We start from the raw sequence: 144,179 nt of genomic DNA, 5'->3' as shown, positions 1-144,179 counted from the left end.
GCATCGGAGTGTTGAGGCGCGAGAGAGACAGGCTGTTGGTGAGGAAAATGATTCCAGAGATGTAGAAAGACGAAATGGAGCAGGATCCAGCAGTCTGGATGGTTTCCCTCGGATTTTGCTTGAAGAAACCGACCACGGACAATCTGAGCAGCCTAACAATGTTAGAAAAATGTGTGAAGGAGTTCGTTTTGGCCCTGGTGGTAGTTTAAACTCTACAGGTACAAAAAGACATTTCAGTGACTTATTCAATGTTGTTTATGATTTTGCTAGCAAAAACAACACTAATGATAAACTACAAGGAACTTTTTCTCAAAAGCTTGATGACCTGGACTATTTCTTATACAAATGCAAAATGTTAGAAATGGGTAACACTTATTTAAAGTATTGTTTAGAACAGAAAATTGTGCCCAAAGGGCTTAGGGTATGCAAATACCCTAACAAGGTTAATGGAAGGTACAGAGTTTTATTTTGAACTAATAGAGGCTTTTGATAATTGTGGTTTTGATATAATGAGGGCTATCATTAAAAATAATGAGGTAGAAATAAAGAAGTTGCAAGAAACTGTAGAATGTATAAACAAGGACATTACTCACGATTTACTATTTACAGTGGACGAAGAGAGAAGCAAATATCATAAACTATTAAATAATTTAGAAAGTAAATGTTTGGAGGTTAAAAACAGAAAATTAAACAAGATTGAGAGAGATTTAAATGAATACAAAACAAAGAAACAATACCCAAGCCTAAGAATTGGGTGAGAAATGTTAGAAATTATGACATTAATCACTTCAGAGAACCTAACAATGACATTTCTGACAATGAATTGCCTTTAGAGAATGATTATGATGCTGCATTTCCACCTTTAAGGCGGTCTGAGAGACTTATGCACAGGGAACCTGTTACTTACAATTCAAAACTACAAAACCAGAAACTGGGGAGCTCAGGAAAGGAGCGACCAGTCTGGGAATAATTACAAACTGTGGTTTCAAATACAGTTATAAAGATTTTAATATTTTTAATTACACAGATGTAGCAATTAACAGTAGTCATTTTGAACTATTGACAAAAGGTTTTGGTTTTATACCTAGAGAGAAAACAAATATTTTTAAACTTTTAATTGATATTAAATTATTTATCAGGAAGAAAAACTTAGAATTATATTTTAAAGGAAATGGTGTCAACATGAACAATGTAGAATTGCGGCGTAAGAGCACCTTTAATCCCCAACACACCCTCAGCTAAGAAACTTTGAATTGAGCTTGGAACACGAGCTTAGGAAAATTCTGAGTTGTCACAAAGTGCAGTCTAATTTAACAGACCCAGAGTTGAAAACTTTGAAATCATTAAGTGAGAACAAGAATATAAGAATTATGAAGCCCGATAAGGCGGGGTTGTGCTTATGGATGCCATTAATTATGAGAGCAAAATGTTTGACATATTAAATGATAATACCAAATACACCAGAATATCCTTGAATGAAATTAATATTGCCTACAAGCGAATTTATGTTATTTTAAATGACTTATTAATGGATGGAGTTATTGACATGAGTACTTTTAAATATTTGCATGTAGACAAACCGAGAATACCCTCCATATTTGGGATACCAAAGGTGCATAAAGATGAAAGTGACCCACCTTTGAGAGTGATAGTGTCAGCCGAAGGTTCGGTCACTGCACCTTTGGCCAAATACATTGACCAGAAGATAAAAAGCTTGTTTGTGACAACAATGTTATTTTAAAAGATTCGTGGCATTTCTTAGGAAAACTAAATGAATCACTTGCAAATGAAACAAAAGGTTTTGGTACCTTGGATGTGATTGACTTATTTACAAGTATACCCCATGATGTAGGCCTTGAATGGTTCGAAGAAATGCTACTTGAATCCAAACTACTAGGGCACAATGAGTTCAGAACTGTATTGTTATTAATGGAGATTGTCCTAAAGAATAATTTTATATTCTTTCAGGGCGAGTATTTTCGACAAACTAAAGGTGTGGCGATGGGGGCACACTGTGCTCCCACTTATGCTAACACTATAATGTCCTTCTGGGAGAATAAGTTTGTACTGAATTCAGAATATAGTAGTTTATGGAAGCTGTATGGTAGATTTCTGGACGACTTGTGTTTCTTATGGGCAGGCACTCAAGATGAATTTGGTAGCTTTGTGGAATACCTAAATGGTACCACAGAATTTTTAAAATTCACTCACAAATTCACTACTGATGAATTGAAATACCTTGATGTTAACATATCTAAAACTGAGTATGGCTTTGAGTCTAGAATTTATAGAAAAGAGACCTTTTCTAATTCTTATCTGCACTACTCAAGTTCGCACCCCCCACACCAGAAAAGGAGTGTTATAAAGGGCAATTTGTGCTTGTGTAGAATGACTTCTGATGATGCATGTTATGGTAACGAATGTAAAACCTGAGAAACATGTTCCTGAATAGAGGCTACCGGAAGAGCTCATTGATAGAGTTTCCAAAGAAGTCAGTGACGGAGGAAGGGAAGGTTTGCCCCTGTATTGGGTAAAATTGAAGATGTTGCAACTCAACAAGTCACAAACAAGAAAGTAGATGGGTTAAATAATGAATTCGTATCAGGTATCATTACCACATATGATGGACAAGCTGGTGTGATCAAAAGAATTTTTGACAAAGAGTGGATTAACTTTTCTAAAGTTTCTGACTTAAATCACATTTTCCAGGGTGAAATAAAACATATTTATAGGAAAGGGAACACCCTGAAGGATATTTTTGAAAGAGGTAGTAAAGGGAATTCAAGGTTAGCAGGTACAAACAAAAAGCTGGTGTATTTAAATGTGGTGCTTGTAATTATTGTTCTTATTTGATTACTGGGGATACCATTACTTTACCTGCCAGAAATAACAAAATTTTAACTTTAAAACTTTTATAATTGTAACACAAAAGGGATTATTTATGTTGGGTTATGTAAAAATGTAATGCTTTTACATTGGCAAGAGTGAAAGAAAGGTTAAGCAGAGAATTTATGAGCACACCTATGATATTCGTATAAAATGTGAAACAAATTCTCTGTACAAACACACAAAAACTTGTCCTGAAGCTGAATTTCAGTTTTTATATTAGAGGTTGTGCCAAAGGACCCCAGGGGCGGTATGTGGGAGACTTTAGTTGAATACAGGGAATTATACTGGCAAGTGGTGTTGGAGGCCAGTAAATTCCCTGGTTTAAATGACATGATCTCACTTGCCCCTGTATTAAAAATGAGATCAGCAAAATTGTGACTTTAATGTGTAATAATCCTCCTTGTCAGTAGAGGGCAGTAACTCAATGCATTTCTATGTACAATGATTGTTTTCACTGATTGTTTTTACTGGCTGTTTTTTAAAATTTGGATGAGTATATAAAAGCAGTTAACTGAATGTATTAGTGTAATCTGATGAAGTTGTGGACGAAAACGTATGGTGATTTGATTCAGCGTTATTTTTTCGAGTGAACTGTTCGGCTTAATAAATTTGTTTGCCTACCTAGCAGTGGTTCAGGGTGCTTTGTTTCTGCTTACTGGTTTGTTCTGCATCCTCCGTTTTTTGGTTACTATTTCCAAGAGGAGACAGTGAGCACATTACTGCATGAGTCACATGAGAACTTTCCATGAGATTTTGTATGGTTGAGGATTATCCCAGTTGATTGGCAGCTTATCAAAAATTTTTTAAAGGTTTGAAATTGCTCTGTCCGTATATCCACACCATGTTGTGTTTTTCTAAGACTGGAAAGGGGGCAGATAAGGTAGATATAATTTTATGTTATTTATTTATTTTGCATTTGTTTACCGGGATAGTCTGACTAGATACATGTCCATTTTCAGCAGAGGCCCGGGGAGAAAAGCTCTACATAGTCAAACATACAAAAGTTACACAAGAAGTTAGAAATCAATTAGAATATATAAAAAAGTGGTAATATACCTTATGTACATTGGTTTAGAAGTGTTCCTTAGTAGGGACTCACAGTTCTCATGGACAGACATACAAAGGTTACACAAGAAGTTAGAAAACAATTAGAATATATAAAAACAAAGTGGTAATATATCTTATGTACATTGGTTTAGTAATGTTCCCTAGTAGGGACTCACAGTTCTCATGGACAGACACAATTGCAAGTAAGATTGTAACTCACAGCTAGTCCCTACTAGGGACTCACAGTTCTCATGGACAGACTCAAAGTAAGATTGGATACATAGCGTGGTGATGTAGTTAGATGTTATGATAATTACTGATTATGCTATTGTTTTATAACTTAATCCAGGTTGGTACATGGGCATAGCCAGTTCAATTTGAGATACTCTTTAAGTTTTTTTTTTAAGAGACTTTTGGAGGATTGTAGGGTTATATAGTTTGGCAAGGCATTCCAGGTGTTGCTAACAAAGTTGGTGAACAGGGATTCACCAGCTGAGTTATTAGCTTTGTGGGTTTGGACCAATAATTTGTCAGCTGACTGTAGGGATCTGAGGTTGCTATATGGCTTAATAATATTTATGCAAGAGGGGGTGGTACAGAACTTTGCCCGCTATTAGGAGTTGATTAAACTTGAATTAAGCTGGGCAGTTCTAGCCATTCTAGTTGTTTCAGATTATGGCAGTGATGGGTTCTATAGGTGGAGCCATTGGCAGATCTGGAAATATGGTTGTAGGTATGGGACAGCTTACTTAGTTCAGTTTTATTGAGGTTTGAGAGTACAGGTGTGGCATATAAAAGAGTAGAGAGTAGGTGTGATCGGGCGATTTCAGTCCTAGCCAGTGGGGTTAAGAGTGTCTTGTTTCAATACAGTGATCCAAGCTTCTTATTGATGGTCTGTACGGTTTTGTTGACCTGTAGGTCAAATCTGAGATTATTGTCTATGATAACCCCTAGAAGTTTAGTGTGTTGATCTGGGGAGATAGTGGTGGCATTGTTAGACGTGACAGAGAATGAAAGTGTGGCAGATCTACTAGTGGGGGTGAAGAGTAGAAGTTTAGTTTTATTAGGGTTCAGTAGTAGACGTTGGTTGGCAAGCCAGTTCTCAATAATGTTAAATGTGTTTTGGGTTAAGATTTGTAGTTTGGATGAGGAGGTGGCTGAACAAATGAGAGTGGAATCATCTGCATATTGAATACAGGTAGCTTTAGGGCTAGAAATGTGAAGATTATTGATAAAAATAGAGAAGAGTAGTGGGCCTCGTATGGAGCTTTGAGGGACACCAAGTGTGAGAGGTAGCTGATGGGAGAGTTTGTCCTGCCATAGTACTGCCTGTTGTCTACCAGTTAGGTAGGACTGGAACCACTGGGTATTGTGCAAGTTTAGGGAAATGGATTTTAGAGAAAGAATGAGAAGTTCATGGTTGACCATGTCAAAGGCTTCTGATAGGTCAAGGAAGAGGGCGGCAGTTAGCCTATTATCATTTCTGTTACTGTTTATGGCATTAGTAAAGGGAAGGAGGGCTGAGGTGGTGCTGTGGTATGGCCTGAAGCCATGCTGGAAGATGGATAGTAAGTTATTCTGTGTAAGGTATTGCATTAGTTGCTTGTGTACACATTTCTCCATTATTTTGGCTAGTGGGGAATGAATGGCAATGGGTCTATAGTTGGACATGTCTATTGAGCTACCAACTTTATGGAGTGGGATGACATGGGTTATTTTTCAGAGGGAGGTGATAGCATTTTCAGATCCGGTTCTGTTTATAAGGATAGATATGGGATATGCAATGGCATCTGAAGCTATTTGTAGGTACTCTGCAGGGAGGAGGTCAGCAGCGAGGGTGGTAGGTTTTAGTTTTTTTTAGGAGAAATTTGATAAAACTAGTGGATATTGGTTGGAGGCTAAATTCGGGGTGATTTGTGGATAGATTAGGAATGTGGTTTTTAAGTCTGTGGAGGTTAGGTGATTTTCTAGGGTTTGAATTGTTTCGGTGAAAAAGTTATTATAAGCGCTAGCTATGGTTTCTGGGAAACTATAGGTATGGTTAGCCGGAGTTAGGGTGGTAGAATGTTTTGGATGAAGTAGTTGATTTAAGCCTGCCCAGATCTTTTGGGGGTTGTTTTGGTGTTTTTGTAAGAGATTATGGTAGAAGCTTTTTTTATCCAGTAAAATAGATTTTTTGTGTCATTCCTAAGTTGACGATATTTTAGATGTCAGGTAGGGCTTTGGTTGTTCTCCAGCTGTCCCAGGCTCTGTTTCTAGCTTTGATTTTAGATTTGGTCTCTTTTGTGAGCCATGGTGCTGTGTTTGATCTAGATTTCATTGTACGTGCTGGAGCATGGGAATCAATAGAATTGATAGGGAATGAAAAGGAGAGAGAAGGAGCATGATCAGGCAAGGAATACGTAAAAGAGACACATTACAAGCGCTGTACTGGAAGATAAGATGAGAGGATGAATAATATTTATATAGAGATAGATGGTTGTAGTTCAAAAGAAGAAATGCTCATGTGAGTGAATGCTTTTTGGTACTATAAATAAAAGTGAATGCACATTTAAGCAAATGTTCTTGCTAATAGAATTTTTGCTGGTTGTTTTTTGTGTGAGATAGCATTGCACCTGGGTCACAGAATTTGACCTTATCCTGCTGTTGTGCTGTCTCAGAGTTGGTATATATAATTAGCAGGAGGTGTGCAGGGTGTAGTGAGTGTTCCCCCTGCAAAAAATTAATTTTGTTATTTGTTACTTTTCCTGATTTCAGATTTAAACTAAAATGGTCACTGTTTAATCTTCCAAGCGTGCGATATTTGATATACATATATATATATATATATATATATATATATATATATATATATATATATATATATATATGTATATATATATATATATATATATATATATATATATATATATATATATATATATATATATAAATATATGTATATGCATATATGTGTGTGTGTGTGTGTGTGTGTGTGTGTGTGTGTGTATGTGTGGTTGTGTGTGTGTGCATAGCTATTTATATCTATATCTATATCTACTTACATCTTTAGTGTGCTTGACTGGCCTAAAAGCTATTGGATCAGTTGGACAGAAAAACAAGAAAAATGCTTCACACTTATCAAATGATACACAAAAATCAGTGTACAATAATATTATATTTCCCTCACTCTGAAGTAGGTTTGAGCCTCCTCAAAAATGATAACATGTATAGATCTGCAGTTGTGGACTGTATACATTTCAGCTAGGCATCAGCTCCAAACAGTGAAAGTTTTAAAACATGAGATGGCTTCTCTGCATAGTTTGGCAGAAGCATTCAGGTGGCAAGCAGGAAGGAAAATCAGACCAGAAGTAGACAAAAATCAGGTAGCAACTGAATGTGTAAAAAAAATAATTAATTAATTAATTAAAATATAAGGAGAAGAATTGGATGAGAAGGAAAAGAATATGAAAAAGCCGTAAATATAGCATCAGGTATAAAGCTCTCCAGAATCAACCTTATGTTTGTCAGGATTTGATGCAGGAATGGTTAAGGGGAGGTAAGTTGAAACCAAAGGAAGAAATGTTGATAATGGCAGCATAGGATAGTGGACTATGTACATGCTGGTTTACAAAAGTCATTGAACATGTGGGAGAACTAGATAAATTGCACATAATATTTCTGGGTGCAATGAACTCATTGCAGAGGGCTTGTATACTAAAAGTCTCAATAATGTGGAAAGATTGCTGCACTGGAGATTGTGCAAACACTACGATATAGAAGTGGGTGAGAAGCATTGGAAACATGAGCCACAAAGCACTAAAGAGAATGATGAAGTGTACATTGCATGGGGTCACCCATTACTAACAATGGAAAAAATAGATGCAAGTAAGCCAGATAGAGTAGTTCATGAAAAAAACACACAGTAGCATTCATTGAAACTGCTAGACCTAGTGGTTAGAGTATCTCATGTACAGAGAGAGACACAAAACAAAGTCTTACAATATAAGGATCTGCAAAGAGAAATGAGATCAGTGTGAAAGAAAGATACCCAGACAGCTTCAGCAGTAGTAGGAGCAATGAGTCTAATGAAAATGAATCTACAGTTGTATTTAAATATGATACTAATATGTGTAATGTCGTATGTATTGCAGAGGAGGTAGTTCAGGGCACATTGCAGCTGTTCCAAAGAACACTTTTGACTAACATCAAAGACTGACTATGTGTAATGTCATATGTATTGCAGAAGGAGGTAGTTCAGGGCACATTGCAGCTGTTCCAAAGAACACTTTTGACTAACATCAAAGACTGAAACAATATTAATTTAATGAACTTTAATTATACCCTGACTTACAAGTGGGGTCCATTCCTATCATTGTATTAGAAACCCAAATGATTTGGAGAAATTAAACATAGAGAAATGCTGCACTTACCTACTGAACCTGAAAGAAATGAAAGAGACAACAACAGAAAAAAATAGGGTGTAAATAACAAGAAAAAAAAAAAAGAAAACTGCAGTACCAATAACGCATTTTGTGACGTAAAATGAAATGCTATTTCAGTTGCACTGCAGTGAATTTCAAAGAATGGAGCCCTAACTTTTTTACACATCATTGGCTCATTTACAGTTAATGCAAATTCTACCAATAGAAGTTGCACTTATTTCACTGACCACTGTAAACTGTACACATGATGATGACTAATACCATATGACCAGATTGTTTGTGTATGATATGTGGAGAAATGCCTGATGTACAGTGTCAGCTGACCATGAGGTACTCAGCACAGCCCACATGTAACACTGAATACACCAAGTATTATTTTTGTAACTTTACACTGTAATGTACTGAATGTCATGGTCCATAGTTGTCAAACAGATTCGATGATTCACCTACCAGCCATGTATCATGCACACGCCTGTGGTGGGGTTACTGTCCTGCTGCATTTGGCTGATAACCATGGCAATTGTTACTTGTGGGATAAAAGATAAAGAGAGCTGCACTGCGACTTTTGTTGACTGATTGTGGCAGTTGCAGTGTTGCACACCAGATTGATGCATGATGTTATGCAGAATGTAGCAAGGCATTAACATTCGGTGGCAGTAAAAGGCTTACACTGCAGGGCACCCAACTCATTCAGATAACAGAATTGGCCTTTGAGCAGGACAAAATCACTTTGTTTTTAAGCATAGTCATGCATTCCAAATCTCTGACAAGTTCTGGTGCCCTTAATAAGTGTAAGCAGGGGCTTAGTAGATGAAACGTTTATAAGCAGGGGCTTGAGAAATGAGTCATTTACTGGCTGCCTGTCTCCATTAGAGACATAGGTACCAAACTAGGGATGAATTTACTGTTCCCATTCCAATTTTCCAAGTTACATGTGAATTGAGTTAGGGAGGAACTCTGCTTTACATGGATGGGGGAGCCTGTTCCAGAGAAGGGTAAGTCTCTCAGATGCATACTTTTCTATCCAGCAGGTCCTATTTAGATCTCGGACAAGGTTTAAGTCTTTAGAATAGATAATTCTCATGATGTTTGTTTTCCAGATATGCAATAGTTTCATCAGAGTGAGGTCTGACAATGTCTTGTATACTAGGCATAGATCTCCCCTCAACAGCCTGTAGGAGTCAGAATACAGATTTAGTCATGTGTATAAATCATAAAAACTTTGAGAGACAACATTCACATTTTTTAACATCCATCTGAATAAACAGATAGGAAGTATTCTGGAATAGTATTTTATCTGAAAGATAATATGTCAAAAAAGAACAGCAGCCTCCATTTCATATCAATCTACAGCATCAGTGCTGCAATATGGAATGAAGTTCTTGTTCGAAGACAAAACCCCACACCTTTCTTGGCTTTTAATATCAAAGATGACAATGTGTGAATGAAACTTTACAGTCGACTGAGCTTTTCTCTTCAGAACAGATTTAAGGTGGATGTTGATGAAGCTGCATCACTGGCCCATATCTTCAAACAGGCCCTTTCCCAACATTGTTTTTATATGAATTAGCAACTCTTACTTACTGATAATGCAGATGGTGTTATTCAAACATTGCTGGAATGGCCAGTCATAGCTGTGTGGATGTCTACCATCACCACAGAATTAACCATTCAGTTAATAAAGGCTATGTGCAACTCTAGTTACACCCACATCAGTGTGTGACACTAGGTGCCTCACTACATCCAAATGGAACAAGTCATCTGTCTTTTAAAATGTTCAAAATATCATGCCAGTAGGAAAAAATCCACAGTAATCTTGTTATATTGCTGCACATGCCCAGTTTATTCTACTGAAATCTCATTGGCATGTTACATCATACGCAAGGCAGGTGTGGCAACCAACCATGGGAGAACTGGGTATATGAGAGTTGTCAATTTTCTCTGAATGAAAGGTGGCAGATAAAACCGGAAAGAAGAAATAAATAAAAACTGTGAGTTAAATAAAGTTGTAGCTAACTACACATGCACACATGTGTAAATGCATATCCTCACACACACACCCACACACGTATATATGTACTTGTGATGCTTTTTTATTTGTCTGTAAATGTCATTTTATATGTAACTGATTAGTATGATATCACTGTAAAATGTCAGTTACTAACCTAGAAGAGGTAGTGTGGTTAGTTTTTTATGAGGTCCTGGAATTTTTGACTGTAATACTTTATCAATTTGTAATACATACTTTTTCATATGTAGCTCCATCCATCCTCCTATCTTGCAAATTAGACATCTCAGATGGTAAAGTTTTTATGATCCATTGTTAAGAAGTGGTACTGCCCAGTATAAATTATTTTCATGATTAAATACTCTTTAGATTTTAATACCTGTGTGTGTGTGTGTGTGTGTGTGTGTGTGTGTGTGTGTGTGTGTGTGTGTGTGTGTGTGTGTGTGTGTTTGTGTGTATGTGAACATGGACAGAAACAGAGTCATAGATACTCTGAGACCACTGAGTCCTACAACCATTCATTCATTCCTTGCGAGTACCCTACCTCAGGCCACACCTCCTTTCTCTAGGAGGGCCATACCAGTCAAATACAGGCAAATTTGTGGATACCCATCCAGTCATCTGGTTTATTTTTAAAGGAAGTTAGTGAGTTACACTGCTTAACATGCAGGGGAGATTCATTCCAGTGGTTTGAGAGGTGCTGGGCTATAAATATGTCTGTCCAATGTATTTTCTTTTCTTTTGCTAAGGATATACATCCTTGTTTCAAGCACTGATGGATATATTGGACTGGCAGATAAACAAGAACTCTAGGTCAGTCAGATCTTTAATGGATCAGTAAGAAAGACAGAGATCTCCACTCAAAATTCTATAAGACTCAGAACAAAGGAATGGAGCTCACAGCCTTTCTTGGTAGATTAAGGATTTTAAGTCTGTGATCTCTCGATTATGAACCTGTGGGGTCTTTCTAATTATTTAATATGTTTAATGAGATACATCCTATTAAATTAAATAATAAAGGAAGATAGCACAGTAGTGGCAAATAGACATTATAAAGAAATAAGAACAAATATCACATTTAGGCAGATTGCTTCACTTCAATAAGGTAGTTTAAGCAAAGATGAAACTTTGCAAATGAGTGCTACAGCCAACAGTCTATAACGGAAGGTAATGCTGGAATTGTGTACAGTCCTTCAAGCAACTCGAGAATACAAATGAGGATTATAACAGTGTTAGTTGTCACACATACTGGCAAGCTGCCAGTGCATGCACCAAAGAAAGAATAGTTTGGGAGATTGTAATGAGAAACAAAAAGGAAGCAAGCAAGCTGGACACCTTAGCAGTTCATGAATACACGTGGAAATGTGAACATCTAAAAGCAAGACATTGCATAAAGCATACAGAGGAGCACACAGCAGGAACACAATATGGTGAAGCAGATTGAGTCAAGAATACATTTTATTTTGTTTTTGATGGGTAGAAAACTCATCCTTTACACATCGAAAGAAGGGAAGAAGGGAATGGTCAAAGGAACAATGTAGGAGGAATACTGGGTGAGAAGGCAGCTGTGATACATAGACACAAATGGAAGATCATGGACAAGCATAGAAAAATGTGTATTCACAAGGAATGGATCCACAAGACTCATATCCAAAGACAAACAAAGGGTAGGCAAATAGCTATAATTACACATTTCATATTATGCTGTGGTAATTTATCTGTAAGTCGCATGTACACTATATGGCACGGAACATACAGAGTGAGTATTATAACGCACTATTGCTATGTATTTGTATCAGTGGAGCACAGCGCCAGTACTATGACAACTACGGAGGCTGGGTAAGAACAATAGTTGGATGCCAGTCCCCTGCCAGCGTGTGAAGAGGAGGCCAGCTCTCTCAACATGTTGACTTCATCTGTTTCACTTCTGGGTGGGATGCACTCATTGGCTGTGATGATGGTCTAGCATCATGCTCTATCACAGTTGCCCCCTAACAAGTGGACAAGTCTTGATCTTAACCAAGAGATGTGTAGAGCTCAACATATAGGCTTATGATTAGTCTCCTTCCAGGGCTGTATAACTCTCTCAACACACTGTCCACTCTTTACCTCATTTTCTCCCTCTCCTCAGTGTTTATTACTGCTTTTGTGTATGTATGTATGTATGTATATATATATATATATATATATATATATATATATATATATATATATATATATATATAGGAAATCTCAGTTCATAACTATTATTTAATATGTACACACTACTAATTTTATTGTTCTCACAGTGACTTCACTGAAATGCTTGTTTTTTTTTTTTTTTGAACCTGTATCTACTAGAAAACTGTATTGAATACTACTTCGTACAGACTAACTAGCTGATGTGTATTCTCCATCTTACTGTATGTATACTATTGTATTATCTAATTATTGTATTTTACCTATATTTCTGTGGAGCTTTTCTCCCCAGGCCTCCTCTGAAAATGGGCTTCTGGCCCAGTCAGACTTTCCTGGTAAACAAATGTAAATAAATAAAATAAATAATATTACTCTTTATCCAGCCCTGATCCTTTTCTGTCATTAAATACTATTCCAGGGATCAGTAACATTGCGTACACCTCACACTGGAGATAAAACAATCTGCCAGGTGTGGACAAAGAGCAGCAATGCTAATCAAATATGCAAGAAAATGAACTACTCCACACATTGATCAGCCCAAGTTTGAGTGCACAACACAGGCTTGTGACCACATTCATGTTAGGTAGAGCTTGTATTCATGATGTAAACAAACAAAAAAAAGTAGTGTACACAAGCTTGAGATCAGTAGGCAAGTGCAGACATGACATAACAACAGATAGGATAATCAGAAATTCATTAAAATAGGAAGAAGCCCAACAAAGCATGTATACAAACATCACTTGAGTATAGTAATGGACATGTGAGAACTTCACTGGAACAGTCATGTATATTAAGAAAGAAAACACAGTAAATGTTTGGAAGGAAAATATGTTGTTTGAAAAGATGTGCAAGTAACAAAAATTCACAGCTTCCCATGGGTGATATGTATCAAAGTACTAATATCGGGATAATGGACATACATAAATACGTGGACAATTTGAGAAACTTAAGGTGCTCCTAGACATACTGTTCATACAAGAACTAAAAGTGGATACAATAACAGTTGTGGCAGTAAGAGGAATGTTGTGAAGGGTAGGAAGTGAGTTAGAAACATCCAAATCATTGTGTGATATAATCCACAATGATATACCTCCGAAACAGAACTGTCACACTGAACAGAAAAGAAATATAAAATGATGCTACATTAATAGTTTTACAGATATGTAAAATATAACAGGTGAGAAGTATACATACAGGAGATGTGGGGCATGCCAGAGAAACTTTACTATGATGGAAATCTTGGCAGATACAAGTCATGTTACGTTATGTTATGTTATAGCTATTCTGTGGGTTCCTATGAGTACAACAAAAATTCATTATGCCGAATGCGTTTTCGTCGACACATGTAGAGCGAATAGGCAAAACAGCGAAGCAGCTGTTCAGCAAAATCTTTCCCTGGGAAAGAAGTCGCTTGACCGCTTCATTGTTTTGCCGTGTTCTGAAGTGTAGTGTGGTCCCTTGTCCGGTATAGCTCCTGAGCGTGATTGTGCAACAGTTACTGACCTTAGGGTTAGGGTGTGGGTTAAGGTAAGTGCATATGTATGAAAGTGTTTACTGTTTTATATTTTATGTTAAATGTATGATTGAGTTACATGTGTATGTGTTTTCAGTTGTTTACTTTTGTTTTGGGGGGTAGAGGTAGGGTTAAGGTAAGTGTGTATGTGTTTGGAGCTGTTCATGTAAATGTGCGAGAGTTACTGACCTTAGGGTTAGGGTGCGGGTTAAGGTAAGTGCATATGGTTTAAAATGTTTACTGTTTTTTTTTCGTTAAATGTATGTTTGGGTTATGTGCATATGTGTATTTAGTAGTTTACTGTTTTTTGGGGGGGTATAATTAGGATGTATGTGTTTGGAAGTGTGTAATGTGTTTTTTGCGGGGGTTGGAACAGTGATTTCTTTCCCTAGGAAAGAAATTGCTGTTCTTTGGATTCAACATTTTCAGCTTTCGCTGAAAATGTGTTGATGTAACATTGTTCGCTGTTTTAAGCATTCAATGTTGCAATATAGACCCCTATTCTGTCACCTCAAGCTAAAATTATGGAGAAGTGTGTACACATACAGCTCATGCACTACCTCACACACAACAAGCTGTTGACCATCTTTCAGCATGGCTTTAAGCCACACCACAGTACTACTTCTGCCCTCCTCTCTTTCTCTAACATCATTAACCACAACCGCAATAATAACAAACTATCCTCAGCACTCTTTCTAACTCTATCCAAGGTTTTTGACATGGTTGACCACAAAATGCTTATAAATACCTTGAAGGCCTTCTCCTTAAACAACCATGCACTCCAATGGTTTCAATCCTACCTGCAGGGCAGGCAACAGGCAGTCCTATGGCAGGACAAGCTATCATCTCACCTACCCATCACATTAGGAGTCCCCCCAAGGCTCGATACTAGGACCCCTTCTTTTCTCCATCTTTATCAATGACCTTCATTCAGTCATCCCAGATGCTACCTGCATTCAATATTCAGATGACTTCACCTTGATTTGTTCTGACACCTCACCAGCTACTTTATTCTCATTAACCCAAATTGCCTTCAGTACAGTGGATAAACGGCTTTCCAATCAACATCTAATCCTAAACCCCAACAAATCTAAGTTGCTCCTTTTCTCCCCCAAATGCAGGACCCCCCTGCCAGCCTTCAACATAACTGCTAACAATGGCACTATCAACTCCCCAGAAGCCCAAACGAAACTACTGGGTGTCATAGTTGATAACAACCTGAAGTTTGATGCGCATATCAATCAAACTATCAAAACCATTAATAAAAACTTGGCTCTCTTTACATAATCAAACCTTTCCTTACCCCACTTGCTAGAACTGCAATTGCCTGTTCCCATCTGCTATCAAATCTTCGCTATGCCTCACCTCTATTCTCAAACTTAAACAAAACAGATCTTAATAAACTATCATCCTGCTATAACCACATTGCCAGATTTGCTACTGACACAGCCTACCAGACACACCACTGCCACAAGCTAAATCTCCTAGGATGGCTGGAACTGCCAAGCCTACTGCAGTTCAACCAGCTAATAGTGGCACATAAAGTCCTTTACCAACCAGAAAATACACCTGCACTAAAAAATATTATCAGCCCCTACACCAGCACCCAGCCACTGCGATCATCCACTAGACTCCTAGTTCAAACATACAAATCCAACTACTCAGCTGGGGACTCTCTGTTTGCCAACTCTGTTGGAAAAATATGGAACAGACACCCAGCTGACTTTACCCTAGAATCCTCACTAACTCAATTCAAAAACAAACTCAAGAAATACTTCAAAACTCATTGGTTATGTCCTTGCACTAACCCCGATTAGTGACCTCTCTATTTCTTAGGTGCCTTACCTTCAACTACTTCTAACTTTTTTCTACCACTCCATTTCAGGAAGGGTCAATTGTATAACTGCTGCTCAGTGTGTCTTAAACCTGAATGTAATGTTATGTATGTTTAACTTTGAAAATAATGTTATGTTTTGTAAAGTGTTTTATAATAAGTACTATATGTGCTGAATGATGGTATTCCCTATGACTGTAATTTGCTTGAAACTAGCATTTACTAAATGTTCAATGTGTATTATTATCTTGGAGCTTTTCTCCCTGGGCCTCCGCTGAAAATGGACATGTATCCAGTCGGACTATCCCAGTCAACAAATGTAAAATAAAATAAAATATATAATTAAATAAATAAATGTTAAAGAATTCCATTTGCATCTGTTATGTGTATGTATGTATGTAGGTGAGTATATAGCTATGAATATGATTAAAAGTGTCATAGCAAGACAACTTCTGATAGTTACTTCTTTGGAGAAGTAACCACAGCACAAGTGCACCCAATGCCAGCATTATATAAGGACAGCTGCTGCATGCACTGTTTCAATTTATTTTATGTGATTGGAGTGGAAAGAATTTGTACATATGCAAGCATTGTATTACAGGTGTATCACTTGCTGTTTCCACACATATATAGTCACTACACTATGACATAGTACACTTCTGAAGAATTTTTACTATCATGTTGGAAATACAATGTCTACTGAACTGAGTGTTGGGTAATACAGTGTAATACCTGGATCATAACATGCAACATAGCTCACATACAGTTGAAACATTCCCATTATGTTGAAAGTGATCTCTGGAAACTCTTAGACTTTATACAATATACTGGACATGTTCATAAGGAAGTACAGCAATTAGTGGATGGACATCATCTACCCATAAAAACAAAAAACATAATAAAATATAATCACAATGGTTCTACGATATTTTGTGTGTGCACAGTATGTAGCAGGTCACACATCTAGATCTGTTGAAGAAGCCACTCTTGCCTGTTACCACTGTATTGCAAACCAAATAATAACAATCACACGCCACTGGATTTTAATATGTGAAATTTATTTCATGATGCTTTTGGGCTGTGCACTAACTGATGAAGCCATGCATAAATGCATAACTTACTAGTCAGAAAAAAACACACTTGAAGGGATAACTTGAGGATTGTGTTAGAATGCATATGGCTTCCATCAAAAGGAATACAAAAGTTGGCCTTTCTTTCACTGGTTGTAAGTGTTCCCACTAAACGAATTTGTAATCATCAGTTCACTTGGAGAAGCCGTGCTTGCCTCCTACCATTGTCTGACAAACTCATTACTTACCACCTGTCTAGACTCTAAATCCTGCCTGAGTGCATGGTGCATAGAACAGGTATCAGCCACTGATGCCATAGACAAAATCATACCTGAAGTATCATGAAGCTCACACTTGAAGGGATTATGTCAGCATTGAGTTGGAATGGTTATGGCTCCCCTAACATGTAGTTTGATGGTTCAGAATCTTTTAGCCATGTCAGTGTTCACACGTGTGAGTCACCCATCAACTCTGTCGAGTATGCCAGTACAGTTTGTCAGTATTGTCTTACATACATACCTTATACAGTTCCAGATTAGAAGAACTGCTTCTCTAGGTCCACACTGTATAGAGCTGCATATTAACTGCTGATGCTATGGAGGAACTCTTAAGCAGAGGAGTCAGAAAGAACAGATTTGCTTAATTACTTGTGTTCAACTTAGTAAAGTTTAGCATTTTACAGAGAGGTTAATTCTGAGGTTATGATGGGTAAACCTTGTTGAAATAATTAGGCAAATCATTTGTAAAAAAGCTTTGCTGAGATTTCTGGGTTCAGACTGACAGTAGCTTGTTTTGGATATTCTAGCAAGAAAACACTAAGGTGTATCTTATACGTTTTTAAGTACTTTTTATCCATGAATGTTGGATACTGTCGAATGCTTTTTAGTAGTCTATTCATGACATACTTAGATTCTTCCCCTTTTTACAATTCTCTATTATGACTTAATTTAACATGAAATGATTCTTTGTTCCATATGACTTTCTTTTATTACCCTTTTTTTCAATTGCCATGATTGAGTTTTCTTCTAAATGATTATAAACTTTGTCGGCATCAATTCCAGTGCATAGTTTATATATCATCGGAAGGCAAGTTATTGGTCTGTAGTTTTTAGGATAGCTTGCAGGTTTGCTTTTAAGTAGAGGTACTGTTTTTCATCTTGCTAGCCAGGCTGATGTCTGTTCAGGGTATGCATATAAATAGTTCCTATTCATGGTTAAATCTTTATGTAAAGATGTTAATACTTTTAACCAGAACTTAGGTACATCATCTGGGCCTGGGGTTTTCCAGTTAGGAGCTTTTCTTAACTTGTTTCAATCTCTCTGGCCGTTACTTCAACTCATTTCATATCCTGTACATCTGAACTTCTTATTCTTTTTTTTTTTATTTCTGCTATCCATTCAGCATCTTTGTTATGTTCCACAGGGTCTTCATAAATATTTCTCCAAAATGTATCTATTTCTTCTTCTTTTTTTTTTGGTAGTGTTTCGATTCCTTTTGCCTTGTTTCCCAATTCTCTATAAATCCTTTTTGGTTTATCAATAAATTGCTTATCTTGTAATTTTCCTTTACACACTAGAGATTTGATTATCTGAACATCAATTATCAGAAACGTCAATTATCTGAACTCAGCCTTCCAAAGTTTTTGGGTAGTTAAACTCATAAAATCTGAATATGTAAACATTATGCATATTCGCTTGCGCATGTTTTTGAGCTTGTAGCCCACTCATGTGTGAAAAATATTCTTTATTGTACACTGGAATCACTGAATGATTGAATAGTGTATTTCCTGCATTCAGAAGAAAGAAGATTGTAGACGTTTTTTATCTAGTTCAATGTATGCTTGTTTATCCGAACTACCCTAGGTCCCAATTAGTTTGGGTAATCGACTCTCTGCTGTATTTATCTGCATATCTTCTAAGTTTTTATCTATATTTCTGAGTACTTTGGTGATCTGTTACCTCTTCTATACTCTTCTAACACCTCTTGTCTTAATTGCTTTATAGTTTTCTCTGTACAATACTTCCATGATGGCATTTTATTTCTCCTCTTCTTTTTCCTTACTATCCTGTGTTTTTGTGGTAAGACTTTATCTGTTATTAATATAGCTGCACAAAAATATATCCTATTTACTACTTTTATATCACATTAATTTCTAAGGGTAGTCCTAATTACTGTGTTTGTTTATTTTATTAAACTCGTAACTTTTTGACTTTTATTGACTTTCTGTAATCTGTTTCTTTCACTGATCTTAATATGTTTGTCCATCTCTATTAAATCAAGCAACTCTTCTCATAGCTCATTTTCCTCTAAACTGAGGGCATATTCTTTGTTCTCCATTTCCTGTGGGCATTCTATATTTGGTTCCACAGCATTTTCCTGTGCCACATTTTCTTCAGTTTCATTCTGTGTCATCCATTGCTCTTTCATATGGGAACTCAGTGGCCTATCACCTGACAACATTGGCTGCATCAGAGTTGCCACAGTTTCCTTTTCCTCCCCTTGCTGCGCAACTCTAACTCAAGATTTATACTAGTGTCTTGTGGAAGGCTCCAAAGTATCTTCACCTGGTAACTGATAAGATGTTTCCTGCTCCACTGGTTTGGCCTTATTTTGTGTATCCATTGCTCTATCCTCCTGTGATGTTTTCAGAGTTTGTTTTTCTACATTAAATCCTTCACTTCACAGGCAATCCATAACCTCAGCTTCTATTTATTTAACTTCTCAATCACTAATCCTCTTTTCTACTTTTCCTCTTTGTTTTCTTTTTTTTTTTTTGTATTGTAAAATATTCCATATCTGGATGCCCTTGCATGTATTTCTCTTCAAATATCTTTGGTGTTGCTCTTTTTTTTTTTTTGATTAGTTTTACTTTTTCCTCTGCATAAATAGTACACCGTATTAAATATCTTTTTCTTTCCGGTGTTCATATTTCTTCTTCAGGTGTCCCGTGATCCTCCTGTTTCTCCTTACTTTGGGGACTTGTTATTCCATCATGCTGTGAAGTAACCTATGTTAAACTTTCTACACTAAATCCTTCACTTCTCAAGTGTTCCATAACTACAACTTCTCTTTTTTAACTTCTGCATTACTAATGGTCTGTTCTACACTCCCTCTTTGTGATCTTTTTATTGTGAAATTGCCATTTCCTGTATTTCTCTTTGAATATATTTGGGGCTGCCTTTTTTGTGCTGTTTAGTTTGGCTTTCTCCTTTGCATAAATATTGTACCAGATCAGGTTTCTTTTTTTCCCCATGTCCATATTTCTTTTTTATACCTTTCAAAAGTCTCTATATTTTGTTTATATTTTCACGGTTCCTCAGTTGCTTCTTTTTTTTCAAACAGTCCAAGGTTTCTTGGTCTGTATAACGTTTTTCATAAAATTGCTGTCTTAATGGATGCAGTTTTTTATTTGAAGCTTCTGACAGTTTTTTCTTGTGGAAGTATTTTTCTTACTCTAATTTATCTCTTAATTTTTTTGTATATCTTATGTCTGGAAATTCTGGGCTTCTTGCATAGTAGCCTTCTTCTTCTTCTTTCGGCTTTTCCCGGTTTGGGGTCACCACAGCGGATCATATGCCCGCTCATGATTGGCAGTGGAGTTTTACAGTGTCGAATTGCCAGCCCGGCGCCCAACCTTCCACAGAAGGAACACACGCACACATGCACTCACACCCAGGGCCAATTTAGAGTATCCAATCCACCTACTGCATGTCTTTGGGATGTGGGAGGAAACCGGAGCACCTGGAGGAAACCCACGCGACCACAGGGAGGACATGCAGACTCTGCACAGAAGGCACCCCAGCTGACGATCGAACCAGAGAACCTCTTGCTGTGAGGGGACAATGGTAACCACTGCACTACCGTGGCCACCCCTGGCTTCTTGCATAGTAGTAACAATACATAATTTCTTTCGTATCTTCGATAGTCTACTCTGTTGTCTTTATGGCTCTTCTTTGGCCTATCAGTTTTTTGTGATTTTTGTGGACTGTTGCTTCCTAAAATAGTGAGGGAGGCATTCTTCCCCTAGGCCTGGCCTAGCCCCATTGTAGGAATGTTTCCATGCCTTGAAGATTCTATACTGTTGTTTTTTTTTTTTTTTTTTTTTTTTTTTTCCAGTTCTGGCACCGGTATGCCTACCACAATTGAAAACTTTTCTATCCCGGATCTTGTGCACCAAGTTATCTTTTTTTTTTATATTTATTAACCTATTTCTGTCCGTGATATATGCTATATGAATACAGTCTATATATCAGTATTATCTTAGTGAGATTTTGTAAAAAACAGGGTCCACCTCATGAGGATACTCACCAAGATTTGAGGATGAATTCACTTTCAGCAATACTACTCTCTTTTGCTTGCTGACTTATCATCTCTCCATTTAGACCCTAAATCTGATGACTGCTTCCATGTTAAATTAGTCTGAGTGTATATCTTATGATATTTATCATGTGTCACTTCTGCAAGCCTTTCCATAGAGTTCACTAGGTCAATAATTTTCAGAGAGTTTTTATTGTATTTATTTATTTATTTATTTGTTAGGTTTATCCATAGAAGAACATTAAATGAATATTCCTGCTATGTATTATTTAAATAATCCCCTTTGTAAGAAAATACATTTCTGAATCATAAATATAATCCAGTAGTTTATAATATCATCTTGAATTTCTTTGTAATATAGCACAAAATGTATTTTTTGAAAAATGTGCTCTTTTATCTTCTCTGGAAGGGCGAAAAAAAAAAAAAAAACAGGAGACTAATCAAATAAGATGTTTCTATCTAAAACCTTTTCTTCTAAAACTAAATATTGCTATCAAGATTCAACCCCTTTACCCTGATCCTGGGTGACTAACTTCCCAAAAACAGACTGGAAGAACTACTCATGCCAGAACACAAATGCCCAGAGATTCCTTGATTTTGTCAGTGAAAATGCCTTGGAACAGCTAGTTGACACCCCCACAAGGGGTGATAATATCTTGGACTTGGCATTAACCAACAAGAGTAGCCACTGTAGCATCCCTATAGTATCATCATTCCTGGCAAGATCCAACCACAAAGTGGTCACTTTCAAAGTCAGCATCTCCTCCAACCCCCTTTAGCTAGGATCAGACATAAAAACTTCTCCAAAGCTGATTACAGCCTCCTAAGGGATGGTATAAACAGCTTTACAGCCCCCTCCCCCTCTGTAGTAACTGGCACCAATATCAAAAACTACACCAGAGCACTATACAAGCATTTATATAGATGCATGGAATCAGGAATACCCGACAGGACTAAACCATCCTCCAGAAGGAAGAGTAAAGTAAACCTGGTGGACATCTACAATAAATAAACTCTATAACAAAAGGAAAAAATTTCTGTCCAAGACCAAGAAGAAGCAAGTGCCCAATTGGAAGCACTGTCTCCTTAGCCTGAACAAGCAAATAAGAGCACTAGTGAAATCCTCCAAAGCAAACTTTGAGTCCAAATTGGCCACATCTACTAAAGACAATCATAAGGCCTTCTTCACATATGTCTGCAAACTCAAAGGAAGCATCCAGAACTGTTAAGAACTGGTGGTCAAGGACACCACATCTACAAATGCCATAGCTATAGCAAACTTGCTGGCTGACAGATTCAGTGAAAACTTTACCCCTCTGTTCCCCCATCAGTAAATTAGGACATCCGCAGTACCTGCCCCCTTCCCCTTATATCTAGGGAACAGGTTATTACTGCTCTCTCAGAAACAAAAAATACAGCTTCCATGGGACCCGATAAAATTCCAGGCTGCATCCTATGTGAACTTAGACAGGAACTTGCAGCACCATTAGGTGCCCTATTCAGCCAAAGCCTGAGTACTGGCTTCATCCTAGCTGAGTGAAGGACAGCCACTGTCATCGCTTTACACAAAGGTGGAGCATCTACCGATCTGGGAAATTATAGCCCCATCAGCCTAACTAGCCTGATCTGCAAGGCCATGGAACGGATTATCATGGACCACATTAACAAGGACATTGGCAACCTCCAATCACTTTTGCCCACACAGTTTGGTTTCATCAAGGGGAGGTCATGTCTGCTAAATTTGGTTGACTTCTTTGAGACAGTCACCAAAGCCATGGATGAGGGGAAGACTACCTTGACCTGGCCAAAGCCTTTGACACTATTCCCCACTCGGGCATAATAGATAAACCCTCTCAACTAGGCATCAATCCATATCTTACTAGATGGGTAACAAACTGGCTCACATAGTCAAAATAGGGGAAGCCACCTCAAACAGTAGACCCGTAACAAGCAGCGTACCCCAGGGTTCAATCTTGGGACCTCTGTTATTTGGGATATACTTTTCTAAGGTGCAGGCCAAAACCAGTGGGCTATGGCTGACCAAGTTTGCAGATGACTGCAAGCTAGGTGCTGTCATCATTTCCACTAGTGATGTGGACATCCTCCAAGAGTCTCTCACTCAGACAAATGGCTGGTGCCAGAAACATGGCCTTAAGCTGAATACCAAAAAATGCATCATCATCCCCTTTGGAGAGAGTGACGTCCCCACAAATTATCACATTAATAACAATGTCCTCAGCACTCAATCAGTTGTGAGGGATTTGGGCGCCAAGGTTGATAGCAACCTGACTTCTGACCACCATGTTGCTTCCATGGTATGGAAAGCCTCCTACATGGCCACATCATAAGTAAGGGTATCTCATCCAGAGACAAGAAGGTCTTAACATCCCTGTATTCTTCCCTTATAAAGCCCATTATTGAGTACAATGCCCCTTTCAGCATGTACCTCGCAAAGCACATGCAGCAACTGAAGAGACCACAGAGGTTCCTCACCAGGAGAATCCAGGGCCTCAAACATCTACCATACACAGATAGGCTAAAAGCCTTATCCCTCTACTCAGTTTCATACAGACTCCTCAGTGGTGACCTCTGTCTGGAATACAAGGCGATCATGAACCCCACCTTGATGGAACTGCTGTATATCTGCAAGTCAAGCTTCACTCGAGTAACCCACAAATCCTGATCTGTAACATCAACAAGACTTGTTGGTGGGACAGATTTGTGCCCCAGAGACTCCCTCCTCTATGGAATAGACTCCCTCTCCATATCAAGCAGACTACCTCTTTACCCCTTTTTAAGTGCAACCTGGATAACTGGATGGGAAACAGAAAATATATCTCTGTGATTCCACCCATGTCTCTGCTGGACAGGGGCATTGGGTACTGATTTGTCTAAACATGGGCTAAACTCTTGGCTAGGCTTATAAGGGCTTCAGGGCAAATAGCCTAGTAAACTCCTAAGATCCTATGATCATATGGAAATGGTTTCAAAGATGTTGCACAATTTTTGACATAAAACAGGTGCCTTGATCTATCAAAATCTCACTGTGTACACAAACCCATGATAAAATTAACATTAGTTTTTTTTTGGGGGGTTTTTTGTTTGCTTTTTTTTTGTTGTTTTTTTACAATAACTCAAGAGTTGGCTTTCCTAAGGGGCATTGTCTGAGTAAGTCATTGTCATAATCCATGTTTCTGGTATGTACTATTGTCCATTGCTGTATTTGATCAGAGGACCAAAATTGCCAATCTTATATTGATTATTGGCGTAGGGGTTAAGGGATTTTTATACCCAAAATTGGTAATTTCCTGAATTTCAGGACAGCTAGCACAATAGCATTCAATTTATCCCATTTTCTAGTGCATTAGAACATGGCCAAGACCTTTAAATTTGTGTTGTCCATGCCTAAGTGACCCTCAATGTGTCAGTGTGAGTCATCTTTATTACTGTTGCCCTGTAAGGTCTGACAGCTAGCAAATTGCTTCCCATTCTTTCACTACCCAATAGAGAAACTAATTTTCTATCTCAAAATACTAGCAAGTTGGTGTTTTTCTTACCAAGGAGACTTTCCCTGCTACTCTAGATACATTTTTCAGCTAGACTCATCTCATCATCTGGGCCTTTTTTTAATTTCAAGTCGCTTTCCACCATCACTGGGAACTCCTTCTTAGAAAGTCTGGCATCGTCACCTGCTAAAACAGGAGTAGTGCTGTCTGCGTTGTTCTCTTCTCTGAGGAGTGGCAGCTCATTCCAGTGCTCCAAAGATTCTTCCATATTTTATCCTTCATTTGAAGTTTGCTTCATTTTGTAAAGGCTAGTCTTGTTTTTAACCCTTTGTTATTATACTCTCTCTTCAAGTTGCTGGACTTGTTCATTTTCTTCATTTTTTCTTCTGCTTCTTTCACATTTCTGGGGCCCTGGTACCTGATTCATTCTTATATACTCACATTCCTCTGCCTCTGCTGGGCTGTCTGTCTGTCTATCTGTATGTCTGCATCTCTCTCTCTCTCTCGCTCTCTCTGAATAAATTTGTCTGTACTTTTGTTTTCCAGTGTCTCTCACAGTGACAGTTGGTCAAAATTAACTTTATGTTCCTCTCATGTCGTGGTGCAGGTCCCTGTGCCCTTAATGCAAATGGGAAGTCCTGTTTCCTCCTCTAAATTTGGAATGGTACTACATCTGTTAGAGCTGTTTTCCTCCCACTCTTTCTCCATATGTCTTTAAACAAGGTAAAATATTTTTCTATGATTATAACATGAATATGATTGGGATCTACAACCACAAGGTATAAGATTGTCCTGATCTGTATCTATATATCCACCTGTATATCAGGGTAGCACTTTTTTCCCCATGTATGCACACAATCCCTATGGATATCAGAGAATATGATCTTTTCTTGCAAAGGTACTGAGATTTTACTAGCATACTCATACTATCAGAAGCCTATAGCCCATGGACTTCCTGCCCATCAACTCTGACCAAGCACTTCATTTCTTTCGCAATGGCACAATAGCAGAATGTAGGCTCCACCAGCCTAGAGTTAGCTTGATTACATTCTATAGATTCATCACCCATATCCTTGGTAGCTTGAATTGGATTTTCTAATTTTTATTACCCACAATATTTTGCAATGTGCCTCTCTTCCCACATTTGAAGAATATGATATACGGCATGATTCTTTTTGGTTTATTTACAGCTTTGTTTGTTAATTTATTTTATGTCTCTCAAAATATACACTCACAGCATAACCAAAGCTGTCTGAATTTCTCTGCTAGGCTTTGCTTGACATGCTCATCATTTAACAGTAGCTGGTAATGCCCTATTAAATGCATCTGCACTAAAATCACAAACATAGTTTCCTTGCTATTAAATCCTTCCAGGTCTAAATAAAATTTCACTATATATTTCAGCTTAAACAATTATAGTCCCACAATTTTAGATCTGGAAAAGGACCATTTGTAACTAGTAAATTTGGTGTTCTGTAGTGATCCCATCTCTGGGCAGTAAACTTTTCTTGAGTTTTGTAATTTTGATAAACTCTGCAGTGAAAATGTTCATGTATGCATGGAGGGTCATGAGATGTCCTGCTAAGATGTGTGCTCAGGTGGAACAATCCAGGCTATAACTCATTCCACACCTTTCAGTCCCAGAACTTAGACCAAAGCTGCCAAAGTCAGTGGTGTCTCCATATTCATAAAGGATGCACACACCTCCAGACTGGTACCCTAACATAACGCATCAGAGATATGTCAAGTGCAGCTAACATTGGGTAAGACAGCGATTCAGGTCGTGGCCTGCTATAGTTTCCCCAACCATGTCCTAAGACTCGCACTCCTCATTCCTAAGCACCCTGGAGAATATTAGGGTCCAACCTAACATGCTCTTGGTAGGTGACTTCAACTACCCCTCCATTAACTGGGTAAACTACTCATGTACCAATACACTTGCCCAACATTTCCTGGAGTTCATTAATTCCAATTCTCTGGCCCAGCTTATTCTTTCCCCCACTAGAGGTAGCAACATCCTTGATCTGGTCATTACTAACATGGGCGACCGTTGCTCTATACCAATAGTCAGCTCCTCCCTGGTTAGATCTGACCACAAACTAATCACTTTGGAAATCCACATTCCTCCCACCCCCTAGCAAAGGTAACCACCATGAAAAACTTCTCCAAAGCTAACTTTGGGATCCTAAAATCAGAGGTGGCTAATTTCACGGCACCCATGCAAATGGAGAATGGTTGTGTGACTACAGAATCATACACCAATGTACTATATGAACATGTGCGCAAATGCATGGATCTCACCATACTCAATAGAACCAAGGCACTCTCCAAAAAAAGGAAGCCATTCTGGTGGTCCCCTGCCATAAACAAACTCTACAACAGAAGGAGGAAACTGATGTGGAATAAGGTGAAGTCCCAAGTCAGGAAAACCTCCCTTATCTGCCTCAAAAAAAGTTGAGATCCCTCATCAAATCCTCGAAAACTAAGTATAAAATCAGAATTGCAGCAGATAGTAAAGACAACCACAATGCCTTCTATAGTTATGTAAAGAATCTTCAGGGCAATACCCAGATTTGCTCTGAGCTACTGCACAATGGTACCTCCTATACTGAGCCAACAGATATTGCCAGTATACTGTCTGACAGATTCAGTGCCAATTTACCACCCTCTTCCCCCCCAATGGACCAGTCACAATACCAGCAGATTGCCAGACACCCAGTATTACTACTGCACAGGTTAAAACAGCACTGCCCAAGGCCAAGAATACAGCTTCTATGGGACCTGACAATATCCTTGGTTGTGTACTACATGAACTACAGAGTGAACTGGCACCTCACCTGTGTGCTCTTTTCAATCACAGCCTCACCTCATGCTTTGTCCCTGCCAAATGGCGCACTGCTACAGTTATCCGTCGCCACAAAGAATGAGCGACTATCGCCCCATTAGCCTGACAAGTCTGATATGCAAAACTATGGAATGCATCATCATGGACCTAATAAACAAGGATATAGGGAATCTATAAACTCTGGATCCCACACAGTTTGGTTTTGTGAAGGGTAGATCATGCCTGCTCAACTTGTTCGATTTCTTTGAGTCAGTCACCAGAGCTGTGGATGAAGGCAGGGTGGTTCATACAGCCCACTTTGATCTGGCCAAGGCATTTGATACCATTCCCCACTCAGAAATCATACAAAAACTCACTTAGCTTGGCATCAACTCAATATCACTAGGTGGGTTGCAAATTGGCTCACAGATAGCACCCACAGTGTGAAAGTGGCTGACTCCAAGTCAGACTGCCGATTAGTTACGAGCTGAGTCCCACAGGGTTCGGTCCTGGGTCCTGTCCTGTTTGGTATCTACTTCTTTGAAGTCCAGGCCAACATGAAGGAACTCTGGCTGACAATGTTTGCAGATGATTGCAAGTTGGGAGCTATTATTAACTCCCAAGTGATGTTGACATCCTACAGAATGGCCTCACTGTGACCAACGACTGGTGTCAGAACCATGGCCTTAAGGTCAATGCCAAAAAATATGTCATCATCCCCTTTGGGAAAAACCCAGTTCCCATGAATTCCCCCATTGATGGTAGTCCACTGAACACAGAAGACATTATAAGAGATCTGGGAACACAGGTTGACAGCAACCTCTCTTTTGATCACCACATTGCCACTGTGGTCAAAAAGTTCTTCTATATAGCACATCACATTACTAAGGGTTTTGCATCCAGGAAGGAAGAGGTCATTGTCTCCCTCTACTCTTCCCTCATTAGGCCAATCATTGATGTACCTCACTAGACACCTGCAACAACTGGAGAGGTCACAAAAGTACCTCACAAGAAGATCCTAGGTCTTAAACACTTGTCCTATATGGACAGACTCAAAAAACTCCAACTATTCTCTGTCTCATATCACCTATTTAGAGGCAATCTCTGCTTGACTTAAAAAGCCATGTCTGTTCCAGCTCTGTTAGAAATTCTACATCTAAAGAAATCCCAATCCCTCCGCACCACATGCTCCAGAGACCTCAACCTCATTACCACAATCAACAGAACATGCTGGAGGGACAGGTTCATAACCCAGAGACTGCCCATGCTATGAAAAAGACTTCCCATACATGTCAAGCAGAGCACCTTGCTGACCCTCTTCAAGAGAAATCTTGATGAGTGGCTGGGAAACAGAAAATTAATGTTCGGGATAACATCAGTGGCTCTACTCGATAGAGGCACTGGGAACTAAGGTCGGGTGGCACTATGCCAGTGTAATCCAATGGCTAGACTTGTACAGGCCCCAGGGCCATTAGCCTAGTACACACCTATGAACCTGTGAATCCCATACTTACTGGTTGGCAGTCCTTTCAAAGTTCAATGGGTATGCCTTAAGGTTAAGGAAGGTGCATACTTTGGCTAGATAATGAACTGCTACCATCCCTTAAGCTTTGGTATGAATAGATTGTTGCAGCTGCTCCACAATAGTTATACTTTAGCTTTGACTCTAGTTTAGTCAAGTAGGCTTCATGTGCATCATGACCCATGGAGGGAGATCTATAACTTACTATGACTTGAATGGGTGTTATACCCACAATAACTTGAACTCCATGGAGTTGCCCAGTCTAACTAGACAGGAGGTGAATTTACCTGTAATATAGATAGAAACACAGCCTCCTTTGTTTCTCATATGTTTGTTTTGCAGTCTGAGGTGCAGAAGGCATTGCAGCCTTGTATGGCTGGAGTACTCTCTGAAGCCTGGAAGCAGGTTTTTGTGACTACACAGACATCTACATCTTCCAGTGATAGAAGTGCTTCCAGAGTGTGCAGTTTTTGGTCTAAGATTTCAGTGTTTAACAGCATAACCCTTATTTTGTTATGATTAGCAGATTTCATGTTGATAAGTTTGTTTTCGAGAGCTTGCATAAAAAAGTCACTATGGGGAGACAAGAGCCTTTGCCAGCAGCCGCAAGCCTAGTGGTGCCAGGCGTAAACTGTCTATAGCAAAGCAGTGAGGTTTGTTGACCATGACCTCCCAGGCTGACAGAAACTGGATCCCCTTTGAATGACACCAAAAAGTAAGCCAATTATTGAAATATATCATTTTTGTTTATACTGTGGCATCATTCTAGGTGAAGGTAATGAGCTGCTCAAGGCTAGGCTAGGGACATACCTGTCTGGGATACACACTCAGAGCTCAGTCATGTCTCTCTTCATATAGTCCAGTGAGGTACATCTCAGGTAATTCACTCCAACATGAACTGTGATAGAGTCATAATGGCATTGTTGCTGAGAGACCTGAGTATATGTGTGCTCTGATGAATCCCAGCACTGGACAGGCAGCTGACTGTGACTTTCTCCTTGTTTAACCTGGTGAGTGGAACATCTGTGTGTCTCACTATGGAGTCTCCATTAACAAGAAAATTAGTTTTTTAGTGTTACACCTTGCAGGCTTGGTAGGTGAGACACTAGTGTTGCTATGTGTCCTGGGTGCTGTGGGAACTGTGTTAGTTGCAGCAGTCTTGTGTTTTGGAGGTATCTTGTGTTTTGGTAGTTTTTTGAGAGAACCTCAAAGTATGTTGATTTTTGTGTTTGATGCGTACTTTGTGTATGAGTAGTGTTACTATGTGGATGAGTAGTGGTACTATGTGTATGAGTAGTGGTACTATGTGTATGAGTAGTGGTACTATGTGGATCATTAGTGATACTATGCGGATGAGTAGTGGTAGATGAGTTGGCAACATCTTCAGTATTACTGTTTTGAGTGCAAAAGAGTAGGGAATTCAAGATTTTTGGTGTAAATACATCTCTCGCACACTGTACTAGAGTGAGTTATTAGTAGAGGGTTGTTAGTATACATGAGGCAATTGCTATACTGCCTCTGGACACCCAGGTCAACAAGGTTGGCAGGAAAAACAAGGGTAGCCAATTCCCCATAGTGCTAGGTTTGAGGAACTGTTATCACAAAGGGGGTGGACTTTTTAGGACTGATCAAGGAGGTGCTCTGTAGATGGATATTACTGCCAGAGGTTTATTTGCTGGTGGTTTAATAGGTCACAGATCACTAGCAGTACTTCTTAGACCAGAAAAGCACTAAGGATAAGGACTACACTAATGTGCTACAGCTGTATCTAAGGTAAAAATTGTTAAAGTTATCTGTCTGGCTATGGTGCACGGTTGTGTGGCAGTGTGCAGTGCTGCATGATGCACAAACAAGCAGAATCCAGCTCAAATGGGAGGCTTAAATACCAGAAGCTAAAGACTTAAAACATTTTTAAAAAGTTCAAAAGAACCACTGAGGATGCTTACTCCAAGACCTAAACCAACCAGTCTTCACCAGAGAGGTTCCAATAAGCACACTTTTCTCTGCAGAGTGCAGAAGGGTGCTTTCCAATCAAGGATGGCCTGGAAATGTCCTCAGAACAAAAAGCCACTACAAACAGATCCAGATTCAGCAAACCTGTATCTGGACTATGCTACAGCTGGTAGCTATACTAATTTAGGTGGAAAATACCAAAAAAAAAAGTTTAACACAGCAGGAAAATAGCAGTGAGGCACTACAAAATGTTTTAAACAGCAGGAAAAATAGCAAGTAGATTCTTAAGAATGTTTTAAACAGCAAACAAATCAGTTATTTAAAACACTATTTGGAAGGAAAAGAGAACAAACAGAACAAATTGCTTTGCAAACAGTAAAAGGAACTAGCAATTACTTAACAAACAGTGAAAATAGCAAAAAGAGCAATACAAGACAATTTACCAGGCACAGTAAGGCAGACAGTTGTACTACAACAGTGCAGTTTAGTACACAGTATTAAAACACAGTATTAAAGTAGACGACAGACAGTAACAATGGCAGTAAATAGTATAATCAGTCAAATGCTCAGTTCAGAAATGGCCACAGCTTGGGATAAAAATCATGGTGTCAAATTATATTTTCTGTAGGATGTAAAAGTGAATATTAACATTTCATTGTATCCACCCATTTGGGAGCAGGGGTTGCACATCCCTTGACTACAGGTAACTGTAGCAGATATGTGTGCATGCGCGTGTGTGTTTTGGAATATGCACTGAAGCATTTCTATAGATGCATGGAATCAGGAATACCCGACAGGACAAAATCATCCTCTGCAAGGAAGAGTAAACCTGTCTGGTGGACATCTGCAATAAATAAACTCTGTAACAAAAGGAAAAAAATTCCTGTCCAAGACCAAGAAGGAGCAGGTGCCCATTTTTAAGCAACGTCTCCTTAGTCTGAACAAGCAAATAAGAGCACTAATGAAATCCTGCAAAGCAAACTTCCAGTCCAAATTGGCCACTTCTACTAGAGACAATCATAAGGCCTTCTTCACATATGTCCACAACCTCAAAAGAAGCACCCAGATCTGTTCAGAACTGGCGGTCAAGGACACGACATGTACAAATGCCATACATAAAGCAAACTTGCTGCCTGACAGATTCAGCGAAAACTTTACCCCTGTATCCCCCCACCAGTAAATCAGGACATCCCCAGTACCTTCCCCCTTCCCCTTATATCTAGGGAATAGGTCATCACTGCTCTCTCAAAGGCAAAAAATACAGCTTCCATGGGACCTGATAACTTCCCAGGCTGCATCCTACATGAACTCAAGCAGGAACTTGCAGCACCATTATGCACCCATTCAACCAAAGCCTGAGTACTGTTTCCATCCCAGCTGAGTGGAGGACATCCACTGTCATCCCTTTACACAAAGGGGGAGCATCCAATGATCTGGGAAATTATAGACTCATCAGCCTAACTAGCCTGATCTGCAAGGCCATGGAATGGATTATCATGTGCCTTATTAACAAAGGATGTTGTCAAGCTCCAAACACTTGATCCCACACAGTTTGGCTTCATCAAGGTCATGTCTGCTAAATTTGGTTGACTTCTTTGAGACAGTCACCAAAGCCATGGATGAGGGGAAGACAGTGCACACTGCCTACATTGACCTGCCAAAGCCTTTGACACTATTCCCCACTCGGACATAATAGATAAACTCTCTCAACTAGGTATCAAACTATATGTTACCAGATGGGTAGCAAACTGGCTCACTGATAGAACCCACATAGTCAAAATAGGGGAAGCCACCTCAAGCAGCAGACCCGTAACAAGTGGCGTACCCCAGGGTTCGGTCTTGGGGCTTCTGTTATTTGGGATATACTTTTCTGAGGTGCAGGCCAAAACCAGTGAACTATGGCTGACCAGGTTTGCAGATAACTGCAAGCTGGGTGATGTGATCAATTCCACTAGTGATGTGGACATTCTCCAAGAGGGTCTCACTCGGACAAATGACTGGTGCCAGAAACATGGCCTGAAGCTGAAAACCAAAAAAAGCATCATTGTCCTCTTTGTGGAGAGTGGTGTCCCCACAAATTATCACATTAATAACAACATCCTAAGCATGCAATTAGTCGTGAGGGATTTGGGTACCCAGGTTGATAGCAACCTGAATTTGTCCACCATGTCACTTCCGTTGTATGGAAAGCCTTCTACATGACCCACCTCATAAGTAAAGGTATCTCATCCAGGGACAAGGAGGTCATAACATCCCTGTATTCTTTCCTTATAAGGCCCATTATTGAGTACAATGCCCCTTTCGACATGTACCTTGCAAAGCACATGCAGCAGCTGGATAGATCACAGAGGCTCCTTACCAGGAGAATCCAGGGCCTCAAACATGCAGCATACGCAGATAGGGTAAAAGCCCTATCCTTCTACTGAGTTTCATACAGACTTCTCAGAGGTGACCTCTGTCTGGCATACAAGGCAATCATAGACTCCACCTTGATGAGGCTGCTGCATATCCACAAGTCAAGCTCCACTCGAGTAACCCACATGGATGGCCTCAGCCTGGTCTGTGACATCAAAAAGACTTGTTGGTAGGACAGATTTGTGTCCCAGAGACTCCTTCATCTATGGAACAGACTCCCTTTCCACATCAAGCAGAGTACCGCTTTACTCATTTTAAGCGCAACCTGGCTAACTGGTTGGGAAACAGAAGGGCCTCAGGGCCAATAGCCTAGTAACCTCTTAAGATCCTATGATCCTATGTGAGTCTATCTAGGGTCTTGTTAATGGCTGCATGGATTTTGTGTGTATGTGTGTGTGTGTGTGTGTGTGTGTGTGTGTGTGTGTGTGTGTGTGTGTGTGTGTGTGTGTGTGTGTGTGTGTGTGTGTGTATGTGTGTGTGTGTGTGTGTGTGTGTGTGTGTGTGAGTGTGTGTGTGTGCGTGTGTGTGTGTGTGTGTGTGTGTGTGTGTGTGTGTGTGTGTGTGTGTGTGTACCTGGGACCATACATTCTAAACCTGTTAATGCAAAAATCTGGACAAAGCTTGACAAAATGGGGGTACAAATAGGGAAATATTTTAAATATTACTCTTATAAACTTAGAAAGTTGCTAGGGTAACAGGATTTGTTTTAATATACATTTTCTGAAAGATTTGAAGTCTGAAATTCAAATGTATGTCATTATTTAGTGACTTCAATCCTAAAATCATCATAGTGATTTGCCAGGAAAAAAAGAGGAACAGGCCAACATATGAGCTACAAATTTGGACATTCTGTGAAAATCTGTACAGTTAAGAGTTATGTCTGGGACTGTGCATGCTTTTTCTTTTTTTATGATGATAATGTAATAAGATGACGAGATGACCTTCTTGGCCAACGTGTGCAATAATCATAAATGATAGTGTGCCAAAAGTGTTAAATATAAAGCAAATAGGAAAATAGGTGGGGTGTCATAACAGGATATTTCTTAAAACAAATAACTAGAAAATGGAAATCGAAATCTAAACCAACTATACATAACAAAGATAAAACAAGTGAGATCTTTAGAAAAGGGTAGGAGAAAACTACATAGGAAAAAATGGGAATTTTGGGAACAATACAGACAACGGAGGAGTAAGGTTTAAAAGGCGGCAGAATTTAAATGAGCTATGTAATATTTGACTTGAAAAAGATTGGGAAGACTATAAGTGATGTATAATGTTTGCAACTGAGAGTGTGTCAGTATGGTTTGTGATGTAAAATGCTTGCAACTAGGATTGTGTCAGTATGGTTCATTTTCATTTATATAAATGTATGATTGCTTTTGTCATAAGTGATAGTTTAATAAAGATGTTTCTTGTTTAAAAAAGGGGCAGGAATTGATTAATTTATGTAATGTTGCTTAGGTTATATGATATAGCAATATATGTGAAGTGTAATGTTTGTTATGTTAATTACAGTATCATTACTTTTATATGAATGTACATTTGCCTATGTCACAAGTGATTATTCAATAAAGGTGCTTGAAAAACACAGTGCAGGTTTAACATTCTTGACTTTGTTTGGCTTCATTTTTTTCGCAAAACAGAGTAGAATGCAGTTAACCTGGTTATGCAGCTCCAGTTATAATGAGATAATTTCATAAAACTGTATTTTTCATGGGAAACATCTATGTTGCAAGTGTAAGAGTTTCATCCTGCAGTCACTGCAGCATTGGTTACTCTATGATGCAACATTGGTAACTCTACAATGGATGCAAATTGAACACACACACACTGATCGCTAGACAAGCTTACTATTTCTTCAAGGTCACCTACTTCTTTCTTTCCATAAGTGATTTAGCAATTTATTATATTATTCTTCGTATTATTTTGTGTGCATGATGGCCATAGTTTCTTGTTGTGTTTCTTATAAGTGGTTTTTAAGTTTCACCTAACTCATTTATTGCAATTTTCTGGTTGACTGGTTTTTAATACTGCTTTATAGATTATAAAGTGCTCTTTGCAAAGGAAGATCTTTCATGGATTTTGGACTTTATTTTTCTATATAATTTGTTTGCAGTATTGCCTGACTTACCAATCCATTTTCCTTTTAGTTATGCATGCAAGGTGTTGTATTTTTTATATCTCCCTTTTCCATTATTTTCTGTTTGCTGACAAATTCATTGTAATATAAAACACACAAATGGGCACTCATTCATGCAAGCAGTCAAACATACACACATGCACACACACACACACCCACATACACACACACACACTCACACGCACACACACGCACACAAACGCACACACACACACACACACACACACACACACACACACACACACACACACACAATCTGCATTATTATTAATTTGCATAACATCTGGGATGCAATGAATGTTTCTGAAAATACACAGTAGAATTCATAACTAAAAATTATAGTAACAGAATCATCAATCAATGTTATGTGACATTCAGGTATGTAAATTAACTTACCAAAGCAGTGTCCATTCTAAGCAACTCATAACAAATATTAACAGAAATCATAAAATGTGGTCAGAAGCTGAAATCCTGAAGGTGGAAACAGAAGACTTTTATATTGTTTGGTGTTTGTCGGTACTTTTTCATTATCAGGAGTAAGTTCAAATAAGAAATCAGTCTATACAATTAAAAGTAACACAGAAAAAAAATTGAAAAAAATAGAAATTTTATTTGAAAAGTAAAATCAGACCAAGCTAATGATTTGGAACCAAAATAGCAAGCAGTAGTAGTACGTTTAAGAGCACATGGCCCTCAATTAATAAATCACTTACGGCAAATGCTATTTTCTGCTAAATACATAAATCTAAAATTGAAATAGACTAAACCAAGCAATTTCTTTCAAGACAAGGCTAAAAAATGTCAACCATTCATTTGTTTGCTCATTCATTTTTCACCATCAACTTGGTTCAGGTGAACGCTACTGGGGAACTAGAAACTAGTTCAGTAATGAAATGACAGAAGGCATAGAAATGTATCAAGTGATAGTAGGCATGGGAAGGAATGCCATTAAGGTTAGCAGTCTATTTCAATGTGTGTACATAGCACAGGATGGACATTCACAATCCCTGTGGAGCGCTCCCTTCTGGGAAGTAAACTAGAGCAGCAGACATTAAAAGGTGGCAGAACAAACTGGTATGTCACCATGCTACCTCCAAAGATTATCTGTAAGGTTAAATCATTTTGATTATGAGATACAGTACTAGGAAAGAGAGAACACCTCATTCTTGTATACATGTACCATTTTCTACATTTTATGATAACATAATAATAAAAAACAAAAATGCAGTGCCTCCTCTTTATTTGAGCCATCATTAATAATGGGATGTGGCGTTATGGAGAGAATCTTGTACAGAAGGCAAATGTCTTGTATGATTCTGGGATTATATGTATCAAATAAAAAATGTGTTTGTAACCACAAACATTTTATCCTGTGTAGATTGTGTCAACTGATAGGGAGGAACATTTACAGCTCTCTTTTTGGTGTGCAAATTTAGTCATCTATAAATGAAAAAAATATAAAAAAAATACAAACCACTGTAAGCTACAGTGGTGACATCCAGGGAGGAGGGGGGTATGGCAGTTCTCAACTAAATTATGTCGCAGCTCCTGGCAGGTCCCTGCTGAAGAACAGATGGTCTTTATCTATTGGGGGTTGGGATCACAGGGGAGTGGCCACCCAAGCCAGTGATGGTAGCTCCTGTCTGCACATGTGTGGGGGAAAAATATGTGTTGATTGTAACGGTGTACACAGACATTTTGCAAATGTGACCATTCTTGTCAATACATGCATAAAAAAGGGTTGTCATTTCTGGAGTACCAGTAAAAGCACAAAGCACCCTCATGCCTGGCTGGATGGCAGACCCTTAGAGGCTTAATGGCTGTCAGGCACACAGACAAAAAGGATACAAATTTAAAGAGAAAAAAAGATAAACTATTAATAGATTATCAGTAATGTGTTCATACTAATATAACAATGTGTGAATCTGCTGGAAATACCCTGGGACAATTCTGCATTCTAGGGAATTGGAGAGGGAAAACATCTCCTTATTATCTGGTACGGGTTTTGGAAACCATGATACTCATGCCACTAGTGGGTTTTCTACAAAAAATGTCATCAGTATGAAAAGACCAATATCAGCATCCATAATTACTCTACTTTCAAATAAAGTATGTTAAAGCTGTGCTCAAGAAAGACAAAATCACCTAGTACATCAGGACAGTGGAGATAAACTTTGTTTATGACAGCATCTCATCTTCTGCCTAGGTCCATACTTTTAGTGCTATTTAGTCCTACAGCCACAAGACAACCATAACAAAATCCCTTGAGTTATACTATATTTTTACAATGATTTTCCATTTGTCAGAAAAGGGATGGATATTCACAGTAGGACATTACTCCTACATTAGCAGTGCCAGAACTGTAGTGTTTTTAGGTAGGCATGGGAAGACAGTGTTGTGAAATAATTGGATTAAAAAAAATGTTTTAAGGAACTATTTATCTGCCCTACTACAAATAGGATTTATATTTTGAAATATCCATATAATTAGATATATATAGATCTGACTACAAGACTTTCAAAGCACGGAATGAGTTTTTTTTTGATAGTTTGATTAGCTAAGCCAGTTACTAAGCATTTTTCATTGCATCAAAACCGATGTTTAGATAGTTTTAGTTTTTTAGCCTTAAAGAATGTTAGAACCATTTTAATAATAGTCAAAATTATTTGGAACTGAAATAGATGTCTGCATTACAGTCTTTTATAGTTCAATGCAGTTCATTGTTGAAAAAAAGTGGCTTTATGCAAGTTAAATGCTTGGTAATTGCTCATCTAGTTGTATTGATGTGCTGTAATAAAAATGCTGAATTTTAATTGCTACTACTTACTTAGAAAGTTTTATTCCCAAGGTGCTAAAGTGTTATGCTTATGGTCCCAAAAAGTAATTTCTCTACATACCAGCTGTGTATTGTAATTGCTTGTTTCTTTTGGAGTGCTGCTTTTCTTAGGTTTCTACATTTCTGAAATAAACTGATTAAATCTTAATACAGATGCTTCATTTGTTGTGATGTATGTGATGCCACTTAAGGACATCACACAAGGGAGATAGATGCCAGGATTAACATCAGCTGTCTGACTGGTGCCCTAATATGTGATTATAAATGTGCAATGTTCCTGTTTTTTTAAATATAGAGACTCTGATAAGTTGTAAAATTAAAATAAATTTCCTCTAAATACAACCACCTCAGAGTTAGTATGTGTAAGCAGTAGGAGAGGTGGAGACTCAGACCCACTTTGGGAGAGGCATAGTATCAAAGCGCTTTACAAAAACAGCAACACTTGCCTTTTTCTCTCCATTCAATACTTAGTGTTGTTTTTTTGAGTGTCTGTTGCTAAAGTGCAGCATTTTAGTTAATGGAGCCAAGGGAGACGTTTTCTCTATTAGGCTTATGTGGAAGAGATTCATCTACGCTTTCCATTTGCTCCAGAGTCTGTGCTAAATGTTATTAAGTCTACACAATATTTCTTAGACTCTGTTCTTTAGTGGATGACAAAACCAAATAAAACTCAACTTGTCTGAAAGTCAGTGATACTAATTAAATGCCCCATCTGTCATTCATTTGTATCCCCTTACCCTGTTCACCTTATTATATACAGGAAGAGGTAGACGGGAAGGCACATATGTTAATGATCATGGTGTGGTTGTTTTTTAAAGGCTTTTGGCTCATACCACTGCAGTGTCCAGCTTCCTTAAAGTACCTTTCAGTGCCTGATTCTCTAGCAAGTCCCCTCAGGTTTTCACCTGAAGGTCAGGTGAGTTGCCAACAGTTCCAAAGTCATTGTTATACTTCATTCATAAGGTTTTGAATTCCTACCTTGCTCCAAACCTTTTAAACAGCTGCATTCAGAGATTCAGGCCTACAACAACAAAACCTTCTTTAAGAGATCCCTATAGTACTAGTTTTTGGAAGTTTTTTTTCCCTGAACAGTTGTCTATCTGTAATCCTTTTTTAATAAGTTAAAAGAATATTGAGTATTTTCCCTAATAAATGCACTGTTTGAGTACTGTGGTTTTCTCATGATTTCTGAATTACAGACAAGGCCTGCACAAGATCTGTTGCAGTGGAATAAACTAGACTTGGAAATGATATGGCACGATATTCTGTAGTATATCCTGTTCACAAAATTTCTGTAACTCATTCAACGGTACATATCTTTGCCTTTTTTTAGGCTCAGAGCCCACTATGCTTCCCCAATAACACCATTAAGACTCATATCTTCCCCATTAGGGTAAGCATGTAGGCCAGTTTCATCTCCTAACCGAAAAAGTGGTTGTCATTTCCTGACTACATTTGTGAACCCATTAGCCCATTCTTTCCCTTCTGAGTTTAGAGTTAGGTGCCAAGATGCAGTTGTCACCCATGTTACAGGCACCTAAACACCCCATCCTAAGCACCCTCCTTGTATCAGATTGCGATCCCACCATATTTGCTTATCTAGGGAGATGCTTGCATGCATCAGACATGCTAATACATTAGTGCAGACATCAGTCTGACCAAAAATCCTAATTCATGTCACACACAGACACTCTCTCTCACCCACACATACACACACAGTGTAGTCGGGGATTTTGTGCCTAGAACTTATTAAGTACTGTCCTGTTTAATGTTGCTGCTGCTGCTGTTGCCTGGGTGTTTCCTATAAAAAGACCAATACTTTGTGGTATTGTTCCTAGAGAATTTTGGGATGGATGGATGAAGGGGATTGGTATAATGATTAAGGTGTTGGCCTCACAGACACTGTGAGCTTTGGCCGGTTAAAACCTGCATGCTATCAACTTGAACGCATAAGTGAAGCTAAGTAACTTTTATCTGCACTTTTTAAAGAAATTTGTTTGTGTTGCATTTAGGAATATCTAGCTGGAAGCTGTGACTCTGTTTTTTGTAGTACATGTGGTATTTTCAGTTAAGGCTTGTTAAAAACCTGCATAGCCAGTGATAGGTGGGGGTGGTTTCCTTCATTGTTATTCAGTTTCTGTCTTATACAAGTGGTACAGTGAATTATCTTCTGTTTAAACTGTGAGCTTTGGCCAGTTAAGACCTGCATGCTATCAACTTGAACGCATAAGTGAAGCTAAGTAACTTTTATCTGCACTTTTTAAAGTAATTTGTTTGTGTTGCATTGAGGAATATCTAGCTGGAAGCTGTGACTCTGTTTTTCAGTAGTACATGTGGTATTTTCAGTTAAGGCTTGTTAAAAACCTGCATAGCCAGTGATAGGTGGGGGTGGTTTCCTTCATTGTTATTCAGTTTCTGTCTTATACAAGTGGTACAGTGAATTATCTTCTGTTTAAACTGTGAGCTTTGGCCGGTTAAAACCTGCATGCTATCAACTTGAACGCATAAGTGAAGCTAAGTAACTTTTATCTGCACTTTTTAAAGTAATTTGTTTGTGTTGCATTGAGGAATATCTAGCTGGAAGGTGTGACTCGGTTTTTCAGTAGTACATGTGATATTTTCAGTTAAGGCTTGTTAAAAACCTGCATAGCCAGTGATAGGTGGGGGTAGTTTCCTTCATTGTTATTCAGTTTCTGTCTTATACAAGTGGTACAGTGAATTATCTTCTGTTTAAACTGTGAGCTTTGGCCGGTTAAGACCTGCATGCTATCAACTTGAACGCATAAGTGAAGCTATGTAACTTTTATCTGCACTTTTTAAAGTAATTTGTTTGTGTTGCATTGAGGAATATCTAGCTGGAAGCTGTGACTCTGTTTTTCAGTAGTACATGTGGTATTTTCAGTTAAGGCTTGTTAAAAACCTCCATAGCCAGTGATAGGTGGGAGTAGTTTCCTTCATTGTTATTCAGTTTCTGTGTTATACAAGTGGTACAGTGAATTATCTTCTGTTTAAACTGTGAGCTTTGGCCAGTTAAAACCTGCATGCTATCAACTTGAACGCATAAGTGAAGCTAAGTAACTTTTATCTGCACTTTTTAAAGTAATTTGTTTGTGTTGCATTGAGGAATATCTAGCTGGAAGCTGTGACTCTGTTTTTCAGTAGTACATGTGGTATTTTCAGTTAAGGCTTGTTAAAAACCTGCATAGTCAGTGATAGGCGGGGGTAGTTTCCTTCATTGTTATTCAGTTTCTGTCTTATACAAGTGGTACAGTGAATTATCTTCTGTTTAAACTGTGATCTTTGGCCGGTTAAGACCTGCATGCTATCAACTTGAACGCATACGTGAAGCTATGTAACTTTTATCTGCACTTTTTAAAGTAATTTGTTTGTGTTGCATTGAGGAATATCTAGCTGGAAGCTGTGACTCTGTTTTTCAGTAGTACATCTGGTATTTTCAGTTAAGGCTTGCTAAAAACCTGCATAGCCAGTGATAGGTGGGGGTAGTTTCCTTCATTGTTATTCAGTTTCTGTCTTATACAAGTGGTACAGTGAATTATCTTCTGTTTAAACTGTGAGCATTGGCCGGTTAAGACATGCATGCTATCAACTTGAATGCATAAGTGAAGCTAAGTAACTTTTATCTGCACTTTTTAAAGTAATTTGTTTGTGTTGCATTGAGGAATATCTAGCTCGAAGCTGTGACTCTGTTTTTCAGTAGTACATCTGGTATTTTCAGTTAAGGCTTGTTAAAAACCTGCATAGCCAGTGATAGGTGGGGGTAGTTTCCTTCATTGTTATTCAGTTTCTGTCTTATACAAGTGGTACAGTGAATTATCTTCTGTTTAAACTGTGAGCTTTGGCCAGTTAAGACCTGCATGCTATCAACTTGAATGCATAAGTGAAGCTAAGTAACTTTTATCTGCACTTTTTAAAGTAATTTGTTTGTGTTGCATTGAGGAATATCTAGCTGGAAGCTGTGACTCTGTTTTTCAGTAATACATGTGATATTTTCAGTTAAGGCTTGTTAAAAACCTGCATAGCCAGTGATAGGTGGGGGTAGTTTCCTACATTGATTTTCAGTTTCTGTCTTATACAAGTGGTACAGTGAATTATCTTCTGTTTAAACTGTGAGCTTTGGCCGGTTAAAACCTGCATGCTGTCAACTTGAACGCATAAGTGAAGCTAAGTAACTTTTATCTGCACTTTTTAAAGTAATTTGTTTGTGTTGCATTGAGGAATATCTAGCTGGAAGCTGTGACTCTGTTTTTCAGTAGGTTCCCGCCTACCCTCCCTGTTTTTGTGTTGGTGTTAATCTTGGTGGCTTTGAAACTGCCTGCCCCTCTTGTAAATTTGCACTTGGATACTCCTCCTGGGCCAATCTCATTTGCTTACTCAAAAAAAAAAATGTATCTGCTTTTACTGTATTTGTGTTTCTTCCTACTTTATTTTGCTTTTGCGTCATCTTAAAAGTACTCAATTGTATTTATTACTGCTTGGTGTAACTCACTCTAAGCCTTTTAGTTTAAGCACTTGGGCTCAGACCAGTTGTTTTACATTAGGAATGTTTGTGGCCTGCACTGTGGTGGCAGGACAGGTAGCTTACATCCTTCTAAGTTGGGAACTGCTGATTGAGGGCTCAGTGTCTGTTATTCTAAAAGTGTATTAGTTCTGGTTTAAGCACTTGGGCTTCAGGCCAGTTATTTTACATTAAGAAGGTTTGTGGTCTGCACTCTTGTGGGAGGAGAGGCTGGACTTTGCCCTTCTGAGCTGGGAATTTCTGGTTAAAGGCTTATAGTGCCTGCATATTTGAACTGTTTCTTACTAAACTGGTACACCTTGTTTGCTGTAGCATAGACTAGATCCAGGCCTGCTGAATCTAACTTTGTTAGTATAACTTGAGCACTAATCCAGGCATTCTTTAAAGTATTAAATTGTATTTATTACTGCTTGGTAGTAACTTGATTAAAGTGTAGCTATCATTCTAAGTCTTTTGGATTAAGCACTTGGGCTCAGACCAGTTGTTTTACATTAGGAAGGTTTGTGGCCTGCACTGTGGTGGTAGGACAGGTAGCTTACATCCTTGTAAGTTGGGAACTGCTGATTGAGGGCTCAGTGTTTGTTATTCTAAAAGTGTATTAGTTCTGGTTTAAGCACTTGGGCTTCAGGCCAGTTATTTTACATTAAGAAGGTTCATGGTCTGCACTCTTGTGGGAGGAGAGGCTGGACTTTGCCCTTCTGAGCTGGGAATTTCTGGTTAAAGGCTAATAGTGCCTGCATATTTGAACTGTTTCTTACTGAAATTGGCACACCTTGTTTGCTGTAGCATAGACTAGATCCAGGCCTGCTGAATCTAGCCTTGTTTGTATGCTTGTTTGCTTGTTATTTCCCTGAAATGCTAATTCCACCTAAAACGAGGCTTTTCAGCTCTTCTGTGGATCCCTAGTGACATCTGCATTGCTTACTGTACTTATTTCCTTGTTTCACTTGAAAGAAAGTTACTGTTTGTCATTTTTGCATTTAAGTTACCTGTAAGACATTGCATTTAAGTTACCTGGCACTTGCTCACTAAAGCAATTATATAAGTCAGCACTAAAAAATTAAAAGCACTACACCCTCACACACTCCCCTTGAGTACCTTGTTCCCCATTGGCCCTTTTTTTCAATTATAAAGGAATTCCCAATACTATTCTAGCATGTCCAAAGGTCAGTTGTCAATCTCCTCTCTGGTCCAGCTGGTGAATCTGGGAATCCTGAGGCAATGTTACAACTGCCTCATGTACACAGACAACCCTCTCCTCCTCCCAACAAATTCCAACACATGTGAGAGATGCATCCCTATAGCCAAACTGGAGGCTAAGCTCTCTCAACTCAGTACTGGCGAAACCTGTCAGGAGGAGAAGGAAACCACACTCACTACAATTCCAGTCTCACATAGACCTACCACGACAGCAAACCAAACACATAAACACACAAAAACATACTCGGAGGCTCTAAATAAAAATCTGCCAAAGCAGCAGAGACCTCCAAAGCAGACACCCAAGCAACCGATACCCCAAAACAAAACACATGCAATACATAGCTCACAAAGCCAGTGTGCCGAACAGTCACAGCCCTTAAGGCTAAACAACACACCTGATACACTTGTAATAGGTGAATCTATCGTCAGGCACACTGACGTCCTGCTCACCAGGCTGAACAAGGAGAAGGTCACGGTGAGCTGCCTGTCGGGCGCTAGGATCCGCCACATAACACAAGCACTCAGGTCACTCCAAGGCAAGTACAAATATGACTCAGTCATTGTCCATGCTGGTGTGAGTGACCTGAGACGTACCTCCATGGACTACATGAAAAAAGACATAGAGGAGCTCTCTGAGCATGTGGCCCAGGCCTGTATGACCCTGACCTTGAGTAGCATCTTACCCTCCCCAAGAATGATGCCACAATATGAAGACAAGATGATCAATTTCAACAATTGGCATAAGTATTGGTGTCATTCAAAGGGGATCCAATGCCTGTCAGCCTGGGATGACATGCTCGACAAGCTATGATGCTTCGCTAGGGACGGCTTGCACCTGTCACCCCTGGGCTTTCGGATATTGGCAAAGGCTCTTGCTACCCCCATAGTGCCTTTTTTAGGCAAGGCTCAAAAGACAAACCCACCTCCATAGGTATCACAAGGGATAAGAAATTAAGAATAATTCTACTCAACACCAGAAGTCTAAACCTCAAGATGCATGCACTCGAAACTCTCCTTAGCATGGAGAACATCAATATCTGTGCAGTAATAGAAACCTGGTTCAAGGCTCCTGTGAGCACCCCAGTACTACCAGGTTATACCTCATACCATGCTTTTCTGCCCAAAACTTGGACCGAACCAGAAAAGGAGGGGGAGTATCAATATTCGTCAAAGATACCCACACCTCCAGGCTGGTGGCACAACACAAAGCATCAGAGACTATCCATGTGCAACTAACAGTGGGTAAAGCTGCCTTCCAGTTTATAGCCTGCTACAGACCACCCTCCCAAATCCAGGAACCCCACTCGGCCTTCCTGAGAACACTGGAAAATATGAAGGTCTCTCCAAACACCATTATATTGGGCAACTTCAACTACCCAAACATAGACTGGGAGCATTACTCTAGCTCCAACACCCTAGCTCAAAGGTTCCTAGAATTTATAAACTCAAATGCTATGGATCAACTTGTTACCACTCCCACAAGAGGGGAAAACATACTGGACCTGATCATCACCAACATGGGGACTCTATGCTCCAGGGCAGAAATGTATCCCTCACTGGTAAGATCCGACCATAAACTAATCTCACTGGATATTCACATCCCGACCCCACCCCCTGCCCAGAAAACCACAGGGAAAAACTTCTCAAAAGCAAATTTCACACTCCTCAAAACCGAGGTGGAATCCTTCAAGGCCCCTGGGCCTGTGGAAAATACGGCCCAGACCACAGAATCCTTCATAAATGCATTCTATGAACACCTTCAGGAATGCATGGATCATGCAATCCCAAATAAAACCAAGACCCAATCCTCCAAAGGCAGATGTCCTGTCTGGTGGACCCCAGCCATAAACAAACTATACAATAGAAGGAGGAAGCTACTACATGATAGAGCAAAATCCCAAAAAGGGAAGGCATCTCTGATCAGTGTTAGCAAAAAACTACGGGCACTCATAAAATCGTCTAAGGCCAGCTTCGAGAGAAAAATTGCACAGGACATTAAGGATAATCACAAGACTTTCTTTAGTTATGTTAGGAACCTGGGTGGGAATTCCCAGATATGCTCAGAATTAGTCCAAAATGACAAAAAATACACTGAACCCACAGACATTGCCAACATCCTAGCTGACAGGTTCAGTGCAAACCCCCCCCTCCCCACCAAAAGGGCAAATATCTATCCCAGCAGAGTGCTTCCCCCCTGACATCTCAGATGCTCAGGTAAGAGCCGCCCTCTCCAAAGCAAAAAACACAGCATCAATGAGACCAGACAGTGTCCCGGGCTGCATCCTACATGAACTCCAAGAAGAGCTAAACCCAAACATAAAACTACTGTTCAATCTCAGCCTTACCACAGGAGATGTACCCAAAAAGTGGCGTACAGCAACAGTGGTCCCTCTCCACAAAGGTGGTACCTCAACGGATCCTGGAAACTATCACCCCATAAGCCTGATTAACTTGGTCTGCAAAGCTATGGAAAGGATCATCATGGACCTCATAAAAAAAGATATCGGGGACCTACAGACACTGGATCCTACCCAGTTCAGCTTTGTTAAGAGCAGATCCTGCCTCTTAAACATGGTCGATTTCTTTGAAACAGTCATCAAGGCCATTGATAAGGGGAAGGTGGTCCACACAGCCTACCTGGACCTCACAAAAGCCTACGATACAATACCCCACTCGGGCATTATAGATAAGCTCACCAGCTTAAATATAAACCCCTATGTCACTAGATGGGTTGCAAACTGGCTCAAGGACAGAACCTACATGTTTAGAATTGCTGGAGCCATGTCAGACTCCAAACCAGTTACAAGTGGCATCCCACAAGGCTCAGTCCTGGGACCTCTCCTGTTCGGTATATATTTCTCAGAGGTACAGGCTAACACGGAAGGACTGTGGCTGACCAAGTTCTCAGAGGACTGCAAACTGGGCGCTATAATCGACTCTCCAGCCGACACAAGCATCCTCCAAAAGGGCCTCATAGAAACAGACAACTGGTGCCAGAGCCATGGCCTCAAGCTAAACACCAAAAAAAGTGTATAGTCATCCCCTTTGGCAAAAACAAAGTGCCCACACCTTACCACATAGGTGGTAATCCATTAAGTACAGAAGAAGTAATTAGGGACCTGGGGACCCAAGTTGATAGCAATCTCTCATTTGACAACCACGTGGCCAAAGTGGTTAGAAAAACATTTTATATAGCCCACCTAATCATGAAGGGATTCACATCTAGATCAGGGGAGGTCATCATGCCTCTTTACTCATCCCTCATCAGGCCCATAATTGAGTACAATGCCCCTTTTGGGATGTACCTTACCAGACACCTGCAGCAACTGGAAAGACCCCAAAAGTACCTCACCAAGAAGATCAAAGGGCTCAAACAGATGCCATATGCTGAAGAAACTCCAGCTCTACTCAGTGGCATACTGCCTGCTCAGAGGCGATCTCTGCCTGATGTATAAAGCCATGTCCAACCCGGAATTAATGGACATGCTGCACCTCAGAAAATCCAAATCCCATCGAGCTCTGGCGCTCGAGACTTGAACCTCAGCACTGAAATAAATAGGACATGCTGGAGGGACAGATTCATAACCCAGAGGCTCCCATCACTCTGGAATAAAATCCCAGTCCAGATTAGGCAGAGTCCCTCATTGACTCTCTTCAAGAGGAATCTTGATGAGTGGGTGGGGATCGTAGGTTTACCCCAGGTATCACTTCTGTGTCACTGTTAGACAGAAGCACAGTATACTAACCTCGAAAAAGGGCATAGCAAGATAAATTTATAATGGGTGGCGAAAGCCATATACATTCTGGCTAGGTTTATAAATGCCCTAGGGCAGATAGCCTAGTATGAACCTATGAACCTTTTGGTGGGAACTTGGCTAGGCTTACAATGGCCTATTAAGAAAGCTAGCCTAGTAATTTGCTATGAATAAAATATCTGTTAATCATTTGTCTTTGCCATCATTTCACTTTCTTTTGTAGTTGTTCAATAATTTTTTGAGAAGGAGGCTGAAACAGGAAGCCATTAACCAGTGTTTCATCTAAAAGCCAGTGTTTGACTTCATCATAAAAAGCCAGTGTCCTCAGCCAAACCTGCCTTCTAACAATTGCACCTGAAATCCTACTCTAAGAGTGATACCCAGTCTATCAAAACCACATTTAATAAGGCATATTCCTGCTTTGTCTTCTGTATGTGTCAACACAGAAATGTTATTCTTAAAAACAGGGTACCTTTGAACTAGGGCATCTATTTGATTTAGCATGTCAGTAATTCACTGCACCATGTTTAAGGTCAGTAAGGTCAGTAATAGCAATAAACCTCAGAATAGCTAAAGAATAAACACTTTGTTCATTCCTTTATAGGATCCAGTTGTCTATATTTTATGTTAGTGTTCTAGGAGTGAGAGTTTTCTTTGACCTTTTATGAGTATCTAAGTCTATAAATGAAGGACCAACCACAAAGTTCTTATACAGATATCTGCATTGTTTATATAGTCTGTAAAACAGTAATGTGTCATAAGAAGAGGTAACTGTCAATTTTGAAGGATAGATTAGTATATACATCATGAAAATATGAGTTAATAAGAGAAATGACAATAGGCTTAGGTTTACTAATCCTCTGCTGCTCTGTATTGATTTGTCTTTGGAAATGACTATTTTTAAGTTGCCCAAATATAGAAAAAAAAATCTTTCTTTAAAAACTAACATCTCTTTCCAAGTGAGGCAATGAAAAATTCTTTTAGAATAGGCATTAGGAAGGCTATCCTGTTTTTCTTTTCTAGGGGTAGACACAGAAGGAGAAAACTTTATTGCTTGAGAGACTGAAGGCCAACCAATACCCATGCTTCAATAGCAGATGTCTATTTATCAGCCCATCTGCATCTAGTATGTTACTGTTGGTGTAGACATCTATGCCGTTGATACCTGACCTCCAGCTGACCATCACACCATTGCCAGAATGTCACTCAGTGATGGTGCAGTAGACATCAGAGATACTCAGGACCAGAGCTGAAGTAGTTTCAGTCTTATCCACCTCTAAAAAGCTTGGAAAATAATATTTGCAGTGTGATGCCATTTTTCTGAATGTAGAAACTGTAGGAATATTGTGACACCTTTAAAGCCAGCATTAAAACAATAATATAAAATAAAATCATCCTGTCTCAAAACTGTTTAGCATCAAGAACCTTCTTCCAATGCAGTTAAATGATTAGGGGCACAGGGAGGATGTAGAGGAAGTTGGCCTGGGATGTAGAAGGAATTTGAGGACCATCACCACAGAAGGAGTTTCTCAGTTAACTAGGCCTCACCAATACCAATGTTGGTTCATTGAGCTATATGTTGTGACTCTATGCTAATTAATGCTTTAAAATCTTCATCAAAGGTAATCTCCTGTGTTTCTTTTTTTCACATATATGATATTCCATTAAGGCATTGTTTTGTTTTTCTTTCTTTGTGTACTTTATTACTAGAAGGAAATGGAAGGAGAAGTGAAATGAGAACAATATCTAATGTCCATTCTGTATAAGCTTGTATATCTATGTCACTCCTTTTTAGTGTCTTTGTACTGATATTAGCAAAATGTGTAAAATTATAAACAAAAAAACAGCGAAAATGAATACAGGAGAATCTGGCACATTCTTGGTGGTATTTCCTTTTTTATAAAATAACCTTTGAAACAATACCAAAATATACTCAAGTATGTTTATAAATACAAAGGGAAATGTAACAGAAATGTTTGCTTAACAGTTCAAAAATCAAGAAAACTGGAAAATTACCAGCAATGTAAAAAAAATAAAAAAAATCAGTAGTTATTTGCTCATGTTAGATAGTGAGAAGTATGTCAGCTATGCACCATGCACTCTGCTTTGTGTCTGAAGACTGTACATGTGCAATCGTATTCATGTCACGCTGTTAAAAAACATAATTTCAGAAAATTTCATCCAGTTAAAAGATGATGTTTTTTTCACCTTCTTAAAAGGGTGCATCATCCATAGTAAAGACAAAGAAGGGAAACCCCTTAACACATAAATTACTTTTAGTGAATATTTATTGGCACTTTACACATTATTTTATAACGTTCTCTAGCATGAAATGTATATTTTCTGACAGCTGACAAAAAAACTGTAGGATAGCCTACATTGCTGAAAAACAGAGATAAATACATGACTACATCCCAGGTGAAATGAGTTTGGATAGTGGCTTGAGCACTCCATGGTGCAGACAGAAAGAATGAAAAGAGAGAAGAAGGGCAAAAGGAGGTACTGCTGTTTGTGACCCCTGTCACTGTGCATCTGAAGTGGCTGCCCCCTTAACCCCACCATACCTACACCTCTGTAGACAGTGATTAGTAAGCATATAATCCCATCTGCTGCCTCAAGTTATGTGATGAATGGGCCCATGAGTTTTAACTGCTCTCCAAACTGGATGTGCAATGGATCCAGTAGCATAGAAGTTTAATCCCAACTACTAGTTCTCCTTAAAATGCAGTGGTAGTTGGACTTCAGTGTATATGGTATTGGGTAATAACTAGCATCTGCCAAACCCAAACAATCTCCAAACAGTACAGCTAAAGATCATAGTTACAATCACTGTCTTCCCAAGATTACAACCATTTCAGACCGAGCTCAGTGTACTTCAGTCCAACTATGTCAGTAGTAATTGAATCTTTTCTAGAACTATCTCACACCCACCCGCACACATACTCTATCATGCATGCACAGAACCCCCCCCCCCACACACACACACACACACACACACACACACAAGTGCATGCATTCTATCATACACACACACAGGCATGCACACACATACACACACATGCAAAATAATTTTAAAAAATGGGATAAATTTTGTCTCTGCAGCACCAAATTTCTCTTTCAAAGGTTTTAATGTATACTGCTTCCAGTTAGTAAAAACTAGTAATAATAATTTATAACGCCAAGTTTTAATGCATACTATCTCCAGTCAGTCAAAACTAGAAAAACAGAATGCATCTAACTGTTGACATTTAAAATGCCAATCATTAAATATTCGAATAGTAGCAGTTACTGTTGTGCAACACACAGTTTGATACACAGATATAAATAATCATCCCTTAAGATAATAAATAAAACACCATCTGCAAGCATCTAAAGTTAAATAATAGATTATTTTCTCAAAATAAGTTAGAGCATTTTCTTTTCAAGAAAATATTGAAATGGTAAAATGTGTGCACAAGGAATTAAAATAAAACATTAAGAAAAAGTATCAAGAAAAATCTAACATATCAACTAACATAATATCTGATTCCATCTATAAGTTACACTGTGCTCTTACTGACTCTGATTTCTAACAGGAAAATCATCATCAGCATCATGATCATCATCATCATCAATATCATCTTCATCCACTCATTGTTTTTGCATTTTAAACTGGGGTAAGGATGTCATGTGAACTCTCCGTACCATTCATAATTCAGAATCACGCTCCTTTGCACTTGGATAGTTATTCTTAACTGTTACAAATCTACAGTTACACAGTCTATATATCTCTTGGCTGACTGCCCTCATATCCCTTTTTGTTTTTCCTGTCTGTTTCAACTCTTCTTCACTAAATTTTCTTCTGCTTTCTGTGCACATAAATGAACTATTATAATCTATTGTTTTTGAATTTTTCTACAATCCTGATTACTTTGGTTTCTGCTATGATGTCTTCATATCCCTGTCTCTTCAACATTTGCATTCTACTGCTTGTCTCAACACTTCATGTCAATCAACTGAAGTTTCCTCAGCTGCTCTACCTTCACTGTCCAGGTTGCTGTGCCATACAAAAACACCAGCTGCCACTGTTTTCTATACCTCACTTTTCAACTATTTAAGTATTCTTCTGTGACACACAATCCATGGCACCTTTTGTCAGATGGCTGCAGTACCTCTGATTTTAACTTTCACCTTCTCATTCATACTTCCCTTCTCCTCAATACTATTTATCAAATATCTGAAGCTGTTACTCTCTTCCACCATTTTATTTATATATCTATTTTTAGCTGTTTAAAACAGAATAAAAGTAATGCAGAAAACTCAAGTCAGGTCTGATAGTATCCCACATGTAATCCAGGGGGTGACAGGTCTGATTTTGTCACTTGCTGCCATGACCACAGACATGTCTCAGTTACGATTCCTCCCATTCAGTTCTATAAGTTCAGAATATAAATTTTAAACTCCTTACATGTAGTAGATATGCAGTGCCAGCTCACATTACAAAAGACAAAACAGTAACCCCTATACCTTCTCTAATTTCTATTTCTTTTGGAATTATCAGCCGTTTCCATAAAGGCACCAAAGCATGATTTCCTATGTTTTAGTTTGAGTTTAAATGATGTCCTTCCAATTTCCTCAGTCATATATATTGGCATGGGATGAAACTGTCCCAAATAAGTTACTGTTCTAAAAAAGCATTACCAAGTGGCTTAGAAAAGCGACTTTCAAATAATATTAGACACACTACAGAAACGCTCAGTCTAGAAATAGAGTTTCAATTTTAACTGTAATACTTTTCCACAGTAAAGAATAGTTATATACACTTTTAGACATTTTATTTTGCACATTGCACTACACTAAAAATGCAAGTACAATAAAACATTATTTTTCACTTTTAAATATTGGTATTTTACTTTAACATCACTTTTTATTCCTTTTTCTTTGAAGGAACAAAAGCATTTTTTATAATTATTATAGTTCTGTTTACACATTTCTCTCCTTCCAAAAATTCATGTGACTTTTTTTGAGAGGCTCTCCAGAAATAAAGCCTGAGGAAAACAATTTTATTTTTTGAAATGATGCTATCAAGTTCATTTCCTATAAAGGCTATCTGCATTTGTTTTATTGACATCACCTGCATGTGGAATGATGATGTTATAGGACAGCAACACCAAACTCTATATAAGAAGCTTTTTATTTTGTCCACTAGCTTTGTTTAACTGCTTTAAGATATTATGGTCTTTTATTACTGTCAATGTACTATTATACAAGTGAGATTGGAGATTTGGAGAGCCTTTTCGATTTCCAAGCATTCATTTCCTATGGCTGCATACACATTTTCTCCTTAGTGATGTCTGACTCAAGTATATTACTAGATATTCTGAGCCCTTTGAAGAACATTAGCTAAGTACAGACTACATCTCATGGTTTGAAACATCCATTTGCATAATAAATTCCTTGCTGAATCCTTGGTTGGATAATCAAGGAGTCCATTTGAGGCCTGTTTAAGCTTTTAGAATGCATTCTGACAAGCTGGTGTCCAGAGAACCTTATCATCCCTGTTATTTTCCACTCATGGTCTGTTATTGGAATAGCTATGGTTCTCAATTGAAGGAAAAAACTTCCTGTAATGGCACAGTGTTCCTAGTAACACCCACACATGCATTTGGCAATAGAGGTGAGCCATGCCTGGATAGCTTCGACTTTGCCAGGCTCTTTCAAGATTCTGCCACCACCACCCTTCCATTCATATTTGTCATTTATTTATCTTGATCGCTAATGTAGCCCATTCTCATCCACCTAACATTTATCTGAGATGTTGTACATGTACCTGCTAAGATCAACTAAACACTGCAATACCATCTCTTCAAATTTGAGTAAAGCCTCCATCTCCAGATAGGATGGGATCTACCTGGTGCTGGAAAGTTGCAAGGAAGTTTTTCATCCCAAATGGCATTTTAACAAATCTGTATGACTCAAAAGGGTTAACAAATGCTTGCATCTCTCACTTTTTTCAGGTATCATGGGTGCCTGCTAGTAACCCTTGGTTATGACAATTGTATAAATGAACAAAAAAAGACAAAGAAACAGAAAAAAATTGGCACTTTAATGACAAATAAAGTAAGTGTTTTTGTTGGGTATGTTACCAAACATCTTCAGACAAAATTCAAAAGTACAATGGACCATTAAATACTTTGCCTAAACAGTCATGTGATGTAAGAAATAGTCACATGTTACTCTGAAAATAGATCATATGATTAATCAGAGAAGTAGGTCATATGATTCATCAAAGAAAGCAGATCATGGTGTAAAACAAAAACATTCACATAAACAAAAACGTTTTTTGTTGCTTCTTGATATCAACAACTATTATAAAAACTGTTACTATGAACATGAAAACTACAATTTCACAAATAGGTATACTTAAAAATGGCATCAAAACCAATTAGAAAAGAAGATAAACAATAATTAAAAAAATACTAGTCTTCACAAATCTCTGAACAATATTAAAATCTATGAACTGCTGAAATGTAATGACCACAAGCATGTTTAGAAACAAATCTTCATCTCAACAAACTTTTAAGTTTCAGCACACTAACCAAGGAACAGATGTCATTAAGTCCAGGTAACACATATGCCTGGCATCTAAGTTGCCAGGTTAATTCTAGTAACTCCAATTTCAAAGAAAATGGGCCTCCTCTCACATCCTTAACTACTTGATCAATCACTCAAAAAACAAAGGCGTGACTTGGGTGTAAGGTAACATGGTTGGCTAAGGCATTCTCGGTCTTCCATTTCCTTATACTGTAAATATGTTCATATAACCATTCTTTAAACTTTCTATCCATCTTGCCGATATAAAAACTTGGGCAATCTTGACATTTGTCTATTGTTCAGGGATTTGTGAAGATTAGTATTTTTTAATTATTGTTCATCAACTTTTCTAATTGTTTTAATGTCACTTTTTATGTATACTTATTTGTGAAATTGTAGTTTTCATGTTCATAATAACAGTTTTTATAATAGTTGTTGATATCAGGAAACAACAAAAAAAGTTTTTGTTTATGTGAATGTTTTTGTTTTACACCATGATCTGCTTTCTTTGATGAATCATATGACCTACTTCCTGATGAATCGTATGATCTATTTTCCGAGTAACACGTGACTATTTCTTACATCACATGACTGTTTAGGCAAAGTATTTAATGGTCCATTGTACTTTTGAATTATGTCATAAGAAGTTTGGTAACATACCTAATGAATGTGCTTACTTAATTTGTCATTAACTTGCCAATTGTTTTCTGTTTCTTTTCCTTTTTTTGTGGATTTAAGTAGTTGGTTTTATTTTTCGTGAGTTTAATAGTTTGTTTTGGCATGGCTGCAGATAGTAATTTTGGCATGCCTTCATCATTTACATTGAATGAATCCAGCACTAGTGAGATTTCTGATATTGGCAAGCCAACCCATTTGGTCATATTACTTACTCAGAAAGTGAACCATTTAACACCTGTTGTTGGTATCAGAACTGCTTTGCCTTTTAACAGTAGTGGCAACAATAGAAACCAGCTGAATATGGATTCAGTCGATGGACCTGTTTTGAATGACTACTTTAACCCAGGAACTAACACTCATACTGAATACTATGCACCAGAAAGATGTTGTTGTCTTCTGCAACTATTACAGCATCCAGCATGGCTGCCCTGAATGAGTGGTTGCAACATTCTGTATGTTTACAGCCTGATTTGGAAGTGAGTCATGTTCAGCAGGGTTCTTCTAATACAAATTTGAACCTTGCTAAGAACTTGGAAATTTTTGATCATAAATCTCTGAAGCTAAAGACACCTCAGCTTGAGATTTCATATTTTAGGGAGTGTATTAGATGCCAGCAGGTGCCGAAGAGACTTAGACTTTGGCCTTATCCTGCGGGGTTAATTCCTAACTCTCCATTTCATATGGACTTATTAACGTTTTTTGACAAGCAGGACTTGGAACTGCTTGAACATCTAATGAAGTTTTACCAGCAAACAGTGGACTGTTTATTGGATGAAATCAACATACAGGTTGGGCAAATTAAGAATGATAATGACTTCCCCCATTATAAATATGAACATGTCTGAGTGTTTTTGAGCATTGATAACCATATTTCAAAGCATAAGGCAGTGAAACTAAAAAAGATTGAGCATGACAACTTAGATTATACTAATGGTACAGCCTATCCTCCCCCCTACCTCACAGTAGTGGAACCAACAGAGGGAACCCCCAGTTCCTAACTTGGAAGCAGCGAATCTAGTCGACAACCCAGTCAATGATGACATCAGCATAGCCCAACGTAGTTACACAGCTGCAGCCAGAACTCCAGCTGAGGAAACTATGAGTGGGCCTAGACGCAATGAACATATTCATAATCAAAACATCAATCGAAATAACCATAATAATGGGGGAAATGGGGGGCAAGGGGAGAATCATTGAAATTTTCAGCAGAAGTCCAACCAGGATTTTTGTCGGAATGGGAGGAACAACAATTGGCACAAGAATCAACCAGAACTGGGGAACGACGAGGAGATGAATGACTATTGTGATAACGTAATGGAGGGCCTTGTAGGTGAGACTTGTAGTGCTAATATTATCAAAAACACGGAGGGGGATTTCAACATTTTTAATTATTCTGTCTTGAATGTGGCTGTCTCCTTGGCTGACAATTTAGCAAAAGTTTTGACTTTTGTGGCATCTCGACGTGGAGATTTAGCCAGGACGTTAATTGACCTGAAGTTATTCACTCATAAACTGAATTTGCAATTTTCACTAAGAGATCAACCTTTCAATCCATCTGAGTTCAGGGTAGCAAGTGTGTATAATCCACCGTTGATCCCAATTATTTCTTTATTTGAACAAATTTTTGAGTTGGATGTTAGAAACATGTTTTCTTTGGTGAATTCCAATTTTAAGGACTTAAGTAATTTTTCTTGAATGATTGTGAAGGTTTGCAGTTTTTAAAAATGAGTGGAGTGCGTATTATGAAACCAGACAAGTGGGGTGTGCTTGTGTTCATGGAAACAGAGGAATATAGTAACAAAATGCTTGAAATGTTATCTGATGTTATCAGCTATGAGCTTGATTCTTTGAACGAGCTGAATATAGCTTACAAGTTAAAAATATATGTGAATGATTTTTTTTATGAATCTAGAATTAACATTGCTATATATATAATTATTTTTCTAGGCCAGCTTCACAAATTCCAATAATATTTGGAATCCCAAAAATACATAAAGATGTGACTACTCCACCTTTGAGGCCTATTGTGACTAGTAGGAACTCTATCACATACCCTCTGGCCAAATACGTGGATAGTTGCTTAAAGAAATACGTTGACATGGAACCTCAAATATGCAGAGACTCTTGGTCTTTCCTAGAGAATGTTAATAATTTGATATATGATGAGGAATTCAATTTAATAATGATAGATGTGAAAGATCTGTATACCACAGTTCCCCATGATGTTGGGATTGAGTGGATCTGTTCGATATCAAGACTCAGAAATGTGACCAATGAGGAGATTTTGTTATTAGAAAAATTATTAGACATCATTTTAGCTAATATTTTTTTTCTGTTTGAAGGAAGGAACTTCCTTCAAAAGAAGGTGGTAGCTATGGGTTCCCCTTGTGGGGCCAGTTTTATGAATTTGGTCATGGCATTTTAGGAAAGATAGTTCATATTGACTAACAACTTGTTTTTAGGCATGGTAAAATTTTATACACACTTTTTGGATGACATTTTTGTTTTATTCTATGGTGAGGAAACACAGGCTAAAGAATGTTTGCAGTTTTTAAATGACTCAACCCAATTTTTAAACTTCACTCATTCAGTTAGTAAAGATTCAGTTTCCTATTTGGACATTGAATTAATGAAGGATCATGTTAATAATGGGTATAAAGCTAGATTTTTTAGAAAAGCAACATACTCAGATTCTTTTTTACACTATTCCAGTGCCCACCTGATTCAATAAAAGAGGTCAGTGGTGAATGGTCAGCTTGTGAGGGCAGCTAGAATGGTTTACACACAGACTGACTTTTTGATTGAATGTGACATCTTGGTTAATATGTTTTTAAAATGGGGATACCTCTTATAGTTATTGGATGAACTAAGGCAAGACATTGTTCCAAAATGCGCACAAGGCTTTTGCAAAACAATTTTACATGACCCAGCTTGCCCCCAAGTACTACCTGGCCAGCACGAGCATACGAAGTACACAGTAGATACACCTTTTGCTAGTGTTCTTTTGTTTATTACTCCTTATAGTATGGACACCCTTGGAATTAAACAGCTTATCATGAATGTGGCTGTTTATGGTAAAGAGAATTTTAAATCTAAGTTTGTTTTCAAAAGGGGTCAAAATGTAAAGAATTATTTGGAATTTGATGGTAGACCTAGCCCCAGAATAAAAGGGATGTTCAAATGTGAAGCATGCCCTTATTGTAGATATATTGAAGTGGGCAATCATTTTGTGATAAGGGACCGAAGATATGAGACAAAAGGCAGGTTTAACTGCAATTCTTGCAGTATAATTTATTTAGCTAAATGTCAAGCTTGCCCGAGTTTTTATATCAGCAAGATGGATAGAAAGTTTAAAGAACAGTTACACGAACATATTTATAGTATAAGGAAAGGGAAGACTGAGAATGTCTTAGCCAACCATGTTACCTTACACCCAGGTCACTCCTTTGTTTTTTGAGTGATTGATCAAGTAGTTAAGGATGTGAGGGGAGCCCCCTTTTCTTTGAAATTGGAGTCACTAGAATTAACCTGGCAACTTAAATGCCAGGCTTATGTGTTACCTGGGCTTAATGACATCTGTTCCTTGGTTAGTTTGTAGAAACTTAAAAGTTTGTTGAGATGAAGAATTTTTTCTAAACACACTTGTGGTCATTACATATCAGCAGTTCATAGATTTTAATATTGTTCAGGGATTTGTGAAGACTAGTATATTTTAACTATTGTTTATTTACTTTTATAATTGTTTGTAATGTAATTTATTATGTACACTTATTTGTGAAAGTTTAGTTTTCATGTTCATAGTAACAGTTTTTATAATAGTTCTTTATATCAAAAAGCAACAAAAAAGGTTTTCATTTATGTGAATGTTTTTGTTTTACACCATGGTCTGCTTTCTTTAATGAATCATATGACCTACTTCTCTGATAAATCATATGACCTATTTTCAGAGTAACATGTGACTATTTCTTATATCACATGATTGTTTAGGCAAAGTATTTAATGATCCATTGTACTTTTGAATTTTATCTGAAGTAGTTTGGTAACATACCTAATGAAAAAGCTTACTTTAGTTGTCATTAAAGTGCCAATTGTTTTCTGTTTCTTTGCCTTTTTTGTTGATTTAAGTACTTGGTTTTATTTTTCATGAGTTTATGTCAATTGTAGTCAGATACTTTCATGCACCTAGTTCTAAATATTTCTTTGTCCAGAACATCTGCTTTTGTGTTAATGATTAGCTTCTATAGCCTGCAAACAACCTGGTGCCTCCATGTTCCTTTTTTTTTTTTTTTTTTTTTTTTATTGATAGCAGCTTTTATATTGAGGCAGGGAAACTACTCTATGAATCAATGATTAAACTTGTTTTTATAATTCCTCACACATGGTTTATTTGACTTCCTCAAAAGCCTAGTAAGGAGCCTGCTTGACGGTCCACTGGGTTCCTATGTAAACATAGTGCAGTACAAGCTTACTACATCACAGCTTATCAGTGATTATGCTCCTAAATTGCTATAGCACTGCTTGGATTTTCTGAGCCTGTGTAGGACATGTCTGGTATGCTAGTACTAACACATCTACTGAAATTTTAGTGAGTTGTAGCCTTACTGAGGGAGTCTACCACCTGTTGTCATACTGATTCTTCTTCTGATGTGCTGCAGATGTTCTAGAGCCTTTTTCTTAGTTGGGCTTTACCTTATTGACAAAATTAAGTTGTTTCTTTCTCCCAACCTAATAGTGCCACAATGAAAGCACAATCACTTACATTTCTTAAAAGGACCCTCCCATGCTGCTTGAAACTTATTCTTCCTAACAGGGATACATTTCCTTGGGCCTTTACTGGCCATATCAACCTTTTTGTTGCTGTCGTATACATTCTAGATGCTCTTGTTCCAACTAATGAGCTCATTCTATATCAGACCCTTTCAAGAACGTATATGTTCTGTCCCACTCATCACAAATTACATCAATGGGTCTCCTCACCGTGTGACCTTACCATAAATCAAAATTCGGAAAACATTTGGATTCTTGACATACACATCCGTATTCAAAAAAAGATGGTAGAGATATTTATTCTCCTCTTCCTGAAATGGTCTGCAAATGCTCTTGACATGGCTTTGAAAAAAGACTTTCCACAAAACCATTTGATTGTAGGCAATAGGGGGTGCTATTAACTTCTTTATCCCACAGAACTTCCACAACCACTCAGCAAGTCTGACTTAAAGTTAGTTCCTCTGTCTTTTAGCATGTCTCAGGGAGAAAACACTGTTTAGAAAATCTCCTGCTGAGTATTTACTGACATGTCTATCTCCATAGAGAACAAAATCACTACCTGAGGAAACCTAGTAATATAATTCAACACCACTAAGACATACCACTTTACCTTTGATGATTTGGGTATAAAAAGACCCCAAATGTCCATAATGACATTCTAAAATGATTCCTTGATAATTCCTCAAAAGTAGCTTTGGATTTATGCTAAACTTGCTAAACTTTTGGCATTGCTCATATGTTTTTGCAGTACCATTTTATATATTTTGCGGTGTATTGCTAATAACATTTTTTTTTAATATATATATTTGTTATTGAAATAATGCTCATCTTACCTGTAGACATAACTTAATCCAGCCATCTTATAACATTCAGTTGTACTACTCATTATTATATCTTAATGAATATGACAAAGATGTTTGTTTTAGTGTTGGTACATTGCACTTCCCATTTATATCAGTTATTATACCATGACCCCCCCCAAAACGTGCACGCTGATTGGCCAGCATGCACATTGTAAATCGAGTTATACTAATGGAAAAGGTCCGGTCGCCCGGACTTTTTTCCATTAGTATAACTCTACTTTTAAAACACTTGTCTCGCTATGTTAAAAGGGTTTAACATAGCGAGACAGCTTTAAAATAAGCAACGAAGATCTCCGTTGCTTATTTTAAAGCTGTCTCATATGTTAAACCCATTTAACTATAGCGAGACATTTAAAAAGCAACGGAGAAAGCAAGATCTCCGTTGCTTTTTACTGTTCGCTTATGTTAAATGGGTTTAACATGGCGAGACAGCTTTAAAATAAGCAACGGAGATCTCCGTTGCTTATTTTAAGCTGTCTCGCTATGTTAAACCTATTTAACGATAGACAGGTTTTAAAAAAAGCGGAGAAAGCAAGATCTCCGTTGCTTTTTACTGTTCGCTATGTTAAATGGGTTTAACATGGCGAGACAGTTAAAATAAGCAACGGACATCTCCGTTGCTTATTTTAAAACTGTCTCGCTATGTTAAACCCATTTAACATAGCAAAAAAAGCAACGGAGATCTTGCTTTCTCTTTTGCACAACTCTGATGTACTGCGCGGGCGCGCAGTACATCAGAACCGCCGGATGCCAGACATCTGCGGAAGGGCAGTAAACAGGCATTATACTATGCCATTATTTAAGAAAAGTAATAGTTTCTTTTCTTAAATAATGTCATGGTATAATAGCAATAACCCACTTCTGGGTGTGGGTAATGCTGTATTTACCCATGGTTGGCTTTGTTTGGTTCCTCGGGCTTCGCCCTCGGGACCAAACCACGCCAACCGTGGGTAAATCCAGCATTACCCACACCCAGGCATGGGTTATTACTATAATAACTTATGTGACATAAAATATTTTTGTATTTCAAATCTCTCTCTTTCGAGCCTGTGCAAATCTTCTTCATCTTAGATTGTAACACTCATACTTTTTGAATCTGTTCTCCTTCTTCCCCCTACAATCTGTTGCTTCCATCCTCTGACTGTTTCCCATTTCTCCTTTAATCCTATTACCAAAATCCTATTACTTTCCCTCACTACTATGGGCCTAATCCACTGTCCAAGTCTTTCTTACGTAACACTATGTATTGCTACTGCTTCTCATCACATTGAAATGCCCCTTTTCAACCATCCTGTCATTAATAGTGACTCAGTCCTTTCTTCTCTCTTCTGTGCCTCAGCATCCTTCATCTACACCAAAAAATAGTGCCCACCCTTCTTTAACCTCACAGTGATATAGTCTTCTTCATATTGCCTTCACTGCCTAGCATTCTTTCCATACCAGTTTAAATATCCAACTCATGCAGATGCTGCCTACTTACTCCCTTTATCTCCACATCTCCAGCACTGTCTTTTTTTACCATTAGCTCTCCAGTATCAATATCCTTGGCATCCTTTACCATGAATATAAGAACTTCATATGCTGATCTCTCACTGGCCCTAATATTTTTAAAATTGCCACAGTCTCCTATGCTTTTTCTCAATTCCTTTTAATTCCACATGCTCTTTTCTCCACATGTCCCTCTGTAAATCTATTGCTGCATCTTCATAATCTCTTCTACTTTTGGTTATACATTTACCCCTAAGTGCTCACCCCTTTGGACCATGCTGACACTACTGGAACTTGTAACCAGTTCCTAACACTATTGAAATGATTTATTAGGATGATATATCAAGCCAGGTTCTTTTCCAAACTCCTCATAAATCACTGGCTTCTAAGTCAGCATCATTCTATGATCGCTAGTAATGGCATATAATCATGAACAACCATGTAAATAGCATTTATTATGCCTTTTACTCCCAAGCTTTCTATTAATTGGTTTATTCCATTGTCAACTTATCTATGGCCAAAATAAAGAACACTCATGACAAACAACATTTCACCTTGTAAGGCAAAAGATCATTTTTCTAAGTTGAGGACTTGGCTTGTTATATAGTTCTCTGTTACCCTATATAGCTGTTCTTGCTATCAACACTTACTTCAAAGTCATCATTATAAAGTCCTAAATTACTAAGTCAAAAGCCTACTCTTTATCTGTGAGCACAAACCCTGCTCTTTTTATATTTTTACTCTCACACCAGCTCACACAATTTAACAATAGTCTCCAAAGATCCATAGAAAAATTTCCTGTCAAAACCCCCTTATGTCTCCCCCATTAACTTTGGTAATAATGTTTTTATATTAGTTGCATAAATCATTGCCATAATTTTCACATAATGTTGAATAAGGAAATTAGTCTTTTTATTAGGTGACACAGCCATCTCTGCATACCATATTGACTACTACACCTAAAATGGAGAACATCGACATCTGTGCAGTGACAGAGACCTGGTTCAAGGCTCCAGAGAGCACCCCTACATTACCAGCCTATAATTCATACCACACCTTTTGGCTACCTAACCTGGACCAAAATACTAAAGGTGGAGGTGTGTCCACTCCTCATTTCTTGATACACTTGAAAATATTTGGGTATAACCCAACACCCAAATAATGGGCACTTTCAACTACCCCACCATTAACTGGGAAAACTACTCATGTACCAACTCTTTTCCTCAACGTTTTTTGGAATTCATAAATTTCAATGACTTGGCTCAACTTATCCACACCTCTACCAGGGTCAGCTATACCGTAGACCTGGTCATTACCAACATGGGTGACTGGTGTTCCACACCACAGGTCAATTCCTTGTTGGTTAGATCTGACCACAAGCTAATCACCCTATACATCCACATCCTGCTCCCACCCCCCCATTAGGGAAACCACCATAAAAACTTTCTCCAAAGCCAACTTCACATTTCTTAAGACAGAAGTGGCAAGCTTCACAACACCCATGCAGACAGACAATAGAGGTACGACTGCTGAATCCTACACAAATGCACTTTATAAGCACTTACACGAGTGCATGGATCATGCTATCCCTAACAGAACCAAGATGCTATCCTCCAAAAAAACGAAGCCAATGTGGTGGTCTCCTGCCATAAACAAATAGAAAAAATAAACTGTTGCAAAATGAGTAAAATCACATGATTGGAGGAACACCCTGGTCAGCCTCAGTAAGAAGCTGAGATCCCTCATAAAATCCTCCAAAGCAAGTTACAAAAACATAATTGCCACTGATTCTAAAGACAACCACAAAGCATTCTATAGCTCTGTCAAGAATCTCAATGGCAACACTCAGATCTGCTCTGAGTTACAGTACAATGGCACTAAATATACAGAACCAACTGATATTGCCAACATCCTGGCATATAGGTTCAGTGTTAACTTTACCCCACTCTCACCCCCTAAAGGGCCCATCTGTATACCAGAAGAATGCAAAGTTCCTGTAATCACGACTGCACAGGTAAAAAACACACTGTCCAAAGCCAAGAACACAGCATCCGTGGGACCTGACAACATCCCAGGCTGTGTTCTACATGAACTACAGAATGAACTTGCACCCCACCTAAGTACCAAGTTCAATCATAGCCTCACCTCAGGCTTTGTACCCACTGAAAGGTACACAGCGATGGTTATACCACTCCACAAAGAGGGAGCCATCATAGACCCCAGGAACTACCGCCACATTAGCCTGACGAGTCTGCAAGGTCATGGAATGTATCCTCATGGAACTTATAAACAAAGACATTGATAATCTCAAAACTCTGGACCTCACCCAGTTCGGGTTTGCAAAAGGCAGATCATGTCTCCTAAACCTGATAGACTTCTTTGAAACAGTCATCAAAGCCATAGATGAGGGTAAGGTGGTTCACACAGCCTATCTAGATCTCGCCAAGGCTTTCAACACCATCTCCCACTCTGAAATTATAGATAAACTCACTAAACTAGGTATAAATCCCTATGTCACAAGATGGGTTGCCAGCTGGCTCACTGACAGAACCCACAGTGTGAATGTAGCAGACTCCAAATCTGACTTCAGACCAGTGAGAAGTGGAGTACCACAGGGTTCAGTCCTGGATCCTCTCCTGTTTGGTATCTATTTCTCTGAAGTACAGGCTAACACAGAAGGTCTTTGGCTAATGAAGTTCGCAGATGACTCCAAACTAGGAGCCATAATCGAAACTCCTTACAATGTGGACATCCTACAAAAGGGCCTGACTGAGACAGATGCCTGGTGTCAAAGCCATGGCCTCAAGCTCAGTGCCAAAAAGTGCATTGTCATCCCTTTTGGTAAAAACTATGTACCTATGAACCATTACATAGGTGGTAGTCTACTTAACACTGAAAGTGTGATAAGAGACCTTAAGACACAGGTGGACTGTAGTCACTCCTTTGATAATCGCATCTCTACAGTAGTCAGGAAATCCTTCTATGTGGCACACCTCATCACAAAAGGTTTCTCATCCAGGAAAAAAGAGGTCATTGTCCCCCTCTACTCGTCACTCATTAGACCCATTATAGAGTACAATGCTCCTTTTGGTATGTACCTCACAAGACATCTACAACAACTGGAAAGGATATAGAAATACCTCACAAAGAGGATTACCAGCCTCAAACAGATGCCCTATGCAGACTGTCTCAAAAAACTCCAGCTTTACTCCATTGCATATCACCTACTCAGAGGCAATCTCTGCCTAACATACAAAGCTATGTCAAACCCAGAGCTGTTGGAGATTCTCCACTTAAAGAAATGCCAATCCCTCCAAGCTACATGCTGTAGGGACCTAAACCTTGCCACCACAATAAACAGAACATGCTGGAGGGAGATTCCTGTCCCAGAGACTTCCCATACTCTGGAACAAACTACCTGTCTATATCAAACAAAGCACCTCATTAGCACTCTTCAAGATAAATCATGATGACTGAATGGGAAATAGGAAATTCACCCTGGGGATCACTTCTGTGGCTCTGCTCGACAAGGGCACAGGAAAATAATTTTCTTGGGTGGCAAAAGCCAGGGTACCTTTTTTTGCTAGGCTTATATAGGTCCTAGGGCCAATAGCCCAATACCTACCTACCTAGGTCTTTTTCTTCTCCTTGTCTATTAAACAAATTTGGTAGAAACTCCCCTACATGCTTTTGTATCAGCTTGCAATAGTAAATTCTGAAATCCTTTGAAAATCTTGTTTTACTTTTTTCATATGTCTAATCACTACTTCCACCTAACTCATGCTCACCTCTTTGAGTATCCCTTACCTGTCTCCCACTCCAAGTTCTCAACCTTTCATTTCTTCAAACATCATCTCACCTGATTGTTTTTCTAAATGCAATGACTTACAGATTTTCCTAAATTCCTCTCTTATCTATTTATTCTAGAATCTCACCTATCTACTTCCATGCCAGCCAACCATTCTCTCTATCTCTCCTCTATGAATCATTACATTGATACACTAATAACTTCACATCTGTATCCCCTTTATTTCTCCACCTTCATCCACTCTATTCCACATCTGCCTCTATCATTTTTTCTAACTCCTTGAAGCCCTCTTAGAGCTCATTAATGCTATCCACTGTACCCGTCTTTTCTTCATTTATTTGCTACTCCTCCTCCTCTCAGTCATTCATATCTATCTGCTCCTGCCCCACATTTATCTATTTGTCCTCTATGTAATCCTGGTGCCATCTGTTTTGATGTCTATATATCATTGCTGCTGCCTTACAAGCAGTCTTGATTCCATCATATTCCTTAATTTGTGCATCTCCTTTCCTGACTTATTCCTTTGGACCACCTTTCTAACCATCTTCTATAACCACCCTACTTGATATAGACCTCTACATTCCCTACTTACTTAGTTTACATAACATTGCAACTACGTTCTGTCACTCCTATTGCTATGGTTTCAACATATAGTAACATCCCATCCAGCATGCTTGCCTGCTAGCCTTCATTTCTTTTATATATAAACTGCTTCATGTCCCACCATTTTCCTTCCATATAAGTCTCATGCCTGGATTTCATACATTTCCTTAAACTTTTCTGATGTTCACATTAAACTCTTCCTTCCTATTTAATAAACCAAACCTTGGTTCTAAAGTTACATTTAAATCACCCGTCCATACTTGTTATGTAACACCCTTTCATTTAAATGTACATATTCTATGATTTAATGTTTCTTGATTAAAATATCAAAATCCCAAAATCTCAAAGCTTACAAGATCAAACACAAATGCTCGAATTTTGTAAGCTTGAAAAACAAACAAATAAAAAAACATGTGTTTTGTAGGGGACAAGCCTCTCTGTACTCCCCATAACCTCTGCTAGTTATATATTACAACTTTGAGATCACACTACAGTGGGGAAAGGATCAATATGCCAGTCCGCACTGTCCTGCAATCATATACAGTTCAGATTTCAGCAAAAAGAAACTGTTCCATTTTCTTTTGCAGTTTCAAGTATACATAATTCAAGCAAGGATATTATGTACCCTCAACCACATAGGAGAGTAAATGCTTAGTTCAATCACTCTAATGTCATTCAGTTTGCTTCAATGTTCTCTGATGTCTTTCTGTGTAATTCAAAGCTCAGATTAAAACATTCAAATGCATTCTGTTTAACTTTGTCATAATTTAGACAGTCCACTTTTGATATTTTGAACATATCACATAATGCCTTTCCAGTGAGCAGAGCAGTTAGGTGACTCACCTATTGCATGTGGTCAGTTTGGTATTTATTGCACAGTTGTACAAGAGCCGCAAAAAATATCAAATTCATCACCCTCTTTATACAGAGGAAGTAATTTGGTAAAGTCCTTGGGACCTAGGGTTTGTCTTTCCCATTACTTAGTCACATGCCTTAAGTGAATGACTAAAACCTCTGTCTCATGCTGACATTAATCTTCACTTTCCACTTTTACTGGCAGGTCATATTAATGCCTTCTTTATTCTTATGTAGCTTGCTCTTACTCCATTTGTACCTCATACTGTTTCATTCTCTCACCTGCTTTGAGTGCGACATATTTTATTTTCAGCAGTGAATTATGGACTCTGAGCTCATATGCAGATGGACGGAGTTGCAGAGTGTCCTGTACCTACAGCCTTTACCTGGCAGTCTGTCTGTTTCCCATTTTGATGGAATCTGCTTGAGCTGCAATAAAGACTATTAGCATTTCTTCCTTAAACATATCAGCATATGAAATTCCATCAGCGTAGCACACTTTAACCAACTATCATACTGATATTTACCAATGTCCAGCAGATTTCTGTTTTACCTGTTTATAGGTTAATAAGTAACTGGACTACCCATTGGACTGAATTCAAAAAAGTATTAAGCAAGAACATTTGTGGCTGGAAATGGCTGATGAAAGAAAAAAGAAACCCCAGGATTCAATAAAATCGATGTAGGCTCTGTGTAGAGCCTACATGGAATGTACCTGTTTACACAGCCATGGTTCTGCCTCAGCAGTGCATCATGAATATTAATCATAGCACATTGCTGAGGGAGATCATAGTAACACAGATACTGAATCTGTATAGAGAGTAGTTTAGAGGCTGTCCTATGGTTGTGGATTGTTCAGGGATACCTGGACAGATGTTATGTACAGGTTAAGAATCCCTGCAATGTACCTTGCTAGTGTAGAAATATGTGTGAACTTTAATATTTTTTTCTTTTTTTTTTTTCTTTTATTTATTTATTTATTTATTATGCCTGTTTGTGTGGTGTGGTACAGAGTGCAGCAATGTTGAGCTGTGCTTACACATGCACAGGTGACACCTGCCAGTCATCTAAAAATAGAAATGGGATGTAATTAATTATGTGTATTTGTCTATGTGTTTTCATTTTATTATTTTGAATGGCCATTTGTGTGGCGTGGAGCAGTGCGTAGCAATGCTAACCAGAAGCTTAGTAATATATGTGAAGGTATACTGGTTTTCTCACTATCCAAGTAGCTAAATAGGTAGAGTCATGGCCTAAAGTGTAGGAGGTCCTGGATTTGAGTCTTGAGCAGTCATACCTTTTTGCATTTATTGCTGTGGAAATGTATGAGGTGACCTAAAGGGCAGTTTGAGTCAAAATCAAAATTGTTCTCTTTGGGAAAGCTGCACAATGCTGAGCACTGCTTAAACATGCTCAATGGCTACTCCTGTTTGTGTGTTGCTAAGCTTCATTAAAAAAACAGTTGTGCGAGTTTACACGATGTTCAGCTCTGCTGAGCTGGTTTGCACAATGCTAAACAACACAGTGCTATTTTGAATGTTACACTATGATGTGTAAGGGTGGGAAACAGCCTATATTGAGGCCAATAGGTGGGAATTCTGCATCATTCATTGGAGTCTTAGTAACCTGTTGATATGCCTAGCAGTGCTAGTGAGGGAGGGTGCTTTTTAGCCCAGAGGTGGGGTATGCAGGAGTCCTGAGAGTTTGTTGGATTCCTTGTCTAGAACTACAAACCCCAGCTGTTGCAGAGTGGTTACCAGGGCTCAGAATGTAAAGCTGAAGCCTGGTATCAGTTGACCAGGGATCTTGCCTGTGCTACTGGTATCCCCGCACTGGTGAGCAGTGTTGTCACTACTATGAAGACCTGAAGCAAAGGAAATGCAGAACCTTGGACACCTGCATTGAAGAGGCTGAGACTGGGCATGCCCCACAGATATGGGAGTATGTTTGTTACTACTTTACTAAAATGCAAGCTGAATGTGTGCAACACTGGTATGCATAATGGTTTGTTTCTCTTCCAACAGCTGCAGCTGAACGGGCTCACAATGTCCAGTCTCACACATGGCACCTGGCCAGAATGTGCCATGGGTGTGGTAAGTACGGATATTTTCTGATAATTGTGGTGCAATAAACAATAAACAATACCGATAACAGTAAGCAATAAGGTTTAAAGCAGGACTGTGTTGTGATTTGATAAGTAATGTGTGCAAATAACTGCATTAAGGCTGTTCATTGCGTGCGTGTTCTAATGTCACTTCAGTCAACTGTATGAATGAAATTAACAAAGAATGTAAACATAATTGTCCGATAAATGTATTACACAACCTGCAGTACAATTCACGGCTGTCTTCAGGCCACTTTCAGTCAGATAATTCTGTCTATTCCTCCCATTCCAGGTACAAAGTATATGGGCAATGTAGCCCATGTTCTTGCCAGATATCATGTGTATAATTCACAGACACTAAGGAGCAATAACAATAAAGTATGAAGCAGATTGTGGTTTGATAAGTTATGTGTACAAATAACTGCTGTGCGGCTAATCTCATTGCATGTGTGTTCTAATGTCACTGCAGTCAATTGTAAAAATGAAATTAATAAAGAATGCAAAAGTAATTGCTTGATAAATGTACTGCAAAACCCACAGTACAGTTCATGGTTGTCTTCAGGCCACTTTCAGTTAAATCATGCTCTCTATTTCTCCCACTCCAGGAACAAAGTATATGGGTAAGGTAGCCCACGGTTTGGGCAGATGTCATGCATATAATTCATAGATTAATAGATTTGAAGAAGCAATAACAATAAAGTGTAAAACAGGATTGTGGTTTGATAAGTAATGTGTTAAAATAACTGCAGTAGGGCTGTATTCAGTGCCTGTGTGTTCTAATGTCACTGCAGTCAACTTTTACATTAAGTGCACATGTCCCCTGGAGGAATTCACTTCTAAACTTTGAAATCCCAAAACCTTGAACCTCTACATCCTGACATTCAGAAGTTCGAATTTTGGAAAATCAAAACTGAAAATAAAAAACACCTACAAGACGAAAACCTCATACATCATGTTTTTGCAGGGGGCAAGCCCCCCTGCACCCCACACTCCCTGAAATTTAAATATACCAACTCTGAGATTGCACTATTGTGCAGAGAATGGTAAAGTTCCTGTTCCGCACTATACGGCAATCCCCAATGATACATTTCGAGATTCCAAAACTTTAAACTTCTGAATGTCAGGATTTAGAGGTTCAAGGTTTTGGGATTTCAAAATTTAGAAGTGAACTCCCCTGGAGTCACAGCTTTTGGGTTCTACTCCCATGCCAGACAACTAAGACATGAGCGGCTGTCTAGTCAACTTAATGTACACAAATATACCTCTCAACTGTCATGATTTTTCATAATGTAATGACAACTGCCCAATTTGTCTGGTCACTGACTAGCAGATAATGATTACCTGGAATGCAATGTATTTGCAAATCCATTTACAAAACATCTTGGTAGTAATGTATGAGCACAGTATGTGAAAAAGTTCTCTGTAGTCGTGTTTCTGCATTTGTTAGTGCTTGGCCCATTCTGTCCCATGCTAACAGCTTGAGAGGTATGTACAAGTGACATAATCTGTAGAAGAATTGGAGTCACTGTACTCACAAATGACACTACACATCTGTAGAAGTATGTATTAATAGTCTGTGTAGTAATATCTGTGACTTCACTAATGGTATGCTTTTCTCTCTTTCCCCACCCCTTATCTTCTTTAATTTATTAATTGCATTTATTATTATGATTTAATATTAATATATTTTGTTAAACTAACTGTTATGTTGGCCTTATGGGTTATTTCATACTGTTTTGTTGTTAACATACTTAGTGTTATCCAGCCAAAAAATGAGGTAAAGTGACCAAGAAAACCAAGAAACAACTTTTGAAACAAAAACAGGCACCAATGGAGGTGAAATAAACTAATCTGAATACTTGTAATGGAGACGACAGCTAAGTTTATTTATAGGTTCATAGGTTCATAGGTTGGTACTAGGCTATCAGCCCTAGGGCCTATACAAGCCTAGCCATAACAATTCCCTGGCTATTTCTTCCCACATTATTTACTTTCCTGGACCCCTGTCTAGCAGGGCAACTGACGTGATCCTGGGGTGAATTTCCTTTCTCCCATCCAATCGTCAAGGTTCCTCTTGAAGAGGTCCAAAGAGGCACTCTGCTTGACATGTATGGGCAATCTATTCCAGAGTCTAGGGAGTCTCTGGGTCAGGAACCTATCCCTCCAGCATGTTTTGTTTATTGTGATGACAAGGTTTAGATCCCTGGAGCGTGTAGCTCTGAGGGATTGGGATTTCTTAAAGTGTAGCATGTACATCAGCTCTGGGTTTGACATGGCCTTGTATGTTAAGCAGAGATTGCCTCTGAGTAGACGATATGCAACAGAGTATAGCTGGAGTTTTTTAAGGCGGTCAGCATAGGGCATCTGCTTTAGGCCTGTGATTCATTTAGTGAGGTATTTCTGAGGCCTTTCCAGTTGTTGCAGATGTCTTGAGAGGTACATACCAAATGGGGTGTTGTATTCTATAATGGGTCTAATGAGGGATGAGTACAGTGGGACAATGACCTCCTTTTTTCTGGTGAAAAGCCCTTCGTGATGAGGTGTGCCACATAGAAGGATTTCCTGACTGTTGTGGCGATGTGGTTATCGAAGGTGAGACCACTGTCCACCCGTGTCCCTAAGTCTCTTATCACGCTTTCTGTGTTTAGTGTACTGCCACCTATATGGTAATTCATGGATACATGTTTTTTCCAAAAGGGAATAACAATACATTTCTTGGCATTGTGCTTGAGCCCATGGCTCTGGCACCAAGCATCTGTTTCTGTAAGGCCCTTTTGTAGAGTATCCACATCATTTGGGGATTCAATAATGGCTCCCAGTTTGCAGTCATCTGCAAACTTTGTTAGCCAGGGTCCCCTAGTGTTGACCTGTACTTCAGAGAAGTAGATGCCAAACAAGAGCGGCCCCAGGACTGAACCCTGAGGTACTCCACTTGTCACTTGTCTGGAGCTGGATTTGGAGTCAGCTACTTTTACAGTGTGGGTTCTATCAGTAAGCCATTTAGCAACCCATTGGGTGACATAGGGATCAATGCCCAACTTAGTAAGTTTATCTATGATTCCAGAGTGGGGGATGGTGACAAAGGCCTTGGCAAGGTCTAGATAGGCTGTGTGGACCACCTTACCCTTGTCCATGGCTCTGGAGACTGATTCAAAGAAGTCAATCAGGTTCAGGAGACAAGATCGGCCCTTCACAAACCCAAACTGGGTGGGGTCCAGTGTTTGAAGGTTGCCAATGTCTTTGTTTATAAGTTCCATGATAATACGCTCCATGGCCTTGCAGATAAGGCTTGTCAGACTGATGGGATGGTAGTTTCCGGGATCCAAGGTGGATCCCCCCTTTTGGATTGGGATAACTGTAGCTCTGCGCCACTCAGTGGGCACGAAACCTGAGGTAAGGCTATGATTAAACATGACACTTAGGTGGGGTGCCAGTTCATATTGTAGTTCATGTAGTACACAGCCCGGGATGTCATCTGGTCCCATGGATGCTGTATTCTTGGCTTTAGAGAGTGCGTATTGAACCTGTGTGGCCGTTATTACTGGAATTTGGCATCTTCCGGTATTGAGACGGGCCATTTAGGGGGTGAGAGGGGGGTGAAGTTGGCACTGAATCGATCTGCCAGGATATTGGAAATATCCTTCAGATCAGTATATTTAATGCCATTCTGTTTTAGCTCAGAGCAGATCTGAGCATTGCCATTTAGATTCTTGACATAGTTATAGAATGCTTTGTGGTTGTCTTTGGAATCTTTGGCAATTTTATTTTCGTAGCTAGCTTTGGAGGATTGTATGAGGCATTTCAGTTTCTTACTGAGGCTAGTAAGGGAGTTTTTTGCATCCTGGGATTTTCCTCTTTTCTGCAAAAGTTTCTTACTTTTGTTGTAAAGTTTGTTTATGGCAGGGGACCACCAGATTGGCCTCCTTTTTTTGGATGAGAACATTTTGGTTCTATTTGGGATGGCACGATTCATGCATGAGTGGATGTGCTCGTACAGTGCCTTAGTGTAGGATTCAGCAGTTGAACTTTCAGTTCCCGTCTGCATGGGTGTCATGAAGTTTGTCACTTCTGACTTGAGTAGCATGAAGTTGGCTTTGGAGAAGTTTTTTATGGTGGTTTCTTTGCTGGGGGGGGGGGGGGGGATGTGGATGTTAAGGGTTATTAGCTTATGGTCAGACCTGACTAACGAGGGGGTGACCATAGGTATGGAGCATTGATTTCCCATGTTGGTAATGACCAGGTCTAGGATATTGGAGCCCCTGGTGGGACTATGGATTAGTTGATCCAGGGCGTTGGAATTTATGAATTCCAAGAACTGTTGCGCAAAGGTGTTGGGACATGAGTAGTTTTCCCAGTTAATGGCAGGGTAGTTAAAATAACCCAGTATTAGGGTGTTTGGTTCAATCTTAATATTTTCCAGTATGTTTAGAAAGGTGTAGTGAGAATCTTGGGGTATGGTGGGGGATCTGTAGCAAGCTACAATTTGGATTGCAGTCTTACCTAGTGTTAGTTGCATTTGGAGAATTTCAGACACATTGTGTTGGCCAACTAGCCTGGTGGTGTGAATATCCTTGGTGAATATTGACACTCCTCCACCTTTAGTGTTCCGGTCCTGGTTTGGTGGCCGAAAAGTGTGGTAAGAGTTGTAGCCTGGTATTGCAGGGGTGCTCTCTGGAGCCTTGAACCAGGTCTCAGTTAATGCACAGATATCGATGTTCTCCATTTTTAGGAGTGCCTCAAGAGAGTGCATTTTGAGGTTTAGACTTCTAGCATTGAGTAGCATTACCTTCAGATTTTGCATGCTTGTACCTGTTACGGTGGTGGTTTTGTCCTTTGAAGTTTGCCTAAAAAAGGCACTATAGGGGTGGCAAGAGCCTTAGCCAGTAACTTGAATCCCAGGGGTGACAGGTGCAGACCATCTCTGGCAAAGCATCGTGGTCTGTCAATCATGTCATCCCAGGCAGACAGATACTGGATCGTGTTTGAATGACACCATAAGCTTAGCCAATTGTTGAAGTCAATCATTTTATCCTTATATTGTGGTATTATTCTGGGCGAAGGTAGGATGCTACTCAGGGCTAGGGTCATATCTGCCTGGGCCACATGATCTGAGAGCTCTTCCATGTCTCTTTTCATGTAGTCCAGGGAGGTACGTCTCAAGTCATTCACTCCAACATGGACAATGACAGAGTCATATTTGTGCTTGTTGTGGAGTGACTTGAGTGCATGCGTTATGTGGTGGATCCCGGCACCTGACAGGCAGCTGACTGTAATTTTCTCCTTATTCAACCTGGTGAGAGGGACATCAGTGTGCCGGACTATAGAGTCACCTATGACTAAAGTGTTAGGTACATTGTCTTGCCTTAGGGGCTGTTGCTGGGTGGCACACTGGTGTTATGAACTATGTGACACATTGGTTGTGATTGGTGTTTGTTTGCGTTTCAGCTTCAGAGGTCTTTGTTGCTTGGGCAGGTTACAGTTAAGGGCCTCTGCATATGTGGATTTAGTGTTGCTATATGTGGGTGTTGGTGGTGCAGGTTTAGAAGGGCTATGTGTTGCTTGAGGTGTAGTGTGGGTGTTAACCTTCTCCTCTTGACTGTTTAGCACAATCTTGGGTGGAGAGAGCTTTGCTTCCATTTTGGCTATGTAAGTGCATCTCTCATAGGTTGTAGTGTTGGGTGGTAGGAGGAGAGGGTTGTCTGTGTACATGAGGCAAATGCTGCATTGCCCCAGTATGGCCAGATTCACCAGGTGGACAGGAGAAATCACCGGAAGCTGACCCTTGGACATGCCTGGTTTGGGGCTTTTTTTCTTTTTTGTAAAGTATAGGAGCTGTTTCCTCAGCAAGGTACTTTGCAATTATAGGATGTTTAGTGCCTACTATTAATTTCTCTTTGTTAACAAGGAGAGTTCAGTGTTTGTATGAGTTTAAGGCTTCCTAGTGCTTTCCATACATAAACACACACATCACACGGCATTTTCATCCACCAGACTTAGTCAGATGTATCAAACTTTATCCAAGCTGTAGCAAACCTATTCATACCCCTTCCCCCAGTGATTAATTAACCAATTACTAATTTATTCAAACAATTAATGAAATGTAATAAGAATAAACTCTTCTGTATTCATTAATAAATACATACTCTGACTTTAAAATGTGCTATTAATACATAACAAATGTATAAAAACTTTCTACTTAAAACCTATATGAACAGTCATGCAAATTTACTAATATGCACAAAATTAAATCATAAAATGAAGCTCATATATTTAAAATAAATACATTTAAAATGCTCATGCATACTCCTTAGTGTTTTAATAAAAAGGCAATTAAAAAGAATGTCCTGCAGAAAAACTTTACTGAAAAATATGTATTTGTTAGCATGCTTACCCTTAAAATTGATTTAACAAAATATTAATATTTAAAATCTTGTGATGTAAACAACAAAGTGAAAGAAATATTTTAAATCTAGTTTATACAATAAATCCTACAACTTAGCTGCCCTCATCCTTAAGATGGGGGCAGTAGAAATGTGTTCATTAAGACCTGGGAGTCTGTTGGCTTCAAGCAATAACTGCCAATAAAGTTCCCTAACTTCTATCCTATTCTTCCAAGGCGCCCCCCCCCCCCATGTCCTGATGCACCATTTCTATTACAAAGAAAAACATTTTGCTCCAATACATGTCATGGTATGTTTGTATATTACATTATTGCCATCATTCACCCTAATGGGATTCAGATGTTTATATATTCTTCCTTTTAGTTTGTGTGTGGTCTTTCCAATATAAAATGCACCACATGTTTTGCATAGGGCTAGGTATATCAAACCTTCACTGTTACAATTGGAAAAGCTACCGCTCCTAATGGTATACTGCCTATCTGGAATATATAAAGAATCTTGTCTCCAAATATATGAACATTGGGCACATGTTCCACACTTGTAAGTGCCTAACATTTTTTCCAGTAGACCTTTTATAATTCTTCTCCAACAGTTCCTTAAGGTTTTTACCTTTTTTGTACATGAATTGTAATGGGTTTTTAAATAAATTATCCAAGTCTGAATAACAGCCAAACCTTTCCCAATGTCATTTAATGATATTTTGAATCATGGGGGTTTTCTGACTGTAATACAAAACATAATTTCCCCCAAACGTCTTCCTTATCTTACGCTCTTCCTGCACCTTAACTTGTTCACATCCCAAAATTGGGGAAAATCTAGAGGTTCTAGCATTTTTAACTTCCACCATCACTTCATCCACCACTGATGCAGGATATTTCCTAGCTAAAAACATGTCCCTCAACTTCTGACTTTCCTGTTCAAAGTCCACATCTTTAGATGTCATCCTGCTACTACAGATGAATTGCCCTTTAAAAATACTTCTTTTCTGTTTGTATGGGTGTGAAACTACTAAAATATAAATAAGAATTAGAGAAGGTATCCTTCCTGTATACTCTAGATGTGCATTGTTGTAAATGTTTATCCTTCTTAATAGAAACATCAAAAAAATTCATTTCCTCTCTAGAAATATGGTGGGTAAAATTTAAGAATTCAGTAGTCCTGTTTAGATATTGTATAAAATCCATTAACTTAGCCTCCCCTCCCTTCCAAAAAATACATATATCATCTAGATAACGTTTATAGTATACCCAATGCTGTGCGTATTCTGATTCAAGCACAAATTTCTCCTCCCACATCATAAGTACTATATTTGCATATGTGGGGGCACAACATGCCCCCATAGCGACCTCTTGTGTCTGCTTAAAAAATTCACCCTCAAAGAACAAGAAATTTTGTTGCAAGACCAAACCCATTAGCTCAGTATGTACCAAAAAATTATTATGGTCCAAATTTCCATACTTGTTAATAGCCTCCTGAAACCATTGAAAACCTATAGAATAAGGAATTACATTAAAAACGTCCCGTATATCCAATGTAACAAATATCATGGAATCAAAATACATATTGTCCTTAATACTTCTTAAAAAATCCCAGGAATCTTTCAAGATTCCATTAAAAGTAACCCATATGTTCTTTAATTTGGTATCTAAGAATTTGGATAAAGGCTAAGTTTTGGAACCATTTTCAGCTACTACTGATCTCATTGAGGGATCCTCCACATTCTTATGCACCTTGGGTATCCCAAATATGGCAGGGATTCTAAGATTTTCCAGAATAAGGTACTTATAGGTATCATGGTTAATTAAGTTATCGTCCAACATTTCTTTAAAGCAAAATCTATTTTGCGATAAGCTACATTCATTTCATTCCTTGATACCCTAATGTATCTAGTGGTATCATTTAACATATTCATCATTTTACTGGAGTATAAAATACTGTCCATCAACCTGATATAACAATTTTCCTGTAATGATCTAAGAAGTTCCATCTCTTCCTTCATGAGATTTTGTTTACCTTTCCACTTTTTCCTAAATTCTTCTCTAATCTCCTTTTCTATCTGCCTTTCCAGATTTTTTTAACCGGGGATGCATGGATGGGTTGATGGTACTAGGTTTTCTAACTTCAGTATTACCTCTAGTATTTTGCTGTCCATAAAACATGATTTCCATATTTTTCTTTCTCAAAAAAATTCTTAAATCTATCAAACTGTCCACCATATTGTCCCTACCAGAAGGAATTAACTTAAAGCCTTTTGAGAACAGTGTAAAATGCTGCATATTAATCTCCACACCACTATAATTATAGATACTAAAATCCTGGAATATATGACATGATGACTGAACAGTAATATCCCCTAAACTTTCCCCAGTTTCTTGTTCCCTTTCACTGCTACTCTTCTTTATTACTTACTGCAGCTTGGGGAACCCCTAGGAAAATACCGTACAGGTGATTTGTGTCTCAGTCTATCCGATCTCCTAAGTTCCGTGTAGTCCACCATCCCTTCCGTATTTGGTTCCATACCTACATTGTTATCATAATTCTCCTGCCTGTATATAGGGTCCCAAACATTATGTGCCCCATAATGTTTATACAAGGGACCTCTATTAGTTTCAACATTCTTAGTATAATTCCTTGAACCAAAATTATCTTTCTTAGGGAATGGGTATGCTTTCCTCTGGTGACATTCTCTCAGGTCCCTGTCAATTTTTCCACGTTTCCTTTTAAAAATTACCTGACATTTATCTTCCACTTGTTGTTTAATTAAATAATATTTTCTTTTTTCATTTTCAATACTAAACATAAAGTCAGTAGTCACCATTTTATTTAAACATTCTATTTCTTTATACAACATTTGTATGTTTCTCTCATTCTCCTTAATGAGAGCTCTAATTACCTCAAACCCACTACGGTCAAATATTTTTAGCAATTCCTCATGGAAGGTAGACCCTTCCACCACATTATTGGGGTATTTGAACATCTGCAACCCCTTCGGGAAAATACCCCTAACAATACAATCCTTGAAGTAATCATTATCTATACCTAAGGCTTTATGTCTAAAAATGAAATCCGACAGATTTTTAACATTAGCCCGATAAGAAATATCAGAATCAGTCACTTTTTTCCCATCCAAAGGAAAGGTTGAACTTATGGTACTTGATAGTTAGAAAACAAGTTGTGTGAAACCAGCCATGAGGCCAATACACCTGTATTGGTCCAGTCTTCCTGCCCATTGTTGTTGGCATGGTGTTTAACTGCCGATGCTCCCATTCTGCTTCCACTGGACTGCAACATTGAAACCTCTTGTCCATTCAGACCTGCATTGCTGTTTGAATATCCCATATTAGTATTGCCAGTTTTAGGAACTGCTCCATTCGCATTTTCCGCCTTAGTCCTAATACCATGCTGAGGTTTACCGGTTTTTGATGTCGTCACTTCCTTCCCAGTGCAGTCGCTTGGTCTGGACTGTACTTCAGTGTCCTGGTTGCAGGCTGGAGTAGGCAAACTACCCAAAATAATGTTTGAACTGTCCAAACCATGTTCCTCAATGGCATTATTCTCACAACCGTGAGAGTTAGCAGACATCAGGGAAATGAGTTGAGTGAGCTGTCCTTCCACCCGTGACAGCCGTTCATTGATGTCCGTTGCTGTCTGCGCTTCCACACCTTGGAAGCTGTCCTCCACCTCCCATACCTCCAGAACACTAGTAACCCAGCCAAAAAATGAGGTAAAGTACCCGAGAAAACCAAGAAACAACTTTTGAAACAAAAACAGGCACCAATGAAGGTGAAATAAATTAATGTGAATATTTGTAATAGAAACAACAGCTGTCTATTCAATACTTAAACACACACATCACACGGCATTTTCATCCACTGGACTTTGTCAGACTTCGTCAGATGTATCAACATTTATCCAAGCTGTAGAAAACCTATTTATACCCCTTCCCCCCTGTGGTTAATTATTCAGATTTGTTTATTTCACCTCCATTGGTGCCTGTTTTTGTTTCAAAAGTTGATACTTAGTGTTATGTTGTTTATTGTTGTATTCCACATAATATACCTTAATATGTATTTGGATTAATCAATATTATGTTCCATTATGCTAAGACTAACTTTGGTTTGGTTATTACTAACCTTAACTTATCTTTATATCTAATTTACTACAACTCCACAAGGTAGGCTAGTTACAGGTGATCCACCTACCTGGCCAACTATGTCCATGGCACTGGGGCCCAGCATGTCTCAGTTGCAGCCTGGTAGTGTCCTCTCTTTTGCCCCTGCACTACCTGCAGTATCTGGTATTCTGACCCACAGTCTAGGGCTGAACCCCCTCTGGGAGCGGTGGTGGAGGGGGTGGTTATTCACCCATGATGAACTACCAGGATTGGTGCACAGGATGTTCTTCCAAACTTTTCAACTTTACCTGCACTAGATGAAGGGCATACTCACCAGACTGGTGGTGCAGCCTTGTCCCAGAGCCCAGCCTTCACCACTGCCACCACAGGGGCATTGAAGGACCAGTGCTGACAATCCCATGGGTGGGGACTTGAGGCACATTGCTACCTTGTGGAGGCACCTGAGCCTGGGATTCCACAACACCCTCCCCATCCAAGGTGTTCTCCCCCTCTTGTGTCACACACCAACTCTGTCTGCTCTCTTGTCTGTCTTGTCTGTCTGCAAAAGCTTCCTCACTTTTCCAACTTGACTCCCCAACATGTACCTATGTCCCTTTCCCAAAATTCCACTCTCACCTTAAAAAAAAGAAATGGGCACCTGTCCCCCCAAAACTATCATCCCATATATAGCTCTCCATTTTGTACGTGTCCACTTGATGCACATAATTTGGTCCAATTGGCTTGACATTGCAGTTATGTTGCCCTCATCACTCTCTCTGGGTGTGCCAATCCAAATTTATCTACAAATTCTGTCAAAGTGCGCAGTTGTTGCTGTACAAGAAATGGATAGCTATGTTTCTTTCCTACACCCTTCCTGCACATACCTACCTGCCTTTCACCTGCTTGCACCGTATTTCACCACTGTCCTATCTCCCCATTTTTTCTTTTGAAGAGTTTTTGCTCGATGCAGTGCATCACGCAACATCGCTAAGCTCAGCTAAATGGAGCTATATTGATATATGTGCTGTAAATGATAATAATCACATACAAAATAAACACCTGCCCCCTATTTTGAACCCAAGACCACTGCATCTAGAGACCACTGGATTAACCTGCCATGCCACGCAGCTGTTAATCAAAAAACATGTTGTAAGCAAAACATAGCAACTTCAAGTTACCATCCTTAAGCATGTGTAAGCAGAGCTGTGTCACGCAAACTTGCTGAAAGAGTAATGGAAAAACTGAGAGTGTAACTTGGAGTCTGGTGCAGGGCTACACCATTAGAAAATCAGACACAGAAAATACCAAGTAAATGTGCACATTTATCAGCAACATGTAGAAATACACCTGCTAAAGCATTAATGGCAATATACATGTTCAGCTTGGACTCTGGTAATGAAATATTTCCCTATAAAGCCAGACACATAATAATGGATGTAATGGAGGTATGTCATAGCCTGTATGTGTACACTTATATCTTCACAAATACATATGCTTTAATGGTGACTCAGTAGCTCAGTCTGTTAAATGTTTTGCAAACAGTAATTTTTGTCACACATGGTCCTAGGTTCAAATACACTGGTGTGTAGCATTTAAATTACATTATTATTAACCCATCAATGAATGACTGAGTCATGCATTCTTTATCCACACAATAAATTTCAAATGCAATGTCTGCTTTTCAATGATGGAAGTCAAAGGCCTGCAGATAGGAACACACTTGACATATCCTTATTGCAGCACTATAAAGTGGTAGGTCATGCATTAATATGCATTCACAGAGGATTTTAACTTAGGTGATGCAAATGAGGCCCACTAATATCAGAGTGCAGTACACAATCATTTCATAATGATATTACAGATTAGCACAGCTGCACAACTAACATAAACATATGGAGGTCCTGTTAGTAACAAGGACTGTTGGTACACACATTCCATATGCCTACCATAATGTAACACATGCTCTGGCAGTTGCCCAAATGGTTGACATAATGGTATATATATACCCCCTATGTTGCTCTAGGACACAACAAACATGCTGCCTAGTACTCTGTTAAAGATACCATTGGCTAACATACTAATCTTAAACACATGCCTTAATTTGCAGTGGAATGGGAACCCTCAATCTGACACTGCCTCTACAACAAGGCTGCCACAGCTCCCACACTTACTCTTACAGCTTGTTGTCCTCTAAAGTGTTCACACTCTCTGCCTATGCTTATTGCCTGTATCACATACACACATCTGTATGTAAAAGTAGCTGCTACAGACATACTCTCTGAGATGGCATAGTATCCTGACCCCATTAACGTCCAGCACAACATATCGGAAGGGCTTCTAATCTACATGAAGGCTTTATAATTTGTTCAGTGGTTACATGTCATTGGCTAATTATACTGCAAATCAGCTGTGTTGGCTGCAATTAGCATTTCAGAACCACAGATTGGTTAAGAGCCAATCACCTGATAATGAGAACCATGCTAAAAAGGCAAATAGCTGGCTAGGGAACCATTATGTATAAGACTTTCTTCACACAGCAAACATGTTGCCAAAAAATTTATATATCTGCACATATCACCAGATAGTATTGTACTCCATCAGGTATGTAACCATTTTGTTTACAACATGATGCATATGTGTGAATATACTTAGAGAGAATGGGGATTACAGAATTGAGCCTTTTCTAGAACTGTAATGATGACATGTCATTGATCTCAGATTTGTTATACCTACAGAAGATGTACAGTACATCGAGGGTGGAATGTTGTTTGTCAGTGTGGCAGTGGCACACTGGTCTCATGGGAATGTCCCTTTATAATTGTTGAAATAGTGCACTGCTATTTGTTTGGCACTGTTGTTTTGACATATTATCAGTGAGGTTACCCCTAGGGGCCACACACCAATGGACTCCTGTGTTGGGTGTATGATCATACAGCAGTATCTGTCATGGCACAAACAGGAATAGCTGACTATTAGTAGCATCTTAGTTGTATCTACACACTTAATATGTTTGCCACACTGTGGAATAAGACATGTGGGATCCAACAGTGGATACTGCCAGCATTCTGTTCTTTCTGTATCTCTACATAGTATATTCCCATGTATGTAATCCTGATATTTGTTCCCATTTAGTTGTCTTTCTGGAAACATGTATGAAAGATGCCGAGCACCTTTTATAGATGTCGAGAACTATATAATCCTATATAATCCTCCTACTGTCCAGGGGGGGGGCAGGGAATGTTAATGCTATAGGGTACCAGAGCAGGACATATCAGCAGGTTAGATCCTGTGCAACAGATAAGATAAATGCTGCACACAGAAGAGCAGCAGATGTTTCCAAGGATTGTGGTGTCACCAGTGGAGGGCCTGCAGTGAAACAACCATTCTCAGCTGCTGATGAATTCCTGGTGAACCTAGTAACACATGAATGCTCCCAGGCATCCATCGCCTCATATACTGTGGATGTGGGTGCCACAGTTTCCATGCCAGAGGAGCATCCAGGTAGGCTTAGTTTGATCCACATTGGAATACTGTAGCATTCAGTCTGTCAGGGTGAACATACTTTTCCGTCTGTGTCAATTGTTTAATTTTGGGGGGAGTAGGAGTTTAACTGCAGTTTGAATCCCATGCTCAAATTTTGACCAACATAACAATTAACAAAGTAGCTACTGTAAATGTAAGATATCTGGATGTATTACCCTGTTATAGTGAAACATGCAGTGGTGTTTACATTAACTCTCCCTCAACTTTTCACAGGTCCATCTGGAATCGAACAAGGCTGTGGTCCCGCTCCTAGTAAAAACAATACTCTTTTGTTACAGAAGTAGATTTACTGCAATGTATTCCTTAAAGTGTCATCACAGACCTGCTGGCTGGATTGCTTTAATGTTGGCATGATTGCCAACTACACAGATATTTTCTGACTGCACACACTTTACAGTCATACCTTTGACTTGTAGGTGTGACCACACTGAGAGATGTGACAGTATTGTCATGACATTACAGATTGCCATATGTGTCAACTGCGCAGATTCTTCACAAATGTCAACAGTGTACCTCAACATGCTGATGAGATTGTTGTTTAAGAGCTGTTATTTACAAGTAACTACAGACGTTTGTTGGAGAAGTAATGTCCCCATGTTTTACTATATGAGGTTGGGGGTTAAACAGGTCTGTAATAATGACAGCAGTGTATACAGCTTTATATATATTGCAGCATAGTACTGCAGAGCATAACAGTGCAGATATTAATGTACTGCTTTTCCCTTTTTATCACAGGTGATCCAGGCATTGGTCTCTGTCCCCTACACAACCAGATGTCAGTGTCTTATCAGACTCTGATGATGACAGCAGCCAAAGTGAGGCACAGGTGTGGTTTCACGGGCTGAATCTGTCCCAGAGGTTTACATCCCTCTTCTACCCTCATTCTCGCTGCACACATTCAGTATGCCTATACATACCAAGTCCCCGGAGTCCACAGATATTGGACATTCAGAGGGTGGGGACATGGGACAAGGAAGTATGGCAACTAAGGCTCAGTGAGTGTTGACACTGGCCATAGCCAGAAAGCTGGTGAGGTTCCACACAAGCAGATTGATAGGGGTGCTCATAGGAGGCCTGCTGTCCTTCTACCACCTGTTGCAAGTGTCTCATCCTTAGTCACTCAGCATATGTTTTGGGCCATCATGGAGGCACAGGCACACTCCAAAAGGAACTCCAGATGAATGCTCAGAGTTATGGATGTCACACAGTCTGACTTTCATGGCTGCCTCCACCGCATTGCTGATACCCTGTATTTGTTCACTGATGCAGTAGAAAGACATAGTTCTGAGACGGATCACAGAACATCTGTCTTGGAATGCAAATTTCCTGTGATGGAATGTCTAGTGGGAGGTGAGCATCGGACTCCTGGACATAGGTTAGCAACTCCATCTGCTGAGAGTCCATGTGGCCATGCAGAATCACAGTCCCATAGTGGCAGTACATCCAGCAGTCCAGAAGGGAATGTGCTCTGCATACCAAGACATGACAGCCCATGGGCTTATGGTCCTGGACATTCCCGTGGGGGACATGATCCCAGCAGACAGCAGTCACCCTCAGGTACTAGAAGCACTTCTGACCTTGGGGATGGAGGTGCCAGTGCAACTCCTGGCAGAGTCAGTTTATGTGTATAGGGGTGGAGACAGCAAATTGTCAGCTCTACCATGCATGGTTCAAAGCTGTCCAACATGCACACATGTTGGGCTAGTACTGAGCTTGAGTGTGTTTACGCACACACTCACACACCACTGTCAAAATAAGGTCACCTATAGACATGCACAACACATTTCTATGGTCCATCTTGCCTGCTTCCCTTTCTGACTCACACACATGTTTTCAACCTGCTGAGTCAGCCTAGGCCTCATGCACCCCCACACAACACCCTGTGCAAGTGATGATACCTGTGCCACATCCCTGTCATCCTCATCATTGATGCAGGAACATGAAGCTGTGTCTGATGCACAGGGTGACTATATAAATTAATATGTAATTGTGTAATCCGGTCTTGCTTTTCCTTGCCACTTTACTGGTCACCGACAGTTACTGTATGCTAACATTTGTAATGAGTAAGCCACATTATTTTGTGTACATTATGTTTTATGAGGTAATGGCTGTATACTTATGCAATGAAAGGTGTGTCATGGACCTGCTTATGGTTCAGTTTCAGGAGTCTGTAGGGGATACCTATGGATACACAGTGGTAATAAACCCATAGACATCATAGCACAGGAAGAAATGTCAGCACAGAAAAAATATATCTTCAGCAAGATACAGCACTATGGGTGCATGGCTCCATACATTCATATGTGGATAACAGGCTAACAAGGACAATGGCATCATTCAGCCTACCCATGCATCCCTAAGCTATGAAAAGGTCTGATACCCTTGATAAGTGTCACCAGGGTTTTTGGAGCTAACACATCTACAAGCTGTGGTGATGGAGATGACCCATCTACAGATTTACTGTGTCCATTACAGACATTTGTCCTACACCAGTTATGACTGTCTTGTTCTGCATCCCATTGTGCAACTTACACATGATGTGTGTTACAGCAGACGTGTGCTTCATATGCACGGGGAGCCTGTCACATACAGGGTGCAGTGTCTGTGTTACATCCCTGTCTCTCCAGCATGTACTATTTATACCACTGTAAAGGTGTAGGTGTGTAGAGCAGGTAATACATGTATTAGCCCTGTCTTGGATAAGCGGGAGGTACACAGTGGGATCTGACACCTCCCTGTATGGCTGCCACACACATCTCTTCCAAAACATGTAGAAGACAGATTACACATGAAGAGTGTTGACACGGGCTGCATCTGACATGTTATCTACAATGTGTATTGGTTTACCATGGAACCTGTGTGGCTGCTACAGTTGTAAGATATGCCTGTGTAGTGACATAGCAATGGTGCCATTACACTCAATGATAGGTGTGATGAGTACCAAATATGGTATAACAATGACAGTCTGGGATTTACATGCCATACTTTTCTGTATAGGTTGTACAACACTGAATGGGACTCCACATCTTACCAAGCAGTGAAAGTCAAAGGCTACATTACTCTCTGTGTCCATAAGTCCATGAGTAATGGCTCAACTGTATGCGGTGTGTGGTCACTGCTATATATTCCAGGGGTGGTTCACTTCCAAAAGGATAGTATTGTGCAGTCCTTGGCATTTTCTTTTTGTCAGTGACTCTGACAACAACTGAATGTGTGTCTCAGGCCATCCTGGATAACTGTTGGCTCTGTGTGGGATTCAATGGTAGCTCCTAATATGCAATCACTGGCTAATGTAGTCAGTCAGAGGTCACTGACAGTGGCTGTGACTGCAGAGAAGGGAATGGCTAGAAGGGGTACTCCATTAATGTCTGAGGGAAGTCCACTGGTAACTGGCATCTTTGTAGCATTGGACCACCCAGTGCTATTTTCCCAGATTATGACTCAGACACTTGGCCATCCACCAGCTGACATACCACTCTGTAAATAGCCTGCACAGATTTTAGCAAGGCCTACCGGCCTAATATTTTCAAACACCTTGTCAGGCCACGATAGGTAGAGTGAGTCATATTCCCCTCATCCGTTACATAGTTTAACACTCAATGAAGTCCAATGGTTAGGTTAGGTAGGCATGATCTGCCCTTGAGCAAAACAAACTGTGTTTGTTCCAGTGTCAGTAGGTGTATGACATTGTTACTGATCAGATCCATGCTAACTCCTTTCATGGCTTTACATATCAAACAACTGTGAGATCTGGGGGCACTGCTTGGCACTGCATTCTAGTTGTCCTCTGTGCAACTAAGTATTGCAGTTACTTCCATCATGTTCCAAGAAAAGAGTCATCCAAGGTATCTGTACAGAGCACAGACAAACAATGGAGGGAAGGATAATATGTATACCCTGTGAAGGTAAGGGGGGAGGTTTTACACAGGAATTCTGCAGTTGGACACAACGCAAGCAGTGTGTACTGAAAGGACAAAATTACCTTGTGAAGAATGTGGAAAACAGGGAGTCCCCTGAATTGCTGGTGCCTGGCTACTATAATGATGGTCTCATCACAACCACTCTCTCATGGGATACCATGCTCTAATACTTTTTCTGTCATCACACACAAAACATTGCCATAAAGCTCATGATGAGAATCAGGACACAGCCTGTTTGTTCATCCACATAGCTGTCTCACATCATGAAAGCCTCTGTAGGGTTCACATACCCTTCTTTGAGTAGATGCCTTGATTAGCACCATGAGCAATCAGTTGACTTTTGCATGTATTATGCCTTCTGTTCCATGGTTGGTGGTATGTCACTAGGGAACTAACCAGATGGTGATTAGGAGCACAGCTGCAGCATCACAATATAATGCGCAATGTCTAGTGACATAGATGTCCAAGCCTGCTGAAACAAGCAGCACAGTGGTGGTGATCTACATGAGGTAACAATTTCACAGCAATTCATGCATCCTGCCTTTCAACAGATTAATGGCAGATAGCTGCATGACATGGCTCTGAGGGCTACTGCAGAGGACTGGCCACCTTTGTCCAAAGTGTTTCCACCTGCCACATGTCCTAAGTATATCATACTGCACAGTTATGTACCCAGAACATACGTCTGTGCTCCCACATCATGTCATACAACAACCAGTTTGCTGTCTGGTTGCTTGACAGGCATTATATGCTTACAAGGTCAACAAACTGTCAGCAAAGTTAAACAAGTCCTCTGTGCATACATGGACATCCACATCTTCACTGGAAGGAGTGCCTACATAGGTTCATAGGTTCATAGGTTGGTACTAGGCTATCGGCCCTAGGGCCTATACAAGCCTAGCCATAACAATTCCCTGGCTATTTCTTCCCACACTATTTACTTCCCTGGACCCCTGTCTAGCAGGGTGACTGACATGATCCCCGTGGTGAATTTACTTTCTCCCATTCAATCATCAAGGTTTCTTTTGAAGAGGGCCAAAGAGGCACTCTGCTTGACATGTATGGGCAGTCTATTACAGAGTCTGCGGAGTCTCTGGGTCAGGATCGTATCTCTCCAGCATGTTTTGTTTATTTTGATGACAAGGTTTAGATCCCTGGAGCATGTGTCTCTGAGGGATTGGGATTTTTTTAAGTGTAGCATGTCCAACAACTCTGGGTATGACATGGCCTTCTGTATTAAGCAGAGATCACCCCGGAGTAGACAATGTGCGACAGAGTATAGCTGGAGTTTTTTAAGGTGGTCAGCATAGGGCATCTACTTTAGAACTGTGAATCTTTTAGTGAGGTATTTCTGCAGCCTTTCCAGTTGTTGCAGATGTCTTGAGAGGCACATACCAAATGGGGCATTATTTTCTATAATGGGTCTAATGAGGGATGAATACAGTGGGACAATGACCTCCTTTTTTCTGGATGAAAAGCCCTTAGTGATGAGGTGTGCCACAAAGAAGTATTTCCTGACTGTTGTGGTGATGTGGTTATTAAAGGTGAGACCACTGTCCACCTGTATCCCTAAGTCTCTTATCACATTTTTGGTGTTTAGTATACTGCCACCTATGTGGTAATTCACGGGTACATGTTTTTTCCCAAAGAGGATAACTATGCATTTCTTGGCATTGAGCTTGAGTCCATGGCTCTGGCACCAAGCATCTGTTTCTGTAAAGTCCTTTTGTAGAGTATCCACATCATTTGGGGATTCAATAATGGCTCCCAGTTTGCAGGCATCTGCAAACTTTGTTAGCCAGAGTCCCTTAGTGTTGGCCTGTACTTCAGAGAAGTAGATGCCAAACAAGAGAGGTCCCAGGACTGAACCCTGAGGTACTCCACTTGTCACTTCTCTGGAGCTGGATTTGGAGTCAGATACTTTTACAGTGTGGGTTCTGTCAGTAAGCTAGTTGGCAACCTATCGAGTGATGTAGGGATTAATGCCCAGCTTAGTAAGTTTATGTATGATTCCAGAGTGGGGGGTGGTGTCAAAGGCCTTGTCTAGGTCCAAATAGGCTGTGTGGACTGCCTTACCCTCATCCACGGCTCTGGAGACTGATTCAAAAAAGTCAATCAGGTTCAGGAGACAAGATCGGCCCTTCATGAACCGAAACTGGGTGGGGTCCAGTGTTTCAATGTTGCCAATGTCTTTGTTTATAAGTACCATGATAATACGTTCCATGGCCTTGCAGATCAGGCTCGTCAGACTGATTGGGTGCTAGTTTCTGGGATCCAAGGTGGATCCCCCTTGTGGGGTGGGATAAGATAACTGTAGCTGTGCGCCACTCAGTGGGCATGAAGCCTGAGGTGAGGGTATGATTAAACATGACACTTAGGTGAGGTGCCAGTTCATTTTGTAGTTCATATAGTACAAAGCCCAGGATGTCATCTGGTCCCATGGATGCTGTATTCTTAGCTTTGGAGAGTGAGTTTTTTACCTGTGTGGCCGTTATTACCAGAATTTGGCAATCTTCCGAGATTGAGATGGGCCATTTAGGGGGTGAGAGAGGGGGGGTGAAGTTGGCACTGAATCGATCTGCCAGGATATTGGCAATATCTTTGAGATCAGTATATTTAATGCCATTTTGTTGTAGCTCAGAGCAGATCTAGGCATTGCCATTTAGATTCTTGTCATAGTTATAGAATGCCTTGTGGTTGCCTTTGGAGTCTTTGGCAATTTTATTTTCGTAACTAGCTTTGGAGGATTTTATGAGGGATCTCAGCTTCTTACTGAGGCTGGTAAGGGAGTTTTTTGCATCCTGGGATTTTTCTCTTTTCCAAAACAGTTTCTTCCTTTTGTTGTAAAGTTTGTTTATGGCAGGGGACCACCAGATTGGCTTCATTTTTTTTGGAGGAGAGCATCTTGGTTCTATTTGGGATGGCACGATTCATGCATGAGTGGATGTGCTCGTACAGTGCCTTAGTGTAGGACTCAGCAGTCGAACTTTAAGTTCCCATCTGCATGGGTGTCATGAAGTTTGTAACTTCTGACTTGAGTAGCATGAAGTTGGCTTTGGAGAAGTTTTTATGGAGGTTTCCTTGCTGGGAGTGGGGGGTGGCGATGTGGATGTTAAGGGTGATTAGCTTATGGTCTGACCTGACCAACAAGGGGGTGACCATAGGTGTGGAGCATCGATTTCCCATGTTGGTAATGACCAGGTCTAGGATATTGGAACCCCTGGTGGGACTATGGATTAATCGATAAAGGGCATTGTAATTTATGAATTCCAAGAACCGTTGGGCAAAGGTGTTGGTACACAAGTAGTTTTCCCAGTTAATGGCAGGGTAGTTGAAATCACCCAGTATTATGGTGTTTGGTTGTATATTAATATTTTCCAGTATGTTTAGAAAGGTGTAGTGAGAATCTTGGGGCATGGTGGGGGATTTATAGCAAGCTACAATTTGGATTGCAGTCTAACCTAGTGTTTGTTGCACCTGGAGAATTTCAGAAGCATTTTGTTGGGAAGCTAACCTGGTGGTGTGAAAATCCTTGGTGAATAGGGACACTCCTCCACCTTTAGTGTTTGGATCCTGATTTGGTGGCCGAAAAGTGTGGTAAGAGTTGTAGTGTGGTATTGCAGGGGTGCTCTCTGGAGCCTTGAACCAGGTCTCAGTTACTGCACAGATATCAATGTTCTCCATTTTTAGGAGTGCCTTGATAGAATGCATTTTGAGGTTTAGACTTTTAGCATTCAGTAGCATTACCTTCAGATTTTGCATGCTTGTACCTGTTACAGTGGTGGTTTTGTCCTTTGAACTTTGCCTAAAAAAGGCACTATATGGGTGGCAAGAAACAAACACTGTGTTTCAGGTAGTCAACCCCAAGGGTGTGACAGAATGGCCCTAACTTTGCTGGAATTGCACAGTGTCTCATTTGTATGTATGGTATTGGGACCAAGTCTAATAACAGTATTATGATCAATCCAAGGTCCAAATGGCTGGTAAAGCATTGCATGCCAAACTGTTAGATGCTGTGGGGTCTATATTATAACATCGAAATCTACAAAGATCGAATGTTATAATATAGAACCCTAAACACCGAAATCCGAAAACATTGAACAGTCAGAATAGCAAAATTTTTTCCCAGGGAAAAAATTACTATTCCGAGAAACATACACACAACACAAACACACACAAAAAACAGCAATCCACACACGTACACTTAAAATCCTACACCTAAACCTAAACTATACTTTACATACACTACTATCCCCTTACCTTAACCCAACCCTAACCCTAAGGTCTGTCACTATCACACACTCACCTCACCAGCGCCCTAACCCTAACTCACCTAACCCACCCCCTAACCCTAACCAAAATTTCAAGTGTTCTAATATCGACCCGTTTTCAGTGGACGCTGAAAATATTGAAGAAACAGAAAACCAAATTTTTTCCTAGGGAAAGAATTTGGTTGTCCATTTCTGTTGCTTTGGTATTTTCAGTGCTGTGGTGGAAAGTTATGGGTCAGGTCCAGGTAAGTGTGCGATTGTGTGGACGTGAGGTTTAGGGCGGGTTAAGTGAGTTAGGGTTAGGGCACGGGTCAGGTAAGTGTGCAATTGTTTGGACGTGAGGGTTAGGGCAGGGTAGGTGAGTTAGGGTTAGGGCACTGGTGAGGTGAATGTACGATAGTGACGGACCTTAGGGTTAGGGTTTGTGTTAAGGTAAGTGGATAGTTAGTGGTGTATGTATAGTTTAGTTTTGGGTTAGGTGTAAGAGTTTAGGTGTATGTGTGTGGATTGCTGTTTATTTGGTGTGCTTGTGTTGTGTGTATGTGTTTTGGAACAGCTAATTTTTTCCTAGGGAAAAAAATTTGCTGTTCTGTATGTTCAATGTTTTAAATTTTCAATTAATAGGGTTCGATATTAAAACACTCAAAATTTTGAATGTTCGGTGTTCTAATATAGACCCAGGTTCATGCACCACTGTCTCACCAGTCAAACACCTGAGGCAAAACACAAAATCGAACCGATTATTCATAAGTGATTACATTGTGAGACATATTGATGTCTGTGTCACCAGGCTAAATATGGGAAAGGTCACAGATAGCTGTCTGTGGGTTGATATGATACACCATAACACAAACTGTCGTAAATCAAGGAACATCAGGTAACATAATTATGACATCATAGTTCCTGCAGGTGTGTAAGACTAGGCACATATATCACCGGACTGTATGCAGACACATGACTGAGCTTAGACACTCTGTATCTCTCATGGGTATGCCCATAGCTTTCAGCTGCATTTGACCCTCACCTAAGATGATGGCTCAATACACATGGAAAATGATTGACATCAATAATTGCCTTAGTGTGTGGTGTTGATGTAAGGGAATACACTACATGTCCACCTGGGATGACTTGCTTAACAGACGTCAATGCTTTGCCAGAGATGGTCTTCATCTTTCATCCTTGGGTTGTTGAGTACTGGCCAAGGCTGCTTATACCCCCACAGAGAATCTTATAGGCACTGCCTGGAGGGAAAGCTTTCCAATGAGAGTGCCACCTTCATACAACATCACGGTTATGATGCTACATGCTGGGAATGGCAACATTAAACCCCACTCTGTGGAAGGTGTTCCCACCTTGGAATCTGCAGACAGTTGTGCAGTCAAAGACACCTGGTTCAAGGCTGTGGAAAGCACCACAGCCATACTAGACTACACATCCTTCCATACGTTCAGACCTCAAACTGATAGTGTGCAAGGTAATGCAGGTGGTGTATACATATTTATTAAGGATAGTTACACATCCAGATTTGGTGAAACACTGTGATTTCTTGGATACACTCCTCTGGTGGAGGAGTTACTTCAGTGGGTGCTACTATAACACCATTTCAAAAGCAGCAGCAAGTGTTTCAGATTTTTTCCACACAGTAGAATAGTGAAGAGGGAAGGAATGCAGTAAATACTGGTGTGCTCAATTTAACTGGTTCTGGTTTTAATCTGGGGCAGGCTTTTCAAGCACCAGCATTTAAAGAATGGCTAGAGGGAGGTATCAGTTTCTCTAGCCATGTTTCTAACATACAGCTCAATAATAACTCTTTACATGACAAACTGACTTTATTTGATAATAAATGATATCATTTTAAAAACTCCAGTTAGAAAATGGCCACTTGAGAGAATGCTTGTAGAATAAAGTTATACCAAAGGGGTTAAGATTATGGCACTATCCCACTAGGCTGGTGGAGAATTTCCCTTGCATTTGGAGTTAATTAATCTTTTTAATCAACATGCGTGTAAATTTCTTGAAGCACTCATTAAATATAATGATAAAGACATTGAATCACTGGCTGTTGAACTGATACACTTGAAGCCTCCTTTGAACAACATGAAGTTTATGAGAAATATTGCTATGAGCATCAACGGTTATATTCCAGCACTGAGCACAATCTTTTTGGCCTGAAAGATAATAAAATAAGAAAGTTTAGTAGAGACAAGGAGGATTATAAAAGAAGTACTGCCTACCCTAAACAACCTATGGGGCAGCAATGGACAGGTGGGTGGTTATGAAGAACTGATGCTGATAATATCCCAGAACAGAATAATGTTTGGCATGGTACAGATGAAGTTAATGTTGAAAACAATGAGGATGATACTGGCTCTTTAAATTTTCATGACCATCAGCAGTTCCCTGAGCTGTGAAGGTCAAAATGTATTAGACAACAGCAAAATAATCAAGGACCAGCTGGACAGATAATAATAACCAACAAGATTTTTATGCTCCATCCAGATGGAATTAAAGAAGGGGGGCCCCACAAAACAGAGGGTGTCTGGGGAGGAACAATTACCAATGAGGAAGACTCAATTTTTTATAACACAGACAATATGTCCATGATTCAGACCCAACAACAACAGCAGCCTGACAATTTACAGCCAGTTATAGTTACCAGTAGCACTGGTGATTTTAGCATTTATAATTTTTCGTAGACTCTCATTGATGTTGAAATAGCAGACTTTTTGGCCAAAGGACTTAATTTTCTACCTGTGAAAAGAGTCAACATTGCAACCATTGTTGATTTCAAATTGTTTTTACAAAAATTAAATTTTAAGCAGATTGTTATGAATAGTATGGTGGTTGATAGTAATGCTTTACATATATCATGCACATTTAATCCACCACGACACCCCACACTGTTGCTATTTGAGAAGTTATGTGAGCTTGACTTCAGGTATAGGCTATCAGCCCATAAGAGGAAACCTTTAAAGGATAATTTAACCACTGCTGAAAGGGATGTTTTAACATTTTTAAAGCAACAGAATATCAGGCTTATGAAACCAGATAGAGGGGATAATTGGTGGTAATTGATGTGTATGATTATAATACAAGGATGAATGAGATTGTGGAGATGGATACTTATGAGGAAATCTTCATTAATCAGGTAAACATTGCTTATCGGAAGGTTAGCTTATTACTTTATGATATGTTTTTGGAGAACAGAATTACTCTGGACATTTACAATTATTTAGTAATGAATTCTACTACCTCAACCATTTTTGGTGCCCCTACAATTCATAAGGACATAAAAAATCCAGCTATGAGGCCTATTATTGGTGGCAGCAATTTCATTACTTTTGCATTTGCCAAATATCTAGGTAATAAGTTAAAGGTATATATGCAGCAGGAATTTTAGATTTGTAAGGACTCCTGGCATTTTTTAGAATTAATGAATATGGTTGAATATGATAAGCGAGCATAATTTCTTACTATTGATGTTAAGGATTTGTTTTCAGTTATCCCCCGGAAAAAAGGGATAGTTATGATTAGTGAATTTTTAGTTACTAAAGGTGTGCCACAAGACAATATAAATTTGTAGGTAGACCTTTTTCAAATAGTGCTGCATAATAATTATATATTTTTGGAAGGAAGACATTTCCTGAAAAAATAGGGGTATTCATGGAGTCACTGTATGGCACTGTGTTTGCAAATTTGGTAGTGGCACAATGGGAAAAAAAGTGCATTATGAATAATGATATTTTTAAACAGTATTTAAGGGTCTTTGTGGGCTATTTGGATGATATTTTTGGACAGGAACATTGAATATGCTTTATGACTTTATTGCATATCTTGCCACAACCACAACCTTTTAACATTTACATATGAAGTGCAGAAGCACAGCATTAGCTACTCGGATATTATTTTAAGAAAGGATGTTTTGCAAGATAGATTTCTGGCTACCATTCATAGCAAAAGCACCTATTCTAGTTCATTTTTGCATTTTCAAAGCTCTCACCCTTATTATCAAAAAGATCAGTTGCTAAAGGACAACTAGTGCGTACTGCTCGAATGGTCATGTTGGATTATAACTTTCAGAGTGAATGTAATAAGCTGAAGGACATGTTTATTGTTAGAGGGTATCTATATAGCCTCATAGATGAGCTCATAGATGAGGTAACTAGAAAGAGAAATTATGAATATTTTATCCCTATATTAGGAAGAAAAGCTGTAGCTACTATTGAAACTGCCTCTTCATATAATGATGAACAGGCCGATTTTATTTCTAGTTTTATTATTACTTTTAGTGTTGAGTATTCACTTATTAGAAGCATCCTATATAAAAATTGGAGTATTATTGAGGTGGATGTTATCCTCAGACAGATAGTGCAGCAAAAATAGTAGCAAGGAGAGCTAATAATTAAAAAAAAAACATTTTATAACGCTAAGAACAGCATGCACATAGCAAAGTAATGGGAATTAGAAAATGCGGAGCATGTAGGATTTGTAGATTAATTTTGTCAGACATTTGATATTAGGGGTATCAACTATAATGTGAAAGGTACATATAATTCTAATTCAAAAGAGGTCGCATACCTTGCTTTATGCCAGTTATGCCTGGCATATTATGTTGGTAAAACTAAAAGGTCTGTTAGGATTAGAATTTGCAAACATAAATTTGCTATTATGAAGCAGAAAATCACTAGTGCACTTGGCAAGCATGCCATGTCCTGTTAGGGCCAACATTTTAAGTATTTAATAATTTAACAGGTTGCTATAAGCCCAAGAGGTGGCCCATGCATGTTACATTCAGAAAAAAAAAGTGAATTAATATGGCAACTATTATTGATTGCTTATTCTTGGCCATGTTAAAATGAGTACAGCTCAGTAAATTGTCTTCTTAAATTAAATGCTCTAAAAAGGTCATTTATAAAATAATGTACCGTAAGAATATCATTTGAACATTTATAGGCTGTTTTATCTGTCTCCACTAGGACATTTTCTACAAAATTATTTTTTCAACCAACGAATTTTAACAATTTTTTTTTCAATTTTTTTCTATTTGCTATATGTGTTTTGTTAGTACATAATAAATACATAAGTATAGATTGGGTCTTTATATTGGTGTAGTATTGAGCTGGATAAGTAGTACTTGGGTATGCCTATCTTCAAGACTTAAGTTTTTTATTACGCAAAATGTATGCATTTAAAACTTATATAAGTACAAGTTTCAAGCATATCCATAGTTTTATATATTTTATAAATGTTTTAGATAAGTTGTTACACTTTTAAAGGTTGTATAGGATCATAGCAAGTTACTAGGCTATTGGCCCTGAGGCCCTTATAAGACTAGCCAAGAGTTTAGCCCATGTTTAGCACCCAAAACCCCTGTCCAGCAGGGACATTGGTGAAATCCCAGGGGGTGTGTTTTCTCTTTCCCATCCAGTTATCCAGGTTTCACTTGAAAAAGGACAATGATGTACTCTGCTTGATATGGAGAATGAGTCTATTCCATAGATGGGTGAGTCTCCGGGACTCAAATCTGTCCCACCAACAAGTCCTATAGATGTCACAGACCAGGTGTGGTCATGCTTATGGGTTACTCGAGTGGACCTTGACTTGTGAATATGCAGTAGTCCCATCAAGGTGGAGTCTGAGATTGCTTTGTATGCCAGACAGAGGTCACCTCTGAGAAGTCTGTATGAAACTGAGTAGAGGGACAGGGATTTTAGCCTATTTGTGTAGGATAGATGTTTGAGGCCCTGGATTCATCTCTTCAGGAACCTCTGAGGTCTTTCCAGCTGCTGCATGTGTATTGCAAGGTACATGTCGAAGGGGTCATTGTACTCAATAACTGGCCTTATAAGGGAAGAATACAGGGATGTTATGCCCTCCTTGTCTCTGTATGAGATACTCTTACTTATGAGGTGTGCCATATAGAAAGCTTTCCATACAGTAGAAGCAACATGGTGGTCAAACTCAGGGTGTTATCAAACTGGGTGCCCAAATTCCTCATGACTGATTGCATGCTTAGGACATTGTTATTAATGTGATAATATGTGGGGACATCACTCTCACCAAAGGGGATGATGATGCATTTTTTGGCATTTAGTTTGAGGCCATGTTTTTGGCACCAGTCATTTGTTTGGGTGAGACCCTCTTGGGGGACATCCACATCACTTGGGGAATTGATGACCATGCCTAGCTTGCAGTCATCTGCACACTTGGTCAGTCATAGCCCACTGGTTTTGGCCTGCCCCTCAGAGAAGTATATCCTGAATAACAGAGGCCCCAAGACCAATCCCTGGGGTATGCTGCTCGTTACGGGTCTACTGCTTAAGGTGGCTTCCCCTATTTTGATTAGGTGGGTTCCATCAGTGAGCCAGTTTGCTACACATCTGATAACATATGGCTTGATACCTAGTTGAGAGAGTTTTCTACTATGCCCGAGTGGGGAATAGTGTCAAAGGCCTTGGCCAGGTCAATGTAGGTGGTGTGCACCATCTTCCCTTTGTCTGTGGCTTTGGTGACTTTCTCAAAAAATTCAACCAGATTTAACAGACATGACCTCCCCTTGACAAAGACAAACTGTATGGGGTTGAATGTTTGGAGGTTGCCAATGTCCCTGTTAACGAAGTCCATGATAATCCATTCCATGGCTTTGCAGATCAGGCTAGTTAGGCTGATGGGTCAATAATTTCCAGATTGGTGGAAGCTCCACCTTTGTGCAAAGGGATGACAGTGGCTGTCCTCCATTCTGCTGGACATAGCCGGTACTCAGGCTTTGTTTTGAATAGGATGCCTAATCATGCTGCAAGTTCATGCCTGAGTTCATGTAGGATGCAGCTTGGGATGTTATTGGGTCCCATGAAGGCTGCATTTTTTGTCTTTGAGAGGGCAGCGATGACCTGTTCCTTAGAGATAAAGGAATGGGGACAGTTACTGGGGATGTCCTGATTTACTAATGGGGAACAAAGGAGTGAAGGTTTCATTGAAACTGTCAGCCAGTAGATTGGCTATATCTACAGCATTTGTGTATGTGGTGTCCTTGACCACCTGTTTTGAACAGATCTGTGTGCCTCCTTTGAGATTGCAGACATATGTGAAGAAGGCCTTATGATTGTCTCTAGTACATGTGGCCAATTTGGACTTGAGGTTGGCTTTAGAGGATTTCACTAGTGCTCTTATTTGCTTGTTCAGGCTAAGGAGAGATTGCTTCCAATAGGGCACCTTCTCCTTCTTCATCCTGGACAGCAATATTTTTCTTTTGTTATATAGTTTATTTATTGCAGATGTCCACCAGATAGGTTTACTCTTCCTTGCGGAGGATGGATTTGTCCTGTCAGTTATTCCAGATTCCATGCATCTATATAAGTGCTCGTATAGTACTTTGGTGTAGATTTGGACATTGGTGCCTGTTTTGCCAGAGGGGGAGGGGGCTGTGAAACTGTTTATACCATCCCTCAGGAGGTTGTAATCAGCTTTGGAGAAGTTTTTTTTATTTTGACCCCAGCTAGAGTGGGGTCAGAGGAGATGCTGACTTTGAATGTGACCACTTTATGGTCAGTTCTTACCAGGGAGGATGATACTGTAGGGGTGCTGCAGTGGTTACTCATGTTGGTTAATAGCAATTCCAAGATATTATCACCTCTTGTGGGGGTATCAACTAGCTGCTCCAAGGCATTTGCATTGATAAAATCAAGGAATCTCTGGGTATTTGCATTCTGGCATATGTAGGTTTTCCAATCTATGGCGGGATAGTTAATTATAATATGTCTTAAAATCATGTTACTACATTCTGTATGCACTTTAGAGGGGTACTTCATTTATGATGTAATTTATGAATATTTATTAATATTTATGACACTGATGTCATTTATCATGTGCTTGATTATGTTATTTAAACGAGGCAGAAAGTAATGGCACTGTCTGATGAAGTTTTGGACGAAAGCACTCACCATTTTGTTAATAAAATGTATTCTGCCTGTTTTCTCTGCTCATATTCATGCTTCATTGAATTTTATGATGTTTGTGTGTTTTCTGTTGTTGGTTTCCAATGAGAATGCCATGTTCATACAACATCATAGTTATGATGCTACATGCTGGGAATGGCAACACTAAACCCCACTAAAACCCCATTCTGTGGTAGGTGTCCCCACCTTGGAATATGCAGACATTTGTGCAGTCAAAGGCACCTGGTTCAAGGCTGTGGACAGCACCACAGCTGTACCAGACTACACGTCCTTCCACATGTTCAGACCTCAAACTGACATTGTACAAGTTAATGCAGGTGGTGTATACATATTCATTAATGACAGGTACAGATCTAGACTTGGTGAAACACTGTGATTTCCTGGATACACTACAGGTGCTATTCACTGCTGGTAGGGCACCTAATCAAGCACTGCCAGCTCCAGGAGCAGCTCCATGAATTGTGCTTATTTGAATGTCCTTGTGCTATTAAGATATATCAGTTCATCATGGTTTTGGGTGACATTAAGTAACAACCAACTGTGTTGGTTAGTTGTGCTGAAGCTCACTTGCCCAAAGGTTAGATGACACCCTTAACTACAATGCCCTGGACCAGTGGCATGACATCCCCACAAGGGAAACCAATGTAGTGCATCATGTGTTTTCCTGTATGGGTGATCACTGCAGCCCCCCCCCAATGTGAGGTTCTCTCTGGTGAGATCTGACCACAGATCAGTCTCATTAAAACTAAGTATCAGATCTAAACGTCCTTGCAGAAAATACAGAACTATACTTCAACAAAGCAATGTATTACCTCCTACCGGATGGTTTACATAGCTTGACTGCACTCCCCCCCCCCCAGATGGGACAGGCAAGTATGCAGAGCTCTACACCCATGCATTATGTAAGCAGCAGTACAACTGCATAGACTTGGCTGTACCTGAGAGGAGGCAAACAAGTTCCTCATGGCACGGCAAACCTGCCTGGTAGACAACTGTCATTAGCAAGCTGTACAATAAAAGGTGAACATTGCTGTGTGACAGTTGGATTGAGTGTGCACTCCTGAAAATGAAGGCACAACCTCCTCAGCTAAAACAAACACATAGTGTTGTTGTGACGTTGTGCAGAAACAGTATGTGACAAAATTAGTCTCCCCCTACAAAGTAGAACCACAGCTCACAGTGTATTTACATGTGTAACCTCAGAGGAAAAGCCCAAATTGACAGTGAACTTGTATTTAATGATATCACATATAATGGATCTGTACTCATAGCTAACCTGTTGTCCCACAGGTTTTGCATCAACTTTACTCCATTGTCCCCACCACATGTGTCACATGACATTCCTATAACCTATCCCATGCCTTCTATATCTACAAAGTAGGTCTTAACTGGTCTCTCTATGGGGAATACACAGCATGTATTTGGCATGCAAACATCCTAGGCTGAGTCCTACATGAGATCCAACAAGGATTACTAACACCATTGGGAACTCCTTGCAATCATACTGTAACCACTGGCTGCATCCTAGCTGACTGGACAATGGCAACTGTTATCCTCTTGCACAGAGGTGGTTCCTCAACTAACCAGTGGAACTATACACCTATTTTCCAGAGTAGCAAATCATCATGGAGCTGATCAACAAACATATATGTCATCTACAAAGAGCTGACTCTACCCAGTTTGGATTTCTGACAAGAAGATTATGGCTGTTAAACTTGGTGGACATGTCCAAGGCAGTCACCAAGGACCTGAGTGAGGGGACATCAGGACATACAACCCCCTGGACTTAGCCAAACCATGTGACTCTATCACCCACTCAGGCATCAGCGACAAAACCACCTGCTTAGGCATCAATGGTAATATCATTATAGGTGTCACTAAGTGGCTGACTGATAGAACACAAACTCAAAATAGGGAAATCCACCTCCAATAGCTGATCTGTAAGCAGCAGTGTTCAACAGGGCTCAGTGCTGAGTTCTCTACTGTTTGGAATCCATTAATCCATGATACAACCAAAAACTGAATGTATGTGCCTGACAATGTTGGCTGATGCCTGCAAACTGTGAGCAGTCATAGCATCTGTGAGTTATGTCAATATCCTACAAGAGGGTATTGATGACCAAATGCCTGTTGACATACTAATGGTCATAAAATCCATGCAAGTATATATGTAGTATCATTTCCATCGTAACACCTAGGTTCCCGGTAAGTAGCACACCAGTAGTCACATGTGATGTACATACTCAGGGGTGATAGACCTGGACACCCAAGCCTGGCCACACATGTTTATACATCATAACTGAGGACACAGTCACCTGAAATTGACATACTGATAACCTCCATGTACTCTTTCCACAGCATGCCAATATTTGAGTGCAATGGCCATTTGGTAATGTACTTTTCTAAGGACAACTGGCAGTTGCACACAACACAATGGTCCCTCACAAGGGAACTTCACATCTTCGGTATCTGTTCAATGGGGATCATCTGAAATCACTGTCATTGTAGACTGTGGCATACAGACTACTCAGAGGTGATCTCTGCCTTGCATATAGGGCAATGTGTGGCTCTACATGATTGGAAATGCTGCATATCTGTATGTTCACAGGTTCATAAGTAGGTACTAGGCTTTTGGTCGTAGGGCCTATATAAGCCTAGCCAAAAAGGTACCCTGGCTTTCGCAACCCAAGAAAATTATTTTCCTGTGCTCCTATGGAGCAGAGACACAGAGGTGATCACAGGGGTGAATTTCCTATTTCCCATCCAATCATCAAGATTTCTCTTGAAGAGTGCTAATGAGGAACTTTGTTTGATATAGATAGGTAGTTTATTCAAGAGTGTGGGAAGTGTCTGGGACAGGAATGTATCCCTCCAGCATGTTTTGTTTATTGTAGTGACAAGGTTTATGTCCCTAGAGCATGGATTGGGATTTCTTTAAGTGGAGCATGTCCAGCAGCTCTGGGTTTGACATAGCTTTATATGTTATGCAGATATCGCCTCTGAGTAGGCGATATGCGATGGAGTAAAGCTGGAATTTTTTGAGATGGTCTGCATAGGTCATCTGTTTGAGGCTGGTAATCCTCTTTGTGAGGTATTTCTGCAGCCTTTCCAGTTGTTGTAGATGTCTTGTGAGGTACATACCAAAAGGGGAATTGTACTCTATAATAGGTCTAATGAGTAATGAGTAGAGGGGAACAATGACCTATTTTTTCCTGGATGAGAAACCTTTTGTGATGAAGTGTGCCACATAGAAGGATTTCCTGACAACTGTGGCAATGTGATTATCAAAGGAGAGACTACTGTCCACCTGTGTCCCAAGGTCTCTTATCAAACTTTTGGTGTTAAGTAGACTTCCACGTATGTGTTAGCTCATGGGTGTAGAGTTTCTACCAAAGGGGATGACAATTAACTTTTTGAAATTGAGCTTCAGGCCATGGCTTTGACTCCAGGCATCTGTCTCCATAAGGCCATTTTTTAGGATGTCCAAATCATTAGGAGTTTTGATTATAGCTCCTAGTTTGTAGTCATATGCAAACTTCATTAGCCAAAGACCTTCTGTGTTAGCCTGTACTTCAGAAAAGTAGATTCCAAACAGGAGAGGACCCAGGACTGAACCCTGTGGTACTCCACTTGTCACTGGTCTGAAGTCGGATTTAGAGTCTGTTACTTTCACAGTGTGGGTTCTGTCAGTGAGCCAGTTGGCAACCCATCTTGTGACATAGGGATTTCTACCTAGTTTAGTGAGTTTATCTATAATTCCAGAGTGGGGGATGGTGTCAAAAGCCTTGGCAAGATCTAGATAGGCTGTGTGAACCACCTTACCCTCGTGTACAGCTTTTGTGACTGCTTCAAGGTAGTCTATCAGGTTTAGGAGACATAATCTGCCTTTTACAAACCAGAACTGGGTGGGGTCCAGAGTTTGGAGATTACCAATATCTTTGTGTATAAGATCCATAATGATATGTTCCATGTCCTTGCAGACCATGCTCGTTAGGCTAATGGGGCAGTATTTCCCAGGGTCTGTGGTGGCTCCCCCGTGTGGAGTGGGATAACCGTTGCTGTCCGCCATTCAATGGGCACAAAGCCTGAAGTGAGGTTATGACTGAACATGGTGCTAAGGTGGGATTCCAGTTCATTCTGCAGTTTGTGTAGAATGCAGCCTGGGATGTTGTCAGGTCCCATGGATGCTGTGTTCTTGGCTTTGGAGAGTGTGTTTTTTACCTGTGCAGCCGTGATGACAGGAACTTTGCATTCTTCCAGTATAGAGATGGGCCTTTTATAGGAAGAGAGGGGAGTAAAGTTAGCACTGAACATATCTGCCAGGATGTTGGCAATATCAGTTGGTTCTGTATATTTAGTGCCATTGTGCTGATACTCAAATCAGATCTGTGCTTTGCCATTGATATTCTTGATAGAGCTATAGAATGCTTTGTGGTTGTCTTTAGAATCTGTGGCAATTTTATTTTTGTAACTAGCTTTGGAGGATTTTATGAGGGATCTCAGCTTCTTACTGAGGCTGACCTTTTTTGCAACAGTTTCTTTCTTCTGTTGTAGAGTTTGCTTAAGGCAGGGGACCACCAGATTGGCTTCCTTTTTTTGGAGGATAGCATCTTGGTTCTGTTAGGGATAGCATGATCCATGCACTGGTGAAAGTGCTTATAAAGGGAATTTGTGTAGAATTCAGCAGTCGTACCTCTATTGCCCATCTGCATGGGTGTCATGAAGTTTGCCACTTCTGTCTTAAGAAGCGTGAAGTTGGCTTTGGAGAAATTATTTACGGTGGTTTCTCTAATGGGGGCTGGGGGCGGGATGTGGATGTCTAAGGTGATTAGCTTATGGTCGGATCTGACCAATGAGGAATTGACCTCTGCTGTGGAACACTAGTTGCCCATGTTGGTAATGACCAGGTCTAGGATATTGCTGCCCCTGGTGGGGTTGTGGATAATTTGATCCCAGGCATTGGAATTTATGAATTCCAGAAAAATGTTGAGCAAAAGGGTTGGTACATGAGTAGTTTTCCCAGTTCATGGTGGGGTAGTTGAAATTGCCCATTTTTAGGGTGTTGGGTTGTACCCTAATATTTTTCAGTGCATCAAGAAATGAGAAGTGGGAATCCTGGGGCATGGTGGGGGATCTGTAACAAGTTACAATTTGGATTGTGGTCTTGCCCAAAGTTAGTTGCACTTGGATAATCTCGGATGCATTATGCTGAGCAACTAGCCTGGACATGTTGCTATCCTTAATGAATATGGACATGCCTCCACAGTCCAGGTTAGGCGGCCGGAAGGTGTGGTATGGATTATAGCCTGGTAATGCAGTGGTGCTCTCTGGAGCCTTGAACCAGATCTCTGTCATTGCACAAATGTCAATGTTCTCCATTTTAAGGAGTGCCTCAAGTGAATACATTTTGAGGTTTAGACTTCTAGCATTAAGTAGCATTACCCGCAGATTTTGGTTGCTTGTACCTGTTAAGGTGGTGAATTTTTCATTTGAACCTTGCCTAAAAAAGGCACTATAGGGGTGGCAAGAGCCTTAGCCAGTATTCGGAATCCCAAGTGCGACAGGTGCAGGCCATGTCTGTCAAAGCATCATGGTCTGTCGATCATGTATCCCAGGCAGACAGATACTGGATCCCCTTAGAATGACACCAGAAGCTTAGCCAATTGTTGAACTCAATCAGTTTGTACTTGTACTGTGATAACATTCTGGTTGATGGCAGGATGCTACTCAGGGCTAAGGTCATACCTGTCTGGGCTACAAGATCAGAGAGCTCCTCCATGTCTCTTTTCATGTAGTCCAGGGAGGTACATCTCTGGTCATTCTCACCAACATGGACAATGACAGAGTCATATTTGTACTTGTTGTGGAGTGGAGTGTGAGCATTATGTGGCGAACCCTGACACCCAACAGAGAGATGACAGCAACTTTCTCATTGTTTAGCCTGGTGAGTAGAACATCAGTGTGCCTGACTATAGAGTCACCTATGACTAGAGTGTTGGGTACGTTGTTATGCCTTATGGGCTGTGGTTGAGTGGCACACTGAGTTTGTGGGCTATGTGTCATTTGGTTTGTGTTGGGGATGGAGGTTGCTTGCATTTTGGCTTTGGAGATCTCTGTTGCTTGAGCAGATTTTTATTGAGAGCCTCCGCGAATGTAGGTGTGTGTTTCATGTTTATATGTGTGTGTGTTTTGGTGGTGTAGGTTTTTAGGGACTATGTGATGAGTATGGTGTGGTGCATGTGTTTACCTTCTCCTCTTGACTGTCTAATCCAGTCTTGGGTGAAGAGAGTTTTGCTTCCAGTTTGGCTATATAATTGTGTCTCTCACAGGTTGTAGTGTTGGGTGGTAGGAGGGGAGGGTTGTCTGTGTACATGGGGCAATTGCTGCATTGCCCCAAGATGCCCAGATTCATCAGGTAGACAGGTGAAAATACCTGGAGCTGACCCATAGACATGCCTGGATAGGTGCTTATTTATTAAGTACTAAAAACTGTTTTCCTCTAGACAAGTGAGGAAAGTTGAGTGCTGTAGTAATTTGTAGCTTATTTACTGCTTACAACAAGTTCTGAACAAGTGGCAATGGTACACAGATTCCTCACTGTAAGGACATTAACCTGGTATGTGACATTAGTAATACATTCTGGTGGGAGAGATCTGTCCAGCAGACTTTAACACACCTTTGAAACAGAATCCTGCCTAATAGCAAACAGATCACCTCATTGTATCTCATCAGATGACATCTGTATGATTATTTCACCACAAGCTTCTGCCTGTGTCCCTCATAGATAGGGACAATATGTGCTGATCATGTAAATTAGCATAACAACTTGGCTAGAATTCTGAGGACTGTAGGGCCATTAGGCTACTAAAGTTCAAAGATCCTATGATTCCATAAGCTGATGCAAATAAAATGTTGTAACAGCCACACACATCAACCAGGCTACATTGAGGATAGCACCACTTCCAATTAATGTTTAAAGGCATGGAACAACAAACACACACCCCAAGTTGGCTGCATGTAGATTAGAACACTTACTTATCTAATGGTAAACACTACAGATCACACAGTACATGATGTACGCACTACAGCTCAAGTCTGCTATTACTGTCTCTTTAGGACATCTTATACTTGATGACATCAGCAGGCCTAGTTGTAGTCAGGCATTTGGAGGCTCACATCACCTGCTACAACTAAATTACTGCAAAACCCTACCTTTTTCTAAGTCACGGAGGTGATCATAATCACACAGACCAGGTCTTGGAGTGAGAGTAGAACCCTTACCTATCTAGACTTATACACTATAGATCGCAATACTTATCACATGCACCATGGCTTAAGTTTGACATTACAATGGCAGATGGTAATCTTAAGGTAGATGATATCAGCAGGCCTTGTAGAAGAGGGGAGTTTGGAAGGTGGCATCAATTTGCAAGGTCAAAATTTGCAGTAATCTTGCAGTTTTGTAGTCAATGATGGGTTCTCAGTTGTTTTGCAGGGGGACATATGCACACACACACACACACACACACACACACACACACACACACACACACACACACAAAAACACACACACACACACACTGAGCAGCTTGGGTGAGATTAGAAACCCTACTTATCTAGACTTATACACTAAGGATCACAGCATTTATTGCAAGTGCCATGGTTTAAGCTTGACCTTGCACTGGCAGCTGGTAGTCTTATGATAGATGACATCAGCAGGCCTTGTAGAAAATGGCAGTTTGGAAGCCAGCAGCAACTTACAGGGCCAAAAAAGTGCAGAATCATTATGCAGTTTGATAGTCAACAAAGGATTTGCAGTTGTTTTACAAGGGGATACATGCACACACACCAAATGTCCTGGGGTAAGATTAGAACCCTTATCTATCTAGTCTGACACACTAGAGCTCACAGAACTTATCACATGCAGCACAGCACACACCTGCTTTACACCTGACTGTAGGCAAACTATTTATTGATAACATAAACTAGGCTTGTGTTGAACAGTGTCTGTGGCCTGCAGAGTAATATTGCTTCATACTTTTATCTGCATCTAGTAGCCTAGCAATCAGGTAACCATTATTTATCCTAGCTATGTGGCTACAATTACCAGTTTGGCCATATGTGGCTGTTTGCATTTGACTGGGTAAACCTTTGGTCAGGAACAATGTCTCCTGTCCAGCATTTGCAGACAAAATTATACATTACATAACCTGTTCATCTGTTGCTGTATGTGTGGTAACATCCAACAGGCACAGGGGGTCTGTAGGTAAGTGCATTATGTATTGTTGAGCACTTAATTTGGATCCTTTGAGCAACATTATAGATGTGTCGTAGTGCTGGTTTACTCACCATTATCAGGGTATGTAGGACAGTACAGACATCCACACACATATATATGTATATAACAGGGATCTATATATAAATGTAAATGTGTGTGTATGATATATATATATATATATATATATATATATATATATATATATATATATTTATATATATATATATATATATATATATGTGTGTGTGTGTGTGTGCGTGTGTGTGTGTGTGTGTGTGTGTGTGTGTGTGTGTGTGTGTGTGTGTGTGTGTGTGTGTGTGTGTGTGTGTGTGTGTGTGTGTGTGTGTGTGTGTGTGTGTGTGTGTGTGTGTGTGTGTGTGTGTGTGTGTGTGTGTGTTATGTAGATGTATGGGAAGAGACTGAGATGTATGTTTTATTTATATATAGCTCGCACTGCACTTGAATTGCTTTTAGTGCTGTTTTAGCTGCTTTCTGGAAAAAAAATTCTAAGCGTGTTTCCTGCCTTTCCTGTAACTAGTTTAGTCCAGATACAGATTTGCTCTATCCAACACTGTCGGTAAGCTTCTGACCCCTCCAAGCCTTTCTGTGTTGGAGGGAAGCTTTCTAGCATATCAGTGGGAGTGGTAAGCACTAGGTAGCCTGTCTATCCCAGAAAGAGTGGTTTCTGGCCCAGAAATTGTAGTTTATTGGCCGTTTGGGCAGTTTTTCCACCTCTTTCAACATTCTGGTTTAAAAGCCCATGTTTGTGCTTGTTTCTCACCTTTCCTGTAACTAGTCTAGTCCCAGTACTGATTTGCTGTATCCAGGACTGTTTGTAAGCTTCTGAGCCTCCCAAGCGTTTCTGTATTTGAGGAAGGCCTTGTAGCTTATCAGTGGGAGTGGTAAGCACTAGATAGCCTATCTATCACAAGAGGAGTGGTATCTGGCCCTGAAATTGGAACTTGGCTGTTTGGGCAGTTTTTTCCATCTCTTTTAACTTTCTGGTTTAAAAGCCTATGTCTGCGATTGATTCCCACCTTTCCTGTATCTAGTCTAGTCCAGATACACATTTGCTGTATCCAGGACTATTTGTAAGCTTCTGAGTGGTGCCAAAGTCTGCTAGTTCTCTCCTCTTCCGAACTTTTACTAGCTTATAAGTTTAGCATCTGATGAAGTTTGGGTATATACCTTGATGAAAGCGCTTACAATAAATGAGTTTGTGTGAAGTAATAGCAGCCAGCTTGCTTTTTTGTTTTTGTTTTTAACACGTTTACCATTCTACCAGACTTCTTATAGCAATTATTGTAGCACACAAAAGTGCTACCAGCACTAAACGTTCTACAAGGAAACAGCTCCAGTACTTATTAATGACCACCCCTCCAAGCATGTCTAAAGGTCGGTTCCCTGTGCTTTCTCCTATTAACCTGGTGGACTTGGGCATCCTGAGGCAATGTAACAACTGCCTCATGTACACTGACAACCCTCTCCTCTTACCTCCCAACACTCAGACTTGTGAGAGATGCACTTATATATCCAAATTGTAAGCCATAGACTCTCCAGCCATGACTGGAATAGCTGGACAAGAGGAGAAGGTCAATACTTGCACCACACAACATGGAACACATAGCCCTCCTGAACACACACCAGCACTGTCTTCACATAAAAACACAAACCATGCACCCACCTTCACTGAGGCTCTCAATAAAAATCTACCCAAACAGCAGAGACCTCCAAGGCAGAAACGCACTCGACCACCACAATACAACACTAATCATGAGACACATAATTCTCCTAAACAGTGTGCCACTCAACCAAAGCCCTAAGGCAAAACAACATGCCCAATACACTAGTCATATGTGACTCAATAGTGAGGCACACTGATGTCCCACTCACTAGGTTGAATAAGGAGAAAGTAACAGTCAGCTGCCTGTCAGCACCAGGATCCACCACATAACGCATGCACTCAGGTCCCTCAACAACAGGTACAACTATGACTCTGTCATTGTACATGTGGGTGTGAAAGACCTAAGACGTACCTCCCAGGACTACATGAAAAGAGACATGGAGGAGCTCTTGGATTATGTAGCCCAGGTAGGTATGAGCCCTAGCCCTGAGCAGCATCCTACCATCACCTAGAAAGATACCACAGTGCAAGCAGAAAATGATTAATTTCAACAATTGTCTAAGTTTCTGGTGTCATTCTAATGGGGATCCTCTATCTGCCAGGGATGACATGATTGACAGACCTCGATGCTTTGCCAGAGATGGCCTGCACTTGTCACCCCTGAGCTTCCAGATACCGGCCAAGGCTCTTGCCACCCCTATAGTGCCTTTTTTAGGTGGTATTCCAAAGACCAAATTACCACTGTAACAGCTACTAACAAATGCAATCTGAGGGCCATGCTGCTCAGCTGTGTACTTCTACATGAACTACAGAGTGAACTGGCACCTCACCTGTGTGCCCTGTTCAATCACAGCCTCACCTCAGGTTTTGTCCCTACCAAATTGCACACTGCTACAGTCATCCCTCTTCACAAGGGAAGAGTGACTACAGACTCCGGGAACTATGGCCCCATTAGCCTGACAAGTCTGATATGCAAAGCTCTGGAATGCATCATCATGGACCTACTAAACAAGGATATAGGAAATCTCCGAACTCTGAATCCTACACAGTTTGGTTTTGTGAAGGTAATTCATGCCTGCTCCATTTGGTCGACTTCTTTGAATCAGTCACCATAGCTGTGGATGAAGGCAAGGTGGTTCGTACAGCCTACCTTGATCTGGCTAAGGCTTTTGATACCATTCACCACTCAGGAATCAGAGAAAAACTCACTAAGCTAGACATCAACCCCTATATCACTAGGTGGATTGCAAACTGGCTCACAGATAGAACCCAGAGTGTGAAGGTAGCTGACTCCAAATCAGAATGTTGACCAGTCACAAGAGGAGTCCCACAGGGTTCGGTCCTGGGTGCTCTCCTGTTTAGTATCTACTTCTTTGAAGTCCAGGCCAACACAAAGGGACTCTGGCTGACAAAGTTCACAGACAATTGCATGTTGGGAGCTATTATTAACTCCCCAAGTGATGTTGACATCCTACAGAAAGGCCTCAATAAAACCAACGACTGGTGTCAGAACCATGGCCTTAAGCTCAATGCCAAAAAATGTGTCATCATCCCCCTTGGGAAAAACCCAGTTCCCTTGATTTGCCACATCAATAGTAGTCCATTGTACACAGAAGATGTTATAAGAGATCTAGGAACACAGGTTGACAACAACCTCTCTTTTGACCACCACATTGCCACTGTGGTCAGAAAGTCCTTCTATGTGGCACATCTCATTACTAAGTGTTTTGCATCCAGGAAGAAAGAGGTCATTATCTCCCTCTACTCTTCCCTCATTAGGCCAATCATCGAGTACAATGCCCCACTTGGCATGTACCTCAGTAGACACCTGCAACAACTTGAGAGGCCACAAAAGTACTTCACAAAAAGAAATCCAAATCCCGCCACACCACATGCTCCAGACACCTCAACTTCATTATCACAATCAACAGAACATGCTGGAGGGACAGATTCCTCACCCAGAGACTGCCCATGCTATGGAATAGACTTCCCATACATGTCAAACAGAGCATACCATTGATGTGGTAAATCAAGGGAACTGGGTTTTTCCCAAGGGGGATGACACATTTTTTTGGCATTGAGCTTTCCTAGCTGAAACTTAGAATTTTCAATAATCTTGAACTGACACCCATAATTCATTGTTTAACCATGTTTAATGAATATTCAGTATGCCATTTTCATATACTTTCCCTCACAGATCTTTATCACACATTTCATGACTATTCCTGATATGTTCCATGACATTACCATCAGTCACTCACTATATTCTGCATTTTTAGATTTGCATTTTCCATTATTCACCATCTTTTCTGTCATGTTCAGTAATGATCCATCTAATCCAGAATGTTTCCTTCAACTTTAATTTTTACTTGTCTTTCTTAAATATTTTTGTGTGTGTGTGTGTGTGTGTGTGTGTGTGTGTGTGTGTGTGTGTGTGTGTGTGTGTGTGTGTGTGTGTGTGTGTGTGTGTGTGTGTGTGTGTGTGTGTGTGTGTGTGTGTGTTGTGTGTGTGCATTAGTTAAATAGTTCTGTTTGTGGAGATTGTAGACAGACAATGATGACAGATTTTAGAATTTTGCAAGTCTTATTGCTCAGAAAATGCATGTTGATGTAAAAGCATGTTGTTAAATTAACTTTTTGTACCAGTTAGAGTAAAGTTTAAAGTTTGTTTCTAATTTGGGACTTTGTTTTTTACTCTGCTCGCAGTTCTTGAGCATTGAAGTTTGAGAGCTATGCCAATGGGGTACCACAATGTTCAGTTCTTGGTCCACTTATTTTCATCATTTTGTTTTCAGATGCATGCAGTGACACAAGCTCAGTACATTTCCCAATAATTACAAATGGGGTAATATTTTCCTCTTCCTGTCTGATACAGATATTCACCAGGAGCGCAAGGTCACAATTTATTCCTCTGTAAAAATAATTTCTTGGTTTTCAGTGTTAACACATGTACCATTGTGATTTTTTGGAAAGCAGGAGTCTCCTGACGCCTAGTGTACTGAGGGAAAACCACTTCTAAAGGATTTTAGCATTTATAATCAAGCAAAAGACACAAATAGTACTTTTGCTTTTGGTCTGCCTCAAGCAAAAGACACAAATAGTACTTTTGCTTTTGGTCTGCCATGGAGATGGGTAAGGCCTTCAGAGTTACCTATATGATAAGCAAAGGGACTACTAGATGCAGTAGCTAACAGACCTCTTTCCTTTGCCCAGTTTAATTTACCAGTATCTTTACCAGACACCTGATTTATCTGGAAGGGGCTCAAGTGTTCCTTTCTAAGCAGATAAATGGATCTTGGAAACTGGTAGCTCAGACTTTAAAAGCATGTCTCTCCTTTCCTGGAGGGAGGGTCTATGTCTTGGTTTCTAAGTTATAAGCTCTCCTCTCTTCCTTCAGAGTCTGTCTCTCTGGTGCATAATGATGGAGAGCCACTGCTTGTACAAAGTCAATTACCTTTAAAATGCTTTCTAAAATAGCAGCATACATTAAAGATGAATGATTCAAAGACTGTGTCATATCAGGAAAAAATGTCCTACCCATAAAACAATGTCACTGCTTTCAAAACTTTAAAAGTGACCCTGATTAATATATGTGTATGTAGACATCAAGCCTCTAGGAGTTCTGTAGTACTAAATTTGTAACTAAACCTCTGATTCTGGGAATCTAGGAATCTGTGATAGATAGGCATGTTTGAGTTATTTTAAATAAGTCTGCCTCATGAGCTAATTGTAATAAACCTGCCTAAAAGTATCTCATTGATATTGGCAGTCAAATTAAATCAGTGTATTTCTGTTGTCCAAGGAAAATTATACGTGAGCCATTATCTTAGAAAAAAAATATCTCCAGTTTGCCTGTTCTGTACTTTTTATTCTTCTCTTCTTTTGCTTAATTTTTCATTTTTGAAATAGGTTTCACTCTTTCCTTATTTTCACATTTCCTACATGCACAAAGTACATAGCAAGAAAATGGAATATAAAATAAGTGACTTATGTATTAGTGGGACAAATTCCGAAATGATACCTGCAGTCATCTTCTACATTCATCTTGATAGTATTTTTCCATTGTATTCCTGCAGCCTTTCCAGCCCCCATCAGACAACAGCATAATTTCCTCAAGTACTCTTGCAAAGTATTATTATGACTGAAGGGCTTCTTTCTTTGGAGTCTGAGAACACTGTGACATTTGTTATTCATCGTTTTAAACAAAAGTAGAAGCAACATATAGAACAGATCCCAGTGACACAGAATTCACCCATTACATGCACAGAACCCAGTGACACAGAATTCGCCCATTACATGCACAGATCCCAGTGACACAGAAATCACCCATTACATGAACAGATCCCAGTGACACAGAATTCACCCATTACATGCACAGATCCCAGTGATACAGAATTCACCCATTACATGCACAGATCCCAGTGATACAGAGTTCACCCATTACATGCACAGATCCCAGTGACACAGAAATCACCCATTACATGAACAGATCCCAGTGACACAGAATTCACCCATTACATGCACAGATCCCAGTGATACAGAGTTCACCCATTACATGCACAGATCCCAGTGATACAGAGTTCACCCATTACATGCACAGATCCCAGTGATACAGAGTTCACCCATTACATGCACAGAACCCAGTGACACAGAATTCGCCCATTACATGCACAGATCCCAGTGACACAGAAATCACCCATTACATGAACAGATCCCAGTGACACAGAATTCACCCATTACATGCACAGATCCCAGTGATACAGAGTTCACCCATTACATGCACAGATCCCAGTGATACAGAGTTCACCCATTACATGCACAGATCCCAGTGACACAGAAATCACCCATTACATGAACAGATCCCAGTGACACAGAATTCACCCATTACATGCACAGATCCCAGTGATACAGAGTTCACCCATTACATGCACAGATCTCAGTGATACAGAGTTCACCCATTACATGCACAGATCCCAGTGATACAGAGTTCACCCATTGCATGCACAGATCCCAGTGATACAGAGTTCACCCATTACATGCACAGATCCCAGTGATGCAGACTTCACCCATTATATGCACAAATCCCAGTGATACAGAATTCACCCATTACATGCACAGATCCCAGTAACACAGAGTTCGCCCATTACATGCACAAATTCCAGTGATACAGAATTCACCCATTACATGCACAGATTCCAGTGATGCAGAGTTCATCCATTATATGCACAGATATCCGTGATGCAGAACTCACCCGTTAAACTGCCATCTTATGTTTTATAGCTACCTCCTAATGCTTTGCTATCGGACTACGCATTGTTTGTTCCACTACTGCTTGATCATAAAAAGTCATCCAACATCTATAGTCCTACTTGGAACTATCAAAGCCATCAGGCATTTCTGTGAGAGAATTGTTTGAGGTCATTGGCTGACTGAGGTCACCTGGACTACAGCTTAGACTAAGCACCTCATTGGTTCTTTTGAGATTTCTTTCTTAAAAGCTGTCTCAGGTTTCAACTTTCTGTTACCTAAGAAGTTCAGTTGTGAATGCTCTGCCATTTCACAGTGAACTGATCGAAGGAAGGACACTGAGGAAACTTGGAGCTATAATATATAACATTAAGTATCCAGTTTTTTGTTTATTTTGTTCTTTATTTCTTTGTTATTTATAGCACTTTGTGTACTGTGTATTTTTCTAGCTAGTTTCACTGTGTGTGAGTTATTAACTGGAAATTGTCCACCTTTATTAAGCATCTGTTGGGTTGTTTGTTTCTGATAACTGGTTACAGTAAACTCTTTTTTTCTAGAGGCTCCTTTAGCTGTTTAAAACTTTCATTTAAAGGCTCACTGCTGCTTTTCAGCTGTGAAACATTTCTGCAGTTTGTTTCCCACCCTCCCTCCCTGCTGGTATAGTGTTTTTATAGTTGGTGGCTTTGCAGTTGCCCGCCCCTAGTGTAAATTTGATCTGGGACCCTCCTCCCAGTCTAGTGTCATTACCACATTCTACCCAGTTCAGGGAGAACATTTGAGAAGGCCAATCAGCTTAGTTTTGGCTACTCCTTTCTCTCTTTCCTTTCTCTCTTTCTACTATAAAAAAAAAAAAAAAAAAAAAATGTATCTGCTTTTACTGTATTTGTGTTTTTTTCTACTTTATTTTGCTTTTGCATTATCTTAAAAGTACTCAATTGTATTTATTACTGCTTGGTGTAACTTATTCTAAGTCTTTTAGTTTAAGCACTTGGGCTTTAGACCAGTTGTTTTACATTAGGAAGGTCTGTGGGCTGCACTGTGGTGGCAGGACAGGTAGCTTACATCCTTCTAAGTTGGGAACTGCTGATTGAGGGCTCAGTGTCTGTCATTCTAAAAGTGTATTAATTCTGGTTTAAGCACTTGGGCTTTCAGGCCAGTTATTTTACATTAAGAAGGTTCATGGTCTGCACTCTTCTGGGAGAAGAGGCTGGACTCTGCCCTTCTGAGCTGGGAATTTCTGGTTAAAGGCTTATAGTGCCTGCATATTTGAACTATTTCTTACTGTAATTGGTATACTTGAGTGCAGTGAGATCATATTCTGATTTCAGGCACTCCTACTGTGTACAAAGAGAGCATCTGGGAAACAGAAAAAAAAATTAAGCTTGTTTCCTGCCTTTCCTGTTAAGTGGTATAGACTATTTGTAGGCTTCTGAGACCCCAAGCCCTTCTGTGTTGGAGGGAAGCATTCTAGCTTAGTTTTTTTTTCTTATAACTAGCCAGTTTTCTAGTTTCAGCACTCAAATCTGTTTCTTTGATCTCAGCCCTTGTTCAGTAAAAAAAAAAAAAAAAATTAATCTGCTTTTACTGTACTTGTGTTTCTAACTACTTTATTTTACTTTTGCATCATCTTAAAAGTACTCAATTGTATTTATTACTGCTTGGTGTAACTCATTCTAAGCCTTTTGGTTTAAACACTTGGGCTTTGGACCAGTTGTTTTGCACTGAGAGGGTTTGTGGTCTGTACTGTAGTGGCAGAACAGGTAGCTTACATCCTTCTAGGTTGGGAACTGCAGATTGAGGGCTCAGTGTCTGTTATTCTAAAAGTGTATTAATTCTGGTTTAAGCACTTGGGCTTTCAGGCCAGTTATTTTACATTAAGAGGGTTCGTGGTCTGCACTCTTGTGGGAGGAGAGGCTGGACTCTGCCCTTCTGAGCTGGGAATTTCTGGTTAAAGGCTTATAGTGCATGCATATCTGAACTGCTTCTTACTGAAGTTGGTGCGCCTTGTTTGCTGTGGCATAGACTGGATTCGGGCCTGCTGGATCTAGCTTTGTTTGTGTAACTTGAACACTAATCCAGGCATTCTCTAAAGTATTCAATTGTATTTATTACTGCTTGGTAGTAACTTGATTAAAGTGTAGCTATCATTCTAAGTCTTTTGGATTAAGCACTTGGGCTTCAGACCAGTTGTTTTACATTAGGAAGGTTTGTGGCATGCACTGTGGTGGCAGGACAGGTAGCTTTCATCCTTCTAAGTTGGGAACTGCTGATTGAGAGCCCAGTATCTGTTATTCTTAAAGGGTATTAGTTCTGGTTTAGGCACTTGGGCTTCAGGCCAGTTATTTTACATTAAGAAGGTTTGTGGGCTGCACTCTTGTGGGAGAAGAGGCTGAACTGTGCCCTTCTGAGCTGGTAATTTCTGGTTAAAGGCTTATAGTGCCTGCATATTTGAACTATTTATTACTGTAATTGGTACACCTTGTTTTCTGTAGCATAGACTAGATCCAGGCCTGCTGAATCTAGTTTTGTTTGTATGCTTGTTATTTCCCTGAAAAGCTAATTCCACCTAAAACGTGGCTTTTCAGCGCTTCTGTGGATCCCTAGTGATATCTGCATTGCTTACTGTACTTATTTCCTTGTTTCACTTGAAAGAAAGTTACTGTTTGTCATTTTTGCATTTGTTACCTGGCACTTGCTCACTAAAGCAATTATATAAGTCAGCACTAAAAAATTAAAAGCACTACACCCTCACAAACTCCCCCTGGAGTACCTTGCTCCCCATTGGCCATTTTTTTCAATTATAAAGAAATTCCCAATACTATTGTAGCATGTCCAAAGGTCAGTTGTCAATCTCCTCTCCAGTCCAGCTGGTGAATCTGGGAATCTTGAGGCAATTAGTAAGCAAAAAAACAACTGCAGGACGAACCTCTTTGGTAAGCACAAAATCCACGGCTGGAAAAACAAACAAGAACCAATGATTCTTTTTTATTTCAACGATTTATTATATTCTCCACGAATACACCAAGAAATAGATCAAGCGCTTTCGCCCGGGTACTCCCAGGCTTTATCAAGATACTATACTAAACAATTCCTTTGCTTTTTATACATACAACTTGATTGATTAATTGATTAATTAAAAACAATTTTTATTAAAAACATTTTAAAATGTGCAATACGTAATGCTGTTTCCTTTCTTAAACTGGCTCGTAAATAAAATGTAAAAAGTTTGACATGGAGTAAGATTGCATATTTTAAATGCATTTGTTAATGTTCATGCATATTACAAAGAGCTTCATAATTTAATTAGTTGGTAAATCTCTTGTACTTTTATAATAAATAAAGTTTGAAAGTGGGTATTTTATGGTACTGTGCAAAACTAGTTTGAAAATGAACATTTTGTTTTTGATTTCGTTGTGAAAATAAAAACTGTTGTGCACTTGCACAATCTTGACATGCATTTTGAAAAAATGCTAGTGTTTTACGAACTTTTGCTTAAAGATTTAAATTGATAAGCAAAGTTACCTTCTTATTATTGAAGTAACAACCTTTGTAAAGATTCCCTTGTCTAATGTGTTCCTACATAAATACATACATAAATAAAATAAATAAATGCATAAAATACTCTGTTTATCTTATAAAAAATGCCTCCTAGTTAACTTGTAAATAACATATGAAACCTCATTATTTCAGATGTATGAATCCACAAAATAAATAAATAAATAAATACATAAATAAATAAATAAATAAATGCTTTATTGTGGTATCAAAATTTCATCATTAAATTCGTTAAATAAACCCAGTGCGATACTGTTGAAAATATTGCCTTGGAAATCATCACATAGCTGGATGATGACTAGTATTGTTATAAATTATATTACAACTATAAATATAAAATTAATATAAATTTAAAAACATATTACTTTTTGTAGTTGAAATTTGTTTTGTCTTCAGAGATGCTATTTACTTATTGCAACTGGATTTGTAAATGAACTTATAAACTCATGTATAAAAAATATATAATTTTAAAATTAGATTTAAAAATAATTTTTTGAATTGAATTTATTTATTATTTTTATTTATCTATTGTATGTTTGTTTATTATAATTTGGCTCTTCTCTGCTTAAGAACACTGCTAATACTCAAATGTTCATTCAACCCTGGTGCTTTTGATGAGTGTAATTTAATTTGCCATACTAGTTCTCTATATTCTAGGGATGTTTCCCAGTCACCCACTCTGATGTCATTTTTAACTTGTTCTAGAACCAAAAATTTTAAAGCCATTTCTTTACACAATAATGAATGTTTGTAGAATGCATTAGTTTCTTTCTTAATTTTGATTTCGTAAAGATGTTCATATACCCTCCTCTTCAAAGTTCTTTCTGTTTTTCCCACATAAAAACATAAGCAATGTTGACATATTCCTAGATATACTAGGCCTTTCGTATTACAATTATAATGGCCTGTAGAGTATAGACCAATTTTCCTAGATTTTAAATATAATCCTGTGTCATTAAACATATAGGGGCATTGCTTGCAAGCATTGAATTTGTAAGTGCCTCTCATTAGTTGTTTATTATTTGTGTTGTTTGCCATTTCTCCTTCAAACAGATCTTTAAGATTACTGTTTCTCTTCCAAATGAATTTTGGCAACGTAGGGATTAATTTATTAATCTCTGTGTTGTTAGATAAAACAGGCCAATATTTAGTAATAATAGCCTCTATGTCTACACTATTACTATTGAAGGTATAAGAAAAGGCCTGATTTTTGTGGTCTTTGTTTTCTGTGGTTTTTCTATTGACTGTGATGTTTGATAGTTCTTTGCCAAGTAATGGTGAATATTGGTCTTTTCTTTTTGTCCAAATTTCATTTACCAATGTGTTGAACAAATTAATAGGGTAATTCTTTTCAAGAAATAGTGTTTTTAAATATTCTACCTCCCTTTGAAACATTAACAAATGCATTTAAAATATGCAATCTTACTCCATGTCAAACTTTTTACATTTTATTTACGAGCCAGTTTAAGAAAGGAAACAGCTTTACGTATTGCACATTTTAAAATGTTTTTAATAAAAATTGTTTTTAATTAAGCAATTAATCAATCAAGTTGTATGTATAAAAAGCAAATGAATTGTTTAGTATAGTATCTTGATAAAGCCTGGGAGTACCCGGGCGAAAGCGCTTGATCTATTTCTTGGTGTATTCGTGGAGAATATAATAAATCGTTGAACTAAAAAAGAAACATTGGTTCTTGTTTGTTTTTCCAGCCGTGAATCTTGAGGCAATGTTACAACTGCCTCATGTACACAGACAACCCTCTCCTCCTCCCAACAAATTCCAACACATGTGAGAGATGCAACCATATAGCCAAACTGGAGGCTAAGCTCTCTCAACTCAGTACTGGTGTAACCAGTCAGGAGGAGAAGGAAACCACACTCACTACAATTCCAGTCTCACATAGACCTACCACGACAGCAAACCCAACACATAAACACACAAAAACATACTTGGAGGCTCTAAATAAAAATCTGCCTAAGCAGCAGAGACCTCCAAAGCAGACACCCAAGCAACCGCTACCCCAAAACAAAACACGTGCAACACATAGCTCACAAACCAGTGTGCTGACCAGTCACAGCCCTTAAGGCTGAACAACACACCTGATACACTTGTAATAGGTGACTCTATCATCAGGCACACTGACGTCCTGCTCACCAGGCTGAACAAGGAGAAGGTCATGGTGAGCTGCCTATCGGGCGCTAGAATCTGCCACATAACACAAGCACTCAGGTCACTCCAAGGCAAGTACAAATATGACTCAGCCATTGTCCATGCTGGTGTGAATGACCTGAGACGTACCTCCCTGGACTACATGAAAAGAGACATAGAGGAGCTCTCTGAGCATGTAGCCCAGGCCGGTATGACCCTGACCTTGAGTAGCATCTTACCCTCACCAAGAATGATGCCACAGTATGAAGACAAGATTATCAGTTTCAACAATTGGCTTAAGTATTGGTGTCATTCAAAGGGGATCCAATGCCTGTCAGCCTGGGATGACATGCTCGACAAGCCACGATGCTTCACTAGGGACGACTTGCACCTGTCACTCCTGGGCTTTCGCATATTGGCAAAGGCTCTTGCTACCCCCATAGTGCCTTTTTTAGGCAAGGCTCAAAAGACAAACCACCTCCATAGGTATCACAAGGGATAAGAAACTAAGAGTAATGCTACTCAACGCCAGAAGTCTAAACCTCAAGATGCACACACTCAAAACTCTCCTTAGCATGGAGAACATCGATATCTGTGCAGTAACAGAAACCTGGTTCAAAGCTCTCGAGAGCACCCCAGCACTACCAGGTTATACCTCATACCATGCTTTTTGGCCCCAAAACTTGGACTGAACCACAAAAGGAGGGGGAGTATCAATATTTGTCAAAGATACCCACATCTCCAGGTTGGTGGCACAGCACGAAGCATCAGAGACTATCCATGTGCAACTAACAGTGGGTAAAACTGCCTTCCAGTTTATAGCCTGCTACAGACCACTCTTCCAAACCCAGGAACCCCACTCGGCCTTCCTGAGAACACTGGAAAATATTAAGGTCTCTCCAAACACCATTATATTGGGTGACTTCAACTACCCAACTATAGACTGGGAGTATTACTCTAGTTCCAACACCCTAGCCCAAAGGTTCCTAGAATTTATAAACTCAAATGCTATGGAACAACTTGTTACCACTCCCACAAGAGGGAAAAACATACTGGACCTGATCATCACCAACATGTGGACTCTATGCTCCAGACCAGAAGTGTATCCCTCACTGGTAAGATCAGACCATAAACTAATCTCACTGGATATTCACATCCCGACCCCAACCCATGCCCAGAAAACCACAGTGAAAAACTTCTCTAAAGCAAATTTCACACTCCTCAAAACCAAGGTGGAATCCTTCAAAGCCCCCGGGCCCGTGGATAATATGGCCCAGACCGCAAAATCCTTTATAAACGCATTCTATGAACACCTTCAGAAATGCATGGATCATGCAATCCCAAATAAAACCAAGACCCAATCCTCCAAAGGCAGATGTCCTGTCTGGTGGACCCCAGCCATAAACAAACTATACAATAGAAGGAGGAAGCTACTACATGATAGAGCAAAATCCCAAAAAGGGAAGGCATCTCTGATCAGTATTAGCAAAAAACTACGGGCACTCATAAAATCGTCTAAGGCCAGCTTCGAGAGAAAAATTGCACAGGACACTAAGGATAATCACAAGGCTTTCTTTAGTTATGTTAGGAACCTGGGTGGGAATTCCCAGATATGCTCAGAATTAGTCCAAAATGACAACAAATACACCGAACCCACAGACATTGCCAGCATCCTAGCTGACCGGTTCAGCACAAACCCCCCCCCCCCACCAAAATTGCTAATATCTATCCCAGCAGAGTGCTGCCCCCCTGACACCTCAGATGCTCAGGTAAGAGCTGCCCTCTCCAAAGCAAGAAACACAGCATCAATGGGACCAGACAGTGTCCTGGGCTGCATCCTACATGAACTCCAAGAAGAGCTAAACCCAAACCTAAAACTACTGTTCAATCTCAGCCTTACTACAGGATATGTACCCAAAGAGTGGCGTACAGCAACAGTGGTCCCTCTCCACAAAGGTGGTGCCTCAACGGATCATGGAAACTATCGCCCCATAAGTCTCACTAGTTTGGTCTGCAAAGCTATGGAGAGGATCATCATGAACCTTATAAATAAAGATATTGGGGACCTGCAGACACTGGATCCTACCCAGTTCGGCTTTGTTAAGGGCAGATCCTGCCTCTTGAACCTGGTCGATTTCTTTGAAACAGTCACCAAGGCCATTGACAAGGGGAAGGTGGTCCACACAGCTTACCTGGACCTCGCAAAAGCCTTTGATATAATACCCCACTCGGGCATTATAGATAAGCTCACCAGCTTAAATATAAACCCCTATGTCACTAGATGGGTTGCAAACTGGCTCAAGGACAGAACCCACATGGTTAGAATAGCTGGAGCCATGTCAGACTCCAAACCAGTTACAAGTGGCGTCCCACAAGGCTCAGTCCTGGGACCTCTCTTGTTCGGTATATATTTCTCGGAGGTACAGGCCAACATGGAAGGACTGTGACTGACCAAGTTCGCAGATGACTGCAAACTGGGTGCCATAATAGACTCTCCAGCTGACACAAGCATCCTCCAAAAGGGCCTCATAGAAACAGACAACTGGAGCCAGAGCCATGGCCTCAAGCTAAATGCCAAAAAGTGTATAGTCATCCCCTTTGGCAAAAACAAAGTGCCCACAAATTACCACATAGGTGGTAATCCATTAAGTACAGAAGAAGTAATTAGGGACCTGGGGACCCAAGTTGATAGCAATCTGTCATTTGACAACCACATGGCCAAAGTGGTTAGAAAAACATTTTATATAGCCCACCTAATCATGAAAGGATTCACATCTAGGTCAGGGGAGGTCATCGTGCCTCTTTACTCATCCCTCATCAGGCCCATAATTGAGTACAATGCCCCTTTTGGGATGTACCTTACCAAACACCTGCAGCAACTGGAAAGACCCCAAAAGTACCTCACCAAGAGGATCAAGGGGCTCAAACAGATGCCGTATGCTGCCCAGTTAAAGAAACTCCAGCTCTACTCAGTGGCATACCGCCTGCTCAGAGGCGATCTGTGCCTGATGTATAAAGCCATGTCCAACCCGAAATTAATGGACATGCTGCACCTCAGAAAATTCAAATCCCATCAAGCTACGCGCTCGAGGGACTTGAACCTCAGCACTGAAATAAATAGGACATGCTGGTGGGACAGATTCATAACCCAGAGGCTTCCTTCACTCTGGAATAAAATCCCAGTCCAGGTTAGGCAGAGTCCCTCATTGACTCTCTTCAAGAGGAATCTTGATGAGTGGATGGGAGATCGTAGGTTTACCCTGGGTATCACTTCTGTGTCACTGTTAGACAGAGGCACAGTATACTAACCTTGAAAAAGGGCATAGCAAAATTAATTTAATATGGGTGGCGAAAGCCATACACACTCTGGCTAGGCTTATAAATGCCCTAGGGCAGATAGCCTAGTATGAACCTATGAACCTATGAACCTATGAACCTATGAACATAGATAGTACCATCACTTATCATTATCATAAGCAATTACTGCACAATCAATGTTATAATTTCTTAGGAAATGAAATGAGCACAATGAAATTGAACGTACTTATTACACCTTCCTTTTATGGAGATGGACTCTAACCCATTATATAGATTAATGCCTTCATAACATTAGAGGGGAGTAGAGACATATGAAATCTAAGTTATAGAAGTGGTAACTTGACATTAACCCCCCCCCCAACACACACACACAGACACACACACACACACACACACACACACACACGCAAACACACACGTGCACACTGGAGTGCACATTCTTCTTTTCTTATTAAATATTTTCGCTTAAATGCTGAGGGTCTAATACCTTCTGTCAGAACTCTCAACTGTCCATGTTTTGGAGAAATGTTTCTGTTTTCAAGCGTGATTTACCCCTGCATACGACGTACATATTATTGTAGGAATGCCCCTGTTTTCAAGATTAATTTACCCCTTCACACAATTTTCTGAATTCATCTTATCACATGTGATTTTTGCAGCTATCTTGCACAAAGAAAACTACACTATATGACCAACATACTAGTAGCAGCAATAATTAAAAAAAAAACTCATCTCTATTTTTCAGAAACAAAAATAAATTACCTCAGTGCTGTCTTGCTGCTGCCTTCCCACAATTTGAAGTTGACCACACTGTGAAGCAACAGTTGCTTGCAGTTTTTTTTTTCAGTAGGTTCATAGGTGATTAATAGCCTAAAGGTACAAGACCCTTTACAAGACTAGCCAATAATACCCAGGATATGACATTATTATATCTTAATTCTCCAGATATGGGATGGTGTAGTATCACTGTAGTGGGTCTTTGAATTTTGCAGCCAAGAGTAATTTTACAGACTGCCTCTATCCATAAGGGACATGGGCAGTACTCTGTGAGTGAATTTACAGTTCCCCATCCGTTTATCCAAATTCTTTCTGAAGTGCGTGAGAGATGGGCTTTTTTATGAAGATGGGAAGTTTATTCCATGGATGAGGTAGCCTTTGGGATACAAATCTGTCTCTTCAGCAAGTTTTGTTAGAGTCACAAATAAGGTTCAGGTCCATGGAATACATAATCTTCATAATTTTTCTTGCAAATATGTAACAGTTTCATAAGGGCTGGATGAGAGAATGCCTTATAAATCGTAACAATATTTCTAAAATCTTGAAATGTAGCCATAACTTGACGTATATCCTTGAATGTTGAATATGTAAAGGCATTTTACAGGATATCCTTTCATTTGGTGTGGACATTTTGAATCTAGTCAAGTTGTTAGGATTTTTTTTTTTTTCTAATTGGCTAAGTTGCTATGAAAAATTAAGCTGCTCAATGGTTCTCCAAAAATGTTTTCTAGTTAATTTGAAGAAAGTATTTCCATTTTTTATAACCTGTGATTGTTATCTTTTATCCAAGAAGAAGAAGGTATTCCATCTGCTACCATCTCAAGGTGGTCTTTATAAAACTAATGGTTTCCAAGGAAATGTGTGAAAATCAAAGACCAGACAGAAGATAAGTATGTTGCTCTATAGTAAGAGCAAAGCTTTAAGGATTATCTCCTGCTTTAACAAAGACCACCACAAAATAAATGGTAGTATTCATCAGCATGCAGGCTGCACACATCCAAAAGTGAGTGCAATTTTTAATCAGGTCGTTTTTTTTTTTTTTAGGTGTTTATGTTAACTTAGTTATGTAGCCAGTTTACTCTACTATCTATTTGTAGCTCACAATAAGCATAAAAATTGCTGATGGGTAAGAATACTTTTGCAAGTTTTCCCAACAGCACTACAGAGGGCTAGGCCTGTGTGCACAGATCAAAAAGCTTAAATGTGTTTCTGGAGTTCAAAAAACAGACAAGATCCTTTTTCACATTCTAATACTGCACCTTATGTTGTTTTTGCTCTTCTGCTGATTTAAAACAGTTTGTTTATCTGATTTAACCTTAATTTAGTCAGCTAGTAATTGTTTAGTAACAGCATTTTTGGCCTTGTGTGGTGGTCATCTTGGGGGGGGAAACTAGTTGGGAGTTGGTTAACTGCTGCTGTTCCTAAGTAGTTAAGCACTACTCAATTTAATTTATAGCTGCTGTTTATTAATATTTTGTTCTTGCATGAAATATACCGCACTCACCTTAGATGAGTTCACTGCCACCATAGGTGCAGCTGATTAGTGGGTAGCAGGATGAACAAATCCAATGTTTCCCGTAGTTAGTATTAATTTCACATTTGCCTTCAGTTGGAGGACACTAGGTGCAAGTGAGTTCTGGGTCAAAACAAACTGAGCTTAGCTGTGCGTTGCTGCTACTGGCTGTGATAAATAGCATGTTTATGAGCAAATAGTCTGGTTTGCCAGCTTGTAAACACTACTATCCACCAAACAGTCTTTGTATAATAGCATCCATAGTCCATTTTATTCTTAATGGGGTCCTTTTCACACATTAGTACTGGGCATCATGGAGTAGCAGCAAAGGCATCCCTCCTTAATTGCTGGCCCTATAGCATTTGGTATCCTAAGGCACCATAAAAACTCTGTCATGCTCACAGATAACAAATTGTATTTTAACACTGTAGACATCATCAGTGAGTGGAGAAAATACTTAACCAATCTGAAAACACTCCTCACATAGTCCACTAATCACATTGTCACTCCTGCACTCATGCATACTGTATACAAAACCATTATAATATCAGCATAAAACTATTGTATGCTGTTCCTGCTAAATAATATCTGCCCATATCTCCTAGAACTCATAATACTAGGTGTCAATATAAACCTCTTATTACAGCTACTCCCTACATCTGCATATCTATACCAGTATCAACTTTCACTAACAGCAAACCACTCCCAAGTCTGGGATACATAAGTCACCTGCTGGAAAATTCCTGGTTATTGTTTAATTAACTAACAGGCACACAGATTGTACACTCACCAGTGAGCATAGCTAGGGTACCCATCACCAACTCATCCATCAAATATAGCAATGACATAATGGTAGTCTATGTGAAGGTAAATGACCTGTTACAAAAATCTCTTAAGACTATGCAGAGGTATATTTTGGAGCTTACCATGCTAGATTCAGCTATGTTTAAAGTGCTAGTTCTAAGTAGAATCCTCCTTTTACCTAGAATGATGCCTAGATACAAGGAAAAGATAATTGGTTTGAACAACTGGCTAAGTCGCCGAAGTCATTTCAGAGGAATCCACTATGTCACCATGGAATGAAATGATTAATAGTCCAACATTCTTTGCAAAATACACTATACATCTTTCATTCGAGGTCTTCTGCTTACTGGTCAAAGCTCCTGCTGTCCTCATTATGCCTTTTTAGGCAGAGTTTGTGTGATGAACATCCCAACTCAATAAACACCTCCATTCCTAAAGTAGATAATATTAAGGTGTGTCTGCTGTTTGCAAGGGATCTTAATAATTAACTGCCTGACCTTGAAGCACTTCCTACACTTGAAATGCTACATGTATGGTCGGCACGATGACATGGTTTAAATCCTTATTGTGCACTCCTTCTGTGCCTGGGGTTTGTGCCAACCATATCTTTAGACCCTCTACCCTGCATAACGGTAGTGGAGAGTTGGTAAATATCATGGAAAACGTCCCTTCAAAATTAGTTATCAAGAGACCCACGCCCTCACCCCAGTGAGATAAATAAACTGCAACTTATGTTAGGGAAATCTAATTTGCACTCATAGCCTTCTATAGTTTGCCCTCTATGATTCCAGATGACCATGATAAATTCTTGGCATTCATAGATAATATCCCTGTGATAAACATTTCTTTAATAGTTGATGAGTACAACTATCATTCCATTGATTGCATCTCCTACACTTCTAAAATTGGGTATGCTCAGTGCTTCTTGGACTGGGTAAGCAAAATATCTGGGGTCCTCAGGCTGACAAGGTTTATTAACATTTGTGGCTTAGTACTACCAACTTGACCTCTTTCTCTGCTCTCCTCCCATGGTCATTCCTTCATTAATAAAGCCTGGTCATAATCTGGTTAACCTTACCCTCAAAACTATCTCTCCCTTGGTTATAAATATCACCCTCTTTAAAGACTTTAAAAAGGCCAACTGCATACAACTGTATAATGAATTCTCTAAATTTAACAATGACAACTCCAAAGTAGACCTCAGTTATGCTGGTAGTTACACAACTACTTTCTATGCCTCTTTAGATAAATGCATTGACCTTGCAGTCACTTCCAAAACCAAATATGGTGGTAAATTCAAAAATAAACCATAATGGTGGACTACAAATATAAACAAACTTCATTACAGTAGGAAAAAATCATTAAGCTTCCAGAATAGTAGTAAAAGCCTCAAATGGAAAATAAAAATTATAAAGACCAGTAAATCATCATACAATATAAGACTAGCAGGAGATGCAAAGGAAAATTAAACATCCTTCTTCAGTCATGCCAGAAACCTCAGAAGTAATTCTCAATTCTGGTCCAAGATTATACATTATGGATCCTCACACTTAAATCTAAAAGTTATTGCAAATATACAGGAAAGCAAGTTTGCAGCAGATTTCTTCACTGGAACCAAACCCCCTCTAGAATCTGTCCTGAGCTATTTTCCCCAATTATCAATAAGGAATATATCCTTAAAGCACTGTCAAAACAAGAACACTTTATCCATGGGCCTAGACAGCATACCAGGTTGTCTAATAAGAAGTGTTAATCAAGCATTATCAATTCCCTCCTCAAACTGTTTAATCTAAGCTTTGCTATAGGCTATACCCTACAATCCTCATACACTGCTGTATAAATGCCTTCTGTAAATGTGGACCTGCAGCAAACCCAGGGAGCTATAGAAACATGCTTTATGAACCTTATTTGTAAAACCATAAACCACATCATTACCAGTCTCAGAAATCATATCATCAAAACATGGTTAAGCTAGACCCTCTGCTATTCATCTTTGTAAAGGCCAGGTCCTGCATGCTAAATCTTATTAGCTTCTTTGAGAAGGTCACTCAGGTGGTCAGCAGTGGTTAAATCATCTATGCTGACTACCTTCGTCTAGCCAGGGCATTTGAATCCATACCACATGATGGAAATGCACATAAATTAATAGCCCTAAGCATAAATCCCTATATGGTGGGATGTACTGCCAACTTGCTTAAGAACAAGCAATTAAATGAATGAGTAAATGATACTTCCTCAGACAGAGAGTAGGTAGGCAGTGGTGTCATTCAAGGATATGTGCTGGTCCCATCTTCTGTTTGGCATCTATTTTTGAGACTTCCAAACTGATAACAGTAATTTCTGGTTAACAAGATTTGCTAATGACTGCAGACTGTGTATGGTTGTTAAACCCCCTATATCAATATGTACACTACAGAAAAAAAAAATTAAAATCAATTCAGTTTCACTGTTGATAACTTTGCAATCCCCAATTCTACTCCATTGCTCTTTTCTCCATACTAGTAGGAATTCTTCTTCTGAGTTGCATGTTGACAATGTGTATATATGATCATGTGGCTGTCTTTTTTGGTGAACCATGTATTTTAGCCATCATCAAGCCATTTTACAAACAGAAGTCTAGAATGACCACTGCTATATTCCTGCTGCCCCCCCCCTCCACTGTGGACCCAGGCTGTCTTCATACCCTGCTCTGTCTATCCTGACATTAGCATTCATGTCCCACATTACCAACATCAACTAATTTTGTTCCACTTTATCTAGTGGGTTCTGCAGCTGCTGCCTGAAATCCTTTTATTCATTGTCACAACGCTGCTGTGCCCATGAGCTGAGATTATGAAAACTGCCCTATTTTAAAACTCTAGAATCATTGCAATTAGTCTGTCATTGCTTCTGATGACATCACTCAGTGTGATCAGAATTTTATTTTATTTATTTATCTATTTGCAGTTTGTTAACTGGGAAAGTGCACTGGACCAAAATGAGCCCATTTTCAAGGGAGGCTTGGGGAGGAAAGCTCCATATACAATTATTACAAAGCTAATATCAACAGTTAACAAGTACAATACAATTTTCAAAAACTACTAAAAGACAGTAATATAGAAGACAGAATAATAACATCTGAGCAAGGTGTTGTAACAAAGCATTGAATGAAATTAAAACATAAGTATTTTGGAATACATAAGTATAATTTGGAGTGCAGTTATTTAAGGTTTCATGAGGTGAGAGGGAGGAAGAATTAGAGAAGGGGAGTAGAACAGTGAAAGGTGAATAGGCTGAGTTATGAGAAAGGAAGAAAGGGAGAGGGAGTGGAAATGAAATGAAGGGAGTCACTAGGGTGAGTTTTGAGAAATAAGAAAAAAAAGTATGGGAGAGCAGAACTGATATAGAGGGTGTCAGGTGGAGTGAGAACATGAGCATTCCCAGTAAGACGAAAGATGGGAATGGAGCATGGTCTTGAAGGTGGAGTGGTTTTGGGTGATTTGAATGTAGGGCGGGAAGTGAGTTTCATAGACGAGTGAGGGAGAAAGATAGGAGAAATTGCACAGGTGCACGTAAGGGTTTGTACACTTTGAGGAGGTTCTGGTTACTGGACCTGAGTAGGTTGCCAGAATGATGCAAGGTGAGTATGGAGGAGAGAGAAGTGCAGTTAGAGGGTTTGAAAATGAGTTTGTGAGCATTAACAGTTGAATGTAAGAGAAATATTGGGGAAGTTCCAGCCAGTTCATGGAGTGGAGTATATCACAGTGGTGGGAGGAGGATTTGATCCCAGTAGCAAACTTAGAGATTTTATTGTAACAGGATAACAGTTTTGGCTTTAAGGAGGATTGAAGGTTGGTGAAAAGAGGGGATCCATACAAGAGAGAGGGGATGATGTAGGAAATAAAGAGTATATGTTTGGATGAGGGAGTGAGATAACAGCTGTGACGATACAGCATTTTGAGCTTTTGATGTGTTTTCTTAATACTAGTTTGTATATGAATGTCAGACTTTAAATGTTCATCAATGATAACACCTAGAAGTTTTGTAGGGGAGACTATTTCAATGGGAATCTTATTCTGACTCACTATGGAGAAGGAATTTTTATCAATAGAAGTGTTTTTAGATGGGGTAAAGATCATGATTTTGGTTTTAGATGCACTGAGAGCAAGGTGATTATTCAGCATCCAAGACTAGGTACAAGAGAAGACATCTTGTGTTAGTTGCATGAGTCTGGGGAGAGATTGAGCCTAGCAAATTATGGTGGAATTGTCTAAGTATTGGACAAGTTTGGTATTAGGAATGCACTGATGAAAACTATTTAATGCAGATTGTTAGAAAAATATGTATTAATGTATATGTGTAGTGCTTATTAAGAAATAAGAAAGATATAATGCATTTTATTCTATTAATGTTATGACAAGAAAAATGAATTCATATGAAACTGCAAGAAGCTTTTGGAAACTGCAGTGTGCCTTTTGCAAGTTGGCCTCTGACCCCAGCAGCTGCTAGCTCAGCAAGAATTAATGTTTATGCTTCTCACAAGTGATTATCTGCTGGGTCAGGAAATTAAATGTGTGAAATAATGCGAATCTTTTGCTCTTTTCTGCTTGAGCAATCGACCTTGTATATGTTACTAGATAACGCACCGGCTGCAAGGAGGAAGTGATAACATGTAACAAGAAAAATGTATTGAGAACTGTATCTACTATTATGTTCGAATTAATTTAGAACCTTGAGTGGAAACTTTTGTAAAAGGGTATTGTAACTAACCAGGTGGCTAGCAAGGCCACGTTGTTTACCAGAAAACTTTTTAAGCAAAATGTAGTATCAGCATTTTAGATGAATAGAATATTGTAAGCTAAAGTGATGTAAATCCCCTTGTGACTGACTACGTCAGCCTGGTGGGTTAATACTAGTAAGAAATACTATAAAAGTTGTGTTCTTCCTGTTTCATTCAGACAAAATTCTGTACTTGTACGTTTTTTGCCTCCTGGTGTACACTAGTAAAGAACCTGAACCTCCTGTGTATTGATCTTTTTATTACAGTATTTTTTCATTTAACACAGATGTTAAAAAGTAAGGGACCCAGTATCGAGCCTTGTGGAACTCCTGTTGGAGTGTGAAAGAAGAAAGGGGTGCTAGTGTTCCAGTTGACGGCTTGTTGTCTATTAGAAAGGTAACTGGAAAACCAGTTAATAAAGGAGGAGGAGAGATTGAAAAGAGAAAGTACGGACAAGAGAAGGTTGTGGGAAACAGTATCGAAGGCCTTTGATAAGTCTCGGAGAAAGGTAGATACAATGTTGCCAGTTGACTCAGGCGTGGTTGATGATGTCAAGGAAGGAGAGAAGGGCAGTTGTAGTATTATGTCCAGGTCTAAATCCATGTTGAGTTGGGGAAAGAAGTTGATTGTCTAGGAGGTAGGGAAGGAGTTGCAAGTGTATGGATTTTTTAAGGACTTTTGAGATAGTGGACAGGATAACTATAGGATGGAAGTTGGAGATTTCAGTATTGTTGCCTCGTTTGTGGAGGGAAATGATGAACATTTTCTTCCTGAGGAAGGGTACATATGATTCTTGGATTGAACAGTTGATAAGTATGGTGATGGGAAGGGCTATGCCATGGGCAGCTTGCTTGAGAAAGTTAGATGGAAGGTTGTCTAGGGCATGAGAGCATGGTTTTAGTTTTAGTAGAAATTTTGTTATGGCATGTAGTGAGACAGGTTATAAAGTAAAGGGGAGGGATGAGTAGTGTTGATGTCAGTGGGACTAGACTTGAGAGTGTGGGATGAGGTTGGAGTAGAAGTGTTATTGGAGAATGACGTGGTGAGCTTGGCTGTTGAATCAATAAAGAGTTGAATTGGGTAGCTAAGATATGATCTGGAGTTCGGGTCAGGGCAGGAATTGTCATTTTTGCCAGGAGAGAGGAGAACAGATATACTGTTTCAAATATTTTGGAGTTAGATCTATGATTGTTTTGAAGCTTAGAGTAGTAGGACTTTCAGTCTAAAGCAATTTGCTTTTTCACTTTATTATGAAGTTGCTTATACTCAGTAAGGGAGTTAGGTGTTTTAGATTTATGGTAATGCTTCCAAGATTTATCTCAGAGATGCATGAGTGTAATAGTTGCTTCAGTTCGCCAAGGGGTGGATTTGGTTTTGATTTTTTTTAGTTCTGGGGGAGCTAAGCTATCTAGTAGGTTATTGAATGTAGTATTGAAGTATGTAACAGCATTGTCAAGAGAGAGGGTTTTTACAGGCTTCCAGTTCATATGTTTTAGTGAGTCAGAGAAAACTAGAGGGTTGAAGTTCTTTAGGGTACGAGATGTGATGTCATTGTGGTGAAGATGAAGGGAGGATGGTGAGTGATGGACAAAGGCAGGGAGATGATCGGTGAAGGAGTTGTGTGGGGTGCCATTGTCAGAAGTGGAGTTAGGGTGAAAAACTATTATCCAGTCCAGTATACTACCAGAGTTTTTATCTTTATTCATTCTGGTAGGAGAGGTAATTATTTGGGTGTAGGTTCATAGGTGTGTACTAGGCTAATGGTGCTGGAGCCTTTACAAGCCTAGCCTATAGGATTATCCTGGCATTGTGCCACCCGGCCTTAATTCCCAGTGCCTCTGTCAAGTAGAGCCACTTGAGTGATCCCTGGGTTGAATTTTCTATTTTCTATCCATTCATCAAGATTTCTCTTGAAGACGGCCAGTAAGGTGCTCTGTTTGACATGTATGGGAAGTATATTCCATAGCATGGGTAGTCTCTGGGTTATGAACCTGCCCCTCCAGCATGGTCTGTTGATTGTGGTAATGAGGTAGAGGTCTCTGAAATGTGCAGTGTGGAGGGATTGGGATTTCTTTAGATATAGCATTTCTAACAGAGCTGGGTCAGACATGGCTTTGTAAGTCAAGCAGAGATCGCCTCTAAGTAGGTGATATGAGACAGAGAATAGTTGGAGTTTTTTGAGTCAGTCCATATAGGGCACGTGTTTAAGGCCTAGGATCCTCTTTGTGGGGTACTTTTTCAGCCTCTCCAGTTGCTGCAGGTGTCTAGTGAGGTACATGCCAAATGGGGCATTGTACTTGATGACTGTCCTAATGAGGGAAGAGTAGAGGGAGATAATGACCTCTTTCTTCCTGGATGCAAAACCAGTAGTAATGAGACACGCCACATACAGTGGATATAAAAAGTTTATACACCCCTGTTAAAATGCCAGGTTTTTGTGATATAAAAAAATTAGAGCACAATAAATCATTTCAAAACTTTTTCCACCTTTAATGTGACCTATAACCTGTACAATTCAATTGAAAAACAAACAAATCTGTTGGGGGGAATATAAAAAATAAAAAATGTACAATAATCCGGTTGAAGTGTGCACACCCTTAAACTAATACTTTGTTGAAGCACCTTTTGATTTAATTACAGCATTCAGTCTTCTTGGGTACACACCTGCCATCAATTAAAGACACTCTAACCCCAAATAAAGTTCAGCTGTCCTAGTAGGATTTTCTTGACATTTACTCAGTTGACTGCTACAGCAAAAGCCATGGTTCGCAGAAAGCTTACAAAGCATCAAAGGGATCTCATTGTTGAAAGGTATTAGTCAGGATAAGGGTACTAATACATTTCTACACCATTGGATATACCATGGAACACAGTGAAGACAGTCATCAAAAAGTGGAGAATATATGGGACAACAGTGACGTTGCAAAGAACTGGATGTCCCTCTAAAACTGAAGATAAAACAAGATGGAAACTGGTCAGGAAGGCTGCCAAGAGACCTACATCAACACTGAAGGAACTGCAGGAATTCCTGGCAAGTACTGGTTGTGTAATACATGTGACAACAATCTCCTGTATTCTCCATATGTCTGGGCTATGGGGTAGGGTTGCAAGATGAAAGCCTTTTCTTACACAGAAAAATATCCAGGCCCGGCTAAAATTTCCAAAACAGATTTGGAGTGCTTTTGCAAGGAAGAGTGGGCAAATATTACCAAATGAAGATGTGCAATGCTGATAGGCTCCTACCTGGAAGAAAGAAAGGTATAATTAAATCAATCAAATGGGAATGTTATTTCCTGGTGGAATATAAAGGACAGCTATACATATGCTTTTGTGGTTATTAATTTTTAGGAGGGCCAGGGTTAGTTCAGCTGTTGTGAATTGGGATAATGACTTGGTAAAGTGTGTCACTGTTAGGGAGGAGAAGAAAAGTAGGGCTACTACACCACCTTTCTTTAGAGTTCTGCCATTTCTTATGATTGTGTAGTTGGGAGGGGTACTTTCAGAATCTTTTATGTGGGGTTTTAGTCCTGTTTTGGTGATAGAGATAATGTCAGGGTGGTAATGTGATAGCCAGGCATGAAGGCTAGGAGGTTTATTGGATACACTTTGGGTGTTAATGGTCGCAAAAAGGAGAGATTTATGATGAGAGGGTGAGGGAGACAAGTTAAAGTTAGAAGTCTGGTTGTCTGAGGGGCCAGGATTAGGATGTATGTCACCAGAGATTAGGATAGAGATTAGTTGGAGAAAGAAGGAGGCAATGTCTTTAGATTCTTTGGAGTTGGAGTTGAGAGCAGGGGTAGCTGGAGAGGTATGGATTGTGATGGATTGGGACTATATTACAAGTATCATGAAGAATCTTTCTAGTAAAAAGGACAGAGACATTATAGTAATAGAGGTGAGGAGAGATACAAATTGATAGGTGAGAGTCTTTTAAGGCATGTATTGAAGTTGTATGATAGAGAAGGGAGTAAGAAAAGTCAGGTAGTCTGGTAAGATAGAGTAGGCAGTAGAGGAGGAAATGTAGACATATTAATGGTACAGTATGTGTAGGTTTGATTTGCATGGTAGTATAAGGTTACAGAATGCAGTGAGGATGTGCAGAGGGGAGAAAGTATTAACAGAATGTAAACTGGTGTATGGTCTTTGGTAGCAAGAATTAAGAAGGAGTGAAGGTAAGAACAGGGAAGGGGAGGATCCTGGGTAGTGGAAACAGGAGGGGTTAGTGGATGAGAAGGTGGGTAGGGATTGTCCAGATATGCTGAATGCTAGAGAGGGTGTAGTTATGGGGTTATAAGTGTAGAGGCACTGGGAGCAGGTGGGAATTCGGGGCAGGGGAGCTGAGTGAGCCCAAAGGGTGAATGGAGCATGCAGAGCTGAGAAGGAAGAAGGAGCAGAAGAGACCAACAAGAGCAATCAGTGATGTAGGCACTCTCAAGCACTCAAAGGTACTGACAAGCTCAGAGGTATGTTACCTGTGAGTTAAGGTTTGGTCTAATTCAAGGAGAATTGAACAGGTATGACAATTATGCAAAAAACAATGGGAAAGGGCAACAGTCCTTAGAGCTGCAGGGAGCAGTGAAAAAGTATTGAAAGTTAACTAATACAATAAGTGGGAATATATAGCCACCTAGTGGTGTTCCTGAGAAAAGTAAAGTGCAGAATCTACCTATTACAGGGAATGAAGTGGCTGGAGGGGAGACAGTTGGAAAAAGGGACTACTGCAGAACAACTAGTGTGCATGCCATGGGTTAGTAATAGAAACACCTTACAAATAAGCTTTAACAAAAAGTATTGCACATACATGCAGATGGAGGGAGTTATTTTACAGAATATCCCTGGATTTCATCTTTGGAGAAGTATGTTCCTCAGTCTAAATGGAGCTGTAGAGGGGGGAAACCTGAGAAAAAAATCCCTGAGTGAGACGTAGATGGAGAGGTTATTTTTCAGAATATCCCTGGAGTTCTTCTTTGGGGAGGTATGTTCCTCAGTCTAAATGGAGCTGTAGAAGAGAAAACCCTGAGAGAAAAATACCCGAGCAAGATGCAGATGGGGGGGGGGGTATTTTTCAGAAGTTTTGACAGATCCTACACCATTTTAAGTGTGTCCTCCACTTAAGTAGTAGGTACTGGAACTGTAAGTCACGTGGTTTTGCTGCACTGTTATTCCATCTTGCGGAGTGGTTCTGCAAGTTGTTCAGTCTTTTCCTTGCCATCATGTCATTCAGTTCATACCTCTTGGCAGTAAACCTATACTTACCATAGTAATTATTAACCAATTTTTTGGCAGGTTGATTGGTTTTATGCCCAGCTTTTACCCAACAGAGCAATCAAATGTAAACTAGACTAGGCAACTGCACAACGACCAGCCAGTAGCTTATTGGCCCAAGGCCACTGGACTTTACAATTTGCATACACTGGCAATAGGGGTGAATAAAGATTTCAGACCATTAGCATAGGTCCCTGGCATAAGTTGGGTCCTCAATGCATTTAATACTGCCAAATCACATTCTCATTTTTTTGGCAACAATTAACAATATGAAAAATCACCCAGAGCTGCTGCTAAAATGGTGTAGAGGTATAAAGCCATGACTACAACCAAGTCAACCTGGTTTCAATTTATGTCTCAAGTGCCTGACAGAGCAGCAGGGAGGGAAAGGAGTGCCCAACCCAGGTGGGAGGGCATTCATCAATAATGCTCCCTTAGGAGTTGTGTGGTCTAAAGTGGGGAGTTGACCTCAGATATAATTGAACACATGGGAGGTGGAAAGGGAGTGGGTAGTGCATTTAAATAATCCCCACAAGGATGAATGCAAAGATAGCCAAGCATCCATAATGCTAGTGGAATCCACAACACAGACCCAGTGTGGATGTGGGGCACTGGGTGTTAAGCTGGTTAAATGGTTCCCCAAGATGGCCAAAAAAAAATAATCCAAAGCCAATACTTACTCCACTGTCTAGTCACTCCTTGCTTGCAATTAGTTATCCATGTTCTCCTTTACAAATAACAGTTTGCAATAAAGTTGGTATCTAAACTGGTTGGTATACACAACTCTTCACCAGATAGGTATCACATAGATTCATCCAGTTTTGGGTGAACTCTGCTGGCATAATTATCAAATTCAGCCAGGAAGGTTGGGTTTCAACCTAGTACTTTCCATACTCAAGATGAAAGCACATGGCATAATTCTAGGAGGTGAGGGCAACCCAACAAGGACTTGGAATGAATAAAAACCTTTACAAAGAAACTGACCTGATGCCAGGAGTAAACCCTCTCTCTTGTGGCTGTGAGGGAAATACCTTAGCCATTATGGTAACCATGTCTGAAAACCACTAACTGATATTTAGATTATCTTATTTGTGTGACACTGGTCTATAATGAAAAACAAAAGACCTCCCAAAAGTTTTCTATACAGTGCAAATAGAATGGTAACTGCACATCTCTACCTCTGCCATTTCTTGAATGAAGTTAAGGCTGGAAAAAATTACTGTCATTTTGTCCTGAGCCCTGAAATGCTGACAAATATATTTAATTTCCTAAACAATTTTCTAAAGGAGGACAAATTTTTCCAGAGTCCTCACTAAATAGACCATATTTGCCCTTGCAAAAGCCTACCAACAATATTTAGCAGTAGAATACATTAAAACAATATGATCATTGACCTCACCTTAATGATTTCATGTTTGTCTTATGAAATAATGCTTGGTATTAGTTGTATTCATTTTTTCTTCATAAAGTATGTAAATAATGTATAGATAATAGTCAGTATTCAACAAACTCTGTGTAGGCTTCGTGTAGAGCTTACACAGAGTGGATCCATGTACAAGGTCACAATGTACTCTCGGTAAAGCACAATGCATATTAATGTTGCACGACATGCCTAAGTGAGGCTTTGTGATGCACACCAGTAGTGTTGGCCACAAAACTCTGTAGAAACACATGGATAATAACTCTGTGTACAGGGGAGCACTGGTGTCCCATCCCCCAAACCTCCTCACCACCTAGTCCTACAAAAAACCATCTGTCTGTATTCATTGCCCTCCATTCCAAACAATTATTTCAAAACCAAAAATTTTATAAGGAACACCATAAAAATAACTGCCAAAAACCATGGAAAGACTGTTAGGACTAGTTATATGTATATATTTAATTTCTGTACCTTTTTTATTTTGTGTAATACCGTGTTTGTGTGTCACACAGCGGCATTTGGCAAGGCTTACATTTGTGCAAAGTAACCACCCCATGTATTAGACATGAAACAGATATCTGAAAATAAAAATGAGATGCTTTCAGTCGCTATTGCTCCACACAGACAAACATCCCGCAAACCTGGTAAGCAGGGCTGTGCTACACGCATATCATCAACTTATCAATGAATACTAAATACTCAATTTTTTTTTCTTTTTCCCTTTTTCAACAGCTGCAGAAGAGAGGGACTCAAATATGAGGTCCCACGCCTGCAGATTGGCCAGGATGAGACAAGCAATTGGTAAGAAGGCATTATTGTATAAAGTACTGTTTTGCAGCCTTAACAGATGTAGATGGAATAGTTGCTATATCATAGAGTTGTATGAACTTAGAAATGCGTGTTTGAACTAAAAAATCAGGTAAGCACGCATTACTCTGTAGCATAGCTTTCAACAGTGGTTATTTCAGCTGAATACCCAGATGTAAGAATCACTGTTTTAGTCTGTTGATTGTAAGATCTATAATTGTCTGAAAAGTAATTTATATTGAAGTCAATAAATAATAAGTGTCAAAATGTATGTTAATACAAATCCTTTGTAACTCTCCATGTGTGTAAGAGCAATATTTGAAAAATGTTCTAAGTTATGGGTCATTATACACTCATTAATTTATGATCTGTCAAGATATCCTGCTCTAAAAGGTATTGAGGTATGATCCGTAACACAAAGCAACAGTTGCACATTCTCAGTTAAGAGTTAACATGAGTCTATAAAGTGTAAAAGGAAAGAGTGCTTGCATTATGTTGTGTTCCAAATGAAAAGTACAGTATTACAGTAGACACTGCTTGTGGCATTCTAACACCACACTCCCCAAATGTAAAGCTCAGTTGATTGTAATACTGTTTTAGGCTGTCACCAATAAAAACTAGAGTACTGTCAAGTAATTATCATTATAGCATTTGAAGGGCATACCCCTAGACCTCTGTCTTGAAGGGCCTGCTGTCAGGTGTAATCCCAGTACATGTATTCCAAATAATACAGAAACATTCTTAACAGTAGCTATAGTTAACAGTAGAATGTTAAAGAATAGGATACCTTAATTGTAGAAAGCATTGTATATTATCTGAGGGGTTACTAAAGCTTCTATTTTTTCTCTCACCCCACCCCTTTTCTTCCTTTATTTATTAATAGATTTCTTATTTTTTTTATTTTATCATTGTATTATCTATACAATAAAATTATTTAATATTTTATTTATTTATTTTACATCTTACTTTTTTGTTTATTATGCATAATTTCATAATTCTTGGTTTTGAAATACATCTTTTTTATGATTTATTAATTTTATTTGTATTTATATTATTTGAAGCTTTTTATACTGCTTTATAATTGTTCTTATGCTTTATAATCTTCATTTACTTTGATTTATGTTTTATTTACTGTTTGATTTAAATATTATTTCTGTTATTACTACAGCACAGTGGAGTAGGCCAGTTCCCCATGATCTGCATACACTCACTCCACTGGATGAAGCACCGAAGCCCAGCACTTCTGGGCTGCAGCCTGGTGGCACCCCCCCCCCCTTGCTGCCCCTGCCCTACCCGGACATTCAAGTATTTCTGCCCCAAGGGCCAGACATTTGGTCCTTTTTGGGTGCAAAGACAGAGGGGGTGTGTACATCACCTGCGTGGAGTTGCCAGAAGTGATGTGTATGATTGTGCACTAGACCTTGGACACACTCCTATGCTGTATGGAGAGAATCCTTCCCATCCAGATATGGAAGACTGTAGGTGCAGATGTCAGCCACAGCTGACAGCAGCTCACTGATGGGATAGTGCTGATAGTCTAATGGGTACGGGTGAGGAATTAAGTCACACTGTTACCTTACTGATGTCCATGAGACCTCGAACCTCTCACCCCCACCCTATCCAAGGTTTTTGCATCATGCACCATCATTCAATGATCTTTTAAAGAAAAGAAATGAGGGAAGATAGGAAAGTGGTGAAATGGGGAGCAAGCAAGAGGGAAAACAAAGTGAAAGGAAGGCAGGAATATGCAAGAAGGGTGTAGGAAAGAAAAATAGATCCATGTCTTCAGCAGTAACAACTGGCACCATGTACAGTTTGTTGGCTGAATTTTGGACTGTCACCATCACAGGGAGGGGTGACAACAACATATTTGCATTGTGGAGCCAGTTGGACTAAATTAAGTGTTGCAAGTAGACACGTGTAAAATGATGAGCTATGTATGGGATGAATTTTTTGGGGGACAGGTGCCTTTTTTCTTTTTTTTATTAGGGAGAGACTGGAATGTTGGAGAAGGGAGATAGGCAAGTCTAGGGCAGGCTAGTTGGGAAGATGATGAAGCATTTGCAGACAGACAAGCAAAACAAGACAAGAGGCAAGATTGGTGATGGACACAGGAGGAGGTGCACACCTTGTATGTGGTGGAGGAGGTGTGATCTCAAACCTATGGACATCATGTTTGGTGACAATGAGAATCGAGTCCTCACCTACTGGACTGTTTTCATGGTCACCACACTGCACCAATGGCCACAGTGTCTGATGTCTGTGTGTCCTGGTATTATTCAGGACAAAGATGGAGAGCAGTATATCCGCTAGGCATAGGAGTGCACCAGTTGTGTGGAACACAGTCCTACATATCAGACCTGGCAGTTCAGCTCGGGTGACAAAAATTACCACCTCTACCTCTGCTCCCAGAGAGAACAATAAGCCTATCCTGTGAGGCAGAACTACGTGGGACTCCAGGTAGGGCAGGGGTAGCAGGAGGGCTGCTGCTAGGCTGCAGCCAAAATGTGTTTGGCCTTTGTGTTATAGCCAGTGGAGGGAGTGTAGGTGGACATGTGGAACTGGCCTACCGTCCTGTACAGTAGTAATAACAAACACAATGGGAAATCCATAACAGAATAAAACATAACACAAAATAATAGACATAACATTAAATAAAATGTCAATATATAATAATAAAGCAATACATAAGTAAATAAATAAATAAATAAATAGAATTACAGACACAATGAAAAATAATATGAAATGTAAATATATTTAGCAGTAAAACAAGAGAAAATTATACGTAATAAACAAACCATAGGTAATGAAAGAAGGATTATGATAATGAAATATATGATTATATACATCATATCATAATAACAATACAAATAATAATAATAGCAAATATGGATAAAACAAAAAAAAACAAACAGAGAGAAGGGGTGGGGGTGAGAGAAAAAAATAACATTAGTAACTGCACACTAACCACACAGATAATGTATAATATTCTAGTACTTTCTATGCATAATAATAATAAATGCTAGTAACTAACTTTACTACACTGAATACTACCCTGTTGCTAACACATACATAATATAGTGCAGATCATGTGCCATCCAAAAATCATTTTGGGGGGCATATATTGCAGATATGCATGTTCCAGGTTCATTGATTACATTGGACAGCAGGCCATTCGAGTCACAGCTATGGACTTCTGCAAGTCTAATGCTACCAATATGAATATGCAACAGAACTGTACTTTTATTAAGGATATCCTAAAACAGTATTCTAAATAGCATTATTTAAATATGTAGAGTGTGATATTTGAACCCACAAGCAGTGTTTATTGTAATACTCTACCTTTCATTTGTAATACAGCATAAATCAAGGACTTTTTCTTTTTACACTTTATAGATACAAGTTCAATGTTACAGTGATAATCTGCCTCATGCTTTTGCTGTCTGTGGTATATCGGTCATACTTTGCATTGCATTATTTATATCAAATTAAATGACAGTATTGTCTACTTTGGATGTGTGGTTTTCTAAATTACCACCCTTGTTTACTTTATAATACTGGGCTGTTGTTCTAAGTAACATGCTAATGCATGCATGCTTTTGTTTTATAATGGAAAAATGCATACTGGATGTGATACAAGATTTTATCACAAAAAGCTGTATTTACTACTATAATGCTGTAATAACAGTACCATTTTGAAGCATACATACCACTCGCAGCTCTCATCCTTCTCATTCTCTCTTCATAGGTCCGCCATTTTGAAGCATACATACCACTCGCAGCTCTCATCCTTCTCATTCTCTCTTCATAGGTCCGCAAATTAAGTGCCCTCTCAACATCAGCTGTGGGAAAATCAGAACACAACAGAATACCATCAGTAACAACAATAATGAACATATGCAGCTACTACCTCCTAAAAGTAGTGCCTGTACGTTATACTTACACATCTGTGGGGTGACATCATTCCTGCATTCCTTGATCCAACAATCAAGGGTATCCCTCTTCTTCATTCTGAGGTCTCAGTAGTGATTCCTACACTGTTTGCCACTGCTGGGGATAATGGTAACACTGGACAGTTCCTGGGCAAAACTATTCCTTGTATCTGATTTCCAATCTGATCCATGATAGTGCCCTTGCAACAGCAGAGGACCATAATCATTCTCTAGGAGTCCAACAAACACCTTGGACTCCTGGAAACCTCATGTTTGAGACTGAAATCTCAGAACCTCTCCCTGAACAACAGACATGTCCAGTGCAGATGAACGCCAATGTATAATGACATGTCCCACCAATTCCAGTTATGACAGATACTGAGAATGCACACTTTTGGACATTGCAACATTTGAAAATGTTGTATGTTGCTTAGTATCCAAAAATAAAAATAGGATGCTTTCAATTGCTATTGCTCAGCAGTGATGGGCATTGCGCAAACCACACACTTACCTTCTCATTAACTCTGTATGGTAAGATATGCATTACAGGTGACATAACTTGTGGCAACATATATAGAGTGTTAGACTGCAGTGCAGATGGTCCGAGGCTCTAATCCAGGGTATGCAAACTTTATTTTTACTGTTGTGACATTGCAGCTTATACAATTAAAGTGTTAGTGTAAGGAAATCATTGTGGAATAGCACTGGTTATAAGTTATTTTTGGATACATTTAAAAAAAGGTGCACATCCCATAGCTTTGAGCAAAGCAATACACTTGTTTTACCATGTGCACTCAATGCTAAGCTGTGCACACCTTT

This window comes from Protopterus annectens, chromosome 1.part0, assembly GCF_019279795.1.
Source record: "Protopterus annectens isolate FY-2018-M chromosome 1.part0, PAN1.0, whole genome shotgun sequence".
NCBI classification, from domain to species: Eukaryota; Metazoa; Chordata; order Ceratodontiformes; family Protopteridae; genus Protopterus; species Protopterus annectens.
The sequence above is the reverse complement of the archived record's forward strand: the minus strand, read 5'-3'. Positions refer to the sequence as shown.